The sequence below is a fragment of the Oryctolagus cuniculus genome, chromosome 6, assembly GCF_051225735.1.
Source record: "Oryctolagus cuniculus isolate XC-2025 breed Fujian yellow rabbit chromosome 6, ASM5122573v1, whole genome shotgun sequence".
NCBI classification, from domain to species: Eukaryota; Metazoa; Chordata; class Mammalia; order Lagomorpha; family Leporidae; genus Oryctolagus; species Oryctolagus cuniculus.
Genome location: NC_142872.1, coordinates 61,805,076 through 61,948,861, shown reverse-complemented (window position 1 = coordinate 61,948,861; position 143,786 = coordinate 61,805,076). Strand labels below are relative to the sequence as shown.

General features: G+C 47.5%; 2 protein-coding genes and 2 pseudogenes across 5 annotated transcripts; 2 read left to right on the top strand and 2 right to left on the bottom strand.

Annotated features, from left to right (window-relative positions):
* Positions 1-26,082: 26,082 nt before the first annotated feature.
* NSG2 (neuronal vesicle trafficking associated 2) lies at positions 26,083-112,921 on the bottom strand. Of its 4 annotated transcripts, none has more exons than XM_089335072.1 (5): positions 112,813-112,921; positions 86,636-86,786; positions 67,334-67,417; positions 29,794-29,904; positions 26,083-27,914 (listed from the first exon to the last, which is right to left on the bottom strand). In XM_089335072.1, exons 2-5 carry the CDS (start codon positions 86,762-86,764, stop codon positions 27,723-27,725), a joined length of 516 nt encoding a protein of 171 aa, XP_089191198.1. In that variant the 5' UTR covers positions 86,765-86,786; positions 112,813-112,921; the 3' UTR covers positions 26,083-27,722. The 4 variants fall into 4 exon arrangements, with proteins under 4 accessions (XP_089191198.1, XP_002710435.5, XP_089191197.1 ...); XM_002710389.6 differs by lacking the exon at positions 112,813-112,921 and adding an exon at positions 87,687-87,890; XM_089335071.1 differs by lacking the exons at positions 86,636-86,786; positions 112,813-112,921 and adding an exon at positions 81,251-81,417.
* A 2,542-nt stretch (positions 112,922-115,463) lies between these two features.
* On the top strand, positions 115,464-116,368 carry LOC100343453 (mRNA turnover protein 4 homolog pseudogene; annotated as a pseudogene).
* A 1,917-nt stretch (positions 116,369-118,285) lies between these two features.
* On the bottom strand, positions 118,286-138,631 carry C6H5orf47 (chromosome 6 C5orf47 homolog). Its single transcript, XM_017341584.3, has 5 exons — positions 138,303-138,631; positions 130,253-130,338; positions 127,449-127,548; positions 124,956-124,992; positions 118,286-120,648 (listed from the first exon to the last, which is right to left on the bottom strand). The coding sequence occupies exons 1-4, from the start codon at positions 138,592-138,594 to the stop codon at positions 124,988-124,990; spliced, it is 483 nt and encodes a 160-aa protein (XP_017197073.2). The 5' UTR covers positions 138,595-138,631; the 3' UTR covers positions 118,286-120,648; positions 124,956-124,987.
* Positions 128,449-129,497, top strand: LOC100338472 (nucleophosmin pseudogene; annotated as a pseudogene).
* Positions 138,632-143,786: the final 5,155 nt, after the last annotated feature.

The window sequence follows — 143,786 nt, the reverse complement described above, 5'->3', positions numbered from 1 at the left end:
TCTGCTCCTGGGCTCGCCATGCAGTCCTTCTCGTGCCCAGCCTCTGTCCCTGCCTTCCCATGCCTCACCAGAGGCCAAACCAGTGGGGCCACCTGATCTCGGCCTTGAACCTCTAAAACTGAGAGTTAAACTAAGTGTTCTCTTTATAAGGTTAGCCACGTATTTCATCGTAGTAAAGAAAAGCTGGCTAATCCCTAATTCCTAGACGACTGAGAGATTGATGAGTCCCCTAATAACAACAATAATTATAATAATTAACGATAGGTAACTGCTATCATGCCCTGAGCTCTTACCCTAAATATCTTGCAAATATGAATCCTCATACTAAAAGATACTGGGTTCAGTGACAGATGAGGAGATGAAACCCCAGAGGGCAGTGAACCGTGGCCAGGGCTCCCCAGTGCATACGCTACGCAGCCAGGACACGGATCAGCTCTGTCGGATTTACAAAGGGAGAAAGCAGAACAGACACTCTGCCCCTACCTCCAGCCCCAGGAACTTCCAGAAAGGAAATGTTGGCTACAGCAGGAAGTGAACACCTGCCTGAAGTCAGAGGCACTGGTTGTTGGAGAGGCCACATTTGCTGAACACCCTCCTGCCTTCACCTCCGGTACTCGGGGCCTCTGGGTGATTCTGGAAGCCAGTAGCTCTGTTTTTCTAGATATGTCGGCACCCATGAGATGCTGGCAGCTCCCCAACCCAGGAGCCATCTGTTGCCTGATGTCCGTGGGGAGCCAAGAAGAGTCAAAGGCACTGGAAGGAGGGCCCCTCAGAGTCAGCCCTGGGGAACACCTGAGCTCCCCTCGCTGAGGGCCCACAAAGGCCAGTAGCACATGGCAGCAGAAAGAGGCTGCTGACCTTCCAACGCAGACCATGGCCACAGACCCCAGCCCTGAACATGGCTGACTGGCCAGTTCTTGTCAGTGTCTGGGAGCCAACGAGTGACCTCAACAGGTCATCAGAAAATCTGCCTTTATAGCCCTTTGTCCAGTTCAGGGAGGAGCAAACGTGCAGGAGAAAGACCAAGTTCTGTGTGCGACTGAGGGTGGGAGGTGGCAGTCCCTGCCAATGTGTGGGCTCACGTCCACACTCTGCTGTCCTAACCCAGCAAGAAGTTGAGGCAGCCCCTCAGTGAGCATATGGCAAAGGGTGGCTTTTTTAAAAAAAAAGAAATTGTTTATTTGAAAGGCAGGAAAAAACAGAGAGAGAGAGAGAGAGAGAGAGAGATCTTTCATTTGCTGGTTTACTCCCCAAATGCTCACAACAGCCAGGGTTGAGCCAGGCCAAAGCCAGGAGCTGGGACTTCCACCCAGGTTCCTCAATGAGTGGCAGGGGCCCGGTACTTGAGCCACCATCTGAGCTCTCCCAGGGTGTGTATTGGCAGGAAAGTAGACTCGATCAGCAGAGCCAAGATTCAAACCCAGGGACTCCAACATGGGATACTGTGTCCCAAGCAGCATCCTACCACTGTGCCAGTTGCCCACACCCAAGCTTGTTTCGTGGTGGTGGCTGTTGTTGTTTGTTGATGTCAAGGATGTAAAGCAACACAGACTCCCCTCCCATGCACCCAGAAGGGACTGGTCCACAGGGTCTCACAATGAGGGACCCCCGAACCCGAGAGGGAGCAAGAGAGACTGCCCGCCCCACCTCCCAGTGCTCAGTGCCTCCACCTTCTTGCTGAGAGGATGCTCGGCTTCTCCCAGCATATCTGCTGACAGACAGCTGCTGCTCCCTGAGCCACAGCTTTCTGGGATCCAGATTTTGGAACTGGAGCCTTGAGCCGGAAACTGGGTACAGCTGTGTGGCCCGGGACAAGACCCTTCACTTCCCTGACTTCCAGGGCCCCTGGCCATATAGAGAGCTCAGAATCTCCCTCCCAGGCCTGCAAAGAGACTCAGATGTCACACTCCGGCTATGGATGTGACATACATACAGGAGGTGAGGGTTATTTCTGTCATAATTACCGTGATTATGAGGCTGTCACACAGCACTAATTGTTCCAGAGCTTTCCCTGATATTGAACCCGCATGCGCTCCCCTCAGCACCCACGCACAAGGTCTTTGCCCCCGTAGGGTGATCTCATTGGTTGTGGTGAGGAAGATAAGCGTTTGTCAGCTTTAAGACGTGAGTGCAATCTGGAAATTGTCACCCTGGAAAACCGTGGCCGACACGCACACACGGATGGATTTACCAGTTGTCACAAGGCTGCAGGCGCCAAAGAGAGAAGTGAACTCGTCATCCCTCCCCCTCCTCCTATCTGCCAACAAGCATTCTAGCACCTTCTATGCAGGATACAGAGAGACCTGCACAGTCCACCCAACACACAACTCCCCCCCCAACTCCTGCTGCCCTCATTGCCTTCCATGGTATCCATCACCATCCAATGTCATCTCATTCAATGGTAGTGGTCCCCCTTATCTGGGGCTCTGCTTCCTAGTTTCAGGTATCTGCAGTCAACCATAGTCCAAAAATATGAAATATGATTCCAGAAATCAACCACACAGAGGTTGCACACCATTTTGAGTAGTGTGATCAAATATCCCTCTCTCACACTCCATCCTGCTGGGGACACGCACCATCCCTCTGGCCAATGTGTCTGTGCTGTACACACTACTTGCCTGTTAGCCTATTTGCACAGCTACCTGTGCACCCCTGCTGCTTTCTGGGGTGGGGGTCCGTCAGTTCACAAAGCACACAGTCTCACCTCCATTTTGCAGATGAAAAAACTGAGGCTTAGAGAAGATGAAAAATCCACTGAAGTTTTCACCCATCACAAAGGGGAGAGGCTGGAGTGAAATCCATTTGCTTCTGACAACAACACTCAGCTCCTTGTGATATGTGTACCTCTGGGTCTCCCATGCGGGTATAGGGGCCCAAGGACTTGGGCCATCTTCCACTGCTTTCCAGGCCATAGCAGAGAGCTGGACCAGAAGATGGGCAGCTGGGTCTCAAACTGGTGCCCATATGGGATGCCGGCACTGCAGGCAGTGGCTTTACCTGCTATGCCACAGCGCTGGCCCCCCAACAGTCTCTAGGGAGACAAGTATGGAGTGGAGGGAACATGAAATCTGTAGGGGATGAGACTCAGATGCCCATGAAGGGCCCCTCTGGTCATAGTCAGTCTTGCCTAAATGTCACCAGCAAAGACAGCAAGTCTGCCTTTGCAGGACTTTTAAAAACGTTTACTTATATTTCTTTATTTAGAAATCATGGGCACCAGTTCGAGTCCTGGCTGTTCCACTTCTGATCCAGATCTCTGCTGTGGCCTGGGAAGGCAGTAGAAGATGGCCCAAGTCCTTGGGCCCCTGCACCCACACGGGAGACCCGGAAGAAGCTCCTGGCTCCTGGCTCCTGGCTCCTGGCTCCTGCCTTCAGATCGGCGCAGCTCTGGCCATTTCAGTCATCTAGGGAGTGAACCAGCAGATGGAAGACCTCTCTCTCCTTCTCTTTCTCTGCCTCTACCTCTCTGCCTTTCAAATAAATAAACAAATCTTAAAAAAAAAAAATAAAAAGAAATCATAGTGACTTGGAGAGAGAGATGAGGTGTGGGGGTGGAGGGAGGCAGGGAGTAACAAAGACAAATAAAGATCTTCCATCCACTGATTCACTCCCCAGTCACCACAGCTAGGGGCTGGGCCAGGCTGAAGCCAGGAGCCAGAAACTCTACCCAGGTCTCCAACATAGGTGGCAGGCACTCAAGTACTTGGGCCAAAGCCTGCTGCCTTCCAGGGGTGCATTAGTAGAAAACTCTATCAGAAGCAGAGGCAGGACTTAATCCCACTCCTGTGAATGCGCACTCTGGGAGGCAGCAGGTTATGGCTCAAGTAGCTGGGTCCCTGCCAGCCATGTAGGAGACCTGGACTGAGATCCTAGCTCCAAGATTTGGCTCCAGCCCAGCCCTGGCTCTTGCAGGCATTTGAGGAGTAAACCAGGAGATGGAAGCTGGCACTCTTTTGTTCTCTCTCTCTCTGTCAAATAATATTTTTAAAAGAAATTTTTGCAGATGCCTTTTCAGATCCTAAGGAAACTCTTCCTTTTTCTCAAGGGTGAGATCATCACTGGGAATTGTAAGTGGTTCTCCAGCCCCACCCATTCCCCATATTGCTGCTCCTCCTCTGTGTCTACCCCTCCAGGCCTGCTCTGGGGCTGCCTCAGGGGCTGGATGTGGGAGCTTAGAGCCGAGAAGAAGGGAATCTGTTCCCAGCTCTTCACTTCCAACTTCCAGAAATCTACACCCTGGGGGGAAGAATTACAGCACAGACTGAATATTTAGGCGAAAACATGAGTCTGTGCCAAGATGGGCTTCCCTCCCTTTGTAGGCTGCCACCCACTCAGATCAGAATAGATTTTAGAGAGGAATCAGGATACTTCAGTGGGTTCTTAAAGAAAAAGCCTGGATCTGGGCTCCAGACTGAGCCCCAGGTAGGAGAGTACCCCAAAGAAGTTGGTGGGGCTCCAGAGCAGAAAGGGCATGCCCCTCACTTCCCCTAAGGAGCCCAAGGGAGGTGAAAGAATCCGCAGAAATGGATGCACTCTTTATTTCGGAAGCAGGGCCGTGGACAGCTTCACATAGATGTCCTGGTGACCAGTATGGAATGACTTCTGGGCACCCAAGAGCCAAACAGCAGCCAGTGGGCCAGCCCAGAGTCAGCACATCTCAAAGAGAGCAGCCTTGATCAATGCTCTGTGTGTGTGCATGTGTGTGAGATTGTCTCCCACCCAACCCTGCACCCAGTGCATACGCAAATCTCAGGTGGGTTCCCTACACCTGAGTCCTAGGAGATTGTCCCTCATTGTCACTGCCTCTACTTTTGCGTTTTGCATCATCCTCACACTGTGTTTCTTAACAGGGTTGCAACAAGAACCAAACAAGTTAATGTATTTAGCGCACTTCAAACCATGCCCAGTGCAGAAACAAATGTTCTATGTGTTAAGTACAACTATCCGTGTATTTGACGCATCTGTATTAAGTTTTGTTGGATACCAGACACTGTTCTAATCGCTGGAGACATCATAGTGACCTTGATAGGCAAGGTTGTAAGACCAGCAATGAGCATGTAGACAAATAAAGGAACAAGATATTATGTGCTATGAGTTCCCTGATGGGTAAGTAACAGGGTAGTAGGAGGGTGAGTGTCTGGGAGAGGTGACCTAGATAGCATGCACAGCAAGGCCTGTCATGGGAGGTGACATGGGAGCTAACTCCTTTAGCCTGAATAGAAGGCTGCTGGGGCAGAGAGCTCTGCACATGAGCAATGGCAGGTGCAATGATGCTGGATGAATGCATCAAAACTCAGCTCAAGACTTCCTGGCTAGATGTGTGTTCAAAGATGGGGAGGAAGTGTGGCTAGGGCAGAGTTCACAAGAGGGAAAGCAGCAAGAGCCGAGACACACAAAACACAGCACAGAGCAGCCAGGTTTAAAGCAGTTGCAGGATCCTTATGGGGGGAAAAAAATCTGGCTTTGGTGCCCTCAGAATCATGGCCGAGCCACAATAGGGGAGGATGTTGAAGAGAGAAGCGGGCATGTGAGCTCTGACGGATACGTAGGGAACCACGGGGGCCTCTACGGGACCAGACTTGATGGGAAGGAAGACCCCTCTTCTGTTGCTGTTTGACCAAGTGCTGTTCGTTTCCCAAGGCTGTTGCAACAAAGCACCTGAGCAGGGGTGGGTACAACGTTTAAGGCAGCAGGAACGTGTGTGTCTCCCTGGCTTGCATCTGCCGTGCCTCTATTTTACCTCTGTTGTCACATGGTGTCCACCCCTCCTAAACCCGGTACATGACATCTTGGGACACAAGTCACCCCATATTAGGACTTACCCTCACCCTATTTCCAAATAAGGCAGCATTCACAGGCACCAGGGATTAGGACTTCAGCATGCCTTTGAAGGAGACACAATTCCACCCGCAACCCATATGTATATCAGAGTTTCCCCTGATTCACCTTACAGGCATCTGTAGGCAGGAAGCCATCGCCTTGACACTAGCTAGGAAGCAAAGGTGAGGACCCACGGTTTTGCAGGTTCCAGACACAGCGTTTGCCCTTCAGACCTTCTCAAAACAGTATCTGGTGCAATTTGTTGCCTAAATCCAGCTACCAGCTCCCTGTCAATAATCTTGCCTCAAAGAATGTACAATGCATCATCAAGACCAAGCTTTCTCCCTCCTGGAGATGAACTCACTTCTCTGCATTTTCAGTAAACTGTCTTCCTGTTCCCTCCACCCAAACAGCAGCAAGCTCCCTGGGCTGAATGCGGGCCACCCCCAGGAGGGGACATCCCTGTCTCTCTGGCCTGCACAACGGGAGGTAGGAAGAGGGCTGGGGAGGGGGACTGAAGCTCTCCAACCTCTGCCATGGGGCCCGGGGCTGCAGAGACCCCCTTCCAAAGCCTACCTGGTGAGGAGCCCCCACTCGAACCGGGCCGGTAACATGATGCGGGAAGCAACCAGACTTTGAAAGCAAGCACACTAAGCTTCACTGTGTTAGGCACAGGTGCCTCGGCGCAGACAGCACTGGGTAGGCGCTTGGCCGGTTCTTCCTGATTCTGTGTGTTTGTCAGGACACACGAACTGCTGGAGAGAACAGCTGCAGCAGCCCGCTGGCGCATCGCAACATCAGGAAGCTCCATATGGGTGATCCTGAAGGTGGATTTCTCGGTCAAGATCTGGCAGCAGTTAAGATTGTCCCACACCTGCAAGCTATCGAATAGGGCTGGCCTCATCGTGTGGGAGCTAATTCCTGGGTCAGAGACAAAAGACACAAGTGCGGTGTTCATTCACATTGGTTTCCTTGGCCCCCCGAGTCCTTTGGCAGCCAGGTAGCATGGCCCCAGCACATGCTACGCTGTGGGGCTACGCTGTGGGTCTACACCATGGATGAGGAACCCCAAGTGTAGGCAACCTGCATCTTTTATAATGGACGGATGTCCTTTTGATCCTTGCTTCAGTACATCAGGCCCTAACCCAAGGAGACACTATCTTCATCCTCTAAGGCTGCTGGCCATACACAGGGCTCTGAGCAAATATTCTGGATAAAACCGATGGGGTACCTGTGCTCACCAGGCATGGAGACATAGAGGAGCCGGGAGAAGGATCATCTTTTAACTGTAGCTTACAGCTAAGCAAGGACTCAGGCCCAGTCCCATAGCAATACTCTCTATGTTCTAGAATCTTCTCTATGCAACAGGAGCAGAAAGAGAGCAGAGCATTAGGAGTGTTTAATGGCCCAGGCCTAGAAGGGGTGTCCTCATATACCGTTAGCCAGGACCTAGCTAATAAGTCGTACCTGCCCTCAAGAGAAGAGGGAAGTGTAGTCTGGCTGTGTGCCCAGAGGAGGGAAATAAAGGCTTTGGTGTGTCACTCATCAAACCCTCTCTTCCTGCTTCCTTTTTTTTTTTTTTTTTTTTGACAGGCAGAGTGGACAGTGAGAGAGAGACAGAGAGAAAGGTCTTCCCTTGCCGTTGGTTCACCCTCCAATGGCCGCTGCGGCCTGCGCACCGCGCTGATCCGAAGGCAGGAGCCAGGTACTTCTCCTGGTCTCCCATGGGGTGCAGAGCCCAAGCACTTGGGCCATCCTCCACTGCACTCCCTGGCCACAGCAGAGAGCTGGCCTGGAAGAGGGGCAACCGGGACAGAATCCGGCACCCCGGCCAGGACTAGAACCCGGTGTGCTGGCGCCGCAAGGTGGAGGATTAGCCTAGTGAGCTGAGGTGCCGGCCAGCTGCACACCTTACCTCAGAGCCCTCAGCCGCCGTGGGAAGCTATTCCACCCTTCTGAGCCTCGTTTTCTTCGTTTAGCCCCCAACTCACTGTCTACTGAATATGTGATGAGCGGTCCATGAAGAGAGAAAGTCTTTTGTAAAGGATCCCACACCCTTAGAGGGCAGTCTTGGGAAACTGAAATTTAGGGTGGAACAGAGAGTGTTAGTGTCAAATAGGGGACAAGCTCAGACCCCATTGCCCATTGCTGAACTGGCTTTTTTTTTTTTTGACAGGCAGAGTGGACAGTGAGAGAGAGAGACAGAGAGAAAGGTCTTCCTTTGCCGTTGGTTCACCCTCCAACAGCCGCCGCGGCCGGCGCACCGCACTGATCCGATGGCAGGAGCCAGGAGCCAGGTGCTTTTCCTGGTCTCCCATGGGGTGCAGGGCCCAAGCACCTGGGCCATCCTCCACTGCACTCCCTGGCCGCAGCAGAGAGCTGGCCTGGAAGAGGGGCAACCAGGACAGAATCCGGCGCCCCGACCGGGACTAGAACCCGCTGTGCCGGCGCTGCAAGGCGGAGGATTAGCCTAGTGAGCCGCGGCGCCGGCCGGCATTTTTTTTTTTTTTTTTAAATAAATGAAGGAATTGATGGGCCTTGGAGAATTAGATGGTGGAGACTCACTCAAGGCCGCCTAACAAGTTTGCTGGCGGAGTTGGAACTCCCAGGCCTCTTTGCAGTGGGCTCAGTGCCCTACCTCTGCCTGGCATTTAATTTTTTCTCTCTTCTACTCCTACCATCTAACAAGCCCCTCTGAGTTTCAGAACGTCATTCAGAGATGAATGTTGCTCACCCGCGGGTCTCCGTATGTGGTCAGATGGGAAGGAAGCCGTCGGTCCCCGCGCTTGCCAACTGCTACATGAAGCAAGTTTGGGAAATGAAATTTTTGTCACTGTCATGAGTATTTATTTCCTTCAATAAACTCTAGCATTGTATTATGTGAGCCCTAAAGTATTGATATTTATCTTGTTTGCAGTCGATGGGGAGTAAAATGCTTTGCACAAATCCCAGCTTATAACTTTAGAGATTTAAAAATGAGCTCCTGCATTTCTGTTCAAACTTCAAATGAAGCCCTCGTCTTCCGTCTGGGTCTGGCCAGCTTCTGACCTTCACTGATATAAATATCACTTCTTTCTTCTCGAGTCCAAAGGTGCCACTTATAAAATAATCCTAACCATTTTTAAAGGCTAATTCAGCATGGCAACGTGTGGAATATTAGGGAGGGAATCTGCTCAGATGTGTTGTTCAAATGCTTATCTGTCATGAAACACTTTGTCGTGGGCACACCAATGGTTCCAACCTGAACTGACAACTGACCAAAAGACAGTTCACTGCTTCCACCCTGGACCTGGTGCTGCTGCTCCTGTCTTCCTGCCCTGGCAATGCCGAACTGTCCACTCAGGTGCTGGAAATGCAGAATGTGTTCTTGGTGCCTGCCTGACCATCACCACCCACATGCAATTTGTCACATATGCCATCATGCCTACATCATGCAGTCCATCACACACCCCATCATTTCTACGCTCCCCTGTTTACCTCTGAAATCTGTTAGTCACTCCCTCTTCATGACTACCAACTTAGCTCCATTCTTTTTTTTTTTAAGACTTATTTATTTATTGAAAGTCAGAGTTAGAGAGAGAGAGGGAGAGTGAGAGAGAGAGAGAGAGAGAGAGAGAGAAAGAGAGAGAGATCCTCCATCTGCTGGTTCACTCTTCAGATGGCTACAATGGCCAGGGCTGAGGCAGGACAAAGCCAGGAGCCAGGAGCTTCTTCAGAGTCTCCCACGTGGGTGCAGGGGCCCAAAGATTTGGGGCATCTTCTGCTGCTTTCCCAGGTGCATTAGCTGGGAGCTGGATCAGAAGCGCAGCAGCAGGGACTCAAATCGGCTCCTACAAAGGATGCCAGTGTCTCAGGCAGAGGTATTATCCACTATACCCCAACACCGACCCCCATTTAGTTCAATTCTTTTCTTCTTTCACCCAAACTGTTCTAATAGCTCCCTAGCTGGGATTTCTGTTCCAACATCTCTGGTCTCTGAGTCACAGACCACCTGACTAGAGAAAACCCATCCTCTGGGTGTCTACCTATGTGCCCTTTCTCTTTTTATTTTTACTTTCTCTCCTTCTACTCTGATTCTTTATCAGCATTACTGTCCTTAGTACTCAGTCTAATGTGTCTCACCTATAGATTGAAATATGCATTGATTCTAATGTGTATGTGTGTATGTGTGTCTTGCATCTGCTGGTTCACTCCTCAAATGTGCACAATAGCACAGGCTGGGCCGGGCTGAAGCCTGGAGCCAGGAGCTCCAACCAGGTCTCCTACATGTGTAGCAGGGACCCATGCACTTGGGCCATCATCCACTGCCTTCCCAGGTACAATAGCAGGGAGCTGGATGCTAAGCAGACAGCCAGGATTCAAACCGTTACCCCTACATGAGATGCTAATGTCACAAGCAGGGGCTTAACCCTCTGTGCTACAGTGCCGGCCCACAGATGTCAAAAATAATAGGTATGTGAGAAGAAGCAAAGACAGGACAGAGTTGGAGGGCTTAGTAAATTCCCATTCCCTTCTCTGATTCCCAAGGCCCAGCTCCTTGGGCCAGCACAACGTCTGTGTAAACCGTATTCCCCAACTGCTTTTCCTTAAGATAATATTTAGACTGTCAAAGACTTCCTTTATCCTAGCCATATCTTGTACCATACTTCTTTCCATTTCCTTAATATTTTCCTTTAAATTGACCAGGTATGCTTGCTTAAATTTTTTTTGTATAAGGAAGACACTTCATATTAAGAATATAAATAGGGGGCCGGTGCCATGGCTCACTTGGCTAATCCTCTGCCTGTGGCACCGGCATCCCATATGGGCTCTGGGTTCTAGTCCCAGTTGCTCCTCTTCCAGTCCAGCTCTCTGCTGTGGCCTGGGAAGGCAGTGGAGGATGGCCCAAGTGCTTGGGCCCCTGCACCCACGTGGGAGACCAGGAAGAAGCACGTGGCTCCTGGCTTCGGATCGGTGCCGCGCTGGCTGTAGTGGCCATTTGGGGAACCCACAGAAGGAAGACCTTTCTCCCTGTCTCTCTCTCACTGTCTATGACTCTACCTTTCAAAAAAAAAAAAGACTATAAATAGAAAATTAGTGCCATTTGATACACCTAGAGGTAATGATGAAAGTAAATACAATCAAAATAATATAAAGATTAGCAAATTGCCACCACATACTGAAGTTAGAGATACATAAAAATGTATTAAGACAAATCAGATCTAAATAAATCTTCCTCCGTATTGTATTAACACTTAAGGGGCTTGGAAAAAAGAATAATCTTTGCAGGATTCACTGTTATTCAATGTCTTTTCCTAATCTTTAATTTATTATTTTCTTTTTTTTAAAGATTTTATTTATATATTTGAGAGGTAGAGTTACAGAGAGAAAAGAGAGAAAGAGAGGTTTTCCGTCTGCTAGTTCACTCCCCAGATGGCCGCAATGGCTGGAGCTGAGCTGATCTGAAGCCAGAACTAGGAACTTCTTCTGGGTCTCCCACACCAATGCAGCACCTAAGTACTTGGGCCATCCTCTACTGCTTTCTCAGGCCTAGCAGAGAGCTGGATTGGAAGAGCAGCAGCTGGGACTTGAACCAGTGCCCATATGGGATTCTGGTACTCTAGGCAGAGGCTTAGCCCACCCCGCCACAGCACTGACCCCTATTTTTTATTTTCAAAGATTTACTTTATTTATTCATTTGAAAAGCAGAGGGACAGAGAGAGGGGAAGAAATCTTCCAACTGCTAGTTCCCTCCCCAAATGACCACAACAGTCAAGGGTCGACAAGCTGAAGCCAGCATCCAGGAACTCTACCCAGGTCTCTCACATGAGTGACAGGGGTCCAAGCACTTGAGCCCAATCCACTGCCTTCCCAGGTGCATTAGTAGGGTTCTGGATGGCAAGCAGAGCTTCCAGGGCCCTAACCAGTATTGCAACATAGGATGCCAGTGTCAAAGGCGGCTGCTTAATCCACTGCACCACGACACGACACCAGCCTCACCCCAAACTTTTAAAACCACTTCCCTGTCTCAGTGGGCACCTTGAAAAGCTAGCATTCTAATAAATTCCTCCTCTCTCCCTAACCAACTTTTCCCTTAACCTACTAGCAAGTTTCTGATCAGTGCCACCAAAGCCATCATAGCAAATGAGGTATCTGCAGTCAAGTGAACCTCACTTTCTCATGTATCGCTAAGGAGCAGGCTGATGGGAAGTGGCCTACATCACTTCCTCTCACTCCATTGGCCTGAATTCAGTCACATGTGCTCCTCCTAGGTACAAAGGAGTCTGGGAAATACCGTCCCAAACTCAACGGCTACTTCCTGTTCTATTCCATTGAAGAGATGTCTGTCTTTTGTGGACCATGTCTGCCACTCACTGTCACCAGCAGCTAGCACAGCGCTGGTCACCTTCCAGGAGATCAGATAAAGAGACAAGGGAGAGGCCGGCGCCGCGGCTCACTAGGCTAATCCTCCGCCTTGCGGTGCCGGCACACCGGGTTCGAGTCCCAGTCAGGGTACCGGATTCTGTCCCGGTTGCCCCTCTTCCAGGCCAGCTCTCTGCTGTGGCCAGGGAGTGCAGTGGAGGATGGCCCAAGTGCTTGGGCCCTGCACCCCATGGAAGACCAGGAGAAGCACCTGACTCCTGCCATCAGATCAGCGTGGTGCGCCGGCCACAGCGCGCTGGCCGTGGCGGCCATTGGAGGGTGAACCAACGGCAAAGGAAGACCTTTCTCTCTGTCTCTCTCTCTCACTGTCCACTCTGCCTGTCAAAAAATAAAAAAATAAAAATTAAAAAAAAAAAGAGAATCGCATTTCTCAGCAGTCGGGGGATGCTGCTGCTGCTGCTTAAAAAAAAAAAAAAAAAGAGAGAGAGAGAGAGAGAGACAAGGGAGAGGCCGGCGCCGTGGCAAACTAGGCTAATCCTCCGCCTGCGGCGCCGGCACCCGGGGTTCTAGTGTCAGCTGGGGAGCCGGTTCTGTCCCGGTCACTCCTCTTCCAGTCCAGCTCTCTGCTGTGGCCCGGGAGTGCAGTGGAGGATGGCCCAGGTGCTTGGGCCCTGCACCCCATGGGAGACCAGGAGGAAGCACCTGGCTCCTGGCTTCAGATCGGCGCAGTGCCACCTGTAGCGGCCATTAGGGGAGTGAACCAATGGAAAGAAGACCTTTCTCTCTGTCTCTCTCTCACTGTCTATAGCTCTACCTGTCAAATAAAAATTTTAAAAAAATAAAAAAAGAGACAAGGAGGAAGAAATGATACCATGTTCTTTTCCTTTAAGTGGGCAAAAATTTCTATTTACTCTTGAATCTCTTACTCTTTTAACTGAGGGTGAACCACTCTTTTTTTCATAGACATATTGAAATATAACTCAGTGAAAACTTTATGGTTTTATTAAGCAATTTCATTTTCACTCTCAGGATCTCTATGGGAGTAAATCACATATAGATAATTCCTGAAAGGTCACCTGGAAAATAGATTTCTGTGAATTAAATCTTGTCTTCCCCTGGCCTTTATTATGCTATCAAAGTCAAGTTTCTGTGGGAACACATTTCTAAGCTATGTCATATTTAAGAATTCAACTACACATATATCACAAACTTCAGTGTGTGTGGATGGGGGCTTGCAAAATAAGTCATATAAATAAAATGTCTTGGACGAAGATGATTTGGACATTGTATTAGTTTCCTAAGGCTGCCACAACAAACTACCACAAACTGGATGACGTGCACACAGGGCACTTGTTGTCTCTTGTTCTAGATGCTACAAGTCCCAGTTCAAGCTGCCGACAGGGTTGGCTCCTTCTGAAGACTGCAGGGAGAATGTGTCCATGCGTCTCTCTGAGTCTCTCGTGGCTTGTTGAAAATCTATTCCTTTCTTGGCTTGTGGATGCCTCCCTTCTGTTCCTGTGGCATTCTCCCTGAGCATATGTCTGTCACTGTGTCCAACTTTACCCATTGTACAAGGACACCGGCCATCCTGCATTAGAGGTCATCCTAATGGCTTCATTCGAATTCCATTATCTGTGAAGACCCAAGCTCCAAATAAGGTCACATTCACAGGTACTGGTGGCTAGAGTTTCCACATGACTTTTGGGAGGACATAATTCAACCCCCATAGACAGACATTTAGCCTGGCAGATAAGACACTCGCATCCCATATCTGAGTGTCTGGTTCTATATCCGGCTTCAGCTTCTGAGTGTAGCTTCTTGTCAATGAAGAGCCTGAAAGGCACAGCATTGGCTCAAGTGGTTGGGTCCCTGCCAACCATGTGGGAGATCCGGATTGAGTCTCCAGGTCCTGGTTCCAGTTCTGGCCCAATCCTGGCCACCGCAGACATTCTAGGAGTGAACCAAGCGATGGCAGTGCTCTCTCTCTCTCTCCCTTCCTTCTCTCAAATAAATAAATAGATAGATAAATAAATAAATAGTAGTGGAAGTAACAACAGTTCAGTCCACAAGAGTTAACATCTCAAACAATGTTCAAAATGGGAGCAGCAGGGCCCAGATAAGAAAACAAAGTGCCCTGCACCAAAGCAACTTAACCTCTGCAGTTCTCACTCTTTCGCTCGAGACCTCAGGATCCTTTGGGATTTCCCCAGCCTTATAGTGCCAGGCTTAAAAATAAAACAGCACTGACCTCTAAAAGGGTGAGCATTGAACTTGGGGGAAGGATCGAAGTGTGTGGGTGCCAGAGGAGAGCTGCCTGGGTGCAGACTTCAGGATACTTCCTCCTTAACCGTTCAGCGTGAATGCCATTAGCTAGCACTCAGCATTGGTTTAGACCTGGGTTTTTTAGTAATGTTGAGGTGAGATGTGATAAATGAAACGCACAAATGCTGAGTTACATGTTGTAGGCTTGTGACGAAGGACATCTCTGTGCACAAACACACGCGTATCGAGTTCTAGAACACCTCCATCCCCCTGGGACCTTCTTTGGGCTTCTGTCTCAGTTACTGCACACACTCTCAGCACAGAGGCAGCCAGTGTTCTGATTTCTCTCATTGAGACCATCTATCATTGGTTCACCCACTGCAAAACTTCAGATAGATGGACTCTGGCCTAAGCCTTTTTTCACTCAACACCTTGTTTTTGAGATTGTTAGATGTTATTACATGTATCAGTGGCTCATTCATCCTGTTGCTGACTGGTACACAGTCAATGAGGATAGAATGCAGTTACTTTGCCCATTACCCTACCTGTGGGCATCTGTGCTGTTTCCAGTGTTTTGCTTATTAAGGAAAATGCTCCTAAGGAGATTCTTGTCCGAGTCTCCATGCCTTCATATTCAGTTATATGAGCGCACTTGCTGGGCCACAGAGCAGGTGTTCAGTTTTATGTAAAAAACAACTTCTAGAATGTTTCTGTGGTAGCTGGATCATTCTAGGCTCCCACTAATACTTTCCTGAGATTTTGAAAAATAATGATCACCCTAAGGAAAGCAGACCAGAGAAGAGTCCAGACTGGCAGGTGACTGATTGGGAAAGCATGCCACAAAGATCTCTCTCTCTCTCTCTCTTTCAACTTTGAGAAAGGTTTATAACTCAGTACACTTTGGTTCCTCTGTGTGCACCTAGAATAATCCCAAACAACTACCAAGACACCAGACAGGGCTTGGAGAAAGAAAGAAGGCTCCATTCTTAATTTAAACAGTAATTTATTGGGACAAAAAAAAGACCTATACAGTGGAATATTTTAGTATCCATGTCAGTGTATTCTTTTATTCACTGTAAAAAAGCTTGACCTACTTAATACAGAGGGAAATAGTCTGGGCTGAGACAGAATGCTTTAGTGATGTTTCCCTATTCGTCTGCACCCAGCAGTTGTGGCAGTGAGCCAAGCCCCTCGCACGTGGCCTCCTTATCAGACGCCTTTGCAGCAGGACTTTGGGTGATGCCTTATGGTTTGGAGAAATCCATGCCTGGAGTTGGAAGTCTCCAGCCCTCTCCATGAAACTATGGAACTCTTAACACACTTTCTGCTTTTACTATCTGGGCATCTTCCACGTGAGGAAACAGACCCTCGGAGGGTACACAGAGTTTGTTTCAGGAAATGAATTCTCCAGTTCTTCAACTTCCAAAAGCTCTAGGCTTCTACAACAGTCTCTCTGGCAACTTCCAGGGGCTACCTTCTCTCCTATGCCCTCTACTTCTTCACAGTCACCCTGCTCCCACACAGCAAAAACCAAGCTGGTCGCTCATCAAACACTGATATTATCACAGTGTTTTGCTACCTCTGAGAATAAAGACCCCTAAGCCCAATTAAAGAGAGAGATTCAAGAATGGACTGCTCTAGAAAGGGAGTCATTTCAGCAAAGCAAAGTCCTGGAATGAGGAATGTTAACTAAATGCTCTCTAAGGCTCCTTACTGACTATTCAGCTATCTGTCTGTCTGTCTACCTATCTGTCTATCTATCTCTTTATCTCTTTCCATCTAAGACTCATAATTCAGAAGTGGGATACTTGTCTCAAGGTCAAGTTTATTTGAACTAACTAATGAAGTCACAAGTTTTCTGACCAACAGTTGGATTTGGCCAATGGCTTAAAGAGAGGGCCTTGCTATTTTAGGTTATGTGGCAGGCATTTTCCAAATTCAAAGAGCTACATGTACATCCCCAAAGAAAATTCAAAGACAATATATTTGAAGTACATACTTAAGTATGGAGAAATAGTAAGTTCATCTTTTGCAACTGCTTGAGGGATTTACATGTCATTCTAAAAATGTGGGAAGGAAAATGTCATTTCCCAAGTAATGACAGGGGGCTTTGAGTTCAATGTGCCAGGGCCCATGCCTTAGACTATCCTCTGTCCCATTGCTCTTTCAAGGCACTTCCTCCAAATAAACACAGTGCTCTTCTCAAGAGGAATCTGGAGAACTGAGTTCTCCCCGCATCGTGTGTTGCAGGGAAAATAAAGCTGTCTCTTGGCTTTTGCAAAAGCAAATTTATTTGTGAAGAGTCCAGTTGGCCATAATGAAGCCGTCCAAGGGGACCCAGATGAAAGAGAGACTTGACAGAGAGACCAGAATCCAGCCCCAGGGAGTGTCCTTCAGCTGCATGGGTTTTCCAGGTCCCAGCTGAAAGAGGCTTTCTTTGCAGAGCTGCAGGAAGGCACCACAGGCCAAACCCCAAGCAAGAAGCAGCGCCCATGGCTTTTCAGCCACGTGGGGTCTGAATCCCCTCTGCCATCCTTGCTTAGTGAGCAGCACTCTTTCCAACATGGAAATGTCCGACATCCCTCCCAGACGGAAGAAATGCAGAAGATGGAAGTGGATTGATGTAGCCCAGCCCCAGGAGCTTTCTTTTTTAAATATTTATTTATTTGTTTGAAAGGCAGAGTTTAGATAAAGAGAGAGACAGAGAGAGAGAGGGAGAGAGAGAGGGAGAGAGAGAGAGAGAGAGAGAGAGAGGTCTTCTATCCACTGGTTCACTCCCCAAATGGGTGCAACGGCTAGAGCTGATCTGGTCCGAGGCCAGGAGCCAGGAGCTTCTTCCAGGCTTCCCACGTGGGTGCATGGGGCCCAGTGGCTTGGGCCATCTTCCGCTGCTCTCCCAGGCGCATTAGCAGGGAGCTGGATTGGAAGTGGAACAGTTGGAACTCAAATTGGCACCCACAAGGGATGCCGGCAGCGCAAGCAGCAGCTTTACCCAGCATGCCACAACACCGGCTCTGCCCCAGCAGTCTTCATCTGTGCTGCCGAGAAGGGCCAGAGTCGTGATGCAGCAGGGTAGTTGATGCCTGCGGCACCAGCCTCCCATATGACAGCGCTGGTTTGCGTCCCAGCTGCTCTGCTTTCAATTCAGCGCCCTGCTAATGAGTCTGGGAAAGCACTGGTAGATGCTCCAAGTGAGGCCTTGAAATCCATTAGGGGACCCAGATGGAGCTCCTGGCTCCTGGTTTGACCTAGCCCAGCCCCAACCATTACAGCCATTTGGGGAGTGAACCAGCAGATGGAAGATCTCTCTCTCTCTCTCTCTCTCTCTCTCTTTTTCTCTCAACACACACACACACTTCAAATAAATAAAATAAATCTTAAAAAAAAAACAAACAAAAAGAGAGGGGTGAAAGAATGATTAATTAAAAGCACAACTTCTCACGCTGGAGAAAATGCAATAATGACTTTAGAAGATTTTCCGTGTTTTTGTTCCACATGCAATTAAATACCTTTGCTGATTTCAAGCCCAACTTGCTGATGCCATTCCCTCTAACCCTCGTGATTACAAAACAGGAGATGGGGTGCTCACAGCTTACCTGGGGGAAGGGGGATGTTTTCTAGATCGTCTATGCCAAATGTAGCTCCCAGCTAGCTAATCGCTGCACTGTGGCCTGAGTGTGCCTGTTGGTGTGCTGATGGTTGTTCCTGGCACTGGATTGTCCTCCCCTCACCACCCTGCAGGCTGTGGTGATCATGAACCCCTACAAGCTGTGTAGAACCCCGTGTTCTGGCCAGTGCCGCGGCTCACTAGGCTAATCCTCTGCCTTGCGGCGCCGGCACACCGGGTTCTAGTCCCGGTCGGGGCGCCAGATTCTGTCCCGGTTGCCCTTCTTCCAGGCCAGCTCTCTGCTGTGGCCAGGGAGTGCAGTGGAGGATGGCCCAAGTACTTGGGCCCTGCACCCCATGGGAGACCAGGAGAAGTACCTGGCTCCTGCCATCGGATCAGCGCGGTGTGCTGGCCGCAGCGCGCCAGCCGCGGCGGCCATTGGAGGGTGAACCAACGGCAAAGGAAGACCTTTCTCTCTGTCTCTCTCTCTCACTGTCCACTCTGCCTGTCAAAAAAAAACAAAAAAACAAAAAAAAACAAACAAACAAAAAACAAAAAAAAACCTGTGTTCTGTCCCCTAAGGGGCAGCCTGGGCGCTTCACAAGGGCAGGGCCAGGTCCACCCGCGTGTAAGCCCCCAGCAGCTAATCCAAGCAGCAAGAGCCGTGTCCGAATGACTGTGGGGCATTTCAGAGAGCGGCAGCTCGGAGCTGTAAGTGCTTGGCATCTGTCGTTATCAACTCCAGCGGCGAGGGGTGTGCATTTCCATCACTGCTGGCTCCCCAGTCCCTGGCACACACCCTGCTCGTGCGTCCAGCACAAGATGTACTGAATTAGATACTTGGGACGGACAGCCAGCACACAAGTCAGGAAGGGGCGCAGCGCTGATTGTGTGTCTTACAAACGCTGCAGCGTCTTGACGAACACCGCAAATACTGGCTTCACGTTTCTTTAAGCCAGAGATTCATTGTCTGGGCTCCAGAGGCTGCATGAGGAGCGCAGCTGCTTCCTAAGGACTGGGAGGGCGCTGGTTCCGTGCCCCTCCCCCAGCTTCCGGAACTTCCTGGCTATCTTGGCTGTACCTCACTCTGCTCCCACAAGCCCTTCAGCCTGCGTGTGGGTCTCTGCCCATTTTTCCCTTCCCTACGGACGCGCATCGTGTTGGGTCTGAGCTCACCCCAGTGACCTCATTTTCCCTTGATTGTCTCTGTAAAGACCCCACCTGTCAGTAAGGTCACGTTCTTCAAGCTGCGAGGAGCAGAGAATTAGGACTTGAGCGTCTTTGCAGGGGGGAGGAGCAGACACAATTCAAGTCACAGCAAAGTAGATCCGTCTGCTTCAAGTCACAGCCCCGTGGGTTCCCAGCAGTGCGACCAGGTGCTCGAGGGCCCCGAAAGGTGTATGTGTGCCACACCTGCTCTTCTACAATTTATTGTAAAGGAATAGCCTTTGCCTACTTCCAAAGCATCTTAGAGAACCCCAAGCATTTGGATATTCTACAAATGATCTTCGCAGCAGCCTAGTGTAGCAGGAATTCCTACCCTTCCTTCATGGGTGAGGAAGCAGAGGCGTGGAGAGGTGCTGTGCCCTCTCCCGGCTCCCACGGCCAGAGAGCACTGGAGCTGGGATTCAGACCCAGCCCCGCGTGATCACAGCCCCGGGCTCTTTTGACTCCACCGATCTGGATCTGCTCAGCGCTTCTTCCTTTTCTCTTTCAGGAGCTCGCTGGTCTGAATTGTGGGTTTTTTTTTTTCCTCTTTTTTAATTAGTTGGACAATTTGCATAGAAGGGAATAAATTACCAGCATAGAAAGATACATCCTCCTAATCAAATGTGTTTATTTAAAGCCACAGGGGGGGAAACCAGCTCCGTGGAGATGTCACTGGGTGTTGTCAGTTCTGCTGGGGAGTGGGGCTGGGGGCCTGCAAGCCAGATGGAGGAGGACTTCCGGGAGGGTGCGGGATGGTGGGGGCAGGCACACACCGACGCCAGGCTCAGGCCCAGGAACTGCAGCAGCAGAACGGGTTCAAAGTCCAGCATTTAACCTTCCAGAAACTCAGTTTCTTCATCGAAAAATGGAAGAAAAATAGCACTCAGGTTTTCAATCTAGAAAGCCAAGTAGTTGGCGAAATCACCACCCAATATAAGGGTCACAAGAAATAAAGCAGTTAAGGGGAATGAGATGAAGAGTCTGGGGCACGTGTTGAGCTTTAAGGTTCCTGAAAGGGTGCTCAGTTTGAGATAACCAGCAGGCAGAGGTGTCTCCAGACGCGGGATGCGAGACACAGATCTGAACAGGAGAAGGACATTTGGGAATTATTGGCACAGAGATGACCTTTCATCCATTAAGTCAACCGTCCACCCAGGGGCTCACAGACGAGATACTGGCTGATGAAAGTAGACTGTGATAACTCTGTGCCAAAGGAACAGAGAGGATTTGGAGGACCGAGGTGAAAGACCCTCCCTAGTGTGGGGGGGATCAGGGAGGGCTTCGTGGAATAAGTGACGTCTGAACCAAGTCCTGGAATGTGCTTGATGGTTGAGAGGACTTGGAGGCTGAGTAGCTATCCGGAGGGAGCCTGCCTGGAGGAATGGAGTTGGGCAGGCAAGAGCAGGACACTTAGAGAAAAGGAAGCAAAGGGCCCGGCGCTGTGGCGTAGTGGGCAAAGCTGCTGTCTGCAGTGCTGGCATCCCATATGGGCGCCGGTTTGAATTTTGGCTGCTCCACTTCCTATCCAGCTCTCTGCTATGGCCTGGGAAAGCAGTAGAAGATGGCCCAGGTCCTTGAGCCCCTGCACCTGTGTGGGAGACCCAGAAGCAGCTCCTGACTTCGGATCGGCACAGCTCCGGCATTGCAGCCAGTTGGGGAGTGAACCAGCAGATGGAAGACCTCTCTCTCTGTATAACTCTGACTTTCAAATAAATAAATAATTAAAAAAAAAAAGATTCTTCCCCCCCAAATGCCTATCTCCAGTGTCACCACGGGAAAACATCAGCCAAAAACCAAATTGAGAGGCCGTCTTTCAAACACCTGCTCAGCACTCTTCAAAGGGTCAAGGCCGTGAAAGAGGAGGTAGGACCCAGGACGTGTCAGCCACGGCAGGCTACTAAGGAGACATCTAAATACAGTGTGGCGTCCTGGATCAGATCCTGGCCAGAGACAACATTGTATGGAAAACTATGAGATATAAATAAGTCTACAGCTGCTCATAAAGCTTTGGGTTACAGTTGGTTCGCGAATTATGACAGACACCTGAAAGCAATGCTTTCACTTTACCACGGTGTACCCGGGTTCGAGCCTCGGCTCTGGCCCCTGATACCAGCTTATTGCTAATGCAGTCCCTGAGAGGCAGGAGTGATGGGTTCCTGCCTCTCACAAGGGAGACCTGGATGGAGTTCCTGGATTCCTGCTTTGGCTTAACTCAGCCCTAGACATTGCTGGCATTTGCGGAGCAAAGCTGCAGATGGGGGCTCTCCCTGCCTCTGACTTTCTCTCTGTCTCTCAAATGACAATGCTTAATGATATATTTATGTAACTAGATTTATTAATAAAAATTCTCAGTAGACATGGAAGAGACAGGCAGCCTGTAGGTCTGTGTTGGGGCATGTGCACAAGACACGGGAGACGGGCTTGTGGGATAAGGAGCAGGCAGGAGGTAGCCAATGTCACGGCCCTGGCCTCACTGTGACCCATAGCCATCCTGCTGGGGGTGGGGAGGCTCTTCATGAACAATTCCAGTTTAGCAATGAGGAAAGTCAGGCTGAGTGACAGCCTTCTCCACAGCAGGTTAATATGCTGAGTGCCCGCTGGAGGCAAATCTTTAAACATTAATTCATGCAATTCTCACAAAATAAGGTAGGAGCGATTGTCATCCTCATTTTCAAGATGAGGAAGCTGAAGTGCAGCGAGAGGAAGGCCGCTGGCAAAGGCCGCACGCAGAGCTGGCTGCCCTCCTCGTGGGAACCTGATTCCTCTGCCACGTGCCCTACCCTACATGTGGCCCGAGCCCAGCCCAGCGCCAGCCTCGAAGTGACCAGTAACTGACATAGAGTCAGTCCACAGTCTCTGGACACTCTTCCCTTGGGAGGCCACCGGGGGAGGCATGGAGAAAGGAGCGGGGATGGCGTGTGCAGAGAGAGGGGTGGCCATCTTTGAGGGCCAGGGTTCCCAGAAGGAGATCATGTCTGGCATAAAGCAGAGTCACATAAACACCCCGCTGTGCTAGCCTGAGTCCGGACTATGGGATCCAGCATGCATTGTCGCCATGGAAACCTTTTTCCTTAACTCTTCAGGAATTCTTTTTTAAGAGATAGTATTGTGTGCTGCTTGGAGGAATTTTCGGGGATCTATTTCTTCTTCTTTCATACGACCCCCTGGTTGGGTTAGCACACACCATGAGCGGAGGGAACCCTCAACAAGTGATCTTTCAGTGTTCCAGAAATGTGGATGCCTCCTGCAGTGTCTCCCGCCCCGAACAAGTGCTGGGAGTGCACCAGGCCCCCTCGCTGCCTCTCATCATGCACTTGTCTGTTCTCACATCTCCTCCCTCACCTCGGCCTGGCCTGGGAGCCCCAGGGGGCAGGGGGGCCATGTGGGCATGTGTCAGCTTTGCATTCAGCCCTGCGCAGGGGAGCCATCCCACGAGCACGTGTGCCAGGAAGCCCTGGGCGCTCTCTCCTCTGCACCTGTCCAAGGCTCTCCCCATTACCTGGGAGGAGACCACCGCGCCACCTTTTCTGCACACTGCTGAATCCAGCCTGCCCAAGTGTAACTCATCCACCGAGGCCCAGTCCTAAGACCAGTTCCTCCAAGAACCCAGGGTGGCACATTAACTAACAAGTCCTCCCATCCTCAGGGCTTGAAGCAGACTCAGCTCCTCTGCCCCACCACCTCTCCTGCCCTCACCTCTCCTCCTGCCTCACCTCTCTTCCTGCCATCACCTCTCCTCCTGCCATCACCTCTCCTCCTGTCATCACCTCTCCTCCTGCCTCACCTCTCCTCCTGCCATCACCTCTCCTCATGTCTCACCTCTCCTCCTGCCGTCACCCCTCCTCCTGCCTCACCTCTACTCCTGCCCTCACCTCTCCTCCTGCCTCACCTCTCCTCCTGCCGTCACCCCTCCTCCTGCCATCACCTCTCCTCCTGTCATCACCTCTCCTCCTGCCATCACCTCTCCTCCTCACCTCTCCTCATGCCTCACCTCTCCTCCTGCCGTCACCTCTCCTCCTGCCTCACCTCTGTTCCTTCCCTCACCTCTCCTCCTCACCTCTCCTCCTGCCTCATCTCTACTCCTGCCTCACCTCTCCTCATGCCTCACCTCTCCTCCTGCCTCACCTCTCCTGCCGTCACCCCTCCTCCTGCCTCACCTCTACTCCTGCTCTTACCTCTCCTCCTGCCTCACCTCTCCCCTGCCATCACTTCTCCTCCTGCCTCACCTCTCCTCCTGTCATCACCTCTCCTCCTGCCATCACCTCTCTTGCTATCACCTCTCCTCCTGTCATCACCTCTCCTCCTGCCTCACCTCTGTTCCTTCCCTCACCTCTCCTCCTGCCATCACCTCTCCTCCTGCCTCACCTCTGTTCCTTCCCTCACCTCTCCTCCTGCCTCACCTCTGTTCCTTCCCTCACCTCTCCTCCTCCTCACCTCTCCTCCTGCCTCACCTCTCCTCCTGCCCTCACCTCTCCTCTTGCCATCATGTCTCCTGCTGTCATCACCTCTCCTCCTGCCTCACCTCTGTTCCTTCCCTCACCTCTTCTCCTCCTCACCTCTCCTCCTGCCATCACCTCTCCTCCTGCCTCACCTCTGTTCCTTCCCTCACCTCTTCTCCTCCTCACCTCTCCCCCTGCCATCACCTCTCCTCCTGCCTCACCTCTGTTCCTTCCCTCACCTCTCCTCCTCCTCACCTCTCCTCATGCCTCACCTCTCCTCCTGCCCTCACCTCTCCTGCCCTCACCTCTCTTCATGGCTCACCCCTCCTACTGCCTCACCTCTTTTCTGAACAGCTTTGATTCTGCCAATCTGGGAGGCTCTTGAAAGAGGCTCCCGGTGTCGGTGAATAAATTAAGAAGAGCACAAAAGGCTTTCTGCAAACCGAGAGGCTGTTTTTATGATCGTGGCCTGGGTCCCCAACCCTCTGTCAACCAACAGGGCTCTGCTAAGCCCCATCCCCTAAAATGAAGGGGGGCCTTTCCCCACCAAGTCACCTCTGGTTAAACTGGCCCCTCACTCATTGGATATCCATGGGAGCAGACAGGTCTCCTCCTTTTTTTCTGAAGAAAAAATGGTTAACTCTGCCAGGAAGGGCGCGTGGTCTAAGCATCGCTCCTAAAAGCAGAAATATCTGTCACCATCCCCAGTCCAGTCCATTTGCCGCCTTTTCCAGTTGTTACCAATAGCCTCTTCATTCCAGAAAAGGAAGAATGACTTTGGTTGGTTTTTTGAGGCCAGATCCATTCATGACAGAATGTTTGAACATGTGCCCATTAAGTCTTTAGTTGACTCTGTGTAATTGAGAAAAACATTGAGTGTTTACACGTGGGCTGTGTGGATCAGCCAGCCCAGGTCCTTGCTCTGACCTCTCCAACTCACCGCCCCCTAAAGACAGGCTGTGTGGTGTGGGTGTGGGTGAGGTTGTCTACTGCTCTGGGCTCAGCAGCCTGTGTGGCCCCAAAGGGCAGGAGCTGTGCTGTCGTCCTTCCCTCTCCCAGTCCGTGCATCTGCTCGGAGCCTTGGTTACCGATCCCGGCCTCTTCCACAAATGGCCTGCTGTCTAAATTAGAGAAGGGGTGTGAACACAGACTATAAACTGAAAAGCAAAATGCAGAGATGCGTGGTTCTGCTGCAAGGCACTGTGGTGAACTCACAGCTACCGAAAAGCGTGGGTTAGAGCCACGCGGCCCTGAGCAAACTGCTTCACGCTCCGTGTCTCCACCTCTGCATCTCAAAATTGGGATGATGACGGCGATGGTGATGGCAGTGGCATCGAAGGTGGGCGTACCTGCCTCTCGGAATAGGCAGGATGGCTTTGTGAACTACAATCCATAAAGCACAGAGCACAGGGAGGAGTTCCGGTGTTCTCTGTTCTTAACATTCACCACTGGTCCTGAGTGCTGGCTTAGAATCAGCCAGTTCACACCTGTGATAATGGTGATTGATAACCTTAACTGTTGGCCGGGCCTGACACAGACCAGAACAATCCATGGGGCCAAGAGGTCACAAAACCTGGGTTTGAATCCCAGCACCTCTGCCGCCACCCCAACAGTCCCGTCATCCCTCCGAGCCTCCATCTCTTCGTCTGTCACAGGAAGGGTAATGGCTCTTACCTGCTAAGGTCATGCCGAGTCTTACCTGAGCTGGTTATGAAAAGGGCCCCGAGCGTAGCTCGCTGTCTGCCTCCTCAAGTTGTCAACTCACTGCCCATTGCATGTCCTGGGCACCATCACTCTTCTTTTGTTGAGACCTATTTCCTTCCCCAGATGTCAGGGCAGTGCCTGTGTCCCCCCAAAACCACCTGTCCTAAGCTGAATCCTCAGTGGGGAGTGGGTGATGAGGGGTGGTTGGGCCACAGGAAGCCCCGCCTTCACAGATGGCCCAATGTTGATTGCCAGAGGGCTCCAGGCTGCCGGGGGCACCTGGTTGAGAGAACCTCTTGTTCTCTCAACACCCTTCCACCACGGGACCAGGCTGGAAGAGGCCCTTGCCAGGTGCAAGCATCTTGACTTGAACTTTGCAGGCTCTAGAACACTGAGGAATCAATAGATGTTCCTTATAAATTACCCGGTTTGTCCCCATCTGTGATAGCCACAGAAGGTAGGCGGAGACACTGTGTCACAGCCCAGTGGGCTCCAAACCACAGAGCCATGTGCCTCTCTGGGTCCCCGCCCGAGACCTCAGCGTCATCTCAGGCCCCAGGTGCCCCTCCACAGCCCAATTCCAGCACAGGACACTGCCCCCAGGGCTGACCCCACCCCAGCGCCCTCCCCATGAGGCTCAGCGAGCAGATGACCAAGTTGCAAAGAAAGGTCAAGACGCTCAGACACATCTATCTTTATTTGTTTCCTGTCAGAAAATTTCAAGAATTACACCAAAAAATACTTCAGCCTCTGCTATCTACTGACAAAAATACACCACGAAATTATGAAGCGCTCAGCAGTTTTGCTAGGGACGATGTGTTGTTCCACTTCGGATGACAAATGAATGTACAGGTGACTCGAGGTGATGGGAGGGCTGGGGTGGGAAGGGAGGAAAAACCAGACGAGAGCATTTGGCGGGATACTTTGAGCTACACTAGTCTTATCATCCAGCAGCTGTGTACGATGATTTCGGCAACGTAGCAAGCCACACACACAAATAGTACCCTTTGCATGACCTGCCGGACACTCGTGGGGAACCTGGAGCACCTCTCAAATAAGCAATCCCCCCAGCCACTTGGGGCCCTGTCGGGCCTGAAGCCAGCACCCCACAGAATGGGCCTCCCTGAAATGTTTGGGAGGGGCCACGGCGTGGGAGTGCCCAGGGCAGGGAAGGGTTCGGTCAGGGCCGGAGGCCGCCTCCTTGTCCAGAGCTTCTGGAATCCCACGGGGGAGCTGGACAAACGTCCCCTGTCCACAGGACGGAGTGGGCACAGACAGCCAACACCCTTCTCAGCTTCCTTTCGCTGCAGCCTCAAGCTCAGCGTCTCTTCCCGGCTCTCACTGAGGGTCCTGGGTAGATCCTATCACGGTTCCTACTGCGATTAGCACTTGGAGAATCAACAAACACAGATTTAAAACTCAGTGCCTGTGCTCTAGCTCAGGCAAGGGTTTACACACCTGCCCTGGGGCTTCCTTCTTCCTGGAGTCCCCCCCACCCCCCACCCCTGCTGTCTTGCAAACCTGGGCAGTGTCCAGCTAGAGATCTAGAAAAATTAGGGGAAAAAAAATGAAGCGAATCTGCCCATGTCTCAACCTCAATGTGTGTGTCTGCATAACCCACGGCCACAGAGTGGGCATTCGGAGCCCAGGCCGTGGGTTGGCTCAGCCACGTGGGTCAGCGCCAGCCACAGCAGGGACACTGTGAAGTTGGCAGCAGGGGTCAGTGCACTCCCGTCCCAGCCGAGTGTGACCTGGGCTCGGGAACGCCTAAATCAGTCCTTGCTCCGACTCTGCCTCTCCTTGCTCCCCGTGTTCCTATCCTGCAGCCCAGAGGCAGACCACAGAGCCCCGGCGTGTGCGGCTCCCTTGCGCGGCTGCCGTGGAAGCCCACCTCGAAGCTGCCGTTTCCCACCCAGGAAGCCCGCGCCCTTTACCCTTCGGCACCTTCCAGAGAGAGCCAGTTCCATGCTTTGGGGTCCTTTCCCTCGTGTCTGTCCTTCTCTGCTTTTAAGTTTGCCTAACAAAGAAGAAGCAGGGGCTTTGAAAATATCTTACATGGGAACAGTCAACACGAAACATGCCTTTGTACATGAGCCTGACTCGGGACGAATCAACAATACCAAGAGACAAAAAGGAACACCGATCCAGACAACTCCAGTGCACGAGATTTTCCAAGAGCTCCTCCCTCCCACCCCACCCCGGCCCCACCCCCGCCCCCATATCCCAGGAGTACGGTGTTGTCTTGTAACTGGAGCTCGGCTTAGCCAACGGGGGTCCCCCTCTCCACCACCGCCCCCCATCCTGGCCGGGCGAGGCCTCTAATGGCCCTGGGTCTTGGGTGGTTTGGGCTCATGGATGACAGCAGCTGCCGACAGCCACGGCCCGATGGCCCGGGCGGTGCTCTGCTTGGCCACGCTGTAGTGGCTGATGACTGTGTAGAAGCGGCTTCTGGAGTTGGGGTCCTGGGAGGAGTAGTAGGCGTCCAGGGAGGCTGGGATGCAGCGCTTGTGCTGGGAAGAAAGAGACAGGGTGAGGGGCTGTTCCACCAGCCCACCACGCAGCCACCCCGTCTGGGGACCACAGCCCCTGTGGGCTCTCATCCAGACGAGAGCAGGTGGCAGCACCCAGCCTGGGCCTGGCACAAAGCGGGGCTTCCCCAGCCCCAACAGCATCACCATTATCAAAGCTGTCCCTTGGAAGACACCCAACGGAATGAGCCTCACACTGACATTGCTTTGTGGCCAACCTCCTTTGCTTTCTGACTGGGTGACTGTAGGGGGCGGTGTTGGCACCACCACCAGACCCCCTCGCCGGGCCCCCACTTGCTTTTCCAGGATGTTGTCCGCAGTCAATGGCTGCTAAGTTTGTTTCCTTCAGTTACACTTGTAACTTGTATCTCTTTTCTCTGGTGTGGACAGTCTCAGTTCCTAGCATCAGTGTAACTGTGTATTTGGGTTACCCTACACTATATACAGAGCCATCACAGAACAAGATAAGATCACCACTAAGGATTTGACTACTGAATGAACTTCGAGGTCTTCCTGCTGCTCTGTGTGTTCTCAGAATGCAGACAATTCCCAGTTGATGAAGCATCAGCTTCGGAGTTTCTGATTTTGCAGTGGTGGAAAGCTGTGCCCACATTCTGGAATCCCACTGGAGAGCTGGACAAATGTTCTGGTTTTCACTTCCAGTGCAGTAGCCAATACATTACACGATCTAGTCAGCACTTTACTATAAGGGAGGCTTTGTGTGAGAGGACTTTGCACAACTGTAGGTCGCTGTGAGTGTTCTGAGCACGTGTACTGCAGGTTCAGCTAAGCCCTGGCGTTTGGCAGGTTAGGTGGATTAAATGCATTTTCAACTTGTGATGGGTTTATTGGGAATAACCCCATAGTAAGTTGAGAAGCATCTTTATATTGCAGTTAGGACCAATATCTTATATTCTGTGAAATATTTGCTTTCTCTACAAGTTTCCGTCCCCGACTGGATCTAGAGCCACGTTCTGTGTTTAGCTTGTTTCTAGTCACAAGGACCAAGAGTAAGCTACATCCAGAGAAGCCATGCTTCCCTCCCCCCACCTTCGCTTCCCCTTGCATCTTCATTTTTATTAATTTTCTGATTTATCCCTCCAGAATTTCTTTGTGACGAAAACAAGCAAGTATCTTTAGCCTCCCCTTTTCTCACACGTAGGCAAGGCCCCCCTTCCTCCGTTTGTCCACACCATCTTAGAAGGCAGTCTGTCCACGCTTCCCCCTGCACAGAAGCTCCATTGCATGGACATAGCGTGGTTTATTCAGCCAGGCCCTAAGGTGCTTCCAGTCTTCAGAACTTTGAGTCCTAGAAGAGTGGAGTCGTAGGAAGCTAACAGCCTATTCCCAGGCCGTGACATCTCCTGTGGAATCCTTCTACTTTGGAACAGAATAGCTGTGGCACCTCAGCAAATCCTCTTAACGTGGCGCTCTTAGCCTCTTTATATAGAATGGGACGACAGACCCTAGTTTTCACAATGATGTACAGTCTCCTTGAGATAATGTTCATGGAAATGTCTAGTTAGGGGCCTGGCAGATACTAGACAATTGATAAATGACAATTACAACTATTGATGTTATCACCTGTTTTAGCTCTAAGGCAGATTCTGTCTTGATTGTCTCTCATGCTGATATGGAGCCTAAAGCTGGACCATCCCCTGACCCTAGAGCGTGGGCTCTACCCTGCCTGCTGGAGACGAATACTGGAAAATGCCTCGCCAGGCTCGCACTACGTCTTAAGCAGTCTGTAGGAAGGCTGCCACAGCCAGAACTTAGAAGCCAAAGAAGAGAAGGCACCAACAATCCCTCTAACGGACGTTGACACTGGCCTGGGGCCACCCACCTGCCCAAAGCTCCTTACCTTATAGACAAATCCTTCTGGGCAGCTGTGGTCATAGGTGAAGGCTTTGTAAACCACCAGGAACACGATGCAGGCGAGGAATGCTAGGGCCAGGCTGACAAGGATGGTGACCTGGGGGAAGACACCGTGGAGAGTCATCCAGCCTCTGCTTGCCCACCCGTCAGCTCACATGCACGGCTCTCAAAACCTGGAAAGAACAGGGCTCCAGGAGCCCAGAAAACTAGAACCCGACTTTGACACTAACTTGCAGCCTTAGGCAAACCACCTGCACTCTGTGGGCCTCGTCCCCCTTCTGCAGGCCAATCTTTGAGGTTCCTTTTTGACTCAACATGTGGATTTCCCACCTTGTTCCACTTTCTCTATTAACTGTGCAGGGAGTGGGACATGGGACCCTTCAGCCAATGCTTCTGGTGCCTCTTGGCTACCAGCATCCCCACCCCCACCCCCACTACTGATCTCCAATCTCAGACAGCAACTCTTTATTTAACATCCACTCGGACATCAGAGCCACACTTTGAAAACAACTCCCCCCCACCCCTCCCCACACTCCCTGCTCTTTGTCTACCTCAGAGTTGCTTCCCCTGGATTCTTCCTCGTTGCAGGAAATGTCAGCTCCACCTTTGCAGTCAGGAAAGCTGGAAGCTTTGAAGTTAACCTTGACCTTCTTTGCTTCTGCTCCACACCCGATCTACCAGCAGTATGCTTTCCCATGCATCCATCATCTCAGTGTGGCTTCTGGCCTCAGCTCCTTGTACCCTGGCCCAAGCCATCATGCCCCGTGACCTGCAGTCATGAAGCAGCCTGCTAACTCATTGCTTCCTTGCACCCTCTGCTATATTTGACACAGTAACCAGAGGGATCATTGTCAAGTCTGAGCCAGGGCATCTTCCTTTTCTGCTCACAAGGACACAGTGATCTCCAACTTGGAGTCTCCCATCCTTTATCCACATAAGCAACATTAAAGAAGCAATACAACAGCAAGCAAACTGAGAGCACTGCCAGGATTTGGCAGCAAAGAGTAGACGGCTGCCTTCAAGGGAACCTCCAGGCTTGCACTGGCCCCGTGCACTGCCTGTGATCTTGGGACATGATCTTGGGACAATGGTGTTAATCAACAGGATTTTATTGCCAAGTTAGCTTTTGGAAGCTGGTAGCCCTTGGAGCCCACTGGCCTCAAAATATGATAGACATCCTCTCGCAAAGAAAAATGCAACCAATCTTAGGCATGTCTGTCCAGTCTCCTTCTCACTCCAGGGGCTGTTTATAAGGATAGGAAGAGACAGGACTCCAAAGAAGCAGAGTTGTTTGTTGACGGGGAGGGCTTTGAGAAAGGAAAGATAAGGGGGATCTGAGGAGAGTCTGTCTGAGTTTTATGGGCAGACAGACACCGTCCCTGAGAAATTCCCTGTGCATGTGGATGAGGTTTGAGGAGGGCGACGTGTCAAATCCCATTTTTATCCATTGCTGATGCACGGTGCTGCCCCCCATTACCCTCCTCTCCAGCCGCCCTCGGCTGAAGCCCTCTGCGCTTATCTCCTTGCCCCAGATTGGGTTGAGGGTAGCATAGCGGGGAGATGCTATGGAAATCAGACCAGAGTCACCCAGCAGGATGTGGGGTCGAGATGGAAGTCAGTGGAGGTTGAACATGGAGTGGGAGATCCCCCTCAAAGGCACACCTACCCACCCCCCGTGCCCTGTCCCTCTGAGATAGCATTTTCCTGGCACAGAAGAGGAATGGTCAAGGCCACTGTCCACCAGGGCTGGGGACCCAGGAACATGGCTGGCAGACGTTTGGAGGAGTGGAGGGCTAAAGAAATCAAAAACACCCAGATTTCCTGAAGGCTCCGATGTCTAACAACTGAGGGATGGGTACACAAACTGTGACGACATCAGCGTTTATATCCATGGATCCAACCAAGTGCAGACTGAAAATGTGCCGGGAAAACTTGTGTTTGCACTGAACATGTCCAGACTTCTCTTTGTTTCATGACTCCCTAAACAACACATAGTTAACGGTTTCCACAGTGTTGCATTGTGCTGTGTTCTAAGTCATCTAGAGACAGCTCAGAGCCGGACAAGGGAAGGTCTGGCCCGCGAAATCGCTGGGCCTGGCCCTGCCAAGGCAATCGCAGGCGGGACTTGAAATTCAATCCATTTGTACGGCCTGTGAATGATGTTCTAAATATCAAAACGGCCCTCGGCAGAGAAAAGGTGCCCCTCGCCGAGTATAAGGGAGGTACGCATAAGTTAAATATAAATACCAGGTCATTTTATGTAAGCTACTTGAGCATCCATAGCTTTGGTATGTTTAGGGGTCCCAGAATGAATCCCCTGACAATTAGCAGGGGAAGACTGTCCATGCATTCAAAGGCACATTATTCAGCTGTAAAAGAAATGAAGCATCTGCTACCAATACAGATGCACCTTGAAAACTTGACAAATGAGAGGAGCCACACATAAAAGGTCACACATGCGATGATTCCATTTGTATGAAATATTTAGAAAAGGCAAATCCAGAGGGTCTGGGGGTAGGGGAGAGGGTGATGCCTGCCAATTGTCACAGGGTTTTCTTTTAGGCAATGCAAAGCTTTTACAAGTAGACAGAGGTGATGGCTGTACACTGTAACTATTTTAAATGCCACTGAGTTGTTCACTTTAAAATGATTGATGCAGGGGCCAGTGCTGGGGCATTATGGGTAAATCTGCCACCTGCAGTGCCCACCATATGGGCACTGGTTTGAGTCTCGGCTGTTCCACTTCCAATCCAGCTCCCTGCTTATGCACCTGGAAAAGATAGCCCAAGTCCTTGGACCCCTGCACCCATGTGGGAGACCCGGAAGAAGCTTCTGGCTCCTCACTTCAGATTGGCCCAGCTCTGGTGGTTATAGCCATTTGGGGAGTGAACCAGCAGATAGAAGACCTCTCTCTCTCTGTCTCTGTCTCTTCTTCTCTCTGTCTTTTCAAATAAAATAAAATAAATCTTTAAAAATGATTGATTTCATGTTGTATGAATCTTACCTCAATTTTTAAAAAGTGAAGGGACCAATTGCAAGTGGACACCATGGCCTCCGCCCCCACAGCGGGACTCTTCCCAGACAAGGCTAACTTCCGTCAGGCTGTGCCTTATGGTGAACAGAGGCTGTTTGAGCTAAAGAAGAGTTTGCCTCCCTGGAAACTTCTGGAATTTTGGCAACTTCTGCAACTCAAGGCTGATCATTCCTCGAGACCTCAGGGCAGCCAGGCAGTGCAGGGAGGTAAGTCAGCCATGGCCCGCTGGGGGCCCCACAGTCTATTGTGTGAGGAGGGCTGGGCACTTACTGCACACAGGGTGACACCAGCAACAGGGCCACTGGACCTGATGGGAGCAGGGAGCAGGGAAGTCCTCTGTGGGGCATGACACAAGAAGTGGCTTCATACAGAACTCTGGGACAGGGACTGAGCACTCGTTCACTCCCCAAATGGCCACACCAGCCAGGGCTGGGCCAGGCAAAAGCCAGAAGCCAGCAGCTTCATCCGGGTCTCCCACATGGGTTTAGGGGGTTCAAGTATTTGGGCCATCTTCCACTGCCTTCTCAGGTGCATTAGCAGGGAGCTGGATCAGAAGTGGAGCAGCTGGGACTCCAAACGGCACCCATACGGGATGCACACCTGCTGTGCACAGAAGTTGCAGAAGCCCGGCTGTGCTGGAAGCCTCGCCAGCTTGGGCAAGGGCTGGCCCGGAGGGTGCAAGTGAGGGGAGGCCTGGGAGGCTGGGCAGCGGGGGAGAGACTCCCTGAAAACCTGGGCTTTATCTCCAGGGTAACAGGAAGCTACTTAGGGGTTTTAAGCAACAGAGTGGCAGGCTTAGGATTCTATTTTGGAAGGACACAAGGGAACCGCAATAAGTTTGTGGAAAATAGAAATAAATGCCAAGTTTATTTGGGTGTGGGACAATTTCAGAAGGCATGCATCCCTGTAGAGTGTGGGGGTCCCCAGTGGGCAGTGCCTGACTTACCACCCTGCACTGCCTAGATGCCCCGGGCTCTCGAGGCATGATTGGCCTTGAGTTGCAGAAGTTGCCAAAATTCCAAGACTCCATGCAAATGCATGCTATGAAAAGGGCTGTGCATGGATTGCTCTGTGGGGAGTCCCCGTTTGGCTCCAGGATGAGGTTTGCTGCGGGTGGATTTCACCAGAGCGCCCTGCAGAACCAGCGCCGCTGCCCTGCCCTGCCTCTCCCTCTCCGGCAGATTTGAGGAATGCAGAGGTTGCACACACTGGGTCCCTGCAGCAGAGCTCCTGCCACGGCCCCGGAGGCTGGGGGCAGAAGATCCCGCTTCCCCACGCAGCTCGTCTGAACATGACAGTCTGAGCGTGCATCGATATTTATCGACAAGTTTATATAACGTTGCTCCTCGGAGACAAAGCAAAGACCTTGCTCTCAACTCTTGAATTTTACAGCCTGGGACTAGCAATAAACAGCCTGGTGGTTCTCTGGCACCGGGTGTGAGTGTGTCCCCAGCATTGTGGTCCTCACCCTCAGCACGCCAGAGCCCCCCCTCTGGTCCCGTCTCCCTGCTGGCTCGCTCATTCACTCACTCAGCACATACTTATCAGGCCCCGTGCCACAGTCCTAGCCTCAAGGAGTCCACCGCTGGGACAGAGGCAGACACGGAATGAGCAAATAAGCAAATAGAGACGGGCCAAGCGAGAACGCAGGGCCTGGAGCCAAGCACAGGAAGAGGAGCGCCCAGGTGGGGCAGTCCGAAAGGAAGTGCCAGTGCGAGGTGAGCTCCGGCCATTGCATCGCACGCCTGCCTTGGGGACAGCCCAGGGTTGCAGAGGGTCTGGCAGGAGCAGTCTGGCAGCCACCAAGGGGCCCAAGGAGGAGAGCGGGCCAAGGGCAGTAAGGGAGAGACAGAGGCTGGCGCTGTGGGCTTCGGACGTCAACGTCATCCTTGTCCTCCCCAAGACAGGAGCCTCCAGCGTCCAGCCCTGGTCCTTTGAGTGTAACCGTCCCATTCAGCCGCCACCCCCAGGCTCACGGGTTCCCGGCAGTCGGGCCCCCAGCCCACAGCTCTTGCTCGGGCCTTCTCCTCAGCCTTCCCGTCCAGCCCTGAGCTGGAGCTGGGCCCCCTCTGCTCCTCCAGTGGGGACTGGGGTCACTGCCACGAGCTCAGTCCTTGCAACCTCCATCTGCCAGGGACACCGCAGGCAGCAAGCGAGACTTGTCTGTTGTGTCGGGCACAGAGACTTGTGCAAAGTAAGGACCAGAGATGTTGCTGAACCGCAATATTGAGTTGAATTAAGCTCTCATGCTCTCTCTCTCTCACACACACACCACCCGGTCCAAACCACACTCAAGGCAGATGGGACGTGTCCACACCTCCACTCCACCTTCTGTTCTTTCCCAGTCCTCCTTCCCAGCCCCATCCATCAGCAGCCCTGCCCACCTGCCCAAACAGAAGCCCCAGCACTCGGGAAAGAATCAGGGCTTGGGTCAGCATCGGCTAAGGCGGGGTCAAGATGTCTCTGTCCACTTCTAGGGTCACAGAGAGAACAGAGGAAGGCAAGCTGAGGGAGGGGTTGGCAGTGCTGGGGGAGAGGGGCTGGGCCTGGCGTAATAGGGCCCACCTCCCCACAATCCATGTCATCTCCATATCAATAATAATAAATTATACAAGCGATTAGGTGTGTGTGAGCACCCCAATCCCCTGAAGGAGGTAGAAATACCAGCCCCATTTTTCTGATGGAGAAACAGGTTCTGAGAGGTAAGTGGGCTGCCTGAAGCCCCTTCAGTTGGGAAACGTTACGTGGGGACCATTCCCCGAGGTGTCTCTTGGGCACCCGGAGCTCACCATGTTCACAGCAAGCCCATGTCGTCCTCCACAGTCACGGTGGGAAGCCCCACTGGCCACTGCTCAGGCCTGGCCGCCTGCAGCCCACCCCACCTCCCCTGCGCCCCCACCCAGGACTAGCACCCGCTCGGCCTCCAGCTGTGGTAGCTTCTGGCTCTGCCGTCACTTCTTTACCACGCCTGATGGTCCTCACTGTGAGCTCCCTGGCCAGGACCACCGCCTCCTTGCCCCTGCCTGCGGCAGTACCCTCATCACTGCTCCCCTGGCCCCGGTCTCCACCCTGGACTCTCTAACAAGCCACCTTGGCCACGCTGCTTCCCTGAGGTATGAGTCCCACCTGCAGGACGGCGCCCTGACTCCTGAACATAGCAGACAAGGCCCTTCCTCCCCCAGTCTCCGTTTCCTCCAGCTCCCCCCAGCGCCCCCCCCCAACACACACTTGGCAGTTGCTGCTCCCACGGCCCAGAACACCAAACAGGTGCCTACTCCTAGATCCAGTTCAAAGATTCTCCCCCATCCTTGAAGACATCCTCTCCAGAGTCCTTGGGCCATCCTGGGCCACTGGCCCATGTGCTCACAGAGTCCTGAGACTGCCCCAGTGTGCCACAGTAACCCCCTCGTGGGAGGCGGGGTGGGATGCCATGCCACACTTGCACTTAGTAAACTCTGGCCACATGCCCAGCACTGGGCCAGGCGCTGTCTACAGACACACTCTGGTTAGCCTCACCACAGCCCTGTGAGCAGGTGCTATAGCTCCATCTTCCAGGAGTAGAGGCTGAAGCAGAGAGAGATTATGTAATTGTCTCCAAGTCCCACAGCTCATGAAATAACACCGTCCAAGGACTGGCATCGTGGCACAGTTAGGTTAAGCTTCTGCCTACAACACCAGCATCCTGGATCATAGTACCGGTTCAAGTCCCGGCTCCACTTCGGATCTAGCTCCCTGCTAGCACACCTGGGAAAGAAGCAGAAGATGGTCCAAGTGCTTGGGCCCCTGCCACCTATGTGGGACACCCAGATGGAGTTCTGGGCTTCTGGCTTCAGCCTGGCCCAACTTGGTTGTTGCAGCCATTTGGGGAGTGAACCAGTGAATGGAAGACCTCTCTCTCTCTCTCTCTCTCTCTCTCTCTCTCTCTCTGTCTTCCTCTCCTCCCTCTTTCTCTTAAACAAATAAATGATTTTTTTTAAAGGAGGACAATTGGGAGCCTAACTTGAGAAGCGTGGCCTGGCCTGTTAGTCAGAGCCATCCTCCTCACAAAGTGCTCACTGAAGAATTTCCTTGTCCGCTGGATATGCACTGGCCCTCCACTGTGTCACTGATCATTCTACATGAAGGGTTTGGAACACTAAAGAGGACGTGGTGACCCCTGCTCCCACGACCCCATGATGTCCACCTCGAATCCCTGTGAATGAGCCCCTCCGCCTGCGAGAGGGAAATAAGAGTATCTGAGGATTCAACCAGATGTCGCCTGGGAGAGCTGGCTGCGGGCTGCGCGGAGGCCCCTGGAAGACACGTGCACACCCACCTCTCCGGAGCCTGCGCGAGAGGCCTCACTTGGAAAGGAGGTCTTTGCGGATCAGAAACGCACCTGTCAGACACATGCAGAGTGCAGAGGAGCCCCCTGCAGACGGAGGGAACTGAGGTCGGAGTGACGCTGGAAGAGACGAAAGACCCTGCCCTGGACGCTGCGAGGCAGCACGGCCCTGCCAAGCCCTCAGCTTGGGTCCTCTGGCCTGCTGAGCCGTGAGGGAGTGAGTTTCTGAAGCCCTGCGCCTCGTGGTGTATAGCGATTTCTTACGACAGCTCCAGGAAATGAATGCAGCGCCCGCACCTACGACCACCCTGGTGCTTGGTAAACTAACCCCCCTTTCTCCTCATCACCTGCCTTGCTCCGCAGTGTGCATTTCACAGGTTCCATGTGCTCCTGGGCTGACATGGCTCCACTCCATGCCATCTGTCTCTTGCCCCCTTGCCAAACTCCTGGTCAGGCTTCAAAACCCAACCTACCACACGTTGCCACCTCTGGGCAGCCCTCCTCGCCTATGTGTACTCTTGTTATACCTGGCGCATCCCTCTGCCACTTAGCACTCTACTCCGTGTGTCCCAATCATCCGTTCTATTGTGTGGTGTGTCATAGGACCATACCTATTTTACTTTGCAGCTTGGGCTTCCAGCTCATGAGTGGGCACAAGGTCATGGAGATGTTGAATGCAAATCCCACCTTCCCTACTGCACACTCCTGTCCTCATGTTTAGCACAGAGCCCTGCCTTGCAATGAGGCTTCAGGACCCTTCCCAACCGGTCCACAGCCTGGCGGGGTGAGTGCAAGGACGAGGAAGAGCCCTGTTGGGTAGTCACTGCCTAAGCTCTCTGAAGGAGGATTCCTTCATTGGTTCTAAGGTGATCTGCTTCCTCCCTGCTGTGCCCTTAACAAGGGGAAGCTTCTGCAATGGCGGCTGGGAGAACTGCAGCCTTCGTGGTGGACAACATCCACGTGGCTCTCCACACTTGCTGGGGCCCCACCAACCTTCCTCTCTGACCTCTGCCTCTGATGTGCTGTGTGACCTTGGGGAAAATGCTTCACCTCTCTGAGCCCTTGTTTCCTGTTGGTGTGACTCAGTGAGATGATGCCTACTGAGTACTGGCACACGGGCACAGCTGCAGCCAGCAATCACTCCTTGACTGCTCAACAGTGCACCAGCTACTGGGACAAGTGATTTTTATGTATATTATCTCCTCCATGCCTCCTCATGACCCAACTGCAACCCCATTTTGCACTTGTGGAAACTGAGGTACAGCAGAGTTAGAACCGGCCTGAGGCCACGTGGCTACTGAAGGTGCAGAGGCTGCTTTGAACTCTGGGGTAGCTGATGAGGAAGGAAGGCCTCAACCCCAACACCACTTCACTGGCCGTTCAGGAAACTGTCAGGCCGGTAGCTGCGTCTGCTTGCAGGAGTGGCCTGAGCGCAAGGCTATGCCCCAGACAGGGTGATTTTTGCTTAGCGGAAGTCACCATGGAGTGATAACGCCCAGGGGTACAGCAGAGTGCAGAACAGCAAGTCCCTGCCCACTGGCAGCCCAGCCAGGACACTGAGCTAGGACCACCGCCACCCCACCCTTCCCCAGCCACCTGCACACCAGGAAGTTCATCGCCATTAATATTCAGCCGCAGCTACACCCCAGCGCCACAACACCCAACAAGCAGGCCCTTCGGATGAAGAACGCAAACCCTGGAAACCTCAAAGCAATAGAACCACTCACATCAGGGAAATTAAATTTTGTGGGGAGATAAAAACAGCGCAGCCCGAGGGACATTCGTCTTTCCTCTGGCAGCTGGAACCCCCAGGGACGGAATTCGGCTGCCCGGCGCCTCGTACCTGGCTCAGCCCCAAAGATCCCACGACAGGGCTTGAGTGGGACGTGCAACTGGCTCACAGCCTCTGTAAATTCCACCCAACTGACGCCCTGGTTTCCTCTGCCCTTTGCCTCGCGGTGGGGGCCAGGTTGTCTAGACTGCATCACAGCTCCACCTCCCACTCCGTGCCTGAGTCCGGGAACCCTGCCTGCCCTTCGGAATCCTCAGCTTACTTCTCCGGGAAATGGGGGCGATGCACCTGGCTTCTGTAAGACTGCACGTAGCTGAGCGTGAGAGACCTCAGGATGGCCCAGACCCATAGAAGACGCTCAGCCCCTCACAGGAACAACCTGAGCCTCCATGGAGTGCTCTCGGGTCCTCACAGCTCTACGGAGGTAGGTATTGTCCGTGTGCCCATTTTGCAGATGCTACATCCGAGGCTGACAGAATGATTTACATGTATGAGGGAGAGAGTGAGGATTTGAACTGAGGTCCAGCTAGCTCAGAAGTCTGGCCGCCCATCTGTATGTTAGGTTGTCTATAAACCTATAACCACTTTAGACTTTATTTTCATTAAGAATGGGTTGTGCTAGTATCATAAGAATGATGTTTGAAATCCAAGAGGAGAAATACCCATTATAATCAGGCCACTTTCTCCAATTCATTTTTACATGTGTGCTTCTAGTTCCTATCCACATGCAGCCCAGCATAAAAACTTGATTCTTTCTTCTTTTAATTTTCACACACACACACTTCCTTCAAATTTCTGCGGCCACAGAGTACATCCCCACATACCAAGTCTGGGTCTTCCCAAAACAAGAACAAGAAAAGTGATTCTCAGTTGTCATGTTAATCCACACACAACCGTCATGACAGGACAAGTGTCCACTGGAGAGGTCAAGATGCCGCTCGGGATGCCCATGTCCCATGTCACAGTACCTGCTCCTATTCTAACCTCCTGCCAATGTACCTCCTGGGAGCTAGAGGTGATGACTCAGGTGGGCGGGCAGGTGCACCTGCCACCCGTGTGGGAGACCTGGTTCAGTTCCCTGCTCCTGGCTGCAGCCTGATCCAGCCCCGGCTGCTGCAGACATTTGGGGAGTGAACCATTGGAAGGGAGAGCTCTGTCTGTCTCTGTCTCATAAATGAATAAGCACATAATTTTTAAAAAAATCATAAGTTATACACAAGAAGAACTGGAAAAGGAAGTGTCACGTGTTAAGAGCATAAGCCAAGGCTGCTGGTTATTGCCACTGTCCCTGCCATAATCATGCCTCACTGGGGCTGGATTTGGTTCGGTTATTTCCTCAGCCTGAGGGCCACCAGGTGTGCACTGTGGCACCATCACCTGTGATCTGATGGGCCCTCCAGAGTGAGGCCTCTCAATGGTCTCTGAGCTGCCTCAGGACAGATGGACAATTCAAGCGGATGGGATGGGACAGAAAGAATCTCTTGGGCTTCTCCTGAGTCCCCTGCCTGACCCACTCCCCGCTGGCCATCAGAGAGATCCGCCTACAGCCATCTGCTCAGCATGACCCGGCACAACTGAAAACCCTGCCCTCACCACCTGTGTCCTGGCACAGTTGGCTGGGGCCCCACTGGGCATCCCACCGTCCAAGGAGATAAATCGGCCGCAGCCTGGGGTTCCCACCATGGCTGTTGATGCCCCCTGGTCTGCTCCAAACCCAGAAATCAGCATTTTTCACACATCCAAGAGGTTTTAATACAAGTAACCTGGGGCAAGTCCAAAATCAGAGGCGAGGAATTCACACCTCTTGACTGTCAAGTACACCGCAGGGACTGATTCCAGAACCCTCTGTGGACGCCCAAATCCACAAGCGCTCAAGTCTCTTGTACAAAACCGCCTAGTATTTGTGTAGGAGAGGTTTTCAAAAAGTCCATGGAAAATGTGTGTTACGAAAAAGCAGGGAGTGGATTTAAAAATACTTTTGCACCAAAATAAACTTACTTTTTCATTCCATTTCTGCATGAGTTTTTCTTAGCCTCTTGATGTAACCTGCACATATCTTCCCGTGTGGTTTAAATCATCTCTAGACCGCTTACAAAACAAACGCTGTGCTGATTGCTGTTGTATTGCTTAGGGACAATGACAGGAAAGTCCGTACACACTCATGGCGGTGTCTGAGTCATTCGGATCTGGAGCTGGCTGAATCCACAGATGTGACACCATGGAGGCACTGGCCCAACGGTGCTCAGTCCTTCCCAGAATCCCATAACAGATCCCGTTGCTATGTCAGGTTTGCATATGGAGAAAGCGAGCGAGAAAGGCAGGGGGGTCAGTTTGCAGGACGACCCAGCTCATCAGTAGTGGAGCGAGACATAGAAGGAGACCAGGTTCTATCTGGACCCAAGATACGTCTTTCTTCTTCAGCACTGCAATGGCCCAGCTCACCTGCCCTGTAATGCCAACTGCTCCTGCCCCAGGAAGCCTCACATTCACAGTCAGAAAACAGGCCCCACAGTCCTGGCTGCTGCACTGCTGACATGCCTTCTGCTGCCTTCCTTGGAAAGTGCTATGTGTATGTGCACGTGCACACACACACACACACACACACACAACCAGGAAGCCTTCCCAGACCTGTCCCCTCACCAGTGAGGCCTCTCCAGGCTTCCATGGTCATCAGTCAGGGTCACATATCACCCTGATCTCTGAGGGCCCGTGACCTAGCCTGCCCCAGTGGCCTGGGAGCTTCCTGAGAGTGAGGACCCAGCTTCTGTGACCTCTTCTCCTGGTTTTAGCCTGGGTCTGTCACACAGAACACAGCAGTGAGCTTTGAAGGGCCCACATCCATTTGCCAACCTTGAACATGCCCCAAAGCAGAGCCTGATCATCCCATCTGCCTAGAGGCCCATGAGTACGACCCCAGCCATGCTCAGAGGTGCACACTTGCCTCCCTGCAGCCCGGCCAGCCTGCTGGTGAAGGCACACGTCCTGTGTTCCCGTCTCCATGGAGACATGAGCCCTGCAGCCCAAACAGCTTGTTCTATTAAGCTACTTCTATTCCTCAATCCCTTTTCTTGGCAGAAGAGTTGATAGAAGAAAATCAGGTCAGCAAAATTGGTTTGGAAAATTAGAAAACTTCCCCTCCAAATTCCAATGTGTGGCACTGCGAGGTGTGCCAGTGGGGGCTTCTGAGCCAGATAAACTAATCCACGTCTTCCTATAACTGCTGCCAAGCTGAGAAGTAACGCCTGCCAGCACTGCAGTCTGGCACACACCGCAGCGTGTCCCTGGGAAACAGAGCCATGGGGGTGTGCTCTACACAGTTGGCTGTGTTTGTCCGTGAGGAGGAAGGGATCTCTGCCCTTGATTCCACCTCCTCATGCCCTACATGCTCCTGGACAGACGCACAGACACACTCCACCTGGGAGGAGTCCTGGAGGGACTCTCGCAGAAAAGGTTTCTCATGGCCATAGGCCTGACGTTGCTACCCTGGGAAGAGTCAGCTTGCAAGGCTGGCTCCTGGCTGGCATCCATGAGCCTGGATTTTGGGAAAGCTCACCCTACTATAAGCACAAACCTTTGTGCATTTACACTGCCTTCTTGCACTGCAAGGTGAGACTCCTCCCTGGGGTGAGGACAGGCATCCCACACCCTCCCTAGCCTCATACCCTGGGGCTCCCCACCCACTCCCCCCTACTGGGGGTGTGCCCCTCAGGGCCATTGGCTGCTTACCATGGGAAAGAACAACTCTTCACCTGCCATTTGGAATCTGTCTTTATACACAGTAGTCTCTCTTTGTCCCTATTCTTATCCCTAATTCCAGTTATCTGTAATCCACCATCATCTGAAAATAGTCAATGAAAAATTACAGACAGAAAAACAATGTGTTGTTTTAAATTGCATGTGGCTCTAAGTATCATGACAAAGATCTCACACCTTCCTGTTCTGTCCTGCACAGCATGTGAATCTTCCCTTTGTCCAGTGTATCCATGCTGTCTATGCCACCCCCCCGTGAATCACTTAGTAGCTGTCTGGGTTATCAGAGGGACTGTCTTGGTATCGCAGTGCTTACGTTAAGTAAGAAGGTCTAACACTACGTCACAATGTCTATGGCATTCACCTTCCTCCACCTCATCACATATGCATGTGACACCATGACAAGGAGGGCGAGTATAGCACAATTAGTCTGAGAAGAAGGAACCACATTCGTGTGAGTTTATTACTGTATATTGTTACAACTGTTCTATTTGATTAGCAGTTATTATTGTTAATCTGTTACTGCACATAAGTTATAAGTGTCACTTTATTATAAGTATGGCTACATAGTAAAAAGCATAGTGTACAGATGGTGCTGTGGCATAGCGGGCTAAACTGCTGCTTGCAATCCAGCATCCCAACTGGTATGGGCACCAGTTAAAGTCTCAGCTGCTCCAATTTCAATCCAGTTCCCAGATAATACACCCAGGAAAGCAGCAGAAGATGGTGGAAGTGCTTGGGTCCCTGCCACCCATGTGCACACCCTGAAGAAACCCCTGGCTCCGGGTTTTGATCTGGAACAGCCCTAGCCATTGCAGCTATTTGGGGAATGAATCAAAGGATGGAGTTTCTTTCTCTCTCTGTCTCTCTCTCTCTCTCTTCCTCAGTCTGTAACTCTGCCTTTGAAATAAATAAATAGAGCTTTATGAAAACAAAAACAAGGGGCCAGCGCTGTGGCGCAGCGGGTTAACGCCCTGGCCTACAGCACCAGCATCCCATAGGGGCACCAGTTCAAGACCTGACTGCTCCACTTCCAATCCAGCTCTCTGCTATGGCCTGGGAAAGCAGTAGAGGATGGCTTGGGTACTTGGGCCCCTGCACCTGCATGGGAGACCCAGAAGAAGCTTCTGGCCCCTGGCTTCAGATCGACACAGTTCTGGCCAATGTGGCCAGTTGGAGAGTGAACCATCAGATGGAAGACCTCTCTCTGTCTCTCTCTGCCTCTCCTCTATCAGGGTAACTCTGACTTTCAAATAAATAAATAAATCTTAAAAAAAAAAGAAAACAAAAACAAACACACAGTGTGTATAGCATCCATCCAGTACTGTCTGCCATCTCAAGCATTCACCGGGAGTCTGGAACGTCCCCCCTGTGAGGAAGGGAGACAGCAGCACAGATCTCCTTGACAGGAAGCCTCAGAAAAGAGGCCGGAATTCGGCACAGCAGGTTACCATGTGTGCAATGCTGCCGTCCCATGTCGGAGCACTACCGAGAATCCCAGCTGCTCTGCTTCTGATCCAGCTTCTTGCTAATGTGCCTTGGAAAGCAGCAGAAGAGGGTCCAAGTATTTGTGTCCCTGCCATTCATGTGGGAGATCAGGATGGAGCTCCTGTCTCTTAGCTTCAGCCTGGCTTAGCCCTGGCTGTTGAAGCTATTTGGAGTGAACCAGAGGATGGAAGATGAGTGTGTGTGTGTGTGTGTGTGTGTGTCCCTCTCTCTATCACTCTGCCTTTTAAATAAATTAAGTAAATGAATGAATAAATAAACCTTTAAAGAAGGTGGCAGGATTGTGGTACCAAAGCCCCTTCTCACCCCTGTCTACAGAGGTGGGCGAGTGACTGCGGACTGCCCCCACATCCTCTTGGCCCAGTGGAGGTGCTCACCAATGTCCCCTTTAGGTGAGACCTAGCAGCTGAGCCTGCCCTCCATGCCCTGAGTCTGTTCCCAGGCAAAGTTCATGGTGACCACAGGTGGCGCATCTTTCTGTCTGACTGTTGAGTCCTGAAAGAGACAGGAAAACAGGGTAGTGGCCAGAGCCTCGTCTGAGACCAGATGCTCAGCCTGCATTCCAACCCCATCTCTGACTGCTTCTCTTATTACATTTCCTGGGCCTTAGGAGTCTCATCGGGAACTGGGATCATAAGAACTACCTCAGAGTCCTGACGTAAGGAGGAAATGAGATCATTGTGTGGAAACGCTGAGCCCAGTACCTGGCATGGAGCAGATGTCCAGAGACTACAGATCTGGGAAGAACACACATGCCTTAAGATCTAAAATCGCATTCCCTCTGCCTGTCTCAGGCTGTCATTCAATACTCTAAACTCATTTTCCTACTTTAGATTCATCAGACTCCTGCACATGGGTGGACAGGAGATAACTCGAGCCACTGTGAGATCTGCTGATGAGTTTGGTCCTATCTGAATAAATGACATGGCTTCCACTGGGCTTTAGGAAGTGCAGGGATGAGGCGGCCGACGGCTGTGGCCACTGGCCTGAGCTGGGGGACAGCGGCTGCAAACTCAGGACCAGCAGGCTCTCGGCTTGCACCGCGTCATAGTACCACCCATCGTCTGACTGTGAACAGGCTCTGTGCCTTCTCTGAACCTCAGTTGCTCCATCTATAAAATGGGAACTAAAATGATCCCTAACACCTGAAAGTATTGCAAGGTGGCACGGCGATTTGGTCTGAAGCAGTGCATGCTCCGTGAATGACATCCGTGCGAAAATATCAGAGCCAAATGTTGTCAAGATTCTCTCCTGGAGGAACGGGAATTTGGCTTAACAGTGGAGACGCAGGATGGCGTACCCGCACCCCACTGGAGAGCTCCTCTAGCTCCTGACCCCTGCTTCCTGCTCATACGGACCCTGGGAGGCAGTGGGACAGTTGAGCCAACTGGGTTCCCGCCACCCACAGGGGACACCCACACTGAGTGCCCAGCTCCCAGCTTCAGGCCAGCCCAGCCCAGCCATTGCAGACATTTGGAGAAGTGAGTTAGAAGATGGGAGTTTGTTCTCTCTCTCTCTCTCTCTCATTGTAAAATAAAAAAAAGCAATTAGAAAGAGAAACGTGCTACTCCCTTGGGTAGCGATGCGAACCCTGAGATGGGACGATCAGTCGGAAGTGAACATCTCTGAGTGGTCCTGCCCGCTGCCCCTGACTCCACTCAATTCCTCGTCAGGATCAATTCCGAAAGAGCGAGCTGCCTGGTCTTTGGGCTGTGCTCCCACACCCCAGATGACTCCCCTGGAAAAGCTCAAGACAAACATTAAGATGTATGATATGTGGTCTAGTTATATTAATTTCATTTCTTATTAATAATTCATAAAAGCAACTCCATACGATGGGCCCTTTCATATTCCTGTTTTATAGATGAACAAAATAAAACCTAGAGAAGTTAAGCCACCTGCCTAAGGGAAATTCAAATGACGAATGGCGGAGGCATGACTTGACATCGGGGGTGAGCCCAGAGGCTGCAAGCACCTTCCACGGGCCCCAATGCCTGCAGAGTGGCTGCCGCCAAAGTGGCTTCTGGGATGCAAAGATTCTCCCCATCCCCACACCAACCAAAAAGGCTGCCTCATCACCATCACGCGCAATCAGCTCCCTGCGGAAACCCCCAAAACCCATTAAAGAAGCCCGTTCTCCAGGGCCCCCGAAGAACCCCACTTCGTAAATTGCCTTTGGAAAGTAAAAGGGAAATGAAACATCTGCGGCCTCGACTTTGCATGAGCAATAATTCACGAGTCTCTTTCAGAACCCAGAGAGGAGAACGCCCCACGGGAGGGAGTGGTGTAGATGTGTGATCCCGGGCTTTCGAGCCAAGAACTCATTAATATTTGTGGAATCCTTGAAAGAGAAACAGCACGGCTGAAACAGGAGCATTCCAAAGCAATAACTCATTTCTCAATTGAATGTGCTATTGGCATAATCATTCGAAAGAAGAAACAAGAGTCCAGGGGCCCTGCTCGTGGGGGGAGATCAATCTATGGCCTCTTGAAGAATCGTTCACTTGAGAGCTTCGAAGCAGGGCAGGCTATTGGCCTAGTAGTTGGGGTGCCCCAGGCCCACATCGGAGCACCTGGATTTGATGCCCGGCCCTGGTTGTTTTATCTACGTTGGGCCAAGGGTTTTTACCTTTGAGAGTGAACTTCTTACAGGATGGAGAAGCTAAGGTTTTAATTCACATGGTTGCGTCTTCATGTGGCAATAATTAGAGGAAAATGCACAGAAAATCCAAGCATGTTTCTCTAGCTCTAAGCAGCCTATCAAGAGGGGGAAGCCAGCCTTCCCCAGCCTCCTTGTCTGGAACAACACAGAGCAGATGAGTGATACAGACGTGTGTGGCAAGGGCTGGGCGCGTGGCAGTGGGCATGCTGGGGACTACTGGATCCAATGGAACCCGCCCTGTGCATGGGGAACAGCCCCAGCTAGCTCAAGGACAGGAGGGAATGCGGTCCTGCAAGGGCCAATCTTGCGATTTTGCAGGAAAAGCTGGAGATTGTGAACTATGGGGGACATTTCCCAATTTTCAGATTGGGAACAGCAGGTCCAAAATGGTGCTTTCAAGATTTGTATTCATGATTTTTTTTAAACTTTTCAACAACTTCCCAATTTTTTTTTTAATATCGCTATTTCATAGGAAATAAGTTGCCCAAAGTGACTGGGCCAGGGAGAAATAGCGGGAAACCCACCCAACTCTGGTGAGGCAGAGAGCGTGAGAGCTCTGGCTGAGTGGGGAGCAAGCTCACAGATGGCACTGGGCACCCGTGACCATGACTGCACAGGGCAAGGCGGGCAGCTAGTGGGCTTCAGAGTGTGTGTCCACAGACATCTCTAAATAGATCCAGGCCCAGCTCCTCCTACCCCATGGAGAGAGCTGTTAAGGCTGAGAAGGCTCTAACACTGAGCCCCTGCTGCAGGCACTGGACTTTTCATGTCTTGTTTTCTTTTCAGTCTGCAATGACCAATGGTTTGACGAAGATGCCATTAACCCCGTGATATTATCCTGGGATCACACAGCCAGGCCACGCCCCGGGCCTCGTCTTTCTGACTTTTGCCTAACACACCTGGGCCTTCCTCTTACCTGGGTTGTTCAGCTCCCACTGCAAACTTGTCAGTCACCAGCATCTTGGAGAAATAGTACCCTCACATACACACACACACACACACACACACACACAGGTGCACACACACACCCTCCCCGATCTTACCAGGGCCATTTAGCACTAAGTGAAATTCACTAAACTGAGATGTGGCACAGCCTTACCGACTGCACGGGTAGTGACAGCAGCTACAAATCTGTCCCCACACGTGGGTTACAGGGCTTGCACGGCGAGGTCATGCAGTCTGTTTAAACAGTGCCGCCCTGACGGTGATGTTCACTGGTCATTAAGAGCTGAAGAGGCTCCCAAGGGGCTCAGGATCCAGGCAGAGCACTGGTTCGGTTCACACAGCAGCAGTGCCTGGCCTAGGGGCTATCGCTCCACTCTGCCCTACATTGGCTGTCTGACTTTCTGCGAACACCTCTGGGCCTCGCTCTACCTACCTGCAAGAATGGGACTAATCCTTATACCCACCTGCCCAGTACATTGGGCACACCTGCCATGGTGCTGGGCATGAGGCTCCCGGAACTGCTGAATGCTATTGCTGTCAGTGCTATTTAAACACAGTCCTTAAGCAGAGATGAGCAGAGCTGATTGTTTGACTTCCTGCCACTAATATAGCCGGATGCCCGGCTGAACTGATTCATTTTGTCAAGATGGTCTGGTGAGTCACAGCCCTAATTAACTCTCCCATGGTTTTACTGGGGCAGGAATCAGACCCGTGGGTTTCACCCCACTCTCCCTGGCTCCCAATAATGGAGGTTAGTGTCCCTTGTAAGCCTTGCTGATGAGAAAATCATGCAGGAGACACAGGGTGACACACACACTCACGGTCTCCATGGAGCATTAAAGCAAGGGCCTGGAACCTAATGGAACTACCTTCCTTGCACCAAGGTGTCCCCCAGCGGCTGCAATGCGGGCCCCCAGCTCGTGTGCTTATTCCAGCGCGGCCTCCGCAGCCCTGGCAGGATGACGGGGACACTGAGGCACACTGGGGCTTTCCTTTACAGAAAGCTCCTCTTGGAAGCACAGGGGACAAACCCTGGGACTGGGTGGGGGTGAGGTTCAGGCTGGGGGTGGTGGGGGGAAACAGGGGGTGCACAGTTCCCAGCAAGATGGCTGAGAAAACCCACAGGACACCTTCCTGTGCCAGCGCTGGGTTTTGGCTGAACTGTTTGCTCCTGGACAGCCAAAGCCTTGCGGATTCAGCGTGGTGGCCCCTGCACCTGGCCAGGGCTGGGCTGCACAGGGGGCTGGATAATCCGTGCTCAGTAAGTAAACACCACCTAGCTCATCTTCTCTGGAAAGGACGTGAGGCAATGCACAAGCTACGTGACTTATCCATCATGAATGGTCCCTGAATGCTCACTTCGTGCCAAGCTGTGTCCTGAGTACCGTCTGCGATTTCCCATTGTGTCCTTGCCATTGTTATAGGTTGAGCATTACTAATGCAGAAATATGAAATCCAAAAGTACTCCGAAATCCAAAACTCTTTGGGTGCCATGACACCACAAGTGGAAAATTCCATGCCTGACCTCATGCAATGGGTCAAAGGCAAAATGCAGGTGCCCTAAGAATATCATATGAAGTTACCCTCAGACCATGTGGGCAATGTGCATGCAAAACATAACTCAGGTCATGTTTAGATTTGGGTCCCAGGCCCAGGAGACCTCATAACGGAGATGCGAATATTCCAAAGGCTGAAAAATCCCGACTTCCAAACACCTCTGGCCGGGATCACTTGAATCAGGGATACTCAACCCGTATTTGTGGTAGGTGTTGTTATTATGCCTGCTTTCCCGATTAGAAAAACAGTAAGGACGTGAACAGAAAGAGCAAAGAACGACGTACATGAGAGGCAGCTGGGAAAACTGTGCCCCGCCTTGCAGTAGGGGCCATAAATTGGCTCCAGGTTTTCTGGGAACCTGACCAACGGTTAGGAACTGGGTCAGTGATACATCCACGGAGCCCAGAAGACACAAGCTGATGGCTCTGAAGATGTACAGATGGCTCCCGTCTGACTCATACAGCCTGGGGCAGTCACCTCTCCCTCAGCCTCTGTTTTATCCCCTGGACAAGGGGAGTGAGTATAATACCATCCCCATCACGGGGAGGTCACAGGAGCAGAACGATGCAGCAAGCGCTGTTTCTGGAATCCAGAAGATGGTCTGTCAATATTTGCCCTCCTGCCTTATTTCTGGCTCCTCTTCCCACTCCACTGCGGGAGCGAGGAATCTTAAAATGTGGGTTCCTATCTGTGCAATCGCCAGCAAGGCTGCTCAGCCAGCGCATCTCTACCTGAAAAGAGAAAGGAGCCATGGACGAAGGCACTGGGTTTTGCAAGCACACCTGCTCCTGAATTTCTCCAGCAGTGGGCAATGGCACGGTTTGCTAAAGTCTGTCCTGGGTCCCACTTGAAATGCACAGTGAAACAAAAGGGACCCCCGACTCCGCTATGGTAGAGCCTTGCCCTGGGACACTCAGGAAAATCGCGCCTTTCTGTCATCTCCTGCAGCACAGGAATGTCATTGATTTTCCCAGCCTCATTTTCGTGTTTGAAAGAATAATCCCCCCCCCCCCCAAGGCTCCTCAGAGAACCGTAATGGAGAAAATCTCATTCATATTTTACCATGTAACCCAAAGCTTAATCATCCATCAGAGCAGAGATGCAGGCTGAAGGCCCGGTCTGGGGGCAGACCCAGCGCCAGGCCCTCGGATGCAGCAATGACCTCTGTGTGGCTCGGCTCTCGGGAGAGGCCCTTAGAGGACAAGGTGAGAAGCCCTGTGATGGAGATGGCTCTGGGGAATGGGGCCCTGAGCCACTTGCAAGAGATGGGCAGAGGACCATCCAAGCCTGTGCCAGTGTATGGAGGCAGTGGCGGGAGTGGCGCACCTGCTGGTGAAAGATGACACTTGAATGGTCAACAGAGGCAGCTGAAGACAGAACATAAGCGTCAAAGACCTCACTGGGAGTACCAACAGGGCTCAACTTCTGCTGTTCACTGGCAGAGTCCCATCTGAGTGCTAAAAATGACTTGGGCTGGGGTGGGAGGTGCGCGCCAATGTTGTGGCACAGGAGGTTAATGTGCCTCCTGCAAGGCCCACATCCCATATTGCAGCGCCAGTTCCAGTCCCAGCCACTCTGCTTGTAAACCAACTTCCGTCTAATGCACCTGAGAAGGAAGCAAAAGATGGGCCAAGTGCTTGAGCGCCTGCACCCACAGGGGAGACCCAGCTGGAGTGCCCTGCTCCTGCCTCTGGCCTGGCCTAGCCCTGGCTGTTTTAGCCATTTGGATGGAAACTGAAATCAAGGTGGGTGGATTTAGCAGGGAGGAAGGCCAGGCAAGGGCTCTGGGAAGAAGCCAGACCTGAAGGAGTGTGCCATAGCCCAGAGCACTTCATGGCTCAGGACTGAGCTAGGTATCTGGGGAGATAGCAAGGCCAGGAGGTAAACTTACACTTTGTGGGTGCCAACAATGTCTTGATGCTGCATATATGCAAAGTATCACTACAGAAGACAAGTTGCTGTAGTTTGAATGCTGTTCATCCCCACCAAATCCAGCAGGGAGGCCAAATTCCTCAGTGCCAAAGTGCTGGGAGGCGGACCTAGTAGGAGGGGTCTGGGCCATGGGGGCGGAGCCCTCATGAGCAGACAGATGCCTCTGGAAAGAACTGGTGCGCAATCAAGGGCGTCTGGGGCCAGCCCTTGCTCTCTGCTTCTTCCTGTCAGTTGAAGCAGCCCAAGGCCCTCACCTGATGGATTCCCAGCCCCCAGAACCATGAGTCACCCTAAACCTCTACCTGACCATTTCTTCCCTCCTTTCCTTTGTTCCATGACAGCAACACAAAACAAACTAAGACATCATTTTTCAGATAAAAGGCCTAATGCTCAGGGAGGGAGAATGAGTCACCAGAGAAAGGCGAGTCTGATGGCGCCCCACCCCGCGCCCCGCACCAGAAACGAGCCAGACCGGACCGCAAAAGGAGACAATGCGTTGCGTCAGTGTGTGCAGCCTGCAGGCAGACTTGTTTTCTGGATCCCAGGATGACTAATGGATGCCTACGGGGTAATCTGTAAATACAGAGCCCCGAGCTCTATTAATATTCCATGATAAATGATATTGCTTGGGAATCGAATTCACATCAACGGAAGTTTCCACTGTATGGCAGCATCCTGGGAACATTAGATTGTGGGCTGGGCCTCGGATGTGCGTGCGTCACCCACATGAGCAACCCCAAGGCCTGGGCCCAGCCAGCTGCTCAGTGAATACTTCTTGACTGAATGGGGCCACTTGGAGAAAAATTGCTCTGGGGGGTACAATGTGGTGAGTGACAATGGACACATTGTCAAGTTGTAATTTTTCAAAGCTTTATTGATAGAGCTGGATATAAATAGAATGTGTTTGCAAATTAATTCTTTGCATAGTTTCTGACTACTACTCATATCCTCCTAATAATATGAGGCCAGATGATTTTTATGGATGAGACCTGTTTAAAAATAAAAGAAACAGATGGTTTCTCTACTCGTTCAAGTGTTCTATAGCGTGGAGCAAGAGAAAGGCAGGTGTGTCCTCTTCCCAGGGGCAGCTTCACACTAATGCCAAACCTATCAGAGACAGTGCAACAAGACCTCACAACACTACTCAAGCAACAATTTTCAGATAATTTATTAGCAAGCAAAACTCAGTGGTACACCATGACAAGTGAGAACACGTAAGAGCAGCTTACTATTTGGAAATCAGTTAGCATAGTTTGCCTTAATACTGAGTCAAAGAAGAAAAACCATATGACCATCTCTGCAAAGGTAGAAAATGCAAATGGTGGTGGTGGGGGAGGGTGCGTGTGTATTAAAACCACCAAAATTTAAATGGTGAAACACTAGAAACAGTGAATCTTATGTACTGACCAATGCGATTAGATAAGAAAAAGATATTAGGAGTCAAAAATTTAGAAAGAAGAAATAGCAGGAGATAACTAAATGTCAGCTAAAGGGAAGCAATGCTAGCATTAAGGGCAGATGAACCACTTGTCTATCTAGAAAACTGAAATAATTAAATTTTTAAGGAAATGAGTTGAAACAGGCAAATTGGTAACTGCCTGAAAGTAAATAAGTATACAAAATTCTAAAGCATTTGTTGTTGATAAATACTAACCAGTTAGAAAATACATAGCCTATGACACCAGCTTCCCACATCAAGAGTCCCAGCTGCTCTACTCATAATCCAGCTTCCTGCTAATGTGCCTGGGAAGGCAGTGAAGATGGCCCAAGGGCCTGGGCTCCTGCCACCCATGTGGGAGACCAGGATGGAGTTCCTGGCTCCTGGCTTCGGCCTGGCCCAGCCCTGGCTGTTAAGGGCATTTGAGGAGTAAACCAGTAGATCTCTCCCTCTCCTTCTCTCTCTGTCTTTCTCTCTCTGTTGCTCTGCCTTTCAAGTAAATAAACAAACATATAAATCTTTAAAAAAAAAAACACTACATAATTGAAACAATTTAGCATATGATATCAAGTCATTATCAGATCCATGGAAGAAAAGGGAACAGAATTAAACTCGATGGAAATGTAGCATGTCAAGTCAGGAAATAAAAATTGTCTGAGACAAATTCCAGATGGATCTAAATTTTCACATAAAAAATAAAAATCATAGAAGCCCCAGAAGAAAATGCATTTAAGGTGGGAGAAGGCCTTAGTTCTGCTGGAGTTGCCGTGTATCAATATTTTCCTTTATGCCTTCTGGAGTTTGTGATTAATTTGAGTCAAAGGCAAAGAAAGAAATCCTGCTGGATTAAAAAAAGAAGCTGTGCCATAAACAAAACCAATAGGCGAAGGACAACTGAGAACATAGCAAACAAGTGAGAAAGACGGAGCGTGCAGCCTGGGGAAGCAACCACGCACATCAGTGGGAGGCACCCTAAGTGGTCCAACTGAACAGGAAGCTTTTCCAGACCAAAGGTCAAGTGTCAGCCAGAACACGGAGAGAGGCATCATTTCACTGACTGGGAGAGATGTGCACATTTAAAGATCAGGCATCGGTTTTTTATCTTCAGATTGGTAATGTTTTTAATCTTTGTTAAAACCTGGTGCTGGCAACAAGTGGAGGAACACACCACGGAGGGAGTACAAATTAGTGGGGAAATCTGGGAAGATAATTTGGCAAAATCTGTTACAATAGAGGATTTCCATAGCTTCTGGAAAAGTTTTTGAGACTGAAGATTCTCATACCCTACAGATACATGTGTAAAATATAGGAAGGAGGGGCCGGTGCTGCAGCTTAGCAGGTAAAGCTACCACCTGGTGCTGGCATCCCACATGGGTGCTGGTTCAAGTCCTGGCTGCTCCTCTTCCGATCCAGCTCTCTGCTATGGCCTGGGAAGCAGTAGAAGATGGCCCTAGTGCTTGGGCCCCTGCACCAGCATGGAAGACCTGGAAGAGGCTCTTGGCTCCTGGCTTCGGATCGGCCCAGCTCCAGCTGTTGTGGCCACTGGGGAGTGAACCAGTGGATGGAAGACCTCTCTCTGTTTCCCCCTCTCTCTATCTATAACTCTACCTCTCAAATAAATAAATAAATCTTTAAAAAATATAGGAAGGATATTTGTGAGTGTGTGTCTTAGTCCCTATGGGATACTGAAATAAAATACCACAGAATAGGTAGCCTGTAAACAACAGAAATGCGTTTCTCACAGGTTCTACAGCCTGGAATCCATGATCAGAGAGCCTGATGAAGGCCTCTTCCAAGCACAGATGGCGCCTTGCCAGCACATGCTCACTTCGGAGAAGGGTTGCCCAAGATCCTTTAGGACATTTATTATTAAAGATTTATTTACTTATATGAGAGGCAGAGTTGGGAGGGGGAAGAGAGAGAGAGAGAAAGGTCTTGCATCTGCTGGTTCACTTCCCAAATGGCCTCAAAGGCTAGAGCTGAGCCAATCCAAAGCCAGGAGCCAGGAGCTTCTTCCAGGCCTCCCAAGTGGGTGCAGGGGCCCAAGGACTTGAGCCATCTTCTACTGCTTTCCCAGGTCACAGCAGAGAGCTGGATCAGAAGTGGATCATCCGGGACTCGAACCAGCACCCATATGGGATGCCAGCACAGCAAATGGAAGTTTAACCTACTGCACCACAGGGCCAGCCCCAGGACCTCCTCAGGATTACAATTTCAGCATATGAAATGAAGGGGCTGTAAAACATTCAGACTGCAGCTGTGTGTGTGTCTGGAGTGTGTGTGTGTGTGTGTGTGTGTGTGTGCAGAAACACCAGAGCGGGCTCACTGTAGAATGGTTTTAGCACAGAAGTCTGCAGGCTGGAACAGCAGAGGGCTGGTTGAGAAAGGTTGCAAAGCCTCATCAGTCTGCAGCGATGAACAAGAACATGGGATGATTTCTGAGATGGATCATTAAGGGGGAAAAAGCAAGGTGCAGAAGAACGTGGTCCCAGCTGCGGAAATGCAAGAGGACAGCAAGTGTGTGGATGCATCTAAATGTTAACACATGTACTAATGTGCGGAAGACGTGTCTGGATGGTGACACAGGAAACCGTCCCTGGGCTGCCCGGCAGAACTTAGTGCGAGGGTGGAAATGCACTGTCCGGTGTGCTAGGTCTCAGCCCCTGGCACTGCCCAGCACCTGAAATGCAGCTAATGGGACTGGAGGATGACTTAGGAATTGCATTTCATCGTGATTAATTTGAATGTGCATCACCACATGTGTCTAAGGGCTTCCAACTTGGACAGGACGGACATGGAGGGATATTTGGGGTGAGAGGATTATGGATGGAGAGAAGGGGAGACTTTGTATTTCAGCTTATGTCTTTCTGTACTGCTGGCATTTGGCGTGTGTGTGTGTGTCTGTGTGTGTCTGTGTTACTGACCACCTATTGTATTCAAGGCCCCAGCAGATACAGTCACAGGAGCTCAGGAACTGAATCAGGGACTGGTGGCAGGCACATGGGCTCTGAGGACAAGTCCAGCAGGTCCGCGAGGCCGGATTTCACCTTGCTGGCCAGGGCATGCTCAGAACGGTTCTAAGAAGGGAAAGGATATGACCACGTGAATTTTAGAACAGAGGTATCCTGGCTGCGGCTTACCATGTCCAGAGCAAAGACAGGAGCTGGAAAGGAGGGAGGCAGTTGAAATATATGCAAGAATTATTTTTATCCTTCTCTGCAGAAAAAAATAATAAAGCTATTTTATGAACCTAAAATTGCATTTTGTACATTTTGCTTTGCTCATGAAACAATCATATTTAGTCTGTTTAAGAGTTATGCAATACTAACATAAAAGGAAATGTCCTTTTCCCAGCTCCTGCGCTAGCTGCTTCTTATTAGCCCCCATATTAGTCAGCTTTTTGAACAACACCAGAAATATCTGAGAGGAGCTTCTTAGGAACAAAGCAAGGTTTATTCGGGCTCAAGGTTTGGAGGTGCACAGTCCACGACGGGGCAGCCCTATTAGTCTGGCATCTGCAGAGGGGTACAAGCACACGGCAAGCCAAGAAGCTGAGAGCGGTCAGGCCCAGCTCAGCTGTGGTCACCAACCCTACTTTCCAAGGAATGCCCAGGGATCCAAAGACCTAGCACTGGGCCCGCGGCCCAGATGCCATGATTAGATCAAGTGTCCGCTCCAAATTCATCGGCCATTAACATTACTCCATTGACTTTTAATATAAGTCTTTGCAGTTAACATGTGTGCAGGAGTGTGGAAAGCCAAATCCTATTCGAACCGTAGCAGCCCCCTACAGTCTTAAAAAGCCTTTTTATCTCCATTTTTACTAATTTCTCTAAGGCTTCCAATCTCTAAGAGGCTACAAAGAGAAGAACTTGCAGTACCAGAGAAATCGGACTTAATCTTGGTGGCATCCATGCGCTGGGATTCCCGTGTTGGAGCACAACAAGCATGCCAGTAAACCCAGGACCACGGCCCCCACTCTTGGTGTTACTGACATTTTTGGAGGGACAACTGTTGTAGGGGGAGGTCCTATGCATCCTGGGATGTTCCATAGCCAGTAACACACACACACACACACACACACACACGCACACGCACACATGCACACACACACAGATGTGACCAAAAATGTTTCCAGGCATTTCCAAACGTCCCCTAGGGAGCAAAGTCATCCGTGGTTCAGAACCTAGAATATCACAGCCAAAGGACCTTTGGGATCATCTCACCCAAACTACCCATTTTACAGATGGGAAGACTAAGACCCAGAAACTGAGACCACAAAGCAGATTTCCTGACTCAGTTGAGAAATTTTTTTTTTTAATTACGGTTTTTTGTTTTTTTTTTTTTTTTGCCTCAGAGAAATGCAATGTAAAAATGGAGAATTTTCATTTATCTGGCTGAATGTGTACTCCTCCCACTCCTATCTATCTATCTATGGTTCCTTTCTCTTCACTTGTGCATGATTCAGCCTAGCATTTCTATGCAATAACCTGCTTTTCTAGTACAAATGCTACCAAAAGTAACAATTTTTTTAAAGACTGGGAGACAGCCCCTCTCTTTCCTCCCAGCATTTTCATGAGTGGAGGGGTTAAGGGGAAGCCATCCGCTGTGTGCCAGGGGCTTCTGTTCGCCAGGCCTGCAGCACAGCACACACACGGGCACCATGCAGTCCTGGAGCGAGGAGGCTGAGGCTCACGGAGGTGCAGGCCCAGTGAACTGTAGAACCCGGGTCTGAGCGAGGGTGAGGCAGCCCCGAGCGCAGAGCGTGGGGAATGAGAAAGGCGCGCTGAATCCCCTTGGACAAGCAAATCCCCCCCTCTGCTGAGGAGCCCGTGTGCCTATCCAGCAGGAAGGGTGCCTGTGTGACAGTTGCTATGACAACTCGTTTTCTTATAATTATAGAACACAGTGGTGACATGACAAGCAGCACGCTCAGTCTCTTTGTTAGGGCCCATCTTCCTCTGACAGTTCCAGGAGCTTTAACATCACAAATTTTTTAAGAAAAGAAGACCCACTTATTATCATTGAGCATTACAGCAGCAGAGGGCCAGGGAGCTAGGAGGTCGGGAGATGAGGCCTCCCTCCCCTCCCTGGGGACTGGGCCCCTCAGGTGGGTGGGCCATGGGGCATGCCTTGAAATCTCCCTCAGGAAGTGTTTGCCTCTTTTGTTTTTGGATCAGGGCGATTAGGGAGTGCATTCAAAGAGAGGAAAGCAGGAAAGAGCAAGACAAACCTAATACTTGGCAAATAACAGGATTTTGCAGCAACATTTTCATTCTCCACCACTTTACAGTTTAGTTTAACTTGGGCAATTCCCAGGCAGGAAGATAGCATAGACAAGAGTGCACACACATTCATGCATACACACATGCACACATGCACACACACCTCTGGGTCAAAAAAGCTTGAGCAGGTGGCGGCATTCTGTCCAGGTGTGCAAGTGCCCAGGAATGAAGCTGTCACGTGACAGCCACAGGAAGTGGTCCTCCGTGGAGCCACTGTGGAACAGTGCTCATTTGCATTATCCCGCCTCCGCATCGCACCTGGCCTCTGACGTAGACCTCATTCCCCCAGTTTACAGATGAGGAAACACAGGTCCAGGGAGCAGACAGGGATTTTAGCTCACACAAACTCACAGCATTGAACGCCTAACCCACGTATTTCTTGCTCTTCTATTTGGCCTTTGCCACAGTGGCACACTGGTGAGCCGCCTCTTGGCGAGCAGAGAGGGGGACATGCATTATTCCCTGGTCTCACCATGGTTGGTTTTCAAGCTACCCACAGCTCAACACTACATTGCCAACTTTGGACAATCAGCTCTCAGGGTCTCCTAGGAAGCAACTGTTCACCAGATTCTGGAAGCCTGCCTCTACACTAAATGTGTTAACAAGAGACTTGACTTGGGCGGCATCCGTTTATCAACATTTATTTGAATAAGTGGGAATGAGAAGCCAGCAATAAAAAAGAGCCCGGTCATTTGGCTGTGGGGTGGTCATTGAACTCCCAGCCCCTTGTCCAAGCCCTGAGCATCCTCCTCCTAAGACACAACTGTGAGTGTCTATTTTCTTTCCGTGAGAAATATTTTCCTAAAAAAAAAAAAAAGAAAAATTAAATACTAAGCCACATTTGCTTTCCAACTATCCATTAGTAACAGTATGTATTTTTGAAAGTCACTCCGATGGCACACCCATGGGACCAAGAGAAAGCACTCAGCCAAAAACACAGGCCAGATCTGTATTCTAATTTTCAATAAAACCTCAACCAGAAGTGAAATGATAAACATTAAACACTCGCACAGCGTTCTGCACCAACTACTCATGTGCAAATTCTTTCTGTGCCAGAAAATGACTCTGCTTCTAACCCAGCAGGCAGTGTTTTTAATAACTTGCCTAGAAATGTACCTCAAAATAAAAAAAAAAAAAGGGAGACCAATAAAAAATAAGACAACACACGATACAGTAAAAGCTCTTATCTCAGTGCCGTGGTCAGTAAACAGCATCTCACCATTGGAATGCAGTCGCCAGAACTTTGGTGGAGAATTGGTGGCAGCAAGTGGCCAGGCTGTACTGGGGTCTCACCTCCTGAGCGGTGTGGCCCCAGGCAGAGGGCTTTTGTGAGAACCTGTCCTCTCCAAGAAGCGCAGAAGAAAACACAGGGCTCTGGTTTTCAATAAAGGTATTTAGAACGGCACAGCCAGAGCTGCTGGTGCAGCCGTGTGGTGTAGCTTGTCAGCCATGGGGAGTTTTTGATGGCTCGCCCATCTCCTTATTCATTTATTAAAGCCATCTTTTTGTGTTTGGCCTGGCAAGGTGCTGGCTGGGCTCTTGGGGTCCAGATTAAGCAAGCACCAGTCCTGCCCCAAAGAGCTCACCGTCCAGGCAGGAAATGCAGCGATGCCAACACTGGTTAACAGGTGCTGGACCGGAGGGTCGGATAGGAGGCGTGCAGGAATCCAAAAGAGGAAGAGCAGGCAAAGTGCGGCTGTGCAGCCTCCGCAGGCCAGTTGCCTGTTGAGAGAGGAGTGGGGAGACGGCCCCAGAGAAAGGCAGAAAAGGCATTCCAGGCTGTGAAGGGACAGCATGGAGGAAGGCACAATGGGTTCAGTACTGGGGGTAGGCGTTTGGCCCACTGGTTAAGATTCTGCTTGGCTGGCACCGCGGCTCACTAGGCTAATCCTCCACCTGCGACGCCAGCACCCCGGGTTCTAGTCCCTGTTGGGGCGCTGGATTCTGTCCCGGTTGCTCCTCTTCCAGGCCAGCTCTCTGCTGTGGCCAGGGAGTTCAGTGGAGGATGGCCCAAGTGCTTGGGCCCTGCACCCGCATGGGAGACTAGGAGAAGCACCTGGCTCCTGGCTTCGGATCAGCACAGCGCGCCAGCCGCAGCGCACCAGCTGTGGTGGCCATTGAGGGGTAAACCAACGGAAGGAAGACCTTTCTCTCTGTCTCTCTCTCTCTCACTCTCTAACTCTGCCTGTCAAAAAAAAAAAAAAAAAGATTCTGCTTAAGATGCCCATTACTGGCAAACCCGGATTCATGTTCTAGATCCAGCTCCAGCTCCAGCTCCACAATCCAGCTTCCTACCAGTGTAGACCTTGGGAGGCAGCAGATCATGGCCCGAGTACTTGAGTCGCTGCCATCCACACAAGAGACCAAAAGTGAGCGCCCAACTGTTGGCTTTATTCTGGCCCAGCCCCAGCCCCAGCCCCAGCTCTTGTAGGCATTTGGGGAGTAAACCAACAGATGAGGGGGAGAGGCATTCTTTCTCTCCCTCTCTCTCTCTCTCTCTTTCTCTCTCTCTCTATCACCCTGTCTCTTGATTTTTTTTTTTTAAAGAGGATTCGGTTTCATCAGGTAAGGACCAGTGCTTTGGGGAGGTGAAGCACCTATGGGAGGAGACAGGTGAGAGACAGAAGCCAGGGAAAAGGCTTGAAGCCCAAAAATACCAGTGTGGACCTGCAACAGGCAGAGTTGGCCCCTGGGCAGTGAGAAGAATGGCTGGCGGGAGCTGAGGAAGGGGACGGAGGCCAGGGAGGAGAGGAGAGGAGGGGATGCAGCTGCAGTGGAGTGGAGCATGAGAACAGACGAGAAAGGACGCTCACTGGGGACTGCCCCAGAGGGGAGGGGCCTGGCTCCACAGCTGTCAGTCACGGCAACCAGCACCTGCAGGCAGCACGGCTGTGTCTCCACATCTCTTTCCCTGAGCAGAGAGAGGCCTAAGACAGACTGCCAAGGCCCCCAGAAAAGAACAAGGGAAACCGGCAGCGCTGGTTGGTCAGTAGCAAACCCCGGGGAGCCATTCTCTTGAGCCAGGGTTCCCCATCCTCAGGCTGCAGCTTCCCCTCCACAGCCTTCCCTACGCCCCTACTTGTGGGGCAGGTGGCCCAGGGCTTGGAGCCTGGCAGAAGAAGGTCCCAGCTCCACACCCCTCCCCTAAGCCTGTTCCGCTGCTCCTCTGCAGTGGGGTGATAATCCCTCCAGCAGAGTCTGGAGGGGGTCTGCTCGCTCAGCAGGAGGGCGTGCTAGCAGTGCCAGCCACAGGGTGGGCGCAGCAGAGGAGCCCAGATCATTGAGCTGATGAGTGAGTGGATGCAACAGTACAGAAATCAACAGCCTGCGAGGTTAGGCCTGAAATTTCCCCAAAGGTGTTTTATTTTGGTTCTGTTTCTTTGGGTTGTTTTTAAGAATGCAGATGCCAGTTCTATTCACAGGACTAGCCCCACAGACCATAACGGTTCCCATGATCCAGCACCTCGCCATGCCTCCTCCCCACGGCTCCACAGCACAGGACAGCAGCTGCACTCTACAAGGATTCATTTCGCATCTCAAAACACCTAGTGGTGGAGAGCCTAGAGGTCCCCAACACTCAGCAACGGTCATTCTTGAGAAGGAGGAAATGCTCATTACCCCGACTTGTCCATTATGCGCCAAGCACATGGACTGAATTAAATCACCATTCCCCATGAATAAGCACAGAAAACTGAAACTGAAAAGAAAATTAAAACTTTTTTTTAAAAGGACTACCCCTCTTGCTCTCAATTCCTCCTGAAGCCCTGTCTTTTATTGTGTCCACCTGCCAGAGCAAATGACGAGTTCTGGTCCCCTTAGTCCATCACATCCTTCCCACTCTGACTCCAACCCCCCCCCCCCCCCCGGACTGTGCTCTGGCTTGATCTGCAAGCAAAGCCCCGAGATCTTTCTGGACAACCTCCAATGTGGGCTTGCCCAGGTCATAGCCAAAGGGGCCAGATCTAAACCCTGAATCAGGACACGGGGTCAAGGATGAACTCTGAGATCATCCCCAAAGGCTGGGGTCCAGCATGCAGCACACCCAACACTCACACCATGCCGAGCCCTGTGCTGGCAGCCAGGGACACAGAGGTGGGCCAGACACTCTCCTGCTCTCCAGGGACTGCAAGCTGGAAGGGGCTGCAGATGGGGGAGCAGCCAGTTGGAGCTCAGTGTTGATGGAGGACCCACCCATGTGACCCACCAGAGCCCAAAAGAGGCTCCAGCCCAGGCTAAGAGGATGAGGGAGGGGTCCCTGAGGAAATGACTCCACAGGCACAGCACAGCTGAGAAGCCGGCCAGAGCAGGTCTCCTCTAACCCACATACGTGTAAGCTTATGTTACACAGAAGTGCTTATGTGTGACCTAAGTGTTCTGTCACTCACCCATGTGAGTGCCAACAACAGGCATCGAGACCAGTCCAAAGCAGACATTAGTGAAGACAAGGAAGGAAGGAGAGGGAGAAGAGGCTGGACAAGGACACTGGAAAGGCAGCAATGAGGTGTGGCACAGAGAGGGGAGACGCGGCCACGGAGCTGGGCTCTTACTTCACTCTGACACTTCCTGGTTGAGGGACCTTGGGAAAGTAACATTGCTTCTCTGGACACCAGTTCCATCACCTGTAAATTGGGGCTGATAAGAATACCTAGCTCCCAAGGTTGTTGTTAGGCTGAGAAGTGGATGTAAAGGCATTTTTAATGCACCTTAGAATGGATGTGTTGCAAAACAGTGTACTGCCAAAAAAAAGAAGCCCCCACTTTCCAGGGGACAGATTCATGGCTCCAGAGGTCACTGTGGAGAGCCCCAGAGTGCTCACGAATGCAGGCACTGAACAGGCTACCACCTTACAGTTCCTCCAGACTGCCCCAGTCCCGTCCCCATGGGCAAAGCCAGGCAGGGGAGGGCCAGAGCCCAACCAACAGACAAAAATCCAGCTAATTAGGCAGCAAGCTCAGAACTTAGAGGGAAGAAAAGAGATGTGAATAGGCAGGAAATTAAATGATCATTTATTAATCCTCTAGAGGGCAACAAGAACTTAAACTAATCAGCGCTGAGAGACTGTGTCCTGGTTTTATTGATGAGCCATCAGGATCTCAGAGCAGTACAAGGATTTTCCCAAAGTCCTGAGCCAATACATATCAGATCAAAGTCTGACACACCCAGGTGAGCCCAGGTGCTTTTCATCAGCTTGCACAAAAAGCAACTGGAGATGTCACTCTGATCGGCCCCACAGACCAGGTCAGGAATAATCCGGCAGCACGGTCGGCGGTCCCATCACACGCGAGCGCCCTCCTCGACCAGCAGCCCCCATAGCACCAGGACTTGCCGGCATGCCAGCACCCTCCCAGCTCCAGCTCCTGCCAAGGTGGCACATCTCTCCAAGAATCAGAGGGAAGGCCACAGCTTCCCCCTGCCGCCTCCCAGCTGCCCAGTGGCCCCAGGATTGTTTTTCAGGTCTGTTTCCCTTGACCATGACGGCAAGGGCTTCCTAGGCCTTAGAAATGACAGAAATTCCAGGCAATGCTTTCAGGGATCTTTCTCCAGTCATCTCTCCCTGCCCTCGTCTCTTTGCTGTCTCACAGAACTGAGCTCTCAGGTCAGCTTTGCAACTGGAAGTCTCAAGTTGTACCACCCCCGGGGAAGGAATGGCGGTGGGCAAGGGATCCCTAGGGTTTCCTGGGCTCCATGCAGCACCTCTCAGGTAGGGGCCAGTGCAGGCTCTGCAGCCCTAACCCCAAAGCCCTTGACTTTCATGGGGTTTCTCCAGTCAACATCTCCACCCTGAGCTCCAGGATGCAATGCTCCAGGGCGCCTCCTCCTCCCCACCGCACCAGCCTCCAGGCACGCACTCCCCTGTTCTCCTACTTCCTGCCTGGGTCCTGGGCCCAGTCACACAAGCCAGACACCAGGAAGTCCTTCCCCCCTTCTCCAACCTGCACCCCAGTCCCACCTGGAGCCTGAGCCCTGAGCTGCAGAGCTGACTCAGCTCAGACTCCCAGCCTCATCTTCATTAGGCCTCCCACACCCCCACACTCCCCACTCTTCTCTGCCTCCTCCACAGGGCCCACAGGGAGCTCCCTTTCAGAAAGTGAAAACCAGGCTAATTAAGGCTCATAGCTTTACATAAGCAAAGGAGACTTGCTGCATTCCTCCTATTTTGTTCCTGGTGGCAGGGCGCCCTTCTGCCCGCCCACAGTCAGGGCCCCACCCCCAGGAGGCCCTGGACCCTGGCCAAGTGGCTCCTTGCCTCTTAGCTGACTCATTTCAATCCTAAGCCCTAACTGGAAGTTACCTACTGCAGGTGCACGGCTACATGGAAAGGCCCAGCAGGCCCGGCTGTGAACCCCAGCTCTGCGGCTCCGCAGCAGGGTGAGCAGCTGACATCACTTCTGTGAGCCCTACTTGTTGGAGAAACAGAAGGCCCCTTGATGCCCAGGGACTTCGTCCCAGGCCCTCAGCGGATGCCTGCAGCAGCCAATAGTAGCACAGCCTGCACACACCAAGTCTCTTCCCAGGCATGCCAGGATGGGGTTGAACAGATCCGTCCAGCGTGGAACAGTGTGGCCGTGCTGGGGAAAGGAAAGAGCCGCCTTTGGACCAGACGGCAGCCCGGTGCGAGGCTGCATCATGCTACTGGGAAGGGCATAAACTTAGGAAGTGTTTACTTCTGGAACCTTCCATTTAACACTGTCTGGACCGCAGCTGACTGCACGTGACTGCAACCACAGAGAGTTACAGCTCAGCCAAGGGAGGCCCCTTGCGTGTCAGGCTGGCTTATTTAAAGATGCTAAAACAGCCATGTCGCCCAGAGTCCTCGCAAAGGGAAACGATGCGGAAACAGGACACAGCCCCATGCCGCTATGGATAGCCCAGCTGTGGGCAGGTTTCAACTTGTTTATTTCCATGTTGTTTTTCCTTTGTGGTGTTTGTTTCTTTCATAGTTCCAATCCTAGAAAGCATGCAATTTTAATCTCTGCTTCCTCCCCACCCCCAACATCCCCTCAAGTATTTGCCCAGATCATCCCATGTTTTCACGGCCATCATTTTAAATGACTGCTGAGCATGGACTATTCCATTAAAAGTGTTTCACATTCTATTTGGCAGAAGGAACAAATTTCAAAAACGATTCTCCTATTTGTCTGATGATTATAACAATACACGTTCATTGCGTAAGACTTGATAAGCACAGAAAAGCAAAGAGAAGATGAAAATCTCTCTCAAGCCCATAATTCAGAATAAATTACCCTCCAAGGGAAAAAAATGTGGTTTTTAAGAAACTAAGAATCTTGGCGCCGCGGCTCACTAGGCTAATCCTCCGCCTTGCGGCGCCGGCACACCGGGTTCTAGTCCCGGTCGGGGCACCAGATTCTGTCCCAGTTGCCCCTCTTCCAGGCCAGCTCTCTGCTGTGGCCTGGGAGTGCAGTGGAGGATGGCCCAAGTGCTTGGGCCCTGCACCCCATGGGAGACCAGGAGAAGTACCTGGCTCCTGCCATCGGATCAGCACGGTGCGCCGGCCGCAGCGGCCATTGGAGGGTGAACCAACGGCAAAAAAGACCCCCCCCCACTGTCAAAAAAAAAAAAAAGAAACTAAGAATCCATTCTAGGGAGGCAAGCTTGTTGACAGAGCCATGATACAGTTGTTGAAAGTCTAGCATTGCTTCCAAACTTTGATTTTCAGAAGAGCCCCATGGCAAACACTCTTCTGTATCAATCTGGGCAAATTTGCCATGATCTCTGCTTCCGGGAGGCCAGATCAACCTTGTCCCCTGGTCTTGATGCACACATATTATGCACCACAATGTCACATGTGTGTTCCTGCAGGGGTGTGCTCACTCGTACAGGGATCTGTGTGCAGCTGGGACCACACTCACTGGAACCACGCTGTGGAACAGACACTCAAGGTCCAGGGAAAAAGAAGAGCAGCGCCTGCTCTCAAAGCCCACACCCACAGTCCAAGGATATAAATGGAGGTGAAGGCGCTCAAGGTGCAGCTGGGAGACAGACAGTCCAGGACAGAAACACTCCAGTAAGTGTATCCACATGCACATTCCAGTTGCTGGACAATCGACCAAAGGCTGTTTTCACTTTCAAAACCCCTGGTGTCCCAGTTGACATAAACGCTACTATTAATGGTGCACTTCTCCCAAAAGATCCAAGTGCTTTTCATGCAGTCCACACTCCATCCACACAGCAGCCCTACTATTAACTCTGCTTCATAAGGGTTAGTCACTCTGTCTGATAGATTAGGTGGAAACAAAGCTCAAACTCAACCAGACCACTTCGATATCCACCCATGGAACCACGTGTCCTCCTGCCCCCACGGCTGAATTTGCGTCCTAAATATCTTCTATGAACATCCACAACTCTGTCCGCTCCCACCCTTGTCTGAACTACTCCTGCCGTCTCTAACTTGGACCACTGCAGTAGTCTGACAGCCGCCCCAAGCTCCCTCCTGACTGCTGTACCCAGGCACTCTGTAGAAGTCTGTACGCTTTTCCCAAAACCTGGATTCGATCACTTCTTGCCTCGTGTTGAAGTCCCCTAGAGGCTTCTTGCTGCATCAGGCATCACCGTTGGATCTCTCCATACAGCTTCCAAGGCCTGGCCGCCTCTGTCCTCTCCTGCCTCATCTCTGTTTGCCACCCCACCCCACCCCCCAGCGCCCATCCTCATGCACCTTATTTACATCCAGGCTGGCCTCGGGGCCTTTACACAAGCTCTTGTCTCTTCAGCCACCAGCACCTGCTCACCCCCACTTCCATCTCAGCTCCCACATGACTTTCCGGGAAGTTCCTCCTCTCACCATCACAGAGCAGGCTCCACGGCTCCCTCTCACAATTCCCCACGGCAAGGAGTCTTTACCACAGGCCCTGGTGAGCCCTCCACCAAGGCATAGCAGGGCAACCGTTTGGTTCTCACTACCCAGAAGCCAGATTTTCTTTCCCTTTGTCTTTGCAGCACTTGTTACAACCTCTCGCACTGACTACAACTTGAAGCTCTGCACACATTTCCACCACGTTTCCCGCAGGTTGCGACGGAAAAGCAAGGGGACAGGAGAAAAGGAATGAAGGAGGCAGTATTAACTCCCAGATTCCACAGAGCATCCTGGAGGACAAGAGTGGAGCTCCCGCTGTCTGATTAAACGCAGCAACCCAGAAAGAGGGCTTCAAGGAATTCTCCGGGCAGCGCCGGCGCAGTCCGCGCCTGCGTGGCAGGGCCGGCGCCAGAGGCCGGGCGGGGGCTGAGCTGGCCGTAGCCGGCCTTACCTTTGCTGTGTGTGTTACACCATCAAGAAACTGACCGTAAACTCGGCGATTTTCGGCACCCGGAACTTCCCTTTGTTCTTCTGTTCCGGCTGATATTCCGTTCTTGTCTTCACGATCACCTGGAAGGGTCACCCAGGATTAGCACACGCGCACACTAGGAACAGCCCCCCCCCCCCGCACGCGCCCCCTCCTTTTGCTTTTTTTTTAAATCTACTACCATGGCGTAAAGATCAGAAGAGGAAGAATTCCTGTCTCCCAAACACTTGCCAGAAAAGAGAAAATGTAAGCCACACTTCCCTGTTCCCACAGACAACCACAGCCGACAGCTTTGGTTATACCTTTCCAGGTGCTGCATAGACATACGCGTATTATATGTATTCGCTATTAATGAGAACATCTTAACGAAATGGAGTCATATTTCATGAACGACTTCATCACCCTTTATCATACAATACTATACTTTCTCCCAAGTTCCCAGTGTAGAGAAATGTATGATTTCTTTTTGCCTTTTTAAAAATGATTTATTTATCTGAAAGGATTACAGAGAGAGGGACACACAGAGAGAGAGAGAGAGAGAGAGAGAGGGAATCTCCCATCTGCTAATTCACTCTCCAATGGCTGCAATGGCCAGGCCTGGGCCAGGATGAAGCCAGGAGCCAGAAGCTTCATCTGGATCTCTCACATGGGTTCAGGGACCCAAGAATTCAGGCCATAGGCCATCTTCTGCTGCTTTCCCAGCCACATTAGCAGAGAGCTGGATTGGAATGGAAGTGGGGCAGCTGGGACTCGAACCAGTACCAATACGGGATGCCAGCACTGCAGACAGCAGCTTAATCTACTACACCACAGTGCTGGTTCCCCACGCCATTTGGTGGTGTAAATTCACTGCACTCATACAGTACAATTGACCTAATCAACCTTTAATTGAGCATTTAGATTTTCCCACAGCTCTGGTTATACAAGGGTACTTCAGACAGTTTGTGGAAAAGTGGAATGAAAAGATGTTTGTTAGTTTTGGTACAAAAAAAATTGAAATCCATGCATAGTTTTTTCATAATACACATTTAAATTTTTTGAAGACCCCTTGTATGCATAGATTTTTTTAAAAATTTGCACCAAAGTAAACTTACTTTTAATTTCACTTTCCATGAACTTTTTTTTTAAAAAGATTTATTTATTTATTTGAGAGGCAGAGTTACAGAGATGGACAGATGTCTTCCATTCACTGGTTTACTTCCCAAATGGCCATAATGGCCAGAACTGGGCTAATCCAAAGCCAGGAGCCAGGAGCTCCCACTGGGTCTTGCAAGCAGGTGTAAGTGCCCAAGAACTGGGGCCATCCTCCACTGCTTTCCCAGGACATCAGCAGGGAGCTGGATTGGAAGTGCAGCAGCTGGGACTCGAACCAGTGCCCACATGGGATGCCGGCACCGCAGGCAGATGCCTAACCCACTATGCCAAAGCACTGGCCCCTCCATGAACTTTTTGAAGTGTCCTTGTATAAATAATTCGTGTGGAGGGTGGCGCTGACATTGTGGATAAAAGCCACTGCCTGTGATGCCAGAATCCCATATCAGAGTGCCGGGTTCCAGTCTCAGACACTCTACTTCCAAAACAGCTTATTGCCAAAATGCCTGGGGAAGCAGCAAACGGGTCTGGGTCCTTGGGCCCTGCCATCCACACAGGGACCTGGAGAAAATTCCTGGCTCCTGGTGTCAGCCTGGCCCGGGCCCTGGCTGCAGTGGAAGATCTGTGTGTGTGTGTGTGTGTGTGTGTGTGTGTGTATCTTTGTAACTCTGCTTTTCAAATAAATATAAATTAAAAAAAAAAAAAAGGATATGCTGTCAACCCAACAACCCAAGAATGGCACTCCATCCCCCTATACAGACAGAGTGGAAGGAAGAGAAACCTGGCAGATCATCAGTAGCTATTGCCAATGCCCCAGGCCTGCAGGAACCCAGAACCGACTGGGCCTTGGGGCCCCACCTAGCCATGATCACAACCCCACTTAGCAAGGTTGCTTCTAGGGCTTAGCAAGGTTGCTTCTAGGGCTCAGCAAGATGATAACGAGTGGTAGCCTTGAGCTGTTTCTGTGTGCCAGCACTAGGATCAAGTACTTCATGTCCCTTAGCTGCACACCATTACTATTTCCACCCTCTTGACAAGGGAGCTGCAGCTCAGGGGTGCTCAGACACTTGTGCAAGGACACACAGCTGAAAGGAAGCAATCTTCTAACCACGATCACTCTTACAGCTTGAATTCACAGACTTAGAGCTTAAAATGACGAATTTTCCCCGAAAACTCCCATCATCTTTTCACCAGACAACAGTCAGGTGTATTGACTGGAGCACAAATTTTCCTGGAAGAATGTTCTTTAAAGTCTGCAAGCCGTGGTAGACTCCCCGCAGCTCAGAAAGGAAGGGAGTATCTACCTTGCGGCACTCAAGTATGTCAGTTAAGGAGGCCCTGGGTCTCCTCCGGCCTCAGAGCCCATTTCCAGGTATGAATTCTGCCATTGTGCCCCACCCTCTCTGTAGTCTGCTCCTCTAAACAACAAAAAGACAGCCCTTGCCTGCTGCTTCAAATAGGAAAGGGGTGCAGCCCAACACAGACAAGGGCTTATAGTGTGTGGGGTGGGGGGAGGAATCTACTCTTTTTTTTCTTCCTTCCTACCTCCTCTGCCAAGGCATGGCGACACAGAAGCCTCTGTACCATAGGTAATGAAAATAACTCACATACTTTGCATGTGTGCTTTAGGTTCTAAGCCAGGAGCTCCTTGATTCTACACCATGAGATATTGATATTGCTAATATGGTAGTGGGGGAGGGTTGGAAGAATGTGGGCTGCTTTCAAATCCTGGGTGGTAGCTTCAGGTGAACCCTAGCAGCCTTCTGTGTCTTGGTTTTCTCATCCATGGAACAAAGGAAATAACTATAAGTATCTCGTTGGATTGTTATGAGACGTAGATGAGTTAACACGAGTTAAACCCTCAGATGGTTGAGTGAACAACAAATGTTTCTTTGAACTCTGCCTCCGGGTGCCACCACGGTTTGTTCTGTGGCTGTTTGAAACACACATGAGACTGAGCCTGGCTGTACCTGTGAGCCTTCAAGTCCACACAAGACCTTCTCAAGGGCAGAGCTGGGGATGCGCGTTCGGCACAACAGCTAAGACACTGCTTGGGACACCCACATCCCTCATGGCATGGCGTGGGTTTGAGTCCTGGGTCCACTTCCACTTCCACTTCCATCATCCTGGGAGGTAGCAAATGATGGTGCAAGCAGTTGCATCCCTGTTACTCCCATGGAAAACTCCAACTGAGTTCTGAGCTCCTGGCTTCAGTTTGGTCCAGCCCCTGCTATTGTGGGCATTTGGGGAGTAAAACAGTAAACGAAAGTTCTCTGTCTCTTGCTCTCTCTCCTGCTCTCTCTCTCAATCTCTCTCCCTCCTTCCCTCCCTTTCAAATAAATTATTTTTTAAAAAAATTTAAGAACAAGGCTATTAAGCATGCTCCTTCCCACACTAATGGGGAGGGGAGGGAGGATGGAGTAGGGGTGGGATCAGGGTTTGAAGGATGAGTAGACATTTACTGGGTGGACAAGAAGGCAAGCGAGGACATTTTCTATAGAGAGAACCACATGGTCAAGGACACAAAAGCAGGAAGTATCATGTGGTCTGCAAGCACCTGTTTCACAAGGAGCCACCATGGGAACGGGAAAGTCAGGAACTAGCAAAAAAATACCAGAGCAAGTGCTAAGGCAGAGCTCACAGGATAGGGGCTTCCACTGTCACCTAAGACAACATTCCAGGCTGGAACAAGTGCAGTAAGACATGTGCAGGTGACTTAGGAACTTAAAAGAGAGTCTGCAAATCCCACTTACTAGAAATACTTTGGCTATCACTGGATCCATTGTTAGGTGATGGTGTGGTACAGAAAAATGTCTTATCATTTCCCTGAACCCACGTTCCTAGAAATATTCACAAACTTGGATTTATAATTTCATCTCCATACATATATGTGTGTGTGTATGTATATTACATTCACAGAAAGTAGAATTAAAAGAAGTTTATTTTGATACAAAAACAGTTGGGGTCTTCAAACAGGTTCATAAAAATGTATATTATGCAAAAACTATGCAAAACTAGTACAAAAATTTTTGCACTAAAATAAACTTATCTTTTAATTCCATTTTTCCATGAGCAACCTATTTTCATTTTATTTGAAAGTCAGAGAGACAGAGAGGTGGAGTGAGATCTTCCATTTGCTAGCTTGCTCCCCAAATGCCTACATCAGCTAGGGCTAGGTCAGGCTGAAGCCAGGGGCACAAAGTTCAACATGAGTCTCCCACGTGCATGGCAGGGACCCAGGTACTCCTGTCATCATCGGCTGCCTCCTTGAATGAGCATTAGCAGGAAGCTGTATTGGAAATGAAGAAGCCAGGACTCAAACCAAGCCACAACTTAACTGTTTCCCCTCACTCCTGCCCTTCTATGAACTGTTTTAAAGTCTTCTCACATATACCTAAATAAAGCACAGTGGATATCCTGGTCAACATGAACCATAAGTCTAGGGTAACTATTGCCTTTTTCTGGGGGGCAGCATCGAACCCTAAAGTCCCTGCCTCCTGGTGTACCTTCACTATGTAATTTTCTCCCCAAGAATGTGGGACAAAGCCCTGTAGATAGTAGCTGAGTATAGTTCCCCATGAGCAGCCGACCAGAACACAGGAACTCAGTCCCATAATGACAAGGAACTGAGCTCCACCAATGTCCTGGATGAGCCTGGAAGAGGATCCGAACACCAGCCAAGACTGCGACCCCCCGCCCCCAGCACCTTGCTTTCAGGCTTGTGAGACCTGAGCAGAGAACTCAGTGTACCAGTGGCTGGACTTCCAACCCTTGACAGCTGTGAAAGGGGCCATTCATGTTGTCTTCAATCACTAAACCTGGGGTAATTTGTGCCAGCAATAGGAAATTAGTATACCTTCCCCCTTGCCAAGCCCAGCTCCTGGCTTGACCCCTTCCCTTCTAGATCCTCAGCCATCACACTGGTCTTGAGCATCTTCACGTCACACAGCAAATGTTAAGAAGCCTCTGCTTCTTGGGCCTTCTCTCTGCCACTCTTGTTCTCTCATTGTCTTTGCCAGAGCTTCTCAGCCAGCTCAAAACCATTTTCACCTTCTAAGCAGACTTAATAGACCCTTCATTCCAGCTAACATGTGGGGCAGGAGACAGAACTAAAAAATATTACTGCTGAAATGAGACAGTGAATGAACATCCCAATTGTCATAATAGTAAATATTTTGATGTTGCTTCTCCTGTATCCATCCCTTTCTTCAACCCAAAATTCCCTGAGGAATCTTCCAGGAACTTACCACTACCCCACTAGGGGGCATCCATACGGTTTGTTGGGAAGGACCGCTCCCTTAATGACAGAGGTGTTCCCTACTTGGGTTAAACCAATCAGGGTGCTAGCCTATTGATGACACAGTTTGATTGGTTCAGACATGGGCATGCCACCCAATTGAACCAATGAGATGTGAGGTAGTGTTGACTGGGCACATGAGGAAGGAAGCCCCCTAGGTCTTCCTAGGTGTCCACTGGAGCAAACTTCACCTCCGGGTGGTATGGTGGGGGCTTGAGTTACGGAATGCTGTAGCAATTCCTGAGCCTATCAAGAGAAGTCAGGCAGAGGACAAAGACAGCACCTAAAAGGAGGCAGAGCCACGCGGAACCCAAGGAAGCGGAGATGGGCTCCTATGACGTCTGCCCTCTGCATCCCACGCTGCCTGAAGCTAGACCCATGCTGAGCTTGCAGGAAAGGGAGTAAGTATACCTTTTTGGGGTCTTAATCCAATTGAGGTTGGAATTTCTGTAACTTGAGATTAAAAGCTTCTCATCCGATATAAGTGTGTCCTAAGAAAACTCATGAATATGACCTGAAAAGCTATTAGAATTTAGTAAGATAGCCAAATACCCAAATTAGTCTACCAAAATCAATAGATTTCCTAGTTGTCAGCAAAAATTCAGCTCAAAAATATACTGGATCCCCCAGAGGACACATGCACCAGAACATTCGGAACAGCTTCGTTCACAACTGCAAGCAACCAACATGTTCATTTCCAGGAGAATGGACACACTGTGGTTCATCCAGAAAATGGAACACTGAACAGCAATAGTGTGTGTATATGTATATATATACACATTATATATACACACTATATATATATACACACACTATATAATATATAGTATATAGAGTATATAGTGTATATATATATAGTATTTATACACTATATATAGTATATATAGTATGTGTGTGTGTGTGTGTATATATATATACAGTGAAGCTCCTAGACTTGAATTCAGCAAGAGGACTATGACACAAGATCAGATTTCATTGATATGGGTTGCAAATATAGTAATATATACTCTAAATATATATAAAGCTTATTTTTTTAAAATATACCACTAATCAGTTGCAGTACTGGCCTTAGGGTGCTCCATTTGGGCAGATTTTGGGCCCATAGCCCTCTCTTGGAATCCATGTTCTGCTTTGCCCTGAACCCTGAGTGACTTTCTAATGAAAATGGTCATTTGGGTTCCAGAGCCTCTCTTCTTAAACCTCAGAGCTCAAACACAGGCCACGGGACAACTGTGTACCTGACACCACGGGGCATCCTCTGTCATCTGCTCCTCACTTTAGCTGTGCCTCACTTGCTGCAAAAGCAACCCAAGCTGCTACATAATATTTTAGTTCCACCCCTATGGAAGTATTACCTCTTTCAGATCCCATATCCAAGGCCAAATGGCTTGGGCTCCTTTGCCTGGACAAATGGACAGTGCTGTGCAGTCATCTTCTTTGACCTCTGTCCTAGTCACAATTTTCTAGCTTTAAATGATGTGAGAGTGATAGAAATTCAGTAGAAACTGTAAATTTCTGAATCTGGCTTGTTTCCTGGACTAGCAAGATGCAAATCTGCAGTATGACACTCTGGTGACACTGGGCAGCAGCAGTGGGTGCAGCTCCTGTCATGAAGGGGGAACCACCAATGGAGCCTACAGTATGCTGTGTGGCTGAGCTGGGGGGGCGGTAGGCTGGGCGCTTCACTGCACTTTCAACTTACGACATTTACAATGCTTTCAGCTTTCGATGGGTTTGTCGGGATGCAAGCCCATCCTACGTGAGGAGCACCTGCACCTGACTGGCTTGTTCTCCCCGCCCACCTTGAAACATTTTCCTCCTTGAGTTTGTAGCAGTCCCTCCTCAGTTCTCTTCCTACCACACTGAGCAGCCCTCCTCAGCTTCCTCTTCAGGCTCCTCCCCTTCCTCTGGACCTCGGAATGTGGGGCTCTCCCACGGCTAGGTCGTGGTCATTCCCCTCTCCTGGCACAAGCCCCTGCTGGGAGTTCTCACTCCTCCCCATCACTTCCAAGTCCATCTTTCTTCCTCAGGATTCTGATTTGCATGTGCCTTCAGATCTCACTGACAATCAGTTTACCTGGTTGGACACGTGCCTTTCAATTCACACACACCTGCAGCAGTGCTCTCGGGCTGCAGCCCACCTGCCCTGAGCACCTGACCCTCCACCTTCTCAGGCCGTGCCACCCCAGTGCAGGGAACACAGCATTCTCCACACCACTGTTTATGTCCAACCACACCAGGGAATCTTTCATGAGCCCTTCTTCCAGTCCGCACACCCATCCCATCTTTTCCATCCATCCCGGGGCCAGCTTCCTCAAGTATTCTCTCAAAGGGACCCCTCTGTCCAGGTACACACGCTGCCTCCACCTTGGCCAATGGCAGCCCCAGCTCTCTGATGAATTTCTCTGTTCCCATTTTTGCCTCTCCAAACCCACGGAAAGGGTCTTGGGTCAAGGAAGTAACGCACACGAGCAAGCATTCAGAAGACAACCTGCCGCCTGAGGGAAGCACCAAAGGCAGTTCTGAATGGCCAGCGAGCAGTGGGGTGAGTGGGGGACAGAGAAGAAGCTGCAGGGAGCTCCGATGCCGCTCCAGACACCTTGAGGATTACCTGAGAGCTAAGGAAAGAGCGCAAACAAGAGAATGGCTTCCCAGGTGTGCACTGCCTGCAGGGGAGCAGCCTCTGGCCACAGTGACGATATCGGGGTGGGGAGAGGCAGAGGACGGGGGAAACCCAGCCCTCCAAAGTTAATGGGCTCAACCAGCCGTTCTTAGGGAGCAGAGCCAGAAACATTTCCTTTCATAAAAGACAACTAACCATTGCTTTTATTTTTTAGTGCTAGGAAGGGGAAAGCATCAGAAATGTTAGCCAGTCCTTATGAATTGTACCTTGGAGGAATCAGCTTGCATAAGCAAAGAGAGAGCGAGAGAAGGGAAACAATGAACCTGCAGAAAAAAAGGCCTTATTCCAGGTGTTCTTCTTTTACCCATGCTTGAAAAGGAAATGGAGCCAAACAGAGCCCTGAGCCCCTGGATGAATAGGAGAAATTGGAAGAAAAACACGTGGGGAAGGGAGAGGAAATATTCTTTTTATTATTCAAGGTGTGGTTTCATACGAATTTGGAAAAATGAGTGTCCAGGTTTTTGACTATCATTGTGGACAGAGGCAAAGTAATAACTTTGTTCTCTTTTCATGTTTACACATCAGCCCCCCATTGTTCTGTCAGCTGCAAATACGAGCAACATAATTTAACATAATTGGCATTGTGGAAATGGGATAAATTATTCATCCCAAAAGGAAGGACCCCTGTCTGACTGTAATTCCCCCTGCGCTGGCGAGGCCAGATTATACATGGAGGTTCAGATGGTGCAAAGTGCAGACCATAAAAATTTAAAATACTACTTCCCAGGATTATCAATAATGAAGAGGTTCCCACATGGAGAGGCCCTACGATTGGCAGGGACAATAAATAAAAGCTCAGAAGTGCTGACAAGCAGCGAGATTGTATTTTTATGAGCTGGACTTGCACAGGCCAAAAATAGATCTGCGCTGTACCTCAGCTCATCCCTGCAGCAAGGAGAAGTTCCGAGCCAGGACAATGGATGGCCAGCCGCCGCACGCCTACTGTGTGCCAGCCACTCTGCACCTGCCCTCCTACTGTGTGTGCATTTCATTCTCATCCTTCTGATCACATTCTCTCCAATTCTCAGCTCTCTGTGAAGTCCTTATTCTGCTTCTTCTCATTTTCCAGGGGAGAAAATCCAGGCTGTGGTAGGTCAGTCATTTGCTTGTGACCAGATGACCAGTAAAAAGCCGAGCCGGGATTCACACTCAACATCGGCTCGCTGTCTCTTACTTTTCATGGTTTTGTTTTTGTTTTTGTTTTTCACAAGTATCCTCTGATGCCGGAAACTTTACCTCCTACATCTCAGCAGCTCCTCTCAATCATTGTAGGAGGCAGGGCTGTCAATCTCCTGTTGCCTGGGTCCCAGAGAGCAGAAATGACATCACAGCCTCCCAGGATCACCAGGAGACAGCACCAAGGCTGGGAACTGAGCCCTGACCCAAGAGCCACCCAACACTCCAAGGCTGAGCCCATGGAACCTGGGACACAATGGGGCCCCAGAAATGTTGCTGAATACATGAACAGACACACCCTCGCTCTAAAGAGGGAAAGCGGAGGTGCCCTTATTGAGGCTGAGTCCTGAGTCAGCCACCTCCTCACCGCACACCTCCTCTTTGGGCCGGCGAAGCTGGGTATTGGGCTTGGAAGACAGAAGCTCAAGGTACTGCGATGGCAGTGTTGTCACCCCATCCGCCACAGGGGCCCAGAGAGCGGCTCACAGATTGATACTGATCGCATGGCAAGAGTGAGTCAGAAGCTGCCCTCTAGAACCAAGGAGCCTGCTGACTCCTGGTCCAGGGCTCTTTCCAAGGGACTTGTCTGTCTCCCTTGCTGGGCTTTTGCTTTCTCAGTGACAGGATGGGAGGTTGGCCAGTGTGGCCTCAAATGAACCATCTAGGCCAAGACGTCTGTGACCCTCCAGTTCAATGGCAACACACAGGATGGGGCAAGATGAGGCGCTTGCCACGGGCCCCCAGCTCCTTCCGTTCTGAGCAGAGGCTGCCTGGGCTGGTGATCACTGGGAGGCGTGGCTCTGCCACCTGTGTGCCCATGTCCGGAGGCCCAGGCCACTTGGTTGCTCTGCTCCCCTTGTGCTGCCTAGAGCTAGACCCCATGTTCTCTAGGGACCAGGGACCTACTTCTAGGACTGAACTGACACTGGTGACAACAACAACATTCAGCCTACTTTGCATTAAGCATTGACTGTGCAGTGGGTACTGTGTGTATTTTTCTCATCTCACCCTTGCTACAGACTTTAGAGGAAGACAGTACTATCATAAGGAGACGTAATATCAGAGTGGTTGCTAAACCTGCCCAGTGTCACACAGCTAGTAGGTGGTGCGGTTAGGATATGGATTCCGATTGCAGTGCTGTGATACCCCCCTGCAAATGCAGGAACACCGGCTTGCTGAAGGTGGTCTCTCCACATGGGAAAGCAAGCAAGTTACATCAGTCTCCAAAGCTGTTTTACCATCTGAAGTGGGTGTGGTTTTTTCGATAAAAAATCTAAAACACACTCATGGCAATAAAGATGAAAATCATAGAATAAAAATCTTGGGCCAGCATATGGCATAGCGGGTACAGTCACCACCTGCAACACTGGCATCCCATATGGATGCCAGTTAAAGTCCCGGCTGCTCTACTTCCAATCCAGCTCCCTGCTAATGCACCTGGGAAAGCAGCAGAAGATGACCCAGGTCCATGGGTTCCTGTACCCACTTGGGAGACCAGGAAGAAGCTCCTGGCTCCTAACTTCATACAGGCCCAGTTCTGGCCATTGCAGTCATTTGGGGAGTGAACCAGCAGTTGGAAGATCTATCTCTCTCTCTCTGTCTCTCTCTGTCTCTCTTCCTCTCTCTCTCTCTCTAACTCTGCCTTTCAAGTAAATACATAAATCTTAAAAAAAGAATAAAAATCTTCAGATGGTCTACAACTGTCCCTATCCCCACTCCCCAAATATTTAAGTTTCTTATGTGTCTGAAAGTGTTTTTTTTTTTTTTAGATTTATTTATTTATTTGAAAGGCAGAGTTACAGAGAGGCAGAGGCAGAGAGAGAAAGGGGGGGGGGGGGTCTTCCATCTGCTGGTTCACTCCCCAGATGGCCACCACAGCCAGAGCTGAGCCAATCCGAACCCAAGATCCAGGAGCTTCCTCTGGGTCTCCCATGTGCATTCAGAGGCCCAAGGACTTGGGCCATCTTCTACTGCTTTCCCAGGCCACAGCAGAGAGCTAGATCAGAAGTGGAACAGCCAGGACATGAACCGGCACCCATATGGGATGCCGGCATTGCAGGCAGCGGCTTTGCCTACTATGCCACAGCGCCAGCCCCTGAAACTGTTTTTTTATCAATTATAAGAATGAAACATACACACGTGATGCCCTCCAGGTTCACCTAGGTCATTGCAAAGGACAGAATGTCATCTTCCTCTGACTGGATGCTATTCCATTGTACATATAACATTTCACAATGCTTGCATGGATCTGAGCATCATATCAGACTCCACAAATAAAAGGAACTTCAAAAACTTCATGGAAAATGGAATTTTAACATAGGAATTTACTTTGGTGCAGAGCAAAAATATACTGCCCAAATTGTTTTCCTCAGTATCCAGAAAATGTGTATTATGAGAAAATGATGCATGAATTTCAAAACTGGCTTTGCACCAAAATAAACTCATACTTTTCATTCAAATTTTCCATGAATTTTTTGAAGTACTGGCATATGTACACTTATGTGTCAATCAAAAGTAAAATAAAACTAAAAAAAGCATCAAATATACATGTATGTTCTATGTTCCCACCCATGCGATCACCCCACACCACCCTCCTTTGCAGCTGTTTTACCCAAGCAACGTGTCTGCTGTCTCTGCATATTGCACACACAGATCTGCCTCACTCTCATAACACTCGCTCATTCCCCATCCATGCACCCGAGTTGATTTAACCAGTCCCTTTTCATAGAACAGTCCAGATTGTTATCAATTTCTAAAATATATGTCTATATAGATACAAAAATATATGGGCCTTGGCATATTTGAAAGGAATATGCCCGCAGGCTAACTTCCCGCCATTAGGAAGCATACCATTTAAATAGCGTACAGTTCAAATTGCATAAACAATGTCAAAACACCCTCTGAATAACACTGCATCAAATTATATAACCAACAAGAGTATATTGAGGTCAGCTTTGCTCCCAGTGCTATCAATGCTAAGCTTTATCAAATTCTTCTCTTGCCAATCCTTCTAAAAAGTATTATGTCTTCAAATCATAGAGAATTTTTAATAAACTCATTTGTCATTTTATATCTATTTGCTGGAGCTGCCTACTCAGAGCCTTTGCCCAAATTCGGGGTGATTTATCATCAATCTCTTAGGAGCCTCGAAGAACAGGGGGTTCTAGGAAGCTAGAGCTGGCAGAGGTGCATCCCACTGCTCCCTGGGCAGGGCTGAGATTTCTGTGATCTTGTGTCGTGGGGAGAAAGAGACCCGGAGCCGAGTCCAGACGAGAGCCCAGAATGCACACAGCTCTCTCTCGGTGACAAGGGCCAGTCCCTTCGCTCAGCATGCTCCTAGGTCTCCCTGTGGAACTCCAGCCACCTCAGCCCCGATCCCCCTCGGCAGCGTTCGCTCTTGGAGTCTTTCCCCAAGCATCACCTTCCCAAGCCATATTCTGGCCACCCCATGAAAGACAGGGAATGCTGCCCTTGTGCAGTGCCCTGAGTGAGTCCTGTAGAGTCTCTGTGTATTTTCCCTCCAAGTAAGCTGTTTTGTAGAAGGTCTGCTCATTTTACAGCCGAAACAACACAAAGCCCAGAAAAGCCAAGCAATGTATCTAGAGCCACACAGCCAAACAATAGCTGAGCTGATTTACACCCAGGCCTCAGGACTCCCAGGTGCACGCGGTCCCAGGTGCAGAACCTGAAGCACACCAAGCACCACCAACTGGTCCCTAAAGCTCGGCGCCCTCCCCTCCCCCGAGCAGGTGAGCCCGCTTCTTGGTGAAGACTCACTAATCAGCATGAAAGGAAAGGCGCGTGTGCCCAGAGCCCAGTAGCTGGCTTGCCAAGCACACGATCCGCCTGGGCCTTTGCCAGCACAGGGCTGAGTCTGTACTCTGTACACCGCCTGCTTCCTGTGGACCTGCCATCCATCAGCTGGCATCTGGCAGCACACCTGCGTGCGCTGTTCTTGTAGGAGAACACGTCAGCCCTCCGAGCCTGTCCCTGCAGCTGCAAAGTGGGGTGACGGCAGCACCCTGAAAGAGGGGTTGTGGGGATGGCTGGGCTGTTGCAGCCACTTAGACAAAAGGCAGTGAGACCCCAAAGGCAGCTCCTGGCCTCTGAAATCTGCATCTAAAGAGCTCACTCCCACGCTCTGGAGGAAGCCACCCAACTGCTGAGACTCAAGAATATTTCTCTGCCTGTCAAGTGGAGAAATTGAGCCCAGGTTTAAGTCGCACGAAGGGAGGGAGCCTTGTTCAGCCAGCATTTCCCACTGGCTGCGGAGTGGGAGGACTAGGGCTACTGAGAGGATGCACGGTCAGGCCTAGAGGGGGCACGTGGGGCAGGGAGAGCAAAGGCTCCTAGCAGCAGTCTAAGTACATCCCCTGGCCCACCACTCCTGCCCCCATCAGGAACACAGCAGAGGCAGCTCGCCAGCCAGCCTCGTGCCTCCCTGCTGTCTTCCAGCACTCCTGATGGGAATGCTGCAAGAAGCCCAGCACCTCTGTCCAGGGGCAAAATACTCTGGTGCTGCGTGAGGACTTATCGGAAGGAGAGGTGCCTCGTGCATGAGCTGAGCCTGTCCTCTGTCCTTAGGGTGGCCCCCGGCAGCCAGGGGCGTCGTCCTGTAAGAGAACTCTGATCAGCGTCCCTCCTCTCGTGACCAGGTGCCCCGCTTACCTCATCTGCGAGGTCTCTGCCCCTCACCCAGCATGCTCCTGACTCTTCCTGCAGCTCCCTTGATGTCTGCCCGCCTCCTGGGCCCCGCCCCTCCTCCCCTTTACCAATGCCTACTCCAAGTCCCAGCCAGGGCTTCTCCCTCTGCAAGGCTTCTCCAGCCAGCATCCCTTCATAAAGAGGCCTGCCTATGCCTCAGCCTTTCCTACATCACAGAGCCTCAGCCTTTCCTGAATAGCCCTTCTCCCAGTTTGCAACCATTCCCTGCTGCTTATAGAAATGGCCCATGTGAAGTCCTTCTTCCTCACTGGACTGGAAACTGCATGAGAGCAGGGACCCGGCATCTTTCCATGGCCTGGTGCACAGAACATACTCAACAAGATTTTGCAGATAGGTGGATGGACGGACAACGGATGGATGGATGGATAGATGGACAGATGGATGGATAGATGGCGGACGGACAATGGATAGATGGAAGGAGGGATAGATGATAGGTGGATTTAGGGATGAGTGCCTTCCAATGTGATAAATACAGCCACAGCTGTACTGATGGGCGAGGTCAGGAGGCCCACTGTCTGAACTGAGTCCAGGAGGGTAAGTTTTGGCTTATGGGACAAGCAGAAGAGTGAGATGGGCATTTTGGACAGAGGGAACAGCATGTTCAGAGCACCCTGAGGGGTGCTGAGAACTCGAGGGAGGGGTTTTTCATCTCAGCACTGTAGACCTTGGGGGCAGTGGGGAGGGGTCCTGGGCACTGCAGGACGCTCAGCAACATTCATGGCCCCTCCCCCTAGGTGCCAGCAGGTGTCACCTCCCCTCCAGCTGCGACAGCCAAAAATGTCTGCAGACATTGCTGAATGTTCCCTTGGGAGGCAAAATCACCCCCATTGAGAACGCCTTCTCCAGCAGGGTCTGACATGCTCGTGTCCAAGGTACAAAGTAGCCGTGAGAGGAAGGGAAGCCAGTGGGCCTGCATTGAAGGATGTCAGGCAAGGACTTAAGGATGGTGTGCTGTGGGGATGAGGGGCTGGCATGGATTCTGCAGGGAGGGCCCCACGCACAACTCTGGCAAACACAGGAGGAGAGCTGGGGACTGAGTAGAGAGAGAGTAGGCGAAGGGCCATCTGCAAGCCCAGGCCAGACCAGAGCCAACCCTCCAGCCCCAGGCAGGGAGGGAGCCCCAGGGCTGTGCTGTTTCCTCGTGGAGCCTCTCCCAGAGCCCCACCATCAGGTCTGGGAGCCTGCATGGGATGGCCACAGGTGAGAGCAGATGGAATTGGAGGAAGCATTCTCCCAGGGCTGAAGGCTTCTCAACACTAAGGCAGAATCAGGCAGAGGGAAATGGAGGTTCCAGCCCCAGCAACTCCACTCTTCATCGGTGAAGCTTGGACAGATCACTGCATTGATTACTGCCTCAGTTTCCTCATCAGTGAAATGGGTGTACTAGGTGAGGCTACTGGGAAGAGTAATGAAATTACAGACAAGAGCGCCCTGCACAGCCCGTCCCTGGTCCAGAGCAAGTGCTTTAGACTTTTTCATCTTCCAAAGGCTCTGTCCTGACACTCATATTCCACACTAGAAAAGACTGTTCAGTGACAGAATCTAAAGAGGGGTTTCATAATTACACACCAAGTTCCATCTGTGTTTTACATCTTCTAAAAGGAAAACCATGATTTAACATCGGAGCCAAATATTGGCCGGCATTGTGGCATAGTGGGTAAAGTCACCACCTGCGACACTGGCATCCCATGTGGGCGCCAGTCCATGGCCCTGCAGATCCACTTCCAGTCCAGTTCCTGGCTAATGTGGCTGGGAAAGCAGTGGTGGATGGCCCAAATGTTTGGGCCCCTGCACCCACATGGGAGACTGGATGAAGCTCCTGGCTTCTAGCTTTGGCCTGGCCCAACCCCAGCTATTATGGCCATCTGGGGGAGTGAATCAGAAGATGGAAAATCTCTTTCTCTCTCTCCGCCCCGCCCCCCCGTCTTTCTCTCTCTGGCCTGCAAAAATAAATAAATAAATAAATCTTTAAGGAAAAACATTTCTGATAACCACCTTAGCTTCAAACCCCACCATCTGACTGGAACCTAACCAAAGGGCTGAGGGCTGTGTTCGGGCTTACCTTGCTCCTCTACCTCAGGCCTGTGAGCTGAGTTCCAATGCTACCGTCCTCATTTTACATGCGAGAAGGCTGAGGCTAAGGCAGGTCAGGGAACCCACCCCAAGCCATTAGCCAAGGTAGGATGGGAAAGCCTGGAGCTGGGATGGGACCCCACCTGAAGACGAGGCTCCCATCTGTGCGGGAAGCCGTCTCACTCCACTGAGCACCCACAAGACTTGGGCATCTTCAGGGAAACTCGCTTTTTCACACTTTTTTTCTATTGTCAGGAGAAGAAACATGTTTACTCCTGAAAAGATCATCAAAACTAAATGTGTACACAAAACCCACTAATCCCCTACGCAGGGAAGAAAGAGACCTGAGGGGGAAGACTCGAGCACAGGGAAGTCAAGCCACTGGGCTGGAGCCAGACAGCAGGTCTACAGACTTCTGGGCCAGATTGCTCCTCCTGTGGTTGAAGGTTCTAGACCTATACTGCCTGGGTTCTGCACCCAAGATGCTTCACTGTCCATGTGCTTTTGGAAATCGCTTCACCACTCTGTAACTGAGTTTCCTTCAAATTTGATTCAAAGCAGTGGATCCTTTTGGGTCCCATGAACTACTGAGTGAATGAAAGAAAAGTGTGTGTGTGTGTGTGTGTGCACTTCTCTCAGATGCACACATTTACATAAATACGGCTTAGGACAGCACCCAGCATTTAGGAAACACTTAAAATGGTAACTATTACTGTTTTATAATTAGCTTTGTGCCAGGCACGTTACATATGTGGCCTCATCCAACTTTGTTCTGACCATTGTGAGACAGCTGTGATCCTCACTGATTCATAGAAGAGGCAACTTAGGGCCACCTGGCAGAAAGACTTTATCCTGAACCTCAGAGGGACTCCACGGTTTGCCCCGGTGGGGATGTGTTCCTCTAGGGAGTTCCTCTAGGGAGTGGTTAATCTGGGATCCATTGCATCTTCTAGGATACATGGAAGTGCAGGTTCACCAGAGGAGATGATGTATTTGTTGTCCAGGCTTTGCGATGGTTTCAGGCACACCTGGATCAGATGGCCAGCAGGTGTTCAGTCTGTGTTCTCTCTCAGGGAGAGAAGGAAGCCCTCTGAGATGGATAGGGAGAGTAAGGTAAGAGAGAGATGGCAGCCATCTCTGGATGTCCCACAAGAGTGTGGCAGGATGGGAGAGATGACAGTCCCCTTCCCTTGTACACCTCTCTGGAATATGCAGACCTGCAAGACAATAGTAAACCTCAAGACAATAGTCCCCAGGGCCAGTGCTGTGGCACAGTGGATTGAAGCCCTGGCCTGGAACATCCCATATGGGCACCGGTTCGAGTCCCGGCTGCTCCTCTTCCGATATAGCTCTCTGCTGTGGCCTGGGATAGCAGTGGAAGATGGACCAAGTCCTTGGGCCCCTGCACCTGCCTGGGAGACCTGGAAGAAGCTCTTGGCTCCTGGCTTCAGATCGGCACAGCTCCAGCCATTGCGGCCATCTGGGGAGTGAACCAGCAGATGGAAGATATCTCTCTCTCTGCCTCTCTCTGTAACTCTGTCTTTCAAATAAATAAAATGAATCTTAAAAAAAAAGGCAATAGCCCCCTTCTCCTTCCCAACTTCCACTTATGTCTGAGCCCACACCCCAGCATTTCCACTTACTCCTTCTGTGAGACTGCACAACTCACCCCGCTGTCATCTATGAATGTAAGTGCACAATCCCTGACCCCCAGAGGTCATGCACATCTCAAACTCTGCTCCTTAACTTCAGCTGCACACATGAGTTATCTGGAAGGATTTCATTAATGCTGACACCTGGGGCTCACCCCAGAGATTCTGAAAGGATTGTTCTGAGGTTCTGCCCGCACAGCAGGAGCCTCAAAGACTGATTCAAACACACCATGAAAAACGGAGAACCTCTGGAACACATGTAGCAGGTCCTCAACTGAAACTACCACCTTCCATCTCTTTAGTGTTAACTGCCAATTCCAACTTTGCTTTTAAAGGCTTTCCAGTTTCTCCGGATGGTTCAAGAATTCCTCATTTCTGCCATCCCACCTGAGCACATTCTTATATTGACTCTGCACTTTCAAAACAAATGACTCGACCCCCAGCCAATCAGCGGGGCCCTTTATCCAGCTTTGGCTCCTCTTCTGCTGATGAGATGGAGCCAATTGGTTAAGACACACAATGCCCTCCTGGAGATGCCAATGAGAAAATCCAACAGATGGAATGATCCATTGTTCACTCTTCAGCCAGGGAACGTCACCATTTGTCTCCAAATCCCTCCCTCACAGTGTACAAAAGCTCACATTACAAAACCCCAAGTACTGTTGAGTGGCTCTTAGATGACAATGCCTCTCCCACCTGGGTCCATGGGCCAGCCCGCCCCCACCTGCCTTTGTAGGAGTGCCCACCTCCATTCTTCACGGACCACTCCCATGTCAGGAGATGCACCATCAGCCAGTCACTCATTCCCGGCCCCGCCTCCTCTGAAGACACTCTACCCCAGTCTCACTGTTCCCCCAAGCATTCCATGCTTTGCGTGTGTGTGCCCCGTGCCTTACATCCCTCTCCTCCCATGGTCTACCTGGAAGGCTTTTACTCACCTTCAGAACCCCTATTCAAATGCTCTCCTCTGCAGTTTACCTAACCTGTTCTCCAACCTCAGCCACAAATCCCACCCCCATCCTCTTCCCAGGCAAACACAATTTAGTTGTTTCCATGTCTGCATCCTCACAATTTCTGTACTGCTCAGCATGACCATGATACATTATATTCATTTGCTATACCAGATAAGGATTTTCAAAACGTTGTCTTTGTATCACCAACTCCTAGTGTATGGGGACAGATCTTAGCAGGTGCAAACTGAATGTTTCTTGGACTGAATCCAATTCTCTGTGCTCAAATCTACACCAATGCATTTTTTTAAACACCTCCTCCAAAATAATCAAGATGGATTTTTCTGTCACCCTCTAGAAGCGTTATTAGTATTCATCTGCTGTGACAGAACTTTAACAAGGAAAGATTAATTTGCTTGCCCATGGATGTAGATGTGAACAAAAAAATACAATAAACACTTACCACAAATCTGAGACAACACAAGAGATGTCTTGCCTCTGGAAGGAATAACTACATTTTACCAGAAAAGGGGCATATTTGACAGATGACAAGATGAAAGGGCTCGGGGGTGGAATATTTTGCTGTTTTATTTCCTGATATGGGGAGGTGGGGGGAGCCTGGGGGCTGATGAGAGGCAGAACACCTGCTTTACCTTCTCCGGAGCAGGCAGCTGTAAGTGATTAACCTCCAGGGGGGTGATGAGAGGGACGGTCTGGAAGCCATCCTCGACCGAAGGCGGCTTGCTGCCCTTCTCGCTGGGGTTACTGTTCAGCTTCACCATCCTTATGCCTTTCTTCCCAGACCTAAGGCAAGCAGGGGGATTCTGGTTACGGCAGGAGGCAAAGCAGGGAAAGAGAGGGCTGGCGACAGAGAAAACAGTGCTGTCCTCAACAGCTCCATTTGGGTGGCTTTCAATCTACTGATCAGTCATTGATCTTCTGGTTAGATTTCCTGACATGATCCCCATCGTCCAGTAAAATTTCTTTAATCATCAAAATATGCCACTTGACCATGGGGTTTGACAGCCCTCAAATTTAAAAAGCTGAGGAAGATCCAGGACACACACACACACACACACACACACACACAAATACAAGCTTAAAAAATGCCTAAGACACTAGAGCCTAAGTATCCACATAATACCAGTGAGAAGCCTACTCTTAGTGCAAAATGCAATTCTATTATCCTAGATCCCCCTGCAGTATGATGTATTTGATTTCACCATCCTGCTTGCTATTTTATTATATTGATTTTTCTTCAGCAATCTCCCTAAAATACAACATTTTTTTAATGTCTCTGGGTGCAACCTTTTACAGCCTATGTATGCTGCACATGAAATACAATTTCCTAAAGCAACAAGAGGCTGATTTGAATCTGATCCTTTTATGCAGCCATGAAATACCTCCATTTCCTCAATAGCAAAGGGCCATTTTTTGTTGTTGTTGTTCCATGGAAAGTTAGCAGCCCCTGTGTTGCAAGATTGCCAACTAAATAAACAAATCACATATTTTCCTCTCTAGCTCCCTTGGGTGTCAAACCATGATCCCACCCCACCCTCAAAAGCCCGGCACAACTGAATTTCTCCTGCCAATCCTGCACATGGAACATTATTAAACAAAACAGGGTCGTTGTGGGGGTGCAGAGGATGGCAGGGTTCGGGGGATATCAGGGAGTGGTTACCGCAGAAATAAACGCCTACTTACTGTGCTGCACTCTTGGGGGTCAGAGCAGATGCAAACCAATTTGAGGAGGAGGAGGACGAACAGGAGTCCTCCCTCCTCAGCCCGAGCTTGTGGTGCTGAAAGGACAGCGCCTCGCGTGAGTCTGGATCGGAGCTTCTGAGAGCAAGGTGCGAGAGCGAGCGGGGAAGATCTGGCAGCTGCCTGCCTGCTTGCTCGCTCGCTCGCTCATTCGTGCCCCCCTCCCACCGGGGAACAGGCTCCCACACCATCTGTCATCTGGCACCCCCTGCTGTTTCTCATGCATGGCCACAACCACTGCATGGGACAAAACGGTTTCAAGAAAGTGGGAGGGATCCTTTCCACGCCAACAAAAATAAAATAATTAATATCCAGCATATAACAAGCAATCCTTGTACCTTTGGAAAAACTGAACAAGCAAGCACATACATTAGAAGTGGTCACCTCTCAAGACCTTCCAGAACAACACTATGAAACACAGACTTGTCTAAGACTTACACCATGCTATGAACTATGCTGAGGAGAGAAGGGGAACTAATAATTGTTATGTATCTCCAATGGAGTGAGCACCCTTACAGCCTCTTTAAAATGGTTTCTGCCCATTGCAAAATGTGATTTCTAGTAGTACCTACGTGATGGGTAAGTGTGAGGCATGAATGAGATGGCACAGGGAAAGCGCTTAGCACAGAGCAGGGCACCTGGCAAGCACTACCTAAACATAAGCTGCTACTCCCTCCACTGTGCTGTAGTCACACAGGTCAGCTCAGGTCATAGTGCTGGGATAGCTCCAGCACTGGCTCTGGAACCTTGGTTCATTGCCACTAAAGTCTGAATCCAAGCTACACGAGGATACAGGATTGTTGCCTGGAATCAGAGAGGGCAAAGTCCTAGTGTCAGCTTACTAGACTGGGATGGTGTGAATCTTGGACATCTTGCATTCACCCTCTAGCCTTCCACTCTCTTATCATTACTGTAAGAATATTAACACCTCTGTCCTTGTCCATCCTCTGTTACTATAACAAAACACCTGAGGGCAGGTAGTTTACAAAACATAGAAATTTATTTGGCTCATGGTTCTGGTGGCCAGGAAGTTCATGAGCATGGAACTGACATGGCTCAGCATCTATGAGGGTCTTTGTTACACAGTGGAGGGCACCACGTGGTGAGACAGAGCAAGCTGCTAGCTCCAGTGTCGCTTCCTCTTCTTATAAAGCCACTAACACCATTATGCCCCCTCCCATTTAATCCACTGACCTTTCAAAAGCTCCATCTCCAAACACCACTAACCAATAAAGGTGTGGGTTAAATTTCCAACACGTGAGGTTTTGGGAGACATATTTCAAATCATAGCAACAGTCTATAGCCATACCACCCTGAACGCACCTGATCTCGTCAAATCATAGCAACTTCCCTTGCTGAGCGGTTGTGAGTCTGGGAAGAGATTACACTCAAAGGACCCCTTTTTAACTTGATGGGAAAGATCTGAACAGCTCAATTACCTCCTGACTGAAGACTGCTCTTATACTGCAAATCCTCTGAGGTCAAGATTGTTGCCCCTGGTTCCTCCTGTGATTCAAATCCATGCTGGTTGTTCCTCCCCAGCTGCAGTGCTGTTTATGATGGATTTCATGAAGTCTAACTGCCTTAGCCTTTGTAATAGTGTCCCTTTAGCTCTCAAAAATATCCTAGTTTGTGTCAGAATTTGTTTGATCACCCTAGATAGTGCTCATGTGCTAATAATACACTCTACTAACTAAAATACCAGAAGAAAACATACTTATTATATGTAATGTTCAGTAATAAAGTGTGTGTGTGTGTGTGAGAGAGAGAGAGAGAGAGAGAGAAGACAAAGATGTTTCTGAGACAATACAGGCTAAAACACAAGCATTGGACTCCATTAATAGAAGGATGCATATGTGTGACAGGTAGATATTTTAATAAATGTTAGACCTCCATTTCCTCCTTTTCAAATACTTGGATAATTTCTAGGGACAAGCATTATCTAAGAACAACATAATATAGACATTCACACAGAGTCAGTTGTGAGCATTTGTGTTCAATTCTACTATTTCTGCCTCCAACGGAAAAGAAATTCTCTTTGACATGTCTTGCAACTGCCATAAGCACAAATTGAACTTTAAGTAATTCTGGAAGTTTAGCATGGTCAGAAGAATGGATTGTCTCATGGTAATGGAAAACCCAAACTTCCTGTTAGGTGAGGCCAGGAGAGAAGCTGAAAGAAGAAACAAGAGGCTGGAATGATGTAGAAGATCGTCCCTCTCATTAGAGAATGAGATGGAGAGGTTCCTAATGGAATAGACCATCACTCTCCCATGAAGTTCTTTCAAATACGTTTGATAGTTGAAAACTAAAATTATGACATTTTCTGATGAGATTTTTCAATGTATAAAAACAGAATACTTAAGACAGCTGCAAAACTAATAGTGGGGGATAAACAATCAATACAGTGGTAATGTTTCAACATTGCACTTGAAATTGCAAAATATGTATTATCCCAATCAAACTGTGAAAAGTTAAATGTCTATTGTAATGCCTAGGGCAACCAAAATTATGCAAAAAGACATGGTCAAAATGCAATAGGGCAATTAAAATAGAACACAAAAGAGTTTAAATCACCCAAGGAAAGCAGAATAAAAGAAATAACCGGCAAAGAAAAATGAGGGAGCAGAATACAAATAATAAAATAGTAGGCTTAAATCTAAACACATCAGCAACTGCATTCAGTATAAGTGGTCTAAATAAACCACTGAGTTTAAAAGTGAAAAATCTCCTATGTTCACAGATTGGAAGAATTAATGGTATCAATGTATTTAAACTACCCAAAGCAATTTACAGGTTCAACACAATCTCCCACAAAATACCAAAGACATTCCTCACAGAGTTAGAAAAAAAATCCTGAAATTCTTATAGACACACAGAAGATCTCAGGTAGTCAAAGCAACTGTAAACCATAAAAACAAACCAGATTTCAATATGTACTACAAGGTGAAACAACCGTAACAGTACAATACTGGCATAAAAATAAAAACAGAGACCAATGGAACAGAATAGAAACTCCAGAAATAAATCCACAGATCTAAAATTACCTTTTCTTTGACAAATGTCCAAAAAAACATCCCCTGGACTGTCTCTTCAGTAAGTGGCGTTGAAGAAATTGGATTTCCCCAGGCAGCCGTCTTATGCAAGACCCCTACCTTACACCTTTTACAAAAATCAACTCAAAGTGGATCAAGGAACTAGATCTAAGACTGGAAACTATCAAATTACCAGAGGAAAACACAGGAGAACCACCCCCAGACATTGCCAGAGACAATGACTTTTTGAGTAAGACTCCAAAAGCACAGGCAGCAAAAGCAGAAATAAACAAATGGGATTATATCAAAGCCGGAAGCTTCAAGTAACAGAGTTAAGAGACAACTGACAAAATGGCAGAAAATATTTGCAAACTATGCATCTGATAAAGGATTAATATCCGTAATATATAAGGGGCTCAAGAAATTCAACAAACACAAAATCAATCCAGTTATGAAATGGGCAAGGGATCTGAATAGACTTTTTCAAGAGAAGAAATACAAATGATCACCAAAACATAAAAAATGTTCAAAATCACTAATCATTAAAAACCACAATGAGGTATCACCTCACTCCAGTTAGAAAGGCTGTTATCCAAAAGTCAAAAAATAACAAAAAATGCTGATGAAGATGTGGAGAAAATGGTACCTTAAGATACTATTGGTGAGAATGCAGATAGTACAGCTATTATGGAAAACACTATGGAGATTCCTCAAAAAATTAAAAATAGATCTACTGTATCAACCCAGCCATCCCATTTCTGGGAATATATCCAAAGGAAATGAAGTCAGCATACGAAAGACATACTTATACCCGCATGTTTACTGCAGCCCAGTTCACAATAGCAAAGATATGGAATCAAATGATGAATGGCTTTTTAATGTGATTTAAATATAGTGATATAAATATAGGGATATATATGATTAAGTATTACTCAGACATAAAAATAAATGAAATCCTCATATCTGCAACAACATGGATGGAACTGCACATTATTATGCTGAGTGAATAAGCCAGACACAGAAAGACAGATTCCACATTTCCTCTCCAATGTGGAGGTTAACATATATAATAAATATATTACTTACAAATACACAAAACATATTGTATGAAAATATTTGGATGTCATATTAGTTGGTATAGAGATATTTATAAGTATTGTCTTCAATGAATTATATACCTTACATAATAATATAGCCCTCTTTCCTCCCTCTTTTATACTTGTCATGAATCTCACATTACAGATACTATTATGCCTGATTTAAAGAAAAATAGCTAGTATGTGTATGTATATAATGTTTATATATGAAGCAAATATGAAAGTATTTCTTTCTTGGTAATTGATAGAACAAACAAAAATCAGCAAAGATAGAGAATAAGGTTTCTCAGCCTCGGGACTGTTAACATTTTGGAATGGATTATTATTTGGGGGGAGACTGTCTTGTGTATTGTAGGATGCTTATAGCAGGATCCCTGGCCTGTATGTATGTGGGTTCCCCCCAAGCTGCACCAATCAAAAACATCTCTAGACATTGCCAAGTGTTCAGGGAATGGGACAAAAATTAGCCCCAGTTAAGAACGACTGCTGTAGAAAAACCAAACAAAATCTTCAGTCAGCTGACTTTATAGGAAACTATCCAACAACAGGAGAAAAAGAACACAGGGAACACTTAGCAAGATGATCTCCTGAGTTATAAAACAAACCTAAATGATTTTTTTTAATTGAGATGATATAAAGATGTTCTCTAGGGCCAGTGTTGTGGTACAGCAGATTAAACCACCACCCAGAATGTAGGCATCCTATATCCAAGCACCAGATCAAGCTCAGCTTCCAATCCAGCTTCCTGCCAACGTGCCTGGGAAAGAAGTGGAAGATGGCTTCAGTACTTGGTCCGCTGTATTCCAGCTGAGTGGAGTTTTAGGCTCCAGGATTCAGCCTGGCCCAGCCTTGGCTGCTGCAGCCATTTAGGGAGTGAACCAGTGGATAGAAGAGAGCTCCCTCTTCCCTCTCCCCTCTCCCCTCTCCCCTCTCCCCTCTCCCTCTGACTTTGTAAAAAGAAATATCTTTCTCTTACCTATAATGGAATTAGAGCATAACATCAATGACATTCTAACAATAAGAAAATCTCCAAGAAGTTGGAGATGGTTCTACACTTTTAAATAATCCATATGTCAAAGAAAAAACTCTCAATGGAAATTAGAAAATATTTTGAGCTAAAAATCAAAAATACAAGATATCAAAATTTGGGGAGAGCAGCTAAAGCAGTGATTGGAGAAATGTGTACAGCATTCAACGTGTATATTATAAAAGAGAACAGTTTCACATAATCTAAACTGTCACCCAGAAAAAAATAAGAACAAAATAAATCCAAAGAAAATAATGAGGAAAAATCAACAAAATTTAAAACAGAAAAATAATGCAAATCAATGAAACCAAAAGCTACTTCTTTGAAAAGATTAATAGAGGCCAGTGCTGTGGCGCAGCAGGTTAAACCCTGGCCTGAAGCGCCAGCATCCCATATGGGCACCGGTTCTAGTCCTGGCTGCTCCTCTTCCAATCCAGCTCTCTGCTATGGCCTGGGAAAGCAGTAGAAGATGGCCCAAGTCCTTGGGCCCCTGCACCCACGTGGGAGACCCAGAAGAAGCTCCTGGCTCCTGGTCGGTGCAGCTCTGGCCATTGATGCCATTTAGGGAGTGAACCAGTGGAAGGAAGACCTTTCTCTCTGTCTCTCCCTCTGTCCGTAACTCTATCTTTCAAACAAATAAATAAAAATATTTTTTTAAAAAAAGAAAAGATCAATAGATTTGATAAACCTCTAGAAAGCCTGACAAAGAGAAAAGAAAGAATTCACAAATTACCAACACCATGAACAAAAGAAGGGGACAGTGCTACAGAGCAAAGCAGGCATTCAAAGGAAAAATAAGAGACTACTAAAAACACTCTATGTACATAAATCTCATGAAGCAAATTAAATGCACTAATTCTTCAAAAACTATAAGTTACTAAAGCACAACCATGATAACTGAGTTTTAAAAATGGGCAAAAAGGGGCTGGTACTTGGCATAGAAGTTACATTTCTCCTGGGATACCCACGTCCTGTATCAGAGTGTCTAGGTTCAAGTCTGAGCTTTTCCAATTCCAGCTTCCTGCTAATGCACACACTTCCCGCTAACGGCCACTCAAGCAGTTGGATCCCTTCCATCCACTTGGGAGATGCAGACTGATTTCCTGGCACTTGGTTTCAGCCTGGCCCAGCCTCAGCTACTATGGGCCCTTGGGAAGTGAATTTGGGTAGTGAACCAGCGGATAGAATCTCCTTTTCTCTCTGTGTGTGACTCTCTTTCAAAATATTAAAAAAACTTGGAAAATATTTCATCAATGAGGATGAACAGATAGCAAATAAGAACCTCAAAGAATTTAAAAATTGTTAGCCATTAGGATCCTGGAAAAGTACCTAAGCAAGTTAACTAGCTTTTGTGTGAGTGACCCCATCAGTTCTATTTTCAAAAGTTCATTTTAGGGGCTACGTTGTAGCTTAGCAAGTGAGGCTGCCGCCTGTCACTCCAGCATCCCATATGGGCGCTGGTTCATATCCTGGCTGCTCCACTTATTTTTTTTTTAAGATTCATTTATTTATTTGAAAGTCAGAGTTACACAGAGAGGTCACAGGGACAGAGAGAGAGGTCTTCCATCTGCTGGTTCACTCCCCAATTGGCCGCAATGGCCGGAGCTGCACCAATCCACAGCCAGGATGAGGAGCTTCTTCTGGGTCTCCCAGGCAGGTGCAGGGGCCCTAGGATTTGGGCCATCTTCTACTGCTTTTCCAGGCCACTGCAGAGAGCTATATAGGAAGTGGAGCAGCTGGGACTCTAACCAGCACCTATATGGGATGCTGGCACTGCAGGCAGTAGCTTTACCCGCTACACCACAACTCTGGCCCTCTCTCCTCCACTTCTGATACAACTCCCTGCTAATGGCCTGGGAAAGGCAGCAGAGAATGGCCCAAGTGCTTGGGCTGGTGCCACCCGTGTAGGAGACCCGGAGGAAGTTCCTGGCTCCTGGCTTTGGCCTGGCTATTGCAGTCATCTGTAGAGTGAACCAGGGGATGGAAGACTTGTCTCACTCCTTGTCTCTTTCTCTCTCTGTAACTGACTTTCAAATATATTAATAGATTTTTCAAAAACAAAGTTGATTTTATAGGAAAGAAATGGTGTATGGTTTAAAGGAGAGAAGAATTGTTTTAAATATGAAATTCATCAACTTTCAAACTTTGTCCAAGGAGGCAGTACTGTAGGGTAAAGAAAGCATGAATGATGGCAACAGACATTGGATTTTGAATCCTCTCCAAGATGGTTCAAGGACTTGTACCCATGTCATCATCAATAGACAATTTTCATGGGCCTTCTTATATGCTGGGAAACTTTGTATGCATTATGCCTTAATCTTCACAGCAAATTTCTGTAGTAATAATACCTAACATTTATCGAGCACATACTATGTACAAGCACTAGTGTAAGTGTGTATCATGTGTGAGGCCATTTAATTCACACACTTACCTTGTGTGACAGATACTGTTATTATCTCCATGTTGCAGATAAGAAAATCAAGACTTTAAATAGCGACTTCCCAATGCTACAATTTTGGATATCAAGTCTCTGAACGTAGGCAGTAAGATGGTCTCTCTTACTGAGGGATGCACATGATGCAGTAGGCAGTATGGAAGAAGTGTCCATCATCCACTTCTAGCCTTGGGACAGAAAACATATCCTACGAGGAGTCTTAGCTGATGTCCAAGACAAAGAAGGCAGGAAGACAAAGAAGGTAAAGCCACATGCAAAGGCCTGGCCGATTCCCAGGAAGACTGAGTACAGCACTGGTCTGCTTGCAGGAGAAATAAGGACAGGACAGCACAGAGTCCAGCTTGGGGAAGGCATCCCTATGTGCTGTACTCATAAGGACTCTTGAGGTTGCCAGTAACACATTTGTGGAGCTACTCAAGACACAGTCACAAAAGCATGGGTTCAAGTAGCCCAGCTGCAGAGACCACAGGAGTAAACCAGCCTCTCAGTCATTCAATCCATCTATCTGCCTTTTGTCTCTGCTTCTCTCTCTTTTGGCTTTATTTTCTTAGACAATCTTCCTCCACAAGACAGAAGTTAAGAATAACAGAAGCCTTTTAGGCACATTTCACATAATGGCCACTGAGACGTCTTTCTAAGAAGTGTCTCATCTAATTTCTGAATATTTGGGGGTTCTTCTAAACATCTCTCTTATTGTTAGCCAGTATCTCAGAATACTGTGATCAGAGAACATGTTATTTATGATTTAATTCCTTTGTCATTTGTTAAAACTCATTCTGTGCACAGCATATGGCCAACATGGTAACTATTTTATATGCACTTGAAATGAATGTGTATTCTTTTATTATTGAGTACAGGATTCTATAGAGATCGATACAGTTAGATTTCTTTAACATATTGTTCAAATCTTCTGCCCATTAACTGATTTTGTTTGCTGTTTCTACAATTAACTACATCAAGTGAGTTATAAAATCTCCCACTGTTTAACTGTGGATTTACCTAGTTTTCCTTGTATTTGTTAGTTTATGCCTTTTATATTTGAGCTTTGTAAATAGGTAGGTACAAATTTAAAACTGTATCTAGTTAGTTAGCCCTTTCATTCCTCTAGCTCTATAACTACTTCTTATCTTTAAGTCTACTTTTTTGGGCATTAATATAGCCATATTAGCTTTTTCTGATTAATGTTTGTATGTAAATACTTTTTCATCCCTTTACTTTAAATATTGCTACCATTTTATTTTAGAAATGCTCCTTGTAAACCACATATAATTGATTTTTACCTAACCTGAAAACCTGTATCTTTTGATTGAATTTAGTCTATTTACATTAAGTGTAATTATTGATCTGTTTGTGCTTATCATTTTCCTATTGTTTTGATTCCCCTCTGTTCTTGATGACTTTATTTCTCCTTGCTTTCTTTTTCATTATTCAAATATTTTTGTTACATCTCCACCTACATTTACTTTTATTTGTTACTTTTTTATTACTTCAGTCATTACTGTAAAGACTACAATGTACATCTTTGATTCATTATAGTGTCATTTAAATTAGTTCTTTCACTTCTCAATTCAAGGATGTTATAACAATGTAACTATATTCGCACCCTCCTACATTTGTGCTCTTGTCCTAAGTTTTAGTTACACATGTCTAAAAGTTAGCACACATGACTGTTATAACGAAGTTTTAGTAAGTCAATACTCATTTTGATTAGTCCAAATGTGTATTTTTATTACTCTTTATCTCTGTCTGCATTGCCACATTTTCAAATCTGCTAACAATTTTATGTCTACTTGTTCTATCAGTAGCTACATTAAGTGAGCTATGAAATCTCCCACTGTTAACTTTGGACTTACCTTACTTTCTTTTTATTTCTACTTTAATTACATTTAGGATCATTTTCATTCTGCCTAAACACTACATTTTAGTATTTACTTTAATGTAAGCTATTGATGATGAATTTTCTTATTACTTTTTAATGTACCTAACATTGTCCTTCATTTTTAAATCGTAAATAGTTTTGCTGGATATAAATTTCTAGATTGACGGTAGACTTCTGTGTTTCATCACTTCAAAGATGCCATCCAGGGGTGGGCATTGGCCGAGAGGTTAAGATGCCTGCATCTGAGGACCTGGGTTCTACACCTCGCTCCACTCCTGACTCTGCTTCCTGCTAAGGCAGACCCTGAGAGGCAATGGTGGTAGTGTAATTAGGGCCCTGCCTCTCACATAAGAGACCTAGATTGAGTTCCTGGCTGCCAGGTGACCATTGCTGGTGTCTGGGGGGAGTGAACCACCACAGGGAAGCTCACTTTCTCTCTCTACCTCTTAAGTAAATTAAAAATTTTGAAAAGGATACCATCCAACGGTTTTATTTTTATTTTTTTATTTATTTATTTTGAAAAATCAACCATCCACTTATTGGTTCTCCCTTGCAGAGAATGGTTCTTTTTCACTCTGGGTTCCCTGTACTACTGTTTCTTGACTTTGGTTTTTAGCAGTTTTGTTAAGTAGCATTGCATGATTTTGTTGGAAGTTATCATGAGCAGCATTTCAAGTACTTCTTGAATCAGTGGTTTGATGTCTTCTGCCATATTTACTTCTTCTGATACGTATCAACTCTGTTTTCTCCTCCTCTTTTTCTGGGACACTAAGGAGTGTCAGAACTTGTCCCTGCACCTCTCACGGCCCTCTCTGTGTGGTCCATCCTTTTGTTTGGTCCTCTCCATGTTTTAATCCAGCTATTTTGTATTTTACCTCCCTTCCACTTCACTAAACTGCTCATCTGTGTAGTCTTCATGCTTTTTTCCATTTAATTTGTCCCATTTACTGTTAAAAAATCTATTTAGGTTATTGGGTTTAGTTATATATTTATAGTTATTTTTATAGAACTGGGGTCTTTGATAAAATTTCACATCTTATCATCTATTTTATTGATGGCAAACATTTCCAAATCCACATTTGGTCATTCTACCATCTGGATCACATGTGGACCTGGGTCTACTTATCTGTTCTTCTCTCCTTTAGTTTTTAGTAAATTGTAGCATGTCTTAATTTCTATTGATATTTTATATTGTGTATGAAGGAAATCATAGAGGTTCTGCTTACGGTTATCTTCCTACACAGTTCACTGTTATTCTGGCATGCAGTCAAGTAGGAACATAATCATCTTGCCACAACCAGGGACTGAGACAGAGGCCAGGTTTTTCTTTTTGTAAAGATCTGCTCTATTTTTGGTTTGAACAGACCTGGGGACTTAAGTGAAAGCCTAGCGCATTTACCAGGGCGCTTCACCCACAGCAGACCTTGAACCATCATGGTTTCTGCGGCACCCAAGGCCTCGGGGATTCTGTGTGTGTCTTTAACTCTTCACATGCATTTTCTACATGGGATGTGAGTCACAAGGACAGAGTGGGGATCAGGAAGCTGCACAGGAGGAAAAGGTCAGGGAAGGCTGGGCTCTTCTAGGCACGTATCTTCTCCCCCAGGCTCTTGCCCCTTCTAGGTCTGGATCTCACAGTAGCCCTGGAGTCCAGTATTTGTCTTTCCAATCCCCGACATGGCTGAAGGCTCTGGGCCACACCATTTTCTGCTCAGTGTCTGGGCCTGCCATTGGCAGTCAACAGTGTTCAGGGAGAAAGCAGCGGTGAAGCTGAAGCAGATCCTAAAAGTCATGAATTTCCTTCGAGACCCACAGCTCCACACTGCCTAAGTCCCTCTCCTTCAAAGAGCTGATTGCTGTTTATAACTAACAGACCATTTTGAGAGCAATTCCAGGTTTACAGAAAAGCTAAGCACAGAATTCCCATACACTGCCTCTTCCGCCCCACCCCCGACCCGCACACTCAGCTTCTCCTTTTGCTGACATCTTGCATGTGGAGTACATTTATTAAGCTTAATGAGCCAATACTAATATATTATTATCAAGCATACCCATAGTCCAGGGTTCAACTTGTACTGTACATTCTATAAGTTTTGGCAAACATAATGCACGTTGAACATTACAGTAACATCCAGGATAGTCCTAAAAATCCCCGGTACTTCATCTAGTCCTTTCTTCCTATCTCTGGATCCCTGGAATAAAGTTATAGTGGTTATATAGTTAAAGTGGCTATAAAGTTGCCTGTACCAGAATTTGCCTTTTCTACTCGGAATAATGCAATGTGGCGCCTTTTCAGTTTGGCTTCTTTCACTTAGCAATATGGGTTTGAGGCCCCTCCATGTCTTTGTCACCTGAAAGCTCATTCGCCTCTTCCCACTGAGGAATATTCCATTTTCTAGGTGTACCAGTTGGTTTACCAATTCAACTACTGAAAGATATCTTGGTAGCTTTCAAGTTTTAGAAACGATGGGGGCCAGAGCTGTGGCACAGTGGGTTAAGGCTCAGCCTGCAGCACCAGCATCCCATATGGGCACCAGTTCAAGTCCTGGCTCTTCCACTTCCCATCCAGGTCCTTGCTAATGTGCCTGGGAAAGCAGTGGAGGATGGCCCAAGTCTTTGGGCCTCTGCACCCATGTGGGAGACCAGGAAGAAGCTCCTGGCTCCTGGCTTCAAATCAACTCAGCTCTGGCCATTGTGGCCATCTGGGGAGTGAACCAGCGGATGGCAGACCTCTCTGTCTCTACCTCTCTCTGTAACTGTACCTTTCAAATAAATAAAATAAATCTTAAAAAAAAGTTATAGTAATCATGGTGAATAAAGCTGCCTTAAATATTTATGTGCAAGCTTTAAAAAAATTATTTATTTATTTATTTATTTATTTGAAAGGCAAAGAGACAGAGCAAAAGAAATCTTCTCTCTACTGGTTTACTTCCGGAAATGCCTGTCGCATCCAGGTTTGGGCCAGGCTGAAGCCAGGAGCGTGGAACTCCTTCTGGATTGCAGAACTCCTTCTGGATCGCCTACGTGGATGGCAGAGACTCAAGTACAAGGGCTATTATCATCTGCTGTCTTCCCAGGGGCATTACAAGGAATGCCGGATCTAAAGCGGAGCAGTAGAGACTTGAACCAACACTCTGATATGGGATACTGGTTTTACAAGTGGTGGCTTAATCCACTGTGCCACAATGTCACAGCTCTGTGTGCAACATTCATGAGAATGTAAGTTTTCAACTCCTTTGAGTAAGTATCTTGCAAAGTGATTTCTGGATGATATGATTCAAGAGTATGTTTAGTTTCGTTTAAAAAAAAAAAAAAACTGTCTTCCAAAGCATTAGAACCATTTTGCTCTTCCACCAGGAACAAATTAGAGTTATTGCTTTTAGCGTTGTCAGCATTTAATGCTGTCAGTATTTGGTATTTTAGTCATTTTCAGATGTGTAGAAGGATTTCATTCTTGGTTCCGATAGTTCTTGTTAATTGTTGACTAAGGTTTTACTTGCTCTCAGCTAAGACGGTTCCCCAGGATAAAGAGTTTGAGGTTTTCTCTCCTGGGTCCTAAATTCAATGCTCCTGAGGAAGGACCCTGGCAGGCTGAAGTACCAGGACCACTTCCTGTTCTGGTAGTTTTTGTTAAGGTTTTTTTTTTTTTTTCTTATTTTAAAAAGCAGAATTACAGAGAGAGGAGAAAAGACAGAGAGAGAGAGAGGTCTTCCATCCACTGGTTCACTCCCCAAATGGCCGCAACAGCTGGGACTGAGCCAGGCTGAAGTCAGGAGCCCAGAGCTTCCTCTGGATCTCCCACATGGGTGCAGGGGCCCGAGCACTTGGCCCATTCTCCATTGCTTTCCTAGGCTCACTAGCAGGGAGCTGGATGGAATTGGAGCAACTAGGTCTTGAACTGGGGCCCATATGGGATGTTGGCTTCACAGGTGTAGGCTTAACCTGTTCAGCCACAAGGCCAGCCCCCAGGGTAATTTCTAATGAGATCTATGGAATAACAACTCCTATTCAAACCACATGAAGAAAGATAACCGTAAGTGGAACCTCTATTTCCTTTATACACAATATAAAATATCAATAAAAATTAAGACATGCTACAAATTACTAAAAACTAAGGGAGAAAAGAACAGATAAATAGGCAAAATCATCTCATGGAAGAAAGGGAGATTTTCCAAAAGGTGCAAAGGTGTGTTAAACACTCCAAACCACAGCTGTTCACCTGCCACAGTGCCCTAATGATACACCCTTATGGCAGGCACAGTACTGGCCTTGACCTGCATAAAACACAGAGGTCACCATTCTTCACCATCTCCTGACATTGCTAGGTGACTTCCACTGTAAATAACCTTAAAGAATATTTTAAAATCATCCATGTTTTATGTGCAAATTGCTTTCACTTATAACTTTTAAAGCATTTCTGCAAGTCTGTAACTATTTTCCATATTAATTGTGACTACAGTATAGGAATTAGGTAGATAGTCTATTGAAGCCACACTGGCTAGGGCCAAATCTCAGCTCTGCCACGTTGCTAGATTTAGGATCCTGAATAAGCTATGTTAGTTCTCTGTGCCTCAATGGCCTAATTTCAAAATTGAGGATACTGATAATACCATATTGGGGCGTTACATGGATTAGATGAGTCAATAAGAGAAGTGCTCAAACCAGCACCTATAAGTGCCAAGCAAGTACTTACATTTCTTATTCTATTATTAGGTAAGCACTTTGAAGAACCAACTCTTCAATCAGCCAGTTTGTTTTTTATTTTCTAATGTATTCATTCATACTTTTAAAATGTTATTTTCATCTCCCTGATTTCTGTAAGCTTATCTCATTTTTGTCTTTTGAACTTCCTGGGATAAATATCTAGTTTATTGATTTGTCTTCTTCCTGTTTGAAAATGAATGAAATTAATGCTATGACTTTCATTCAACCTTTGATTAGTGCAGCTTTGACATTACCATTTCCCAAGTACTTTGTAGCTAAAAATTGGTTTCTTTCCTGGACATAAGAGTTGTTCAGTAAAGTGGTCTGGTTTGGTTTAAATTTCCAAATGCTTGATATGCATTGTTGCAATAATGTATAACTTTTGAGAATAGTTTCTAGCTCCATTGTGTGTAGTCCAAGAGCATGGTCTGTGTATTTTCTGCTTTGGAAAATGTAGTAAATTTTCGTTATGGCCCAACACATAAATTATTTCTGTTAAAATTCTCTGAAACTAAGGACAGAAGCCCCATTCTGAACGTACACATATTTTATACCAAGTATTAAATCATGTGTATTATTTATGTTACTTAAATCTTCTTTGCCCTCATTGAAATTTTCTTGCTTAATCTATCAAAAATGAGAGGTTATTTCTATCTTCTGTTAATAGTATGAAACTTCCTTGCACTAAAGCTATGGTATTTGGCACATGGCTTGATGATGACATCACATATCATGAATCTTGCTTTTGTGCATGTGAAATGACCTGCTAATCCTATTTCCCTATGTTAGAATTTGCTCTTTATCTAAAATACAACTGCAAACTCCATGTTTTGTATTGACTTTCCTCAGCCTTCTGTAATTACACTTTGTAAGTAACTTGTTCCATGTGAGAATCTCTCAATTTGGGAATTTGACTCAGTATGGAAAATCAACTCTTACAATGAAATGTACTCTTTTTTTTTTTTTAAGATTCTCCTATTTGAGAGGCAGAGCTACAGACAGATATAGAGATAGCTAGAGAGGTCTTCTATCCGCTGGCTCACTCCCCAAATGGCTGCAACAGCTAGAGCTGGGCCAATCCAAAGCCAGGAGCCTCCTCTGAGTCTCCCACATGGGCACAGGGGCCCAAGCACCTGGACCATCTTCCACCACCCTCCCAGACCATCAGCAGGGAGCTGGAAAGGAAGTGGAGCAGCTGAGACCAGAACGGGTGCCCACACAGGATGCTGGCACCAGAGGCAGAGGCCCAACCCAGCACACCAATTCGTTGTGTTTTCTGGTTCCTTGCTATTTCCTTCATTGTTTCACACACAAACATTTGTCTTCCATGATTCAGAAGGCACACATAATCTTTTTAAAATTCTGTCTTTAGTCATTTCTAATACGTCAGAATACATTCCTCTCCCAGCCTCAAGAACAGCACAGATGATTTGCATCTCCCCTGTAAATGAGATAATCAGCACACACGCATTTCTTCTTTGCCTGCCTCTCCTTTCTCCTGTTTAACCTTTTCAGTTAAACTCAGACCTTTACTTCCAGATGCATACCTTCTGTGTTTTATTTCGGTTTCCTGAGACATCGTGTTAGAATTGGAAGCTGAAAGAAAAGTGAATACAATGTGAGCCTTTTTCCAGAAGGCTCCCGATGATGCTTTATCTGGAAATAGTTATTTTTTATAAAACTACGTTTCAAAGGATCTGAGTGCTTCTGAGATCAGTTTTCATGATGCGTTAGCATTTAGTGTTTTGTTTTGTCTCCCTGTGTAAGTACACCTCCAATGAAAGAGATGACAAAAGCCTTAAACGTCTCATTATAAATCTTGTTAAGTTGTCAGTTTTAAGAATGTTATACAAGATGTAATGGCCAGATAGGAATATGAGCTTTTATAGAAATTTGTTCTAAGAATCTCCCAGAGGCAAGCATAAAAGGAAGCTGGGCTCCTATTATTGCTAGGAGCTCTATATTTAAATTTCAAATAACAGAAGTCGGAAAGCTATGAAAAGCATGAGATTCTCTTTCTTCTTAAAAGGGAAGGGGACATTGCCTACTTTGAGTTAAAGGGAAAAAAGGACAATAGACAGGCAGAAAGGTCAGTGGTGATGTCTCCCCTGGTCGGCTCGAAACAGATGGAGAGTCTCCCAATACAAGAGGCAAGCCGTAAGCATGCAAAAGGACATCAACTTCGTATCAACAGGATTCCTTACAGAGAACCCTTCCAGTTAAGGTCCAGGAACCCACTTAGGAAGACATAAGTTAATCAGAATAAAGACTTCTTGAGAAAGGTTTTGAATTTTGCCCAGACACTTGTCTCTAAAAGATATTCCAAGAGACTATTTTGCTGTTCAATGATCCATTCATCTGCCTCTTCTTTGTAGCTTGTGTTGTAAAATAAATCACCATTGAGTGATCTGAGGTTTGCAGCCTCCGAGAAGGGCGGCAGGACTGATCAGAGGAAGAACGTGGTGTGGTATCATCTCCATGAAGTCCTCAGTCAATCCCCCAGTAGACTTGGGCTGGCCATCCTTTGCTGTCCCAAGCTGAGATACAGGTGGGTGCTCTCCCCCAGAAAGGCAAGGTGACTTCTTCAGCAAAGGCTGCCTCCCAGGAAGGGCTAAGGGCTGTCAGCCAACAGCTCAAGGGGAAAAGGCATCCAGTCTCACATGGGCGCCCATGTGGGCAGCCCAGCACCCACCACAGGCTCTTCCCCAGGGCGTCTTCATTCCCAGCTTTCTCTTGGCAATCTGACTCCAAATTCACATATTGCTAACCCATAAAAGCATCCCTCCAGCGGGGAGACTCCTTCTGGACTCCAGATGGACACATGCCATTGTTTCCTTGAGAACTTCACTCACGTGGCTCGCAGACACCTGAATCTCAGTATGCCCTAAACTCACCCAGGCCCCGCCCCAGACCTGCGGTTCCTCTGGCTTTGCAGTCTTCAGCGAACTGCCCCTCATCCATCCACAGTGCCGGCTAGACATCCGAGATGAATTCTGGACATCTTCTTTCTCCCTCCCATACCCAGTCACCAAGTCCTGACCAATCTCCCTCTCAAACATCTCCCCAACAGTTCCTCCTAGTTCCACGACTGCCATAGTGCCCTCCAACTTGCTACCCAATAAGCAACCGTGTTTTCCTTCCCACCAAGGTCATAAGCCTAACAAATCCCTGTAAGACAAAGACCAGAATCTCCAATCTAGGCTGCAGGGCTCTCCATGGTTCGTCCCCTGCAGTGCCACAGGCTTGGTCTCCTGCCATGCTTGCTCTTGACAGCGTGCTCCAGCTTCCTGAGCTCCCGAATGCCCGGAGTCTTCCCACATGGCCATTCCTCTGACGTTGCTCCACAAGGGGGAGACTTAGCGTCACTACTGCAGGAGTGGATTTGAAATAAAAGTGAGTTCAGCACGTGCCAACCCTCTCCTGCCCTTCTCCTTTCTGCCATGATAGGAGCCAGTCAGAAGACTCTCATCATAGGTCAGCACCAGCCGCCAGAACCATGAGCCAATAAACTTTTATTCTTTATAAATTACCCAATCTCAGGTACTATGTTAGAGTAGCCCAAAACGCATGAAGCCAATCCAATTTGATGAAATAGTAGGCAGTCATTAAGAACGGTGTCTCAGAAAATCCAATAACTGAAGGTAAGTTTACTCATTGCTATGGAAGACGCTATGGAAAATTCCTCTTCTGGGGCTAACACCGTCTCCTATACCATTGAGGATGAGCAGACCCTAAACATCTATTCCTCTTAAAGTCCAACAGGGATGTGATGGTCTCAAGGAAAGAGCACATGTACTATTTGCAAATTCCTCATGAGACCCCCTTTCTACAGATAGCACACTTGCTTGGTGCTTATGTTTGTACTACAGAATCAGGGGGAACTCATTTCTCACCGACTCATAGAGTCGTATGATTTCCCTTAATACAGGGATTTTGTTTGTTTTCTTCACTGTTGTCCCCCTACCTCCTAGAACAGAATCTGATACATGATATGTACTTCGTAAATATTACTTGAACAAATGGGTGAATGGGTGGGTGACGTTCCACTTGAACCTGGCTCCTGTCAGGAAAGGCATTTGTGTGTGGATGTCACCCCTCCAGCACTCTCTCTACTCCAGACCATTACGTAATTGAAGACTCCCACCTTCAGGCAAGAGTGGGTAGTTCATGTTTCATAACTACTTGGCAATGCTTTTTATTGAGATAATTTCCTTTTCAATTTGGTCTTTGCTTCTTAATGTCCAGAAGATTCCATGTCATGGCGATTTCTTTCTTTCTTTTTTTTTTTTTAAAGAAATGAAGGAAGGTCCGTCTCAGTGAGGAAATAGTTCTAATATGGCGTTTACTAAATACTGAAATTAACGGACTTATTCACAAACTAGACTGCTCCCAGTTGTCTGAAAATTGTCTCTAAATTCCATCATATTCTTAAAATAACAGAGTGTCATGAGGATATATTAGTGTCGCAGGAACACCACTATGAGAACTGGCATTCTGGAATTCTTAGCCAGTACAACAAAGCGAGGAAAATAACAAAAAGGCACATAGAGATTGGAAGGAGGGAATAAAAATCTTCATTCAAAGAATGTAGAAATCTCAAAAAGTTTTACATATTAACAATCAACAAGAGAAAATTCAAATTAAAAGTGTGTTTCACAGTGAACCAAAAATCATAAAATATTTACATACAAAATGCGTGCAAGATCTGTAGACGGCAAACACAATGCACTGCAAACCTCACAAAGTGAAAGAAGGCCTGAACACATCGGGAGGGGACTTTGAATGTTTGTGGGAAATTTAAGTTAAAGCAGAAGTTTATTCTGATGCAAAAAAATCTTTGAAACCCACACATAGCTTTCTTCATAATATTCATTGTGAATGAACTTTTTGAAGATAGCTCACATAGCTTCAGTGCAATCAAAGGCCCAAGAATATAGACACAAACTAGCTGATTCTCAAAACTAACATGGAAAGACAAAGGGGCTTAGAACAGCCAAAACAATTTTGGGGTAAAAGCATTTTAAATTATAGAACACATTACCTAACTCCTAAAATTACTACAGCTAGTTGTATGAATAGCTACTCAAAAATTACTATCGTGTCATTGCAGTATGTAGTAAAGAAAACATGATCGGTAGAACAGGGTAAAGGAGACAGAAATAAACTCACAGGCATGTGGTGCATTTGCTTTTAAGTGCAGCTTTGTGTATTGTCTATTAGTGTAGTAAGTAATAATTTAGCCTCCGAACTAGAATGCACTTGTCTAAACTTTTCTTGAGATAAGTGAAGACTCACAAGCAATTGCAAAAAAATAACAGCGAGAGCCTATGTCATCTACTCAGTTCCCCGCAACGGTGATGTCTTTCAAAACTCTGGTGCAAAATCACATCCAGGATACCGGCATTGCCAAGGTCAAGACACAGAACATATCTCACCACAGCCGCACTCTGCACTTCCATAGGCACACACACTGCTCTCTTGCCTTAACCCTCTTCATGATCCTTCCAACCATCCACCTGTTCTCCATGTCTATAATTGTGCCATTTCAAGAATGGCACATATAAATGGACTAATGCAGTACAGAGCCTTTGCGAGATGGCTTTTTTCAGTCAGCATAAATTTCTGGAGATTCATCCAGGTTGTTAGTATGCCCAATAGTTTGTTTCTTTTTATTGATGAACAGTCGTCCATCATATGGCAATACCACCATTTGCATAATCACTCATCCACTGAAGGCCATCAGGGTTGTCTTTTCAGGCTTTAGATATCACAAATAAAGCTGCTATAAATATTTATGTACAGGTCTTTGCATGCACATAAATTCATTTCTTTGTGACAAATGCCCAGAAGTGCAATTGCTGGGTTGTAGAGGAGTTACATGATTAGTGGGTTTTTTTTAATGTTTATTTATTTGAAAGGCAGAGAGAGAGTTCTTTCATTCACTGGTTACTTTCCATGTGGCCACAATATTCGAGGCTGGCCAGGAACTCCACCCTGGTCTCCCACGTGGGTGGCAGGGGTGCAGGTACTTAGACCATCTTCTGCTGCCTTCCCAGGTGCGTGAGCAGGTAACTGGGTCAGAGGCAGAGCAGCTGAGACTTAAAAAGGCACTCTGACGTGGGATGCAGGTGTTGTAGGCAGCAGCTTAAACTGGTCACTGCGTTAACAACACTGGTCCCTACGCTCAAGTTTTTGCCCATTTTTAATTGGATTGGGTTATTTTCTCACTGTAGAGTTTAGAGGGCTATTTTTAATTACACATTGATAATTAATAAATAATAAAATGTTATGACTTATTAATACAATATTGAATAATTAAATCAAGCTGGTTAACATACTCACTACCTCAAATACTCAGCATTTCTGTGGTGAGAACATTTGAAATTTATTCTCTTAGCAATTTCAAAATGTACAATATGGAAAGTTCTATATATACACTAGATATTAGCCTTTTGTCAGATATATGCTTTTTAAAATATTTTCTCCCATTCTATGGCATTCAATTCTCTTAACAGTGTCCTTTGCAGTGCAAAGTATTTTAATTCAATGAGTTTCAATTTACCACTTTTCCTGTTATGGATTTTTCTTTTGGCATCATCTCTAAGGACTCTCTGCCTAATCTTACCTCAAGAAGACTTTCCCCTGTTTCTTGCAAATATTTTAATATTTTACATTTTACTAATGACCCATCTTGAATTACTAGTTTACAATTTGTTTTATAGTAGTCCATGGTGTGGAGATACCACCTTGTATAATCACTCATCCATTAGAAGTTTAGTGTAGAAGTTCATTTTTTTTGTACATGGATATCCAATTGTTCCAGCACCATTTGTTCAAAAGGTCACCCATTCTTTATTAAATTGCATTTGAATTTTCCTGTATAAAATACATTGAGATTTATGCTTTCAGAGGAACAGAGTAGACATTCTTTTCCCTTATTCCTCTCACAAAATATTAAAAACGAAAAAGTTAACCCTATATATAAAGCACCTAGGAGACAATGACGAGAGGTATAGAGAAGCAGACTGACCAACCGAGGACCTCAGGACCCAAGGACAGTGCAGCGGGGGTCACCCACATGTTCTCCTTACTCACAGACTCTGGAACTGGAGCCAAAGAACCCAGAGACCTGGAAATGCCATGGGCATGCACCAAAGGAGGTCAAAGTCCTTCCATCCGAAGACCAGGAAAGAGATGGTCTAGTAGAACAGCGAGCGTGCATTCAATAACCACCCACTTTAATCAAATAGCACATACAAACCTGGAGCTCCACCCCTTCCCACACCTACAAGGTGTGAGCGGGGAACCCAAAGAGGCTGTGTTCATGTGCCCCAATACCCTCACTGCGGTGACGGCGGAAAAGACCAATAGGGACCTGGCTTTCACGCTGCCTCCAGCAATGAGCCTTCTCTTCCCCCCTCATTCTCTTACTTCTACACTGATCCCGAGTCAGTGGAGACCACACAAAGAACAGGAAAGCAGCAAAAAGAAAACAAAGGCCAAAAAGGAAAGCAGAAAAGAAAAGAAAATGGAAGACTTAACTGCTAACATAGCAATAATTACATTAAATGTAAATTATCTAAATACACCAGTTAAAAAACAGAAGCTGTCAGAATGGATTGAAATACATGACCCAGCTATACTCTGTCGATGAGAAACTCAATTCAATTACGATACAGGCAAGTTGAAAGTAAAAGGATGGGAAGAGATATAACAAAAGGAAAGTAGAAAGAGTTATGTCAATATCAGTAAAGTAGACTTAAGCACAAAGAAAATGATCAGACAGAAAGGGACATTGTATAGCGATAAATGGTCAATCCACCAAGACACTGCAATCCTCACCACACACAAATATATGAAGTAAAAACTGACAGAACTTACAGTACAAATAGAAAACACAGTTATTTTCGGAGATATCAACATGCTTCTTTCAACAACCGATATAACCACCAAAAATCAGCAAGAATATAGACTAGCTTAACAGAATGAACAAAAGGAATCTGACGCACATAGGCACCATAAGCCACATCCCGGGGCACTGCCCAAACTTCAACAAATGGAAAGAAAATTAAACTCATACAGATAATAACAGAATCAAACCAAAAATCAATAAAAATGATAACAATGAAACAGCAACTGATAGAAACCAAACAACTTAATTCTACATAATCATAGGTCCAGGAGGAAGTTTCAAAGGAAATCAAAAAAATATGCCAAATGAACAAAAATGAAAACACAACATATGAAAATTTAGGAGGCACAGCTAAAGTAGTGCCGAAAGGAAAAATTAGAGCATTAAGTGTTACAAACAGCATTAAACATAAATAGCATTAGAAAAAGGAAAACTTCCAAATCCGTAATCTAGCTCTCACTTCAGAACTAGAGAAAAAGAACAGCAAAATAAGTCCAAAGCAAACTTAATAAGGGAAATGATAACTATAAATCAAAGAAACGGAAAACAAAAAGTCGTGGAGTTCCTGGGTGGCCAATGACGAAGGATGGCTAATGACATCTGGCCTTTAGCCTGTCTCCTTGGTTGCCCAGTGCCTCTTTGGCAGGCACACCTTGCCGAATTTCATGGCCTTGTCTAAAAATGATCAGAGTCAGTGAACTCAGGGGGCTTCCATAGCCTTGGCAGCTCATGACAAGAGCCTAGGGTGATTACTGATGCCATAAACAAGAGTGTCAATTTGTTAAGTCAACAACAGGAGTCACTGTGCACTTACTCCTCATGTAGGATCTTTGTCCTTAGTGTGCTGTACATTGAGATTTAATGCTATAACCAGTACTCAAACAGTATTTGTCACTTTATGTTTTTGTGTGGGAGCAAACTGTTGAAATCTTTACTGAATGTATGCTAAACTGATCTTCTGTATATAAAGAGAATTGAAAATGAATCTTGATGTGAATGGAAGGGGAGAGGGAGTGGGAAAGGGGAGGGTTGCGGGTGGGAGGGACGTTATGGGGGGGAAGCCATTGTAATCCATATTCTGTACTTTGGAAATTTATATTCATTAAATAAAAGTAAACACACACACACACACACACACACACAAAAGATTTATTTGTTTATTTGAGAGGCAGAGTTAGAGAGAGAGGGAGAGACAGAGAGGGAGGTCTTCCATCAGCTGGTTCACTCCCCAAATGACTGTAATGGCCAGAGCTGTGCTGATCTGAAGCCAGGAGCCAGGAGCTTCCTCTGGGTCTCCCAGGTGGGTACAGGGGCCCAAGCACTTGGGCCATCTTCTACTGTTTTCCCAGGTGCATTAGCAGGGAGCTGGATCCGAGGTGGAGCAGATGGTACCGCAGGCGGCAGCTTTACCTGCTCTGCCACAGCATGGGCCCCCAGCAGGAAATGCTGTCTATAAAGGGCACCACCACAGCATACAAAAATATCCACACTTTGTGCTCACTTCCCTATGTTCACCCATCCGCCCCTCCACCTAACTTTTTGTCACCAGTCTTCCAGTCCCGGGTTCCAGATCAAATGGCCAGGTCACTGGCCATCCATTGCCCTAGAACCCACATAGGTTCTCACCTCCCACATGAAGCAGATGACCTACTACTCTTCTCCTTTCCCTTCCTACTATCCTTTGGGGCCATCTTTGAATAAGGCTTTACTGCTGTCACCATCCACACAGGCTTACATCACGACCAAACTCCCCTATCTGTAAAAGCGTGCATGGTTCCTCCTCTTTCAGCCACTTACACAAGATCACCCATATGGCCATCAGGCACACGTGTGTCCAGTGGGAAGCGTGTGCACATGACGTTGGTGTCATGAGGACGAGGTTAATTGCTCGTGCAGCTTGTTCCTACTCTGTTCCTGCCCAGCCTTCAATCCCACGTGTACTACTTCCATTTTATGACTGCTGCCGGTACCCTAATTGTTTCACTTGCTAGGTCCAACAGAATCCTATTTATAAAATGAAATTCCAGGTACCTAATCACTGGGTGCCCCTGGCTAAGCAATCTGTCTATATCAAAGCCTGGAAAGATGTCAGAAGCTGTTTAACAAAAGACACTTAATTTTATGCTGTGAACAGCGTGACGTTGATCATCATCCCATTTTGGAGTCTGTTGTAGCTTTTCCATAAGCATCGTTTAACATCCTTTCCCACCACCAACATCCCCAACACTGTGATGTCCTCTAGATCCTGTGACCCGAGCAGCAGGCACTTGTGCCACAGTCTAGGCCTATTGCAGTCTTTCCCGCACTGGGTTCCACTCAAAGCTGACAACCTTCTGTGTCACCTATTATATGGGTCGCATCCATATTCTTAGGTGAGGGGCTGGCCTTGTGGCACAGTAGGCTAAGCTTCCGCCTGCAGTGCTGCCATCCCGTGTAGGTGCCAGTTCGTGTCCCTGCTGCTTCTGTTCTGATCCAGCTCTCAGCTATGGCCTGGGAAAGCAGTGGAAGGTGGCCAAGTCCTTGGGCCCCTGCACCTGTGTGGGAGACCCGGAAGAATCTCCTGGTTCCTGGCTTCAGATCGGTGCAGCTCCAGCTGTTGCAACCATTTGGGAAGTGAACCAGAGGATGGAAGACCTTTCTGTCTCTCCCTCTGTCTGTAACTCTCAAATAAATAAATAAAAATCCTTAAATATTCCTAAGAGAGGAATATATCATCTAGGCCTACAGAGAAGTCACCATGTTATGCATTTCAAGTTTGTGCAAGGAATTCAGGAAATGTTATGAGCTAGGTTAGGGCCTAAATAAATTTTCCAGGTTCTTACCTTTTACTTAGTGAATTCTAAATACAGGCCCAAACACCGCGAGCAGCGTGATAAACTTTGTTACAAAGTGAGAAAAAGACACAGGCCCATTAGGGCTTTGTTTAGGGAAAAGGAACTAAAGAAAGGGATTTATCATACCCTGCTCTACTCGTCCTGAGTCCACACGGAGGAGAGAGAGCTTCCGCGCTTCCTAGCTCTTTACCCACTGAGAAAAACGGAAGTGTTTACGTGGTTCCGCCCCCATGTCCCAAGTAGGAGGTACTTCCTGGGAGGGGTCCCTTGATTGGCAGGTTGATGAACACGACAACACAAAGCGGAGGTGCAGCTTCCAGCTCATGAACTGTAAATTATCTATTTATTTATTTGAAAGGCAAAGTTACAGAGAGGCAGAGGCAGAGAGAGAGGCAGAGTTGGGGGAGGTGCTCCATCCGCTGCTTCACTCCCCAGACGGCCGCAATGGCCAGAGCAGGAGCCAGGAGCTTCTTCCTGGTCTCCCATGGGGGTGCAGGGGCCCAAGGACTTGGGCCATCTTCTACTGCTTTCCCAGGCCACAGCAGAGAGCTGGATCAGAAGTAGAGCAGCTGGGACTCAAACCGGCACCCATATGAGATGTGGCACTGCAGGCAGCAGCTTTACCTGCTTTGCCACAGCGCCGGCTCCTCTATCTAATCTTTACCATATCAGAAGCACTCTGGGCCGGCTCCGTGGCTCACTAGGCCAGTCCTCAGCCTTGCGTTGCCGGCACACCAGGTTCTAGTCCCGGTTGGGGCGCCGGATTCTGTCCTGGTTGCCACTCTTCCAGGCCAGCTCTCTGCTGTGGCCAGGGAGTGCAGTGGAGGATGGCCCAAGTGCTTGGGCCCTGCACCCCATGGGAGACCAGGAGAAGCACCTGGCTCCTGGCTTCAGATCAGCGCAATGCGCCAGCTGCAGCGCGCCGGCCGTGGCAGCCATTGGGGGGTGAACCAATGGCAAAGGAAGACCTTTCTCTCTGTCTCTCTCTCTCTCACTGTCCACTCTGCCTGTCAAAAAAAAAATTATATATATATAAAAAAAAAGAAGCACTCTGTTTTTACTGTGGAGGGGGTATCATGCCCTAACACTGACAACTGGTTGTCGCTGAATTTTTCTTCTTTGGACTTCTAAAATCTTCACTGAAAGTTCCAGCAGGTTCCTGAATCTTTGTAGAATCCAGCCCCCATTCTTCGAGAACACACATCTTACCAGGATCTCCAGTGTGCCATCCTGACTGGCGCTGGGTTATGCATGTAATGGATCAGTGTGCTGGTCTGTGGGATGAGAGCCCGGGTCTCTGGGGACTGTCTTATGAGGAAAGGTAGGGAAGTCAGCACAGTCCTAAGGTAAGACTTAAAGATTTATTTTTATTTATTAGAAAGGCAGGGTGGGACAGAAAGAAAAGGAGAGACGGACAGAAAGGGGTCTTCCAATCCACTGGCTCATTCTCCAAATGGCCTCAGCAGCCAGGGGTGGGCCAGGAAGAAGCCAGGTGCCTGGAACCCCATCCGGGTCTCCCATGTGGTGGCAGGTGCCCAGTGCTTGCGCCATCTTCTGCTGCTTTCCCAGGTGCATTAGCAGGGAGCTGGATGGGTAGCAGAGCAGCCAGGACTCAGACCAGCACTCTGATATGAGATGCCGGCATCGTGGTTGGCAAGTTAGACAACTGTGACACAACACAGGCCCCCTGAGTAAAAATCGTCTGTGTCACATAAATGCAGCCGTTTCTGACGAATGCATTTGCTTTACCAGTGGCTACACACCATGATCCTACGCCACCAACATAGGGGCCACTGTTTGGTTGTGTCTGTCACCCTCTGCAGTTCCTCAGGTCCTTCTTGCTGGCACTGATCTCTGCAACCCTCCCCCGACCCCACCCTACGCCATATTGTTTTTTTTTTATCGATATCTCAACTGTGGTCAGAGAGGACAGTTATTTATTTTTTTTTTAATTTTTTTGACAGGCAGAGTGGACAGTGAGAGAGAGAGAGACAGAGAGAAAGGTCTTCCTTTGCCGTTGGTTCACCCTCCAATGGCCGCCATGCGCTGATCCGAAGGCAGGAGCCAGGTGCTTCTCCTGGTCTTCCATGGGGTGCAGGGCCCAAGCACTTGGGCCATCCTCCACTGCACTTCCCTGGCCACAGCAGAGAGCTGGCCTGGAAGAGGGGCAACCGGGACAGAATCCGGCGCCCCAACCGGGACTAGAACCCGGTGTGCCGGCGCCGCAAGGCAGAGGATTAGCCCAGTGAGCCACAGAGAGGACAGTTTAGGCATCTTTCCTGCCCTTCCCTACTGTAACTCCCCTTCCATAAAACAAGTATCCACTATGGGGCTTACTCCAACTGCCAGGTATGGCAATGCCAATTAGGTACCTGCAAATGGGCTCCAAAATGGGATTCTGGCTCAAGGTCATGCTGTCCACAGCATAAAATTAAATAGCTGTTGTAAAACAGCTGCTGACATGTTTCCGGACTCTGATACAGGCAGGGGATATAATCATATACTGGGAATATGACCATTGAAGTAGCTTTGTAGGCCCATTGGGCCAATTGTGAGCCAGACTTCTAACCAGCATTCCATTTATTACCTGGTCCCTGGACATTCCCACTCTCACAGGGAGACCATGAAGATGCTTATGGTTTGGAGTATCCATATGGACTCAGAACTGATAATTCCATAATCTTAGGAGTTCCAAGAACGTGCCCCCAGTCCTTGGCTCATTATCAACAGTCTCATATTTTAACCCCTTTGATCAAGCACACTTAAAATCCAGTCCATGGACCACTTTCAGCCGCACGTGGCTCCAGCGCGATGCCCAAGTCCAAGTGGGACAAGAAAGTGTCCTTAACCAAAACTGCCAAGAAGGGCCTGGAGCTGAAACAGAACCTGATAGAAAAGCTGCGGAAATGCATGGACACGTACAAGTACCTGTTCCTCTTCTCCGTGGCCAACATGAGGAACAACAAGCTGAAAGACATCCGGAACGCCTGGAAGCACAGCCGGATGTTCTTTGGCAAAAACAAGGTGATGATGGTGGCTTTGGGTCGGAGCCCGGCTGATAAGTACAAAGATAACCTGCATCAGGTCAGCAAGAAGTTGCAGGTGAAGTCGGCCTCCTTTTCACAGACCGCACCAAGGAGGAGGTGAATGAGTGGTTCACAAAGTATGCGGAAATGGACTACGCGCGAGCTGGGAACAAAGCCACTTTCACTGTGAACCTGGACCCAGGGCCGCTGGAGCAGTTCCCCCATTCCATGGAGCCACAGCTGAGGCAGCTGGGCCTGCCCACTGTTCTCAAGAGAGGTGTGGTGACCCTGCTGTCTGACTATGAGGTCTGCAAGGAGGGCGACGTGCTGACACCGGAGCAGGCCCGGGTCCTGAAGCTTTTTGGGTAAGAGATGGCTGAGTTCAAGGTGACCATCACATACATGTGGGATGCGCAGTCTGGAAGGTTCCAACAGATGGGAGACGACTTGCCAGAGGGCATGTCCGAGTCAGCGACAGAGTCGGAGGAAGACGAGAATGACTGAGTTGGGGCCTCTGGACGTCAGGGCTTGGCTGGACGTGCGGCGGTGCCGGGAGCAGCTGTTCAGTTTGCTGTGACTGAAGTCAAGGGAGGGCCACGGGGACTGTGCTTCTGCAAAGAATAAACTCCACCCACAGGCATTCCCTGTGGACGAGAGACTTTTCCCCGGAAAAAAAAAAAAATCCAGTCCATGATAGTCCTATTGCTTATGATAATACATGCTAGCTAATCATTGGAGCTCTTTCTGTGTGCTATCTCTTCCCTCCTTTCCAGTTGTGTTAGACTGAGATTTAACCTTAGCTATGGCTTGGTAGCCAGGAGAGGAGGTAAGGGCAGCTCCAGATGAAGGTACCTACAGAGGGACAGGACTCCTTACAGAACCTTCTGGCACGGGGCAAGACACCTCTGCCAACTGTGATGGTGCAGGGGAATCGATCAGGTATCGCCAGCATACATTCTGGCATCGCAGACTTTCCTGACATAAGCAGACTCCACGCATACATCTCTCATGATCACAGCTTCTATCTGTCACTTGGCTAGGTCTGCTTTTCCACTGCACCAGATAAAGGTATTTTATCACCAGAGGCTCTCACAATGATTTTTCTTTTTTAAGATTTATTTACTGGGACCAGTGCTGTGGTGTAGTGGGTAAAGCCGCCACCTGCAGTACCAGCAACCCAAATGGGTGCCGATTTGAGTCCCAGGTACTCCATTTCTGATCCAGCTCTCTGCTCATGGCCTGGGAAAGCAGTGGAAGATGGCTGAAGTGCTTGAGCCCCTGCACCCATGTGGGAGACCCAGAAGAGGCTCCTGCCTCCTGTTTGACCTAGCTCTGGCCATTGTGGCCATCTGGAGAGTGAACTAGCATATGGAAGCGCTCTGTCTCTCCCTCTATTTCTATAACTCTGCCTTTCAAATAAATAAAATAACCAGGCTGAAGCCATGAGCTCCATGCAGGTCTCCCACATGAGTGGCAGGAGCCCAGACACTTGAGTTGTCTTCCACTGCCTTCCCAGGCACATCAACAGGGAGTTGGATCAGAAGTGGAGCAGCCAGGCCTCAACACAGTGCACATATGGGTGCTGGCCTTGCAGGCAGCAGATAAACCCAGTGCACCACAGCACTGGCCCCACTCACCCTTTCTTTATCTGCTTTCTAATGAACACCTGCTTCTTACCATACTCTCTGAAGGTGTTAATGTACATAGTAGTAGTTGTCCAACTATCTGTGGAGACATTATTTTCCTGTAGCATCCTAACGGCAAAGGCATTACCCCCTACTGGGAAGTTTTTCCAAGTAATATCTGATGAAATCTTTCAAATAAGACCATCACAACATGCAGGGTACTCTCCAATCCACTCAGGAAAACAGTTTTTTGCCAGTTGGTTGATGATTAACGAACTCCAGTGCCACATCTCACTGCTGGTTTTCTTGGACCATTCCTGACATCACTTCTGTTAGTTTGGGTCCTTAAGAAGATGGGACCAGGGCAGAATTAGAGGTGCAAGCTATTTTCTAGGGCAATGTCTGTGTGGAAAAACTGACAGGGAGCCGGGGAGCCTAGGAGAGCCACTGCGCCATGACGAAGGCCTGTCTGCAGGGGAAAGAGGGAAGGGAAGATGATCGGGCAGGAAAGTCTTAGACTCCGTGTCTGCTGCAGTTTAATGACTGCTTCAGCAAGGCAAATGAGCAGCCTTTACGGCTTGACTCATAGCAGTGTGCCTGCCTTATTATGCTTGCCACGCTTAATCACTGGCTGGCAGTTCCCTGTGGCAAAGAATAGTCTTCTACAAATGCAGGAGTCGCTTCACAGCCCGGCACAGCTGCGTGGTGAGTCAGCTGTGCCCATGGGGGTAGGAAATTGGAGAAGTACATTTGCACGGCTGTCAGGGATGCGGTCCTGACTTAGGAACTCGGGCACTGCTCTAGCTGCATTCCAGGGCCTAGCCAAGCGCTCTCTCCATAAGAAAATGCTGAGCACGGGCTGTGCTCCCTTCCACACCCAGGCTTCTCGGCCTCTCTAATGCCATAGACCTGTTCCCAAACTCAAAACTGTTCCTTTACTATCTTATAAGCTGACTCACAAAGATTCTTAGGTTACCCTAGATTTTCCCTGAATTTTAATTTTCCTTCAGTTTACACTGGATGTGAAAATACCCTGTATTTTAGTTTCTGTGTCAAAAGATCTCATTGTTTTTTTCCTTCTAATTCCAAAGCTCACCTGAAATTCTCCAGGAGAGCTGGAATATTCTGAAGTATGGATGTGTTTCTACTCTATTCTGTACTCACCAAAGTCTTCCATTCAGACTACTGGAAGATCCTTTTCTTCTCCTTCCGAGCCCGGGTAGCTAAGCCTGAAACACTCATGACACAGTTCAAAACACAAGTTGGAAGAAGTCAGCAAGGAAAAATCAAAAAATGTTTATTATATGGTGTTTAATGAAGCAGAAATTTAATACATTTTCAACAAAACATACTAAATAAAGATTAAAGTATTTAGAATATTAATTTCAATGGAGTCTTCATTATTGTGTGGTTTATAACAGTAAGTGTGCATCCAGCATTAGATTCATATTTTAAATCTAATAAATACTGACTTTCTGATGAATTAAAACGGACTACTTAATGATGTCAAGTTATATAAGTCACATAAATACAAAAACACATTGAAGCAAACAGAATCCTTACATTCACCAAAAAATTTCATGCAGCAAAGATCATAGTATAAACAGATTTCATTTTGCAAAGGACTTAAATTGTATATGCTAGAATGCAACTCTTCACTCAAGGGTTCAGCAACCTGAAAGTCTACCCAGCATACTCCAACGATGTTGCCTGGCACTCCACATGAGGGAACTGTGGATCCTGAGTAATGTGTCCCTCAATTGCAAACAGATGGATTTGGTGAACAGTCGCAGGAAGACTACACTAGCCCAACACCTAGGCTGTTGTTTTCCTATGAGATGATTAACTTGTAACTATAGCCAACAATAAAACTATGAGTTATGTAGCAGTCCTTAAATCAGGTACTATTTCATGAGAATGGTGTGCATTGCCACTTGGTAGCATCTTCTGTCGTCACAAGAGAAGTGAGGCACTCAGCTTCTCACTGCCCCCAAGAGGAACAGATGTTATCACCATAACACCCCAGATGTAAAAGCAAAGGCCCTACCCCTCAGGGGAGAGAAGCAACTAGTGCACAGAGTGTGGTCATGGCAAGTCTTTCTGTCTTTCCCCCCGAATTTCCGGTTCCACCAAGCTTTTGATTAAATTTAGGGAAAGTGCACGAGCAAAAAGCAGAAAAACCAGCATAACTAATAGCTGATTACTATTTAATGTTAAGTAGAAAATAAAGGAACTTTACTGAAAATATTTCTAAATGATATTCAGAGTTCCAGATCTTTTATTTATTAACTTGAAAATAATGTATCTATTAATTAGAAGATTGGCAAGGAAAAGGGTGTCTCCTCCAATTTGGGCCCAAATATTTTCCTAAAATATTTTGTTATAATATAGTTCATTATAATATATCCATTTTATAAATGCTTATTTTTAATTTAAATAATCACTAGTTTAAACACCCAAAATAATTGTTGCTGCATAAATTACAGTTTTTCATCATAAAATAATTGAGAAGCTTAGAAAAAGGAAGCCAAAAATAGTTTAAATGAATCCAATTTTAATTTAAAACAGTTGCATCTAAATGAAAGGATGGGAAGAGACATTTAGCTTAGCGGTTAAGATACACACTTCCCAAATCAGAGAATCCGGGCTCAAAACCCAGTTCCAGCTCCTGGATCTAACTTCCTGCTAAAAAGGACCCTGGAAGGCAGCAGTAATGGCTCAAGTAATTGGGTTCCTGCCACCCACAGGGGAGACCTGCCGGCCTTCCCAGCTCCTGGCATTTATGGAGTTAGCCAGAGGCTGGAGCGTGTATTTTCTTTGTTTTTTCTTTCTTCCTGCCTTTCTTTCTTCTTCCCTCCCTTCCTTCTTTCCTTTCTTTCTCTCTCACTGTATCTCCCTGCCTTTCAAATAAATTAATTAAACATAAAATTTTAAGAATTTTAAAATAAAATGAGGAATGAATAAAGCAGAAGTTATGACTCACTAACACAGGGAAAAGTTGGCAATTGTAAATGCATACAATTGTAATGATATGCTAATTTTAATTTTAATGATAAAATTAATCTTAAAGTATATAGGGTAAATATTCATTCTGAAAATAACACTGGTATGCATACAATTATTGTTAACTAAAACTTTTGTTACCTTTAAGAGAAATACAATTAATATAAAGAAGGTAGTATTTCCACACAACTTTTAAAGTCTAAATTCCAACACACTGAAAGTAGTAAATAATTATAATTCAATTTAACATTGCATCCTTAAACTTTCCATAATCTTCTCTGGGAAACAAATCCAAAGATCAGTTAATCCTAAATAAAAGGTGATAAAAATGAATCTTGTCAATATAAAGTATCATACTTAGTAGTCACTGAAAATTTTTAACATACTAAGACTAGATAAAAACAGTTGGGCCACTCCCTGTATGTAGTGTTTAAATGACATTTCCTTTCTCCAACTGACCATAAAGTGCTTCTGACGGACTCAACATGTTACTTGTATTTTTTTAACTTTTATTTAGTAAATATAATTTTCCAAAGTACAGTTTATGGATTACAATGGCTTTTTCCCTCCCATAACTTCCCTCCCACCTGCACCCCTCCCATCTCCCGCTCCCTCTCCCATTCCATTCACATCAAGATTCATTTTCAATGTTACTTGTATTTTTTCCCTTTTCAATTTCTACCAAAACACTTAGTGACTTCAGCAGCAGCACTGACAAGAACTGTGTCACAAACACTACATCACCAACCTTTATCTCTAGGCCACTGCAGTCACGCACAAGCAAGGTCATTGCTTAGATCCGCTCATCACTTTGACCTTGTGCTGAAACTCCTAAAAGATTCCCAGCTGACATATTTCTGTCCTCCTGCCTTGTGTACCCCTGCACTCTCCCTGAGCAAGGCTTTGGCCCTCTCTGAATTGCAAGTGTCTTTAGCCACTCTCCGTGGCTCTACAGTTGCCTCTCTCATGAGTCTTGATCCAGTGATTAAGCCCCTGGAATCCCAACTCTAAAACTGAAAATTCCTCTTCACCCTAGACATTATGCATTCAGTTCTCTGCATCCTCACATTGGGGTTTTCATCTACAGCTGCTGTTAGAATGACACATGACCTCCATGCACTACAGGTTAGCATTCCAGCTCCAATACAGTACTTCCCATTGCTTGCATGGAATTTTTACCTAGGTACCTCACTATCACCTAATATTCAGCATGTCAAATATAAACTTAGTACCTTTATAAAATGAGCTCTTCTTCTTCTTTTAAAGATTTATTTAATTATGTTGTAACCACACAGGAAATATATAGCCGTTACATTGTCATTGGCTCTATTTCATTGAAAGAAATTATGAATGACTAATTAACAAAAAAATTCTATATGGGTGAAATGGTCATTTATACATTCAATTATTGTTTGTAGCCATTGTCTATAGTCTCACTAAACTAGAATCTTTTTGCTTTTAACTTGTTAAACTTCTTATTCTATGAAGTAGGAAGCCTTTTTACTGTAATGCAATTTTAAAATGTTATCTCAAAAACTAAAAAAAAAGTAGAAGGAAGGAGGGTGGCAGGGATGGAGGAAGGGAATATCATTGTTCTTAGACTTGTATCTACAAATTATATTAAATCTCTTAAAAATTAATTAAAATTAAATTTTAAAAGATTTATTTATTTACTAGAAAGGCAGAATTACAAAGACAGAGACAGAGAGAGAGAGATCTTCCATCTGCCAATTCACTCCCCAAATGGCCACAGTGGCTGAGGTTGAGCCATGCAGAGGCCAGGAGCCTGGAACTCCATCCAGGTCTCCCATATGAGAGGCAGAGGCCCAAAAACTTAGGCCATAACCCACTGCTTTCCTAGGAGTATTAGCAGGGAGCTGGATCAGCAGTGGAGCAGTTGGAACAGGAACCAGTGCCCAGCCAGGAAACTGGCGTTGCAAGCAGCAGCTTAACCCACTGTGCCACAACACAGACCCTCTCCTGAGTTCTTTATTTCTTATTTCCTCATTCTCAGAACTCAACGTCATCTTTCTCATCCACTACTCGTCATCAGCAGTCTCCTCTCTGACCTCTGTGCTCGCATTTCACTCTTTACTTGGACTGCTATTACAACCCCCAGATTTTGTTTTTTATCTCCTATTTCAACTCCACTCCAAACCTTTCCACAAACCAGATGAGTCTTTCTAAAATGCAGATTTTATAGTGCTAGTTCTTCAAAATGTTCTAGATATTGATGAACGGGATATTTGCATAGTCTCTTATTATCTCTCCATAAAATCTTTATTAAGAAAGGAAAAGTAGGGCCGGCGCCGCGGCTCACTAGGCTAATCCTCCGCCTTGTGGCGCCGGCACACCGGGTTCTAGTCCCGGTCGGGGCTCCGGATTCTGTCCCGGTTGTCCCTCTTCCAGGCCAGCTCTCTGCTGTGGCCCGGGAGTGCAGTGGAGGATGGCCCAAGTGCTTGGGCCCTGCACCCCATGGGAGACCAGGAGAAGCACCTGGCTCCTGCCTTCGGATCAGCACGAAGCGCCAGCCAAGGCGGCCATTGTAGGGTGAACCAACGGCAAAGGAAGACCTTTCTCTCTGTCTCTCTCTCTCTCACTGTCCACTCTGCCTGTCAAAAAAATAAAAAAAAAAAAAGGAAAAGTAGTAACTTTTATAAATGAACAAGTTAACATTATCGAAAATGGATCAAAGAAGATTACAAGGCTCCAGATATGATACTCTAAAAAGGAAGTATTCTTTGTACAATGTTCCAACCAAAAAGCTTAACATGAGTCAAAGCATGAGAAGGTACCAGTCAGTCCAGAGGAACGGTCTGAAAACCAACAGGCCAGCATTCTTTCAAAATGTCAGTATTGTGAAAACACAAAGAAAGGCTGAACAATTATTACACATTTGAGAAAACCAAAGGATCTGGTACCAGAGAAAATATCCCATTAAAATACTGAGATAATGGGAAGAAACTGAAGTATAAATAAATTACATGAAATTTTTAAGTCAATGTTAAATTTCCAGAATTTGATAACTGCAGTGGATTATATAAAAGATACTGGTGTTCTGTGGCCACACAGTAAAGTGTTATTGGAAATACTTGGTACACACAGGGAAAGAGAGAATGAAAAGAGGAAGCAAATGTGACAAGATGCTAAACATCACTGAATCTCGGTAAAGGTACACTGGAGTACTTTGTATTATTTTTACAACATTTCTGTCCACTTTAAACCACCAGAATAAAAAAATGAGAAAATGCTCCATATTTCTTCATAGCTTGCTGAATCTAGTACAAACCCTTGGCCCAGCATTTAGCTGAGACCTTTGAAATACAGCCTCAGTATACCTGTATGCCTGTATTCAATCAATCTTAAACAATCTCTAATCAAATCATACATTCCCTAAACACTTTCATGGAATCCATGAATTTGCTCATGTTTATGTCTAAAATATACTTTCCTCCTTACACTTTGACTTACAAAAGTCTAATTTCTCTTTCCCAAGGCCTACCTTATTCACTATTACTTTCCAGATCTCACCAAGCTGAATGTAATCTCTCCCTTAAAGCTGAATAAGCCCAGGTAATCAGTAAATTTGAGGCACAATTGAAAAGAACAGGGAAAGATAATATGCTCAATTTAAAGCACGCGGCATTAGAAAGTAACTATAAAAACAGCCTAAAGAAAAAGCAAAAGCACGTGACAAGAGATCAGGGATTGAATAGAGATTTAAGGATCATACACCTGGAGAGAGTAACTGAAGCTAAAATATCTGTGTAAATATGTAAACAGATGTAAACATCCTAGGATGGCATTTGTTATTAGGTGGCAGCAAACAGGACAGATTAAAAATATACAGAAAATATGGTCAGAGAGGCAGAACAAGACCATATCACAGTGTGCAAGACACTGAAAGAGAAAATGAAGTTACAGGAGCAGTGGTAATTCGTGCTAAATGTGACAGCATGTTCAAAGAGAAAGAGAACTTAGTGGAGAGGAGGAGGAGGGAGTGCAGGGAGCTGAAGAGGAGGAGAAAGAGGAAATGGAAGAGGAAAAACCCGGACCATAGAGAGAGTAGTTTCAACAGCCCAACAGGGATGAGGTTTAAACGAAGTCTCTGCCGGCGCCTCGGCTCAATACGCTAATCCTCTGCCTGCGGCGCCGGCATACCAGGTTCTAGTCCCGGTCGGAGCACCGGATTCTGTCCCGGTTGCCCCACTTCCAGGCCAGCTCTCTGCTGTGGCCAGGAATGCAGTGGAGGATGGCCCAAGTGCTTGGGCCCTGCACCCCATGGGAGACCAGAAGCACCTGGCTCCTGCCTTCGGATCAGCACAGTGCGCCAGCCGCGGCGGCCATTGGAGGGTGAACCAATGGCAAAAAGGAAGACCTTTCTCTCTCTGTCTCTACCTCTCTCACTGTCCACTCTGCCTGTCTAAATAAATAAATAAAACAAATGAAGTCTTAAATGTCAGCAAATAACTGTCATCTAACTAATATGTGCCAGACAGTGAACTTGAGGAAGGAAACAGGCTAAAACTGGTACACACTAAAGGCTGAAGAAGGTAGGATAGAAAAAGGAAGGGGGAAAAAAAACCTCAATTTTATTATCTAAAGGGATTCTTACCAGAAGATGATAAGAAGATTCATCATATTTTGTCAGCCTAGGAACACAAAATATAAGGAAAATTCAAGTTGGCTGTTAGCACTGTTTTTCTCATTACTACACACATATTAAGGAATAAAAAAACCCACATTTTTAAAGTACAATTATTAGCTTTTTCAAAAAGTTTTTGCAATCTAGTTTAAAATTACAATGCAAAAAATGAATTACAAGGGAACTTTTGCTTATGAGCTATTTCTGAAAAAACACAGTATATTATTCTAAGTTATTAAATAATCCTTACAAAATGACTGTATGTTTAGTAAAAGACCTCTGAGTCACAAAAGAACCTGACAAATTCAAGGTTATACAGTGCTCTGGATTAGAACTCAGAACAATGACAAGGCGTTTTACACATTACTTATCTAAACATCCTTTTAAGAAAGCTGTGACTGGGGCTGGCTTTGTGGCACCGCAGGTTAAGATGAAGCCTGCCACACTGGCATCCCAAATCCGAGTACTGGTTAGAGACCCAGCCACTCAGCTTGCCATCCAGCTCCCTGCTACTGTGCCTGGGAAAGCAGAAGAGGGCCCTAGTACTTGAGTCCTTGCCACCTAAGTGGAAGACCCAGGTGACCCACCACCATGGCCATCTGAGGAGTGAACCAGCAGATGGAAGATCTCTTATCTCTCTGTGTCTTTCCCTCTGTTACTCTGCTTTTCAAATAAGAAAAAAAAAAAAAAACCTTAAAAAAAAATCTGTGATTCTGTGATTATTTTTCTTCATTCTAACCCCTGCTCCTGCTTCATCCTTCTTCTTAACTAGGTAAGTTAAATAGAAGATCACTTACCTGAGTGTGATTTATATGCTAGCATTTGTCATTTTTGCAGACAATTTATAGTACTATTGACGCAATACTATACTCGTTAAGCAGTAATAAATTTCGAATGTTACACTTTTGCAAGATGGTATTCTGTTTTAATGACTATCTTATGAAAATATTCCTCACAAAATTAAATACTGCAGGTGTACTGACTGTCAAATAGGTGTCACAAGTAACTGTACTCAGAACCCACAAAGCATTCCTCAAGACAGAATGTATATTAGGACATGCATGCAAAGGAAAGAAGTAACTTTTGATTTGTAAATTCATATGCCATTATTAGTTACATAAATTTTAGTCAACTTAATTTTTTGAAAATTCAGAACTTCCAATTATTTTAATTTGCATAGTAGATTACAACTAATTTTGCTCTGACCACAATATCAGTTCAGTATTGATGCAGCTTTAAAGTAGTTTAAAACATGAGTTGTTTTACAGTAATAAAATAATGACATCAAGATCATACCTCAAGGACAAATTCTGTTAAATGCATTAAACTGGATTGCAGTATTCATAGAGAGGAAATGACCACATGAATCCAGTGACACAGAATGTATAATTTTATATTGTCATTAAAATTTTTAATTCATATGGGTGAGTTTTGTAATTTTTATTAACAGTTGGCATTAAGATTCACACTTAACAGTGTGTTCCTTTGTTCAGTAACCTCCTGCACTCCTCCACTCATTCTACACCTGTGGTCTACTCTATATTCTTACTTGAATATATTCCATACCTTTAGTTATGATGAGTAATAAGAACATGGTAATCTCATGTCTATAGTTCTTGTATTATTCAATTTTCTGTTTGTACAATGAAATCCTAAGACAAGCTAGTTCCAGCTCATAGTTTTGGAGAGTCACAGTCCAAGATTAGGAAGACCTCACTGGTTTGTTCTCTGTGATGGCCTTTTCACTGTCAGAGTCCCAAAGCAGCGTGGAGCACCACCTGACAAGAGGGACCTGAGTCTATCTGTCTACATGGTTTCATCATGGTGAACCCATCTGAAGGACCCAATCCAATCCAATCACCTCTAAAAATCTCCACTTCAAACATCAAAATTAGGTTGTTTCTTTTTTTTTTAAAGATGTATTTATTTATTTGAAAGTCAGAGTTACACAGAGAGAGGAGAGGCAGAGGGAGAGAGAGAAAGGTTTTCCATCTGCTGGTTCACTTCCCAACTGGCCGCAATGGACGGAGCTGTACTGATCCGAAGCCAGGAGCCAGGAGCTTCTTCCAGGTCTCCCATGTGGGTGCAGGGGCCCAAGGACTTGGGCCATCTTCTACTGCTTTCCCAGGCCATAGTAGAGAGCTAGATAGGAAGTGGAGCATCTGGGACTCGAACCAGCACCCACATGGGATGCCGGTGCTATAGGCCAGGGCGTTAACCCACTGCACCACAGCACCGGCCCCAGATTAAGTTTCTACCATCTCAGATAATTAACCTAAGACTCTGGGTGGCATTTAACACATGGAACTTAGGTACCATTCAATATCCAAACTAATATCCAAACCACAGAAGTTAAGTACATTGCATGTGGCAAGAAAACTACCAGTCTAACATGATTCAAGGATAACTAAACTGTTACAAAAGCCAGTCCCCTTTAATACATCAAAAACTGTGTTTACTTACTTGCATTAGATAATTTTTGGCATTTTAGCCTAAGTCTATATTTTTCATTTTCTTCAAGCATTTTGGAAATGACCTTGTATACGCTATTCCATACTGAAACCTTAAAAAGATAAGCATAATTAAGGAATGCTGAACAGAGAAGAAGGAATATATTTTGATAGAGGCAATTAGGAGTGAGTCAACTGTAACACATGTCCATGGATATAATTACTATAAAGCAATATCAGTACTTAGAGGTCTAAAGCTAAAATGTAATTGTTTCCCCAGAATCACTGAAATCTCTGATCTTTACTTCCAGCTTCTTAGAATTTCCTCTCTATAGGATTTAAAGAATCCGTCCTGGATGAGCTTTCCTTAGACAGCAATGTCAAGCAATTCCTACTTAAATGGTTCCAACACATTCAATTACCAAAGGTAATAAAAATGGCAAATTTCTTCCTATATCTAAACCACTGGGCAATGATTTGATTTTTTTAATGTATTTTATTCCAGTTAAAAATTAGATAGTTCTCCTAGGACATAATTTGGCACAATTACCAGAGAGCATGAATACACAAGAATTGAAAAAAATGAGGACTATGACTCCAAACAGATAGATCTAGACTCAAACACTAGCCTTGCTACTTTTATTTGACATTGGGAAAATATTTTATTCTTCACTAGGAATGGCTTAAAACACTAGGTTATTAGAATTACTGAAAAATATGTACACAAAGTACTAATTCCAGTGCCTGGTACAATGTGGTTAAAAGTAAATACTGGCTAATCCTCTTTTCTCCCTGCCCAAAAGCTCTTGGTAGAAATATTTCTTAGTTCAGCAGGAAAATTACATACTCACTCAAAATACATTCAGTACAAGGTTAGTCACTTTGGGTTGCTATTTTTCAATATACATGAATTATAAATCAAACAACCTCCTCCTGGTGTGATTCCATCCTGTGTGGCTGTTCTTTGCAGCAGTGGGCGTCTTATCTCCATCTGCATTCTCTCCCACCTAAGTTTGTCCCTCCACTTCATGGAAGGTTCGATAGATGTGGACATGAGCCCCACTGAGGCCCCAGAACTATCTTTTTGGTTGTGAACTAAAGGCCGACAAAGAGTATCACTCTGAAGTGGACAAATGAAACTGAGCACGAGTTATCTTTAAGGACAGCCAGTTTAGGCGCTGGGGCAAAGGATGAACTGCACATTGCTGAAGCAGAGACAACCAATGAGGAAGGCAGTCCAATTCAAGTAACACTGGCAACTTTGAAAATGGACAGCCAACGGTTCCGTTGGGGGCTTTGAAATACCACCACCTGTGGTCGTAAGGTTGAAGTGTGGTTCAGGGCCTGTGCATATTAGTGGACAGCACTCAGTAGGTGTGGAGGAAGATGCAGAGTCAGAAGGCGAATAGGAAGAGGATGTGAAGTATTAAGTGTACCTGCAAAGCGGTCTGCCCCAGAGGCGGCAGCAAGGTACCACAGAAAAAAGTAAAGCTTGCTGCTGATAGAGATGATGGAGATGATGATGATGATGAAGATGATGAGGAAACCGAAGAAAAAGCTCCATTGAAGAAATCTATATGAGCTACCCCAGCCAAAAATGTACAAAAATCAAACCAGAATGGGAAAGACTCAAAACCATCAACACTAAGATCAAAAGGTCAAGAACCCTTCAAAAAACAGAAAAAAAAAAAAAAAAAAAAAAAACCTCCTAAAACACCAAAAGGATCTGGTTCTGGATAAGACACTGAAGCAAAAATGCAAGCAAGTATAGAAAAAGGTGGTTCTCTTCCGGAAGTGGAAGCCAAATTCATCGATTATGTGAAGTACTGCTTCCGGATGTCTGACTAGGAGGCTATTCAAGATCTTTGGGAGTGGAGGAAGTCTCATTAAGAAAATAGTTTAAATGTTTTGTTAAAATTTTCGGTCTTATTCCATTTCTGTAACAGTTGATATCTGGCTGTCCTTTTTATAATGCAGAGTGAGAACTTTTCCTACCGTGTTTGATAACTGTTGTTCAGGTTCCATTGCCAAGAATGTGTTGTCCAAAATGCTTGTCTAGTTTTTAAAAATGGAACTCTACCCTTCGCTTGGTTTTAAGTATGTATGGACTATAACGATAGGACACAGAAGCATCAGTGGTCAGTTATAGAAATGGCGGGGAGACAAATATACATGTGAAACAAACTCAGTATTTTAATAAAGTAAAAAAAAAACTCCAAGCTCAGAAATACCATAATTTTTGTGTTATTATCAATTAACAATTTCTTTAAAGTATAAAATATATGGTGTCAATTAAAAATTAGTAAACATATAACTTTAATATGTTTAAAACACTCAAGTTACCATGACACTTGGATAACCAGTGGTGAGAATGTTTCGGCAATAAAGGTTCATCTTTGTCAGATTTCCTACCAGAAACTTAATATGCATTCTTTGTCTTTCAAAAAAAGCAACATTACAGCAATATAGATACATGATTCTTTTCTATGAAATCCATTATTTTCTTCCTAAACTACATTATCTATCACAATTTGTTATAGTCTGTGGATGATATATATACTTTTCAAAATCTCCCAGTGGGTTACATTTTGATTTAAAAAATTTGATAACTTTAAACATTGAAAAGATCATTCTTTATGGTTAATAAATACTTCCAAAACCAGATGGATTTCTACTACATTACTTCTGCTTCCTCACTTTAGAAGATTAAATTATTCAAAAGATACAGCTACTTCCACTGTCTTGAATATTTTCACACATTTGTATTTAGAGAGGATGATCTAAAACTCAAACACTGCTCACTTGACAACAGTATACCTTTTTCTTTTTCTTCAGGATTTTGGAAGCTTCATTCAATGGTATGGGGAAATCGAACTTTCCATCTGCATCCTTCCGGATTAAACCTAATTTTTAAAAAATGGAGTGAAATGGTGAAATATCAACAGCATGTATTTTTTAAGGATTTACTACACTGAGAATAAAGACGGTAGAAATGGCTCTTGAATTCTCTTTCAGGATTTTACACTTGGTGTTTTTCTGAAGTCTAGGTAAGACTTGTTTACCAATTAGCTAATATTCTGAAAACAACCAAGAAAACTAGAGACAAACAACATTTTAAGTACCCAGGAAATCATCCACCTAGTTCAGTCTCTTTTCTAATTTGTGAGTTCCAAAAAGTCAGCAACAGAGTAACAAATAAATGCCAGAAACCACATATTGGCCCAGGGTAGCTCTGTAGTCTCCAGTTTTCTCTCTCTCTCTCTCTCTCTCTCTCTCTCTCTCTCTATATATATATATATATATCACTTTTCTCCAAATATATTATTATACTTTGAACTACACAAAACACCTGGTAGTTATGCATATACTAGATTCTTCAGGTTCATGGAAAATGTTTATCATGGGGAAACAGTGTATGGATTTCAAAATTTTTTTTGCTCACATGATTTTATCTCTTAATTCTATTTTCCACTAGCTTTTTGAAGTGCCCTCCTTTATTAGCCTGGCAGCCTCTGCACATGCTACAACATTACGTGTGTCCGGATCCATACATACACCTGTACACTGTCAGGAAATTCTCCATTTGTTCAACACCAGCTCATTTGAAAAAACAAACAGAATAGCCGGCACCGCGGCTCAATAGGCTAATCCTCCACCTAGCGGCGCCGGCACACAGGGTTCTAGTCCCGATCGGGGCGCCGGATTCTTTCCCGGTTGCCCCTCTTCCAGGCCAGCTCTCTGCTGTGGCCCAGGAAGGCAGTGGAGGATGGCCCAAGTGCTTGGGCCCTGCACCCCATGGGAGACCAGGAGAAGCACCTGGGTCCTGCCTTCGGATCAGTGCACCGGCCGCAGTGGCCATTGGAGGGTGAACCAACGGCAAAAGGAAGACCTTTCTCTCTGTCTCTCTCTCTCACTATCCACTCTGCCTGTCAAAAAAAAAAAAAAAAAAAAAAAACACACACACACACACACAGAGAAAAGGACAGCTCACATGTCAGCTCCTCTGCAACGTCTTCCTTCAAGCACATACAGCAAGCACTGACTCGTGGAACACTTTCTTCCCAACACTTGGCACATGCTTACATCATGTGTTCATAACGTGTCTCCTCTCCTAAGCTATGACCTGGTGGGCAATGGCCATCTATGTCCTATTGACACTACTACCAGACACACCTTAGTACTAATAAAGGTTTTTAGAGTGAATAAATTTCCTGACTCTACTCACTAAACCATGCTGCTTTATAAGGGTTAGACGGCCGGGCTCGTGCCGCAGCAGGGTGAGCCACTGCCTTCAATGCCTTCCCAATGGCTGCTCCTGGCTTCAGCCTGGCCCAGCCCTGGCTGTTGTGGCTATTTGGAGAGTGAATCAGCAGATGAAAGATTTCTTTCGCTAACTTGTTCTGTAACTGTTTTTCAAATAGATAAATAAATCTTTTTTAAAGGAAGACAGAGACACAGAGACAGACCTAAGAGACAATTGTGTGATGTTTAAAAAAAAAAAAAAAACTGTAAGGGTTTTCAAGTCCAAAGACAAAATTATAAAACAATGAGCGTGCATTCCCTGAAAGCCTATACACTTCATCTCCTTGTGTCTGGAACACTCCCCAACTCAGCCCTTCCCCACCTCTTTTCTGCCCTGTGACCACCATACAATTGGCTTTCTTCCATTCTTCAGTAGTTAGCTTTCCAGGGAGCCTTCTCTGATCTCAAAAAGGATCCTATGCTCAGTGATAGGATTTATCACATTGTTCACTTGAGGAGTATGATTTATGATTTCTTTTTTTTTTAAAGATTTATTTATTTTGAAAGAGTTACACAGAGAGAGGTAGGGAGAGACACAGAGATAGATCTTCCAATTGCTGGTTCACTCCTCAAATAGCCACAAGGACCAGGATTGGGCCAGGCTGAAGCCAGGAGCCAGGAGCTTCATCCAGGTCTCCCTTGTGGGTGGCAGGGGCTCAAGCACTTGGGATCTTCTCTTGCTTTCCCAGGCCATCAGCAGGGAGCTGGATCGGAAGGGGAGCAGCCGGGACACATGAGATCCCAGCGTCACAGGTGGCAGCTTTATCCATTATACCACAGTGCCAGCCCTGGAGTACAAGTTTTTTTTCACTAGAGGTCCTCTGTTTAATTCTATAGATATTATATGCACCGTGGGTTGTTTCCCCTGCCAAATGAACTAGAATATGCTCTAAAATGGAATTTTCCAATTTGTGAGAAGCGTGCCACTGATTCTCGGTGAGGTACAGACCTAGCACTAAAGGAACACAGGGTAAGAAACTCACATGGTAAGAAACTCCTTCCTTGGCCTATTCTTTTTAATCTTCTGATTGCGTCAAGGAGAAGATGTGAGTATGGTACCACTGTATCATTTAGACTTCCCCGAGACGCTAATCTCCCTTTCTGGATGCAGACACTCTTCTGCAGACAACGTATTTAGCTAGAATGTAATAATACTGTTTTTCCTTTATTAGATTTGGCTTATTTCTATTTATGGCAAATGGTAGAGATTTTCCACTGAGGTAATGATGTAAAGTACTCTTAGAAGAAGTTCAGTTAAGAGAGAAAATGCACCTATTTAAATAAATGTATGAAGTAAATGTCAATACAGATGATACACAGATACGACATAAGAAAACAAGTTTAGGAAACCCTCATCTCCTTTTACCCGGATGCTTCCTTCCCTCTAAATATGGACAACCATGGAAATGCTAACTGTACTTGCATCATTCCCAAATGCTGTTTTTAAATCTTACCTAACCTGGACCTGTATTCCTTAAGGATAAAATAAGAGCCATCAAGTCTACTTTTAATTACTTAGAGATCTAAAATCTGTCAAGAAGTATAGAGAATATGAAAAAGAAAAAAAACTAGATTGTTTTTTCCACTTCTTCACTGACACTAGTTCTAGCATATTTGGTCCTGACACATTTTTTTCTCTAGCCCTCTTTCCACACACGCTGACCAAGTCCAACAGTACTTCTAGTTCCTCCCTCACCACTGTCTATCCCTGATCCATGCGCTGTGCTCTGCTCAGACGTTTTGCTCAGCTAGAATTCCCTCCTGCCTTAGCCCATATATAAATCTTATTGTGATTCTACCACTAGGAAACCTTCCCTGATTCTCTCATCTCCAACTTACTCACCACTTCCAAAGCATCCATTTGTACCTCCACGATAGCATTCATCACCCTATATTTTACATAAATTATGACTAAATCTCCCAAGTTCCATGAGGGCAGGACGCCAGCCTCATCACTCAGACTTGCTCCTGGATATCTAAATTCCAGTACATCTTACAAACAGCTTATGAGTTTATCTTCCAGAAGTGAACTTATCTCTGATGACTTCAATCTACCTTTCAAGCCTTAAATTAAAACAACAACAACAACAACAACAAAACCTCTACCCAATGTGCCAAACACTGTGTTAGGCTCTGCATGCACTGCTTCATTTAATCTTCACAGAAACCCTTCAGGGTAGGAAGTACTAGTCTCATTTTATAGATAAGGAAATTGAGGATCAGAGCAGTTAACTAACATGGTCCACAGTCCACACTGCATGCTAATAGATGACAGAGCCAAGATAATGTCTTTATGCTTTCACAGCCGATGCCCTTGATGATCTCTGTTGTTCTACCAGCCCTCTCTCTCCTCACGTCCCCTGGTTTCCTGCCTCTACGCTTCTTTCTCTGAACTTGATTATCAAAGCCCTTCCTCAAGTCTCTCTTACAAGACTCTCCCGACAAGCTTATATCCCCATTATTCACATATACACCCCCCTGAGAACAGAATATTTGTCTGATACATTTGGGTGGCCAGCATCTGCTGTAGTACTCACAATGTGGTGCATGTTAAATGAACACTGTTGGACGGATAATTCACCTTTGTTCCCCAAAGAAAGCCAGGCATAAGTATGTAATGAATATCTACATTAAAAATATTCAAAACTGCATAAAATCTAAGGACAAAGGAAATTTTGGGCTTGATTCAAATGTCCTTCCCAGAACCCCCTTCACTTGACTGTGTGTGTGTATTCCTGATTTCACAAGCATTGAAGTCAATGTCTCCACCATTCCCCCAGCTGCCCAACACAGAGACTTCAGACCTGATATCAACTCCTCCTTCTCTCCTTCACGTAGTTGTGTGATCCTGCCCATTCTGCCTCCACTGCCAGTGCCTTACTTTGTCTTTCCTCTGGACTGCTGCAATTCCTTGTAACCAGTCTCTGGCCTCTGATCTGGCTACAAAGACAGATTAAACTCACCCTCAATCTGCAGATACTAGACAATAACCAGGAAGGTCAGAGCACAGATGACAGGGTAGATATTTCAGTATGCAATTTAAAGGACCAGACACCACATGTAGCAAGCATGCAATCTGGTGGGAAAAACTCAGTTTAAAGGAGGCAATCAAGATTTAAAGGGACAGTCTTCCAATGGCATGGTTTCTGGAGGAGGAAAAGAAAAAGGAAGGGCTGTAAATTAGGTCACAAAGAAAACACCAGTAATCTATAAAGCAGACACATTCAACACTTTCTGGTCACAACACAGTGGGACTAGAGTTTATCAGCAAAAACAAAAGTAGAAAAACCTTGGAAATGTAAAAAATGTAAATCTGCTAAGCAACGCCAGTTGCCACACTGAAAATTACAGAATTTTAAAACAGATAGTGATAATAAAAACACTACATATCAGAATCCATGAGATTTACTTCAAGTAGTGGTGAAAAGTTAATTCATGGGGCTGGCACTGTGGCATAGTGGGCTAGGCCCCTGCCTACAGTGCCAGCATCCCATATGAGCGCTGGTTCGAGTCCCAGCTGCTCCACTTCCGATCTAGCTCTCTGCTATGGCCTGGGAAAGCAGTGGAGGATGGCCCAAGTGCTCCTCTGGCTCCTGATTCTAGTTTCCTGCTAATGCAGACTCAGGAAGGCAGTGGCAATTGCTCAAGTAAGTGGGTTCCCGCTCTGCATGGGAGATCTGGATTGAGTGCCCAGCTCCTAGCTTTAGCCTGGCCCAGCCACAGCTACTGCCAGCACTTGGAAAGCACACCAGCAGAGGGTCTCTATCTCTCTCTCAGCCTTGCCCAGACCTGGCTGTTGTGGGCATTTAGGGGAGAAGCATTTAGGCCTTTCTTCTCACCACATTTCAAATAAATAAATAAATTTTAAATCAATCAAAATCTTGGTTTTGTTTAAATTAACAAAATGAGCAAAATATTGTCTGATTTGATCAAGGAAAAGTGAGAAAGCACAGATAAATTAATAAAAATGACAAGGAAGAAAACAACCATTAAACACAAGAAAATTTGTTAAAAGCTTAAGTCACTACTTTCAGGTCTCTATGCAAATACATTAAACTTAGATGAAATGGATAAGATAAAATAGATAATTGCCTGAGGAAACACAGATTACCAAAACTGACCCATCAGAATTTACAGACCAATTTCCATAGAAGATAGAAAAAAGTTTTCAAGGAATTATCCCACAAAAAGTATTAGACCAAATTGTTTCATATAAGAATTTTACCAGGCTTTCCAGTGTTCCATAAGTTATTCCAGAGTATTGAAACACAAGGAAAAAAATCCGTAAATATTTTTATAAAGAATAACCCTTATACCTAAGCCAGGTGAACAAGCATAAAGAAAGGAAAACTACAGAGCAGTATCTCATCCAAAATATCTAACCAAATTATTAGCAAACAAAGCCCAACAACATATTAAAAATAGTATATCAAGAATGCAATGTTGACCTGATACCAGGAAATTCATTTATATCATATTACATATTAATACATCTGAGGAAAAAATAGGATCATCTTCATAGAGCTGAGAAAGCTTGTGACAAAATTCAACACTGGCTCATGACGAAAAAATAAATAATTTTAATATTGAGGAATTTTTTTAATAGTTCAAATAAATACATGTTTTGGTTCCAAAGCCAATATGTTATTTAATAGGGCAACAGTAGAGGCATTTCCACTAAAATCAAGAAGAACAAAGTAAGGATGTCCACTATCTCCAATACTGTTCATTCTTGTACTCATCATTATCTAACACAATTATGTAAAATAAATCTATTGTAGACCTAAGAATGGATAAAGAGAAATAAAATGATCTTTTATAAATAAAATGTGCCTGGAAAATTATGAGAATCAAGGATAAAATTCTAATAACAAGATAATTTGGTGAATTTATAGGATCTAAAAGTAACACATGAAACTCAATAGGCCAAGTGACAGAATTTACAAAAGCCTGCACATTGGATAATTCCATTTAAATGAAATCTTCAAAGAAAGAAAATCTATGGAGACACAAAGTAGGCAAGTGCTAGTTCAGGGCTGGAATTTGGGGTTAGTGGAAGTGAGAGGGAATGGTGCATGACTGCTAAATCAGTACAGGATTCTAAAATAGATTACAGTGATGGCTACACAATTCTGTGAATAGGCAAAAACTACAAAATTGTGTCCTTTAAGTGGTTGAACTGCATGCATTGTGAATGATATCTCAGTTAACCTGTTTAAAAAAAATGGTGCAAGTAGAGGAAAGGGCTCTCAAAGAGAGTCAAGAGCCCCTAAGGTGAGGGGAATGCTCCACATCACGACGTGCGGGTAGTGACTAGAACATGTAAATCTGTCAAGCATTCTCAAAACATACATATTTTTTCAGATTTATTTGAAAGGCGGAGTAACAGAGCAAGAGAGTGTAGGGAGCAGCGAGAAAGACAAAGACAGAGCTCTTCCATTTGCTGGTTCACTCATCACATGGCCCCAGGCTGCAGCCAGGAGCCACTAACTCCTGCGGGGTCTCTCACCTGGGGGACAGAGAGCCAAGCACTTGGCACCTTAACAGGAAGCTGGATGGGAAGTGGAGTGGCAGGGACTCTACATTATAGGCAGTAGCTTAACCAGCTGCACATTGTAATCTTTTTTTTTTTTTTTTTAAGATTTATTTATTTGAAAGAAGAGTTACAGAGAGAGAGACAGAGAGAGAGAGAGAATTGGTCTTCCATCCACTGGTTCACTCCCCAAATGGCTGCAACAGCCAGAGCTGAGTAGATCCAAAGCCAGGAGCCAGGAGCATCTTCCAGGTCTCCCAAGAGGGTGCAGGGACCCAAGGTTGGGCCACCTTCCACTGCTTTTCCAGGCCATAGCAGAGAGCCAGAGCAGAAGTGGAGCAGCCCGGACTTGAACCAGTGCTCCTATGGGATGTTGGTGCTGCAGGCCAGGGCTTTAACCCACCGCACTACAGTGCAGGCCCCGTGCACAATGTAATCTTAAACAAAACTGATTTTAACTTATTCATCTTTTTGAGCAACACGCTTTCCGTACACAGAGGGCATCACGGACCAGGAACCCTTATGGACAACAGCAAAAATAGATCAAATTCATAGAAATAAACTTAGTAATCTGGTAAACTCTATAAGGAGACAAGTCTTCCTGAAAGCCTTCCTGAATGACACCAAAGCAGACAGGAGAAGTGGAAAGGCACTGGCTGCTTTCACACGGGCTGACAACGCCCTGCGCATGCCAGTCGCCCCTGCTGAACAATTTCAAAGGAGCCAAGAGCAGCCAGGGCCTCAAAACCCTGGCGGCCCTCAGTGGCTTCCGCTCCATCACGTCGCCTTGCAGGACCCTCGTCTCTACCGCGGCCGCCATTTTGCAGAGCAGCCTTGCAAGTGAATTAAGGGCTTTTCCGGCCACCCCCAGCCTACGGCCTCCTCACAGACGGACGGGCAGCCTCGGCCTGGCCGGCTGACCAGACCGACCGCTCACCCGCGGCCTGAGAAGCCACCGACACCAGGGCCGCCCTGGGCCCTCAGACGCCGGGACAAGGTGGCCGCCCCGCCCCGCCCCGACGCCCCGGCCACCTGCACGCGCCGGCGGCCCGCGGCTCCTCCGCACTCGCAGCGCCGGCCCCTGGGAGGAGGTGGAGGCCTCAGCGCCCAGGCCCGGGGCCGCTGGGGCCGCCACCGCGGCTTCCGGTGGCAGCGGCTCCTCCTCGTTGTTGTCGTGTGCCTCCAGCCCCGGGCACGAAACCCCCTGAGACTGGCGGCCGCCCAGCTGCAAGACGCTGCCACACTGGTGCGAGCCGAAGCGGGTCACACAGACGAAGCGCGCCCGCCCCTGGCCCTGCTTCTGCCTCTGGTCTTTTGCCGCCATTGTGGGTTCTGTCACGCAGCCACCACTGTGGCCCTCAGCAACCAGCGGCCAAGGAGGGGGTGGGAGGGCTGGACCATTTTGGGGCGGGGGGGGCGCTGCTATGTGTTGGAGTGAGACCACTGCGCGCATAGGGGGGTGCTGAGCTGATTGAGTGGGCGGCAAGGGGGGCTGCTGTGAGCTGGGGGCAGTGCGGTGCGGACCGAGAGGTACCACCAGGGTCCCACCTTGGAAATGGTGCCAAGGGCTAGAGCGGGCCACCGTGCGGGCAGGCAGGGACGTGGGGATGGGCGAGGAAGGAGGACAGGAGAGGGACCAGGGAGCCCGCCGCTCTGTGGCGTCTGGGGAGGTGGGAGGCTGAAGCGAGAGGGAGGGTAGAGGGAGCAAGAAGATGCTTGATGCTTGGTTGAGAAGGAACGCAGATCTGTTAAGTGATGCGGAAGTTTGGGGTCCAGTATACTATACTTGCCGATTAGGTCAAAGCTGCGTCATGCCGTATTGACACCTCTGAAGGCATGTATCCTTACTGAGTGTTTTGGTCTCTTCATGCTGTCAGTTAAATGATGTCAGCATGTCCCATCAGTTACTGAGGGGAGTGTACTAAAAATCTTCCACTACAGCTGTGAATTGCTTCATTTCTCTGAATTTGCTTTATATGCCTTTAACATCTGCTAGATGCTTACATATTTTGAATTGTTATATATTCTGGTAATTCGACACGTTCATCTTTTAAAATTTATTTACTTGCAAATCAGAAAAAAAGAGAGAGAATCTTTCATCTGCTAGTTCACTCCCCAGATTGCTGCAATGCCCGGGATTGGGCTAGGCCAAAGCCAGGAGCCAGGAGCTTCTTCCAGGTCTCCCATGTAGGTAGCAGGGGCCCAAGGACTTGGGCCATCTTCTGCTGCTTTTCGCAGGCCATAGCAGAGAGCTGGATCCATAGTAGCGCATCTAGGACATGAAATGGCATCCAAATGGGATGCCAGGGTTGGCAGGCAGCGGCTTTGCTTGTTTGCCACAACACTGGCCCTGACCCTTTTATCTTTAAGAAATGCTTCTTATGGTCGGTGCCGAGGCTCAATAGGCTAATCCTCTGCCTGTGGCGCGGGCACACCGGGTTCTAGTTCCGGTCAGGGCGCCGGATTCTGTCCCGGTTGCTGCTCTTCCTGTCCAGCTCTCTGCTGTGGCCCGGGAAGGCAGTGGAGGATGGCCCAAGTGCTTGGGCCCTGCACCCGTATGGGAGACCAGGAGAGGCACTTGGCTCCTGTCTTCGGATCAGCCCAGTGCGCTGGCCGCAGCAGCCATTGGGGGGTGAACCAATGGAAAAGGAAGACCTTTCTCTATCTCTCTCTCTCTCATTGTCTAACTCTGCCTGTCAAAAAATAAAAAAATAAAATAAAAAAAGAAATGTTTCTTATCTCTAGTGATGTTTCCTGCATGTGTTTTTGTGGTTGGTGTTTTACGGTCTGTTTTTTTCATTCTTTTACTTTTGAGTCTTTTTTCATCCTTGGTGTATAAGCAGCAATTGGATATTTTGGAATTCTAAAGTATATTTTAAGCACCATGATATATTAATATTATTTTATTGTCAATGTACATTTGAGGGGTTGGCACTGTGGCATAGCCAGTAAAGCCACCACCTGCAGATCCGGCGTCCAATATGGGAGCTGGTTCCAGTCCTGGCTACTCCACTTCCAATCCCGCTCTCTGCTGAGAAAGCAGTACAGGATGGCCCAAGTCCTTGGGACCCTACACCTGTGTGAGAGACCCGGAAGTAGCTCCAGGCTCCTGGCTTCAGATCAGCCCAGCTGTGGCCATTGCGGCCATTTGGGGAGTGAACCAGCAGATGGAAGACCTTTCTCTCTCTGACTCTGCCTCTTTGTAACTCTGCCTTTCAAATAAATAAATAAATCTTAGAAAAATGTACATTTGGATTCACTGATACATTTACCCTTTCCATTGCATTCATTTTTAGATATCCATGTTTCCAAGTAGGATCATTTTGCCTCTGCCTCAAGAGCAATCTTTAGTTTTTATTTAGTTTGGTTCTACTGGTGATGAATTCTCTTAGTTTTAATCCAATATGTGTTTTTAAACCTTTCCAATTTTATTTATCAGAGAGGCAGGGAAACAAAGAGCTCCCATCCTCTGGTTCACTATCCAGATACCTTCAACATCCAGGGCTGGACCAGGCCCAAAGCTAGGAGCCAGGACCACAATCCAGGTCTCCCACACGAGTGGCAGGAGCCCAGTTATTGAACCATCACTGCTGCCAGTCAGGGTCCACTCTCGCGGGAAGCTGGAGACAGGAGCCAGAGCTGAAAACTGAACCTAGGTGCTCCAGTATAATACATGGTCGGGGCCGGTGCTGTGGTATAATAAGTTAAGCCTCTGCCTGCAGCGCCAGCATCCCATATCGGCGCTGGCTTGTGTCCCAGCTGCTCTTCTGTCGATCCAGCTCTCTACTAATGGCCTGGGAAAGCAGAAGATGGCCCAAGTGCTTCAGCCCCTGCACCCACATGGGAGACCTGGAAGAAGCTCCTGACTCCTGGCTTCTAACTAAGGCCTGGCCTAGCCCTGACTGTTATGGCCAATCTGAGAAATGAACCAGTGGATGGGAGAACTCTGTCTCTCCCTCTCTTTCTTTTTCAAAGCACTCTACTGAAAGCTTATTGCTTTCACATCATTGTAAAGTGTAAAAAAAAAAAAAAAAGAAAGAAAGAAATCAATCACAAGTCAACCCATCATGAGTCAGAGACTGTTGTTCCTTTGAGAAGTCAGCTGTCAGTCATTACTGCACTTTTCCAAGTGATCCATCTTTTCCTTTTGCCTGATTTTTCAGATTATCTTTTTTACTTTACCTTTCAGCAATTCTACTGGGATGTGACTAGGTGTGATTCGCTTGGGCATTGTGGTGCTTCTGAGATGTGTAACTTTATATCATTGGTCACGTTTTGGTAAATTCTAGGCTCTTAAGCCTCCAGCTGTCATCTCTGCCCCACTCCTTCTGTTCTGGGGCTCCACTACATGTAGGTCACATCTTGTGGCCTTGCCTCACGTGTCTCTGGTGCGCTGGAAACCTGTGCTTTTTTCTCTGGCTGCTTCTGTCTGGTTGTCTGCTCTCTCTTCAGTACTGTCTCATCTACTGTAAATCCCTCCATGAGGTTCTTAATTCCAGTTAGGTTTTTCATTTCTGGAAATTTCCTTTGCCATTCTGCTGAGCTTTCTTCTCCAGAATTTCTTCAGGATGTTTCCTAGAATGTGTAAGTCAGTTATTTTGCTATCAGGATAATGAAGCAGGTTTTTTCCCCCTCTTTTAGGAAACAGGAAGTCATTGAGTTTTGAATCCTGTGTGCTGGGAGATTTTTTTTTTTTTTTGAATACCAGATATTGTGTAATGAAAACTATAGAGATCATCTGGGGCTCCCGATGATGTTGTCTTGCTCCAGAGAGAAGCAGGCATTTAAGGGAGGGGAAGCTCATTCTAACCTTATCTAGGATTGGGCTGATGTAAGGGCTTTATAAAGGCCAGTGTGGATCTTGGTTGGCCTTATTCTTTTTATTTATTTATTTATTTATTTATTTATTTATTTATTTGAAAGTCAGAGTTACACAGAGAAGAGTCAGAGAGAGAGGTCTTCCATCTACTGATTCACTCTCCACTTGGCCACAACGGCCGGAGCTGTGCTGATCTGAAGCCAGGAGCCAAGAGCTGCTTCTGGGTCTCCCACACAGGTGCAGGGGCCCAAGGAATTGGGCCATCCTCCACTGCTTTCCCAGGCCACAGCAGAGAGCTGGATTGGAAGTAGAGCAGCCAGGACATGAACTGGCGCCCATATGGGATGCAGGCACTGCAGGCTGTGGCTTTACCCGCTACACCACATTGCTGGCCCCTGGCCTTATTCTTAGACTACAGCTCTTCATGTGTCTACTGCGTTTCCTGGGGCATCTTTAGCAAGTCCAGAATTCATTTTTCTCTCTTAAGCCACATGAGACTGCCTAAAGCTCTGCTCAAATTCTTTTCGCTTGGGCTGCCTGCACGGATCAGCCCATGGCTGGTTGCAGGGGCGAGGAGAGAGGAGGGCAATGCTACCCTGAAAATCGCATAACCTCTGTGCTTGATCCCCTCAAGGACTTGCCACCTCGGTAGCTCTCCAATCCTTTTAAATACTAGGGTTTTTGTGTTTTTTTTTTTCCTTTTTAGCTCAGTGTTTATATTTTATTTTGACAAGAGAGACACACTGGTTCTCCCTGGCCCAGAGAACAGACAGGGAGGAAAGGTAGGGAGCTGAAAAGACACAAGCTCCTGCCCTGCAGGAACCTGCTTTGGCTCACCCATGTGGAACAGCCGCAGGGCTGTCTCACCATCCCCTCTGCTCTGTGTCAGCATGGCTGGCCGCATAGGATGCCCAGCAGGGGGACCGGAGAGCATGGTGGGTGGAGGTCCTCACAGCCATCCCTTCTCCTTCTCCTTCTCCTTCTCCTTCTCCTTCTCCTTCTCCTTCTCCTTCTCCTTCTCCTTCTCCTTCTCCTTCTCCTTCTCCTTCTCCTTCTCCTTCTCCTTCTCCTTCTCCTTCTCCTCCTTCTTCTCCTCCTCCTCCTCCTCCTCCTCCTCCTTCTCCTCCTCCTCCTTCTTCTTTTTCTTCTTCTTAATTTAATGGATGCATTTTTACATAGACACAACTTTAGGAATACAATGGTTCTTTCCCCCATGCCGCCCACCCCACTCCCATCCCCCCTCCCATTCTCTCTCCCATCTCCTTCTTCATTATGGATCATTTCTAGTATGACTTTATATACAGAGGACCAACTCTATGCTAATCGTAGATTTCAACAATTTGCCCACGTACAACATATAGAGTACATTTTGGGGAGAGGATTTGCAGCCCTCTTCTCACAGCGTGGAGCTGAGTCAAAGGCCCTCCTGGGAGCAGCTGCCCTGCACCCTGTCTCCAAAGCAGCTCTGTGCAAAGTCCCTCCCTCATGCGTTCTCTCTCTCGTCTTCGGAAACCATCGCATGTCCCTGGGCACCTAACATAGCACCTGACTCACACAGGCATTCCACATGGATTTGTCTACATGAACAAATAACCACGTGAATGATCAGATTGCAAGAGTGAGTGCAGAAGGATTAAAGAGAAAGAATCCCAGGACGAGCATCCGGTCCACACGAGACCTTTGCAAAGAGCACAGTC

Excerpts from the sequence above, each read along its gene's own strand:
- C6H5orf47 (XM_017341584.3), bottom strand. The coding sequence starts at position 138,594 with ATGGCGGCAAAAGACCAGAGGCAGAAGCAGGGCCAGGGGCGGGCGCGC. Across the intron at positions 130,339-138,302 it reads CGGGCCGCCGGCGCGTGCAG|GTTTAATCCGGAAGGATGCA; the intron begins GTGGCCGGGGCG and ends TTTAAAAATTAG. Across the intron at positions 127,549-130,252 it reads TCCTGAAGAAAAAGAAAAAG|GTTTCAGTATGGAATAGCGT; the intron begins GTATACTGTTGT and ends TATCTTTTTAAG.
- NSG2 (XM_089335071.1), bottom strand. The coding sequence starts at position 81,415 with ATGCTGGCTGGAGAAGCCTTGCAGAGGGAGAAGCCCTGGCTGGGACTT. Across the intron at positions 67,418-81,250 it reads GCAGAGACCTCGCAGATGAG|GTGATCGTGAAGACAAGAAC; the intron begins GTAAGCGGGGCA and ends TGACCCTTCCAG. Across the intron at positions 27,915-29,793 it reads CAGAAGGATTTGTCTATAAG|CACAAGCGCTGCATCCCAGC; the intron begins GTAAGGAGCTTT and ends CTTTCTTCCCAG.